Source organism: Cryptomeria japonica, chromosome 10 (genome assembly GCF_030272615.1).
Source record: "Cryptomeria japonica chromosome 10, Sugi_1.0, whole genome shotgun sequence".
Lineage (NCBI taxonomy): Eukaryota > Viridiplantae > Streptophyta > Pinopsida > Cupressales > Cupressaceae > Cryptomeria > Cryptomeria japonica.
The window spans coordinates 786,120,656-786,264,834 of NC_081414.1; the positions used below are offsets into that span (position 1 = coordinate 786,120,656).

Consider the following 144,179-nt stretch of genomic DNA (forward strand, 5'->3'; position numbering starts at 1 on the left):
AATTTAAATAATTTTTGGCATCAAGCCATATTGGAAATTCATTTTGAGATGATACTCTTTTACTAATTATTCTTTTATAATGTAATAAATTGATAAAAATGGGCCTCATTCAATTAATAAAGGTGCCCCCTATTTTTAGATAGTTAATTGATATTTCTTTTAGTTTCAAATGTTATGCATAATGTGTGTAAACTCATGTAGGTTTTTGTTGCCTAAAACTTCAATTTAGTTAATCTTAAGATTATTTTATAGTTTAGGATAGATTCATTAACTCTTTAAAAGTGTTATTTTAGACTAACTACATGTGGAAAACTTTTTCTTTTCTCTATAACTTTCCACTATCAAATGTTGAACTTGTTCATTTTTGTCGACTTCATCAGAACTCTAGAATACAATTCCTACATCTATTTCCTACACATAAAAAGAGAGGGAAATATGTTGGGGATAGTGGTTTTCCTTAGGTCAAACCCCATTTTAGGAATTAACCTTGTAATTGAAATAATTTTTTTTACAAAAAGCTTTCCTTTTGAGGGAAAGGCTAGATCTGAAGTAAAAATGTTGATAATTAAAATATACCTTGATGAAGTTGTGTTTGATCCTCATGCAAGGGTTTTAGGGTTCCATGTAGAATGTCTTCAAAGAAGGTTGATCATGGATACCATCTTAAATGCATAAACTTGACTTAACTTCTACTTTAGCACTTGATGAATGACTAATTTCTTGCTCACTTGAATTGAATTAGGATCATAATTTTGCCTCTTCAAAAAGTTAGATTTCAAATGAGAGGGGTAGACCTCCTTTTATACTTGACCATCTGAAAATAAATTGAATTTTTGAAGTAGGTCAACACAGGATCCAATTTCTCACTCATTTGAGATGACCATTGTGGGGACCCAAAATAGGTCCTAATTGGGAGGACCAGGGCGCCCAACACCCTACTCCAATGAATTAGGAGTCCAATATGAGGGTGAGATAGTGAAGATTATGAAAATATGAGATTGATAGGTGGTGTGAATAGAATTGAGACATACATTAGGCATTGGAAGATGAAGTGCCTATGTGAGGTCAAGGTGAGGATGAAATTGTATGAAAGTATAGTTTATGATGCTACATTTAGCCCCCACTTTAGTGTGAGTATGAGACTAAGAATACTCACAGTAAAGTACAAAGTCGCATTGCAAAAATTTCACCAAGATATCAAAGAAACAAGATGCACTAAACCCCTAGGGACTTTAAGATCTTACTACTCTAAAGATAAAAGGAACAATAAATTAAAAGGGAAAAGAGAGAGCATGATAGTACTTGGCCTAGTATGATTTTCTTACCATAAGTCATGAAAAATAAAAATACCAAATTACAAAGCAGAAGGCTTAGTTTTCAAAGTAACTTGAGTATCGAAAACATGTTATGGTGTGTGCATAATGTGTAACAATGAGCAGAGTGTATGCCCCCACATTAAAGAAATTGCATATGCCTTATCAAAAGAAATTTATTTAAGGTGTCATACATGCAAAATACAAGAATGTTACCACAATGAGATTCCCCCAATAAAGGAAAAATCAAAGTATAATGGTCGCAAACCATAAAGGAAAAAGAATATAAGCGATCCACAAACTCTAGGGTCAGTATGCTCTTATGATAAATAATGTTTATAAAGAAAAAAATTTACGAACACAATGGAAGAAGAGAACAAGTGTCTTTTTAAGTCAACACATGGAAGAGACCAAGAAAAGATCTTAACACTTTGCCTCATCCTCAAGTAGACAACACAAAGCACAACATATAGAAGAATTGAGATACAAATAGAAGAATGTCACAACAAATTTGACCTTTTTATTACCTTGTACCAATGGAGTAACAAGGGTCATCCAGATAAAACCTAACCTAACATAAAAACATATAATAAGGGAAGCACATTACAAACAAGAAAAAACACAGAGAATCCAAGACACAAATGAAGCTAGTCAAGCAAATCATCTTCCTTCCAATCTTGTTGAAAATCATTTATGGATGGTGGACAAGATGCAAGAGGAGACACTTCAATCACAATAGATGGAGCTACTACAAGTTCCAAACAAGGACCATGCTCTAATGATGGATCACTTTGTTTGTCACTAGGATCTAGCATTAATTATTTTAGAAAATGTGAAGATAACTCATGATTAATCTCAATAAGTTCATACATATCATCAAAATCATTAGAATCAACATTTTTAGCATGAATAACCATATCATCATCTAGACTAAAAAAAGATAGGATCTCTAACATGAAAAGAAGTTGAACCATAATTTTTCTTAAGCATTTTTACTTTAGGTGATTTGATGTGAATTTCCTCCCTAGGGTTATCCAAAGGCTGGAAAAATGGGACCAAGTCAATATTTGGTGTCTTAGAGGAGGAAATGGTTTGCAAAGAAAGCTCATGAACCTTAGCATGATGCCTTTTTTAATTTTATCTCGCACAATGATTTCTTTTAGTTTTAGCTAAAGCTTGAAATTTTTTAGGATCAATGGACATGGGCTTCTTTTCTTCCCTTATAGGAGGAGGAATGGAAGAAACCCCAATAGGTTGAGGGAGACTATATGCCAAGCACTTTGCTTTATAAAAAGGAGGAGGCAAAATTGAGGCATATATAGGAGGAATAGAAGGTGTAGGAATAATACTATGTCCATTATGAGGAGGAGGGATATCCATGGGTGTAGGGTCTCTATGATCATCTCATTTTTTCACTTTTGATAAGATAGGAAAGAGATTTCATTCTGAGACTTAAGAGGTTTAGGTTGTTTTAGGCCAAAAGTAAACAAGAGTGAAATTGTCATGCTTCATCGTGGATCGATAGAGGCTATGATTAATTGTTATGATAGTGCCATTGTGAGATAATTTTAAACATATATGGATTCTATAAGGGAATAATTTCATGGATGGGAGACAAGGATGTCCCAACGTCACATGAAATTGATCCTATGTAGGAATAATAGAAAAGTTGACATCTAAGCACTTAGTACCAACCTCAACGAGAAGAGTAATAGAACCAATAGTAGGTCAAGAGAACCCATCATACACCATAACCATAACATCATATTTATAATATAGTACTTAGTTTATTTCAAAAATAGAAAGATACTCTTCAATGATCCCAGTCATCATACACACTAGAACAATGAGCACATCTTGTGAGAGTTTATCTTTGATCTTCATAGTGGTATATAATGGGTCATCAGGTGCAACAATAGTTGAATTACTAGGATCAAAAGTAGTGTACAAATATTTTGGAGGTGTAGGTTTTTCAATAAGGTTCACAAATTATTAGACTCTAGACCCAAGTCATTAGGAGAAAAATCAAGAGATTCACACTCAACAACATTGGTAGGATGAGAGGGTAATGGATTGTCAAATGTTTGGAGGTTTTTATTGGGAGGAGCTATGGATTTAATCCATTTTTCATTGACACCACCTATGGATTTAGTATTGCTATCAATGAATTCTTGGATCTTATTTCTCAACTTGTAATAATTCTTATTATCATGACTAGGTTGATGGTGATATTGGCAAAAAACTTTGGGATCATGGTAAGATGGAAATGGCTTGGAAGTGTCAAATGGATTGATGGGAGGAAGATGCAACACATTAGCCCTTGGAAAGTCTTCAAAAGAGGAACAAACTTTATTTGATATTATGGATGACTGGCTACGCAGAGACCGTTTTGTTTTGATGAAACCTTTGTTGGATTTGAACTTCACAAACAATTGTTGAGCACTCCGATTCTTATGAAAAGGATCCATTGAAGAGGATGATATTAAGTGACTCACTTGAAACTAATAATTATGAAGTATTGCACACAAATGTGTAAAGGAAGTAAACTCATAAAATAAAACCTTATCTCTTAGCAATAAAACTTGTTTGAACTTCATCATCAGGCACTTGATGAGTAATTTGAGAATGCAAATGTTTGTATCTACCAATAATATCAGTCACTTTTTATTTAACTCCTTGCTTACAATGAATCAAATTAGTCAAAGTAATCTTAGGACCAATGCTATTTTAAATTTTTTGAATGAAATAATTAGCCAATTTTTGAAAATAAGTAATTTAGATTAAGGAGACAAAGAACAATACCATTGCAAAGCTTTATCCCTAAAGGTTTTAGTAAACAATTTAATAAGTCTTTGATCATGAGAAAAATCACTACACAAAGTTTGATTTCTATTCACATGAGTCAGAGTGTCACCTTTTCCAATGTACAACTCCAATTGAGGGACTTTCATATGCTTAGGAGGAACCACACAGACAATAGCATCAGATAGTGGGCTCACTATATCATATGTGGTAATATTGAACTTAGATTGAGTAATGGAAGCCAATTGATGTTGTAGGGATGTAACAACTTGGGATAGGTTATTGAAGGTTTCTCTGATGGATGGATTGAAATTGGACATATTGGATCGTGATTGAGGAGTAACATTGTTGTATGTAGTTGGAGGTTGAGAATATGGAGGCGCAACATTATGGTATGTTGGTATGAGAGATAGTTATGAAACAAATGGAAGACTCATGGAAGGAGGAATGTAACAATATCAGTTGATAGGATTTTCCCCATGACTAACATGTGTAGGATTAAAATTTTGTGTGGAAGTAGTCTTGATAGAAGATGTAAAGGTAGGCACACTAGGCAAGGATGTAGGAATAGAAATGGAATGGTTAACTTGGCTAGTGGGTTGAGAATAACCAAGGAGTTTGGCACAACTTTTGATTGGCATGATATTAGTGTCAACAATATGAGGAAGGCCATGAAACAAATGCACACTTACTTTATCACTTTTCACCATTCCTTTTAATCCTTCAATCAAGGAGATTGCCTCACTTTTTGGGTATTATTTTTTATTAAGATTGTATATGATGAAAATGGATAACAATAATAATGATATTGAAAGGCTAAATGAATTCAACCACAAAACCCTAGCCTAACAACAACAAAGATCCACCATAACATATGAAGATTACCTAAGACAATGCAAATCAAATGAAATCACAAAGATTATACCATCACATTTCCAATAGGGTTTGGATCTCCATTCTTCCTATCTCCATTGATCTTGTTTGATGTGTTTGCTCTCAGATTTTATGTGCACAAGAGCTCAACAAAGAACGAAATGTGGTTGCAAGTAGGATTGCATATGCCAAGTAGTCAATTGATCAAGTAGTTAGGGTTTGATAATGAAGGAAGCATCTCCTTATATAGAAGACACTATATGAAATGGAGGGATAAGATTGAGAGGTGTAAAAGGAGGTCAGCTATGATTAGAGGGTAGGTAAAAGAAATAATAAAATAATGAAAGGGGTAGGTAGTGTATGAATTAAGAGATGAATGACATGTGTCATGGGTAGAAAAGGCTAATGAATTAATTAAATAAATAAAGATTTATTTAATTAATAGAAGGAGTGAGATCAATTAAATAAATAAGATATTTATTTAATTTAGGAAAAGGATAATTTAAATAAATAAAGATTTATTTAATTAATAGAAGAATTAAGCTTAGATAATTAAATAAATAAAATATTTACTTAATTAGACTGGACAATTTTGGGTGTCTACATTTTGCCCCTCTTTGAGACAATGCGGCTTGTCGCATTGTTTCAAAGAAGATAATATGAACTGATACAGAGTTGCCCCAAGATGGGAATGATATGTCCCCTCGAGAGATTGGATGAAAACGTCTGAAAAGATAGTAGACAATCTCTCGATAAGAAAGAAAGGCTAAAAAGGACTGATCGGATAGGATAGAGTGACAGAGTCACGGGATAAAGAAGACTGACTTGGGCTAGGGCTAGGGTTAGGGCTAGGGCTAGGGTAGTCTATAAGATAGACCATGAGGGGAATACATCCTCATTGTCATCTACACCTCCAAGAGATCAGAGTGCAAAGAGAGAATAGAGTAGTAGTAGTTAGTAGCGATGGCATTGGTGCATAGATTCGATCACGTTCGCCAATTTTAGAGGCTAGTAGATGCAGGAGAGCCGATAAGTACCACAAAACCTCCTTGTAATTTGATGCATTTATTGTTGTCATTAATGCATGCTAGTTAGAGTAATAAATGCGCATTTATGTCAGGAAAGCACGTTTGTGTCTTCTAGGCCAAATCAGCAGTTCTGTGATGAACATACACTGTCGATTGGATAAGCTGCTGAGAGGATACACTCAAGCAAGTCCTCTAGGTAAGACTAGGATAACAAATAGGGCTAGGATTGACAATTCTGTGATAGAACATACGTTGCCAATTAGGAAACTACTCAAGAGGATTCACTCAAGCATAGGCCCTAGGATAAGTGTAAAGCAGAAAATCGCGATCGAACCCTAGTTGCTCTCCCCTCTTCCAACTCCAAGGAGAGAGAAGGGAGATTCACTAGGGTTGATGGTTTTCACTTAGGGGAGAGAATTTACATTCAAAAGAGGGGTTGAAACCCACAAGATCCAATCCCACACAATGCAAGATTGGATGCTAAATGTGTTTCAAGGGTTAAGAAAGCAAGGCTACCCTCTTTTGTAAAGAATGTGCATAGAAGAATTAAGCTAGGAATGCATAGAAAGTGAGAAAGATTCGCTTATAAACTGAGATAGGAATACAGTATGAAGCTGAAGACCTGGAATTAGCAGTAAAATGTCGATACGGCGCTATCCTGCAAATTTGAGTGAAAGTTGTTGGGACGATGGCGCCCGAGCGCCACGGTCCTCCGAAAAATCTGCAAAACGAAGGGGGATCTGTTCGTCTCTGCACAAGGATTCCAGATCTTCAATTTCAGCAGTGTACCTGCAACCTACACACAGAAAAGCGAAGACAATTGGGGGGTTAGGGATTAGGGGTTTGCCTTTAGGTCAAACCCCGGTTTTGGAATTAACCAAGAAATGAGCAAGTGCTGTAAATGTAAATGACTGTAAAACAAGTACTAATACCTTGTTCTAAGGATGTTTGTATCCTTATGTGCGAAGGTATAGATGTTGTATGTTGTTGTAGTATGTTGTATGTGATCTCCTCTTCAATGGTTGAATCCTTGTCTTGAATGCAACACTTAGCCTTGAATGGAGACTTGAAATGATCAATTGCTTGAAGGAATGCTTGAATGCTTGAATGCTTGAGTATAGTTTCCACGCTTTTGCACCTATCCTCCTCATACCTAAATGGGAGAGGAAAATGCAGTTTATATACTTGCCAATTAGGGTTAAAAGACTGATTTCTCCGACCTTAGGCCGACCAGGAAATATAATTTTCCAATTTGCAAACATAAAGACCCGAAGTCCAAAAGAGACCGGGCCCAAAATAGGACCCAGGGACCAGGGCACTGGGCGCCATGGTCCTGGGGGACCAAGGCGCTGGGTGCCCTGGTCCTGAAGGACCAGGGCGCTGGGCGCTCTGGTCCCACCTCCCGGGATAGCAGAGTGCAAAGGAGGTTCAGGCCAGGGTGCAAGAAAATGCAGTTTTCAGTGTCATAATCAGGTTTCGGGGTCTCCATTCAGGTTGCATGTTGCGTCGCCATCGTGAAGACCGAAATGCAATCGAAATTGCAAGTGTCACAATTTTAGGATGCTACAATAAGATAGATCAAGGCACTTTGTGATAAACAGTGAGTACCAAGATATAGTACTTTGTGATGAACAGGGAGTACTAAAATATGAGCAGTACTTTGTGATGAACAGTGAGTGCAAATGTGAGCAACACTTTGTGATGAACAGGGAGTGCCAAACACGTAGTACTTTGTGATGAACAGGGAGTACCACTAGGATAGAAGCAACACTTTGTGATGAACAGTGAGTGTCACTAGGACTGAGATGATTGATTTGCTTGACTGCAGGAGTACCTACCTATGTTGGAGGTTATGACCAGAGCTGACAGTCGAGGAGAGAGCAGCGGTTCAGGCTATGGGCCTATGACAAATTCTGTATGTGCCTGAGTTTTGAGTGAACATGGGATTGCTGACTGCACTGGCGGAGAGGTGGCACTCTGAGACTTGCACTTTTCATTTGTTGATGGGGGAGATGACAGTCACCCTGGAGGATGTATATAGGATTATGCGGATACCGATTGATGGGGAGCTGATTCCGTACGATCGAGATGGAGATAGGGATGCCCTTAGACAAGTGTTCTAGGATCCGGGACTGGAGATGAGGGTGGGACACGTGGCATGGGATACCATGACATGGACAGGATTAGCACTACCAATAGTGTTGGCAGGAGTTATCAGTGGGTTCCTCTATTCAGATAGGGTGACACGAGGGGTGGCTACAAAGGACATAGGGGCCAGGAGAGATGATCTTGGGGCAGGTCCTTCTAGGGCTCAGACTCTGTCGAGGCCAGCCGGCTCTGAGGGAGGGAGTTCATCATAGCCGTAGAGGGCTCCCTATGTATCAGTATTGTACCATTTTTGTATGATGATGTAGACACCTGCGGGTGATTGTAGCCATATGATTTTGACATCATTGTATCATGACACTTTATATATATATATGAGATGATTCATCTTTGCGGCAGCTATATGCATGTGTACCTATGTGATGTATGTTCTTATGTGATCCTTATGATATGGATGCAAATATGTATATGATGCAATGCAATATATATATTTTTGTTCTTTTATGTTTTATATGTGTATGCATGATGCAAATGTGAATGTATGTAATGCAGATGAATATGATAATGCAAATGTAAATTGTGCTAATAGGTGTTGTGTGTAGGATGTGATGCAGTTGTGATATCTATATGTATGTATGAAATGCTTATATGTGGTAATGCAGGTGCAACTACATGAAATGCAAATGTTTTTGGTGTGTCATTATACTCAGTCATGTGATAGCAAGCTACGCGGACTCGAGAAGGACGATGGAAGTCAATCAAGAAAGGGGGATGGAAGACATAAGATATGAAAGTGTAAGAGATTCTTGTGCATTATCATCATTGAGCTTTATTATGGCAAGTAGGTTATGACAATCGAGGCATATGTTCGACCCAGAAAGTCATTGTACCTGTTTGCATGGAGATAAGACAGTCACAAACAAGGAATGCCCCAGTTCACACTAGACTCACAGTGTCCTCATATCCTTGGACAAGTCATAGAATTACTAAGAGACAATCCACAAACAACAAATACAAATAGGTGATGATACTCCATCCTCGCCTTTCTAGTCAAAGACATCCTGGAGATAGAATCTCTAGTCAAAGACATCCTGGAAAAGCTAAAAGACATGTCACCAAAAGATAAAATCAATAAAGAAAACCAAGACTCGACACCAACATCCACTGTAGTCCTCAAATTTAGTGTCTCTTGTCACTTGTATAAGTCTTATTTGATTGTGGTCACAATGTTTACTTTCACAAAAAGGATAGATAGCACAGAACCATATGTTGTCTGAGTCTGTTGAAAGATTTGATTTTGTTGAAGCCCATTGTTGCTGCTGTCTCATTTGAAACTGATTGAATCCATGAAACTGATACTTTATTGCAAAGAAGATGGAACTTTATTGCGGATTGGCGATGCAGATGTTGCTTTATTGCGGATTGTGCGTGGATAGACTGAAGGAAGCTGGAAGAAACTGTACTCCTCGAAACATGTAATGTTCTTAGTTCCACACCCATCACTAGATGTAGGATTTGCCTTAGCCATAGATAGGATCTGATTTATTATGGATGGAAAGGAGTGAAAAGGGAGGTTTATTATGAATGGCGAACCAATCTTGGGTAGATCAATAACAAGTCATGATGGGAATGTGTAAGTTTATTATGGATGAATAGGTTGTGAGTGTGTGCAAAGTGAAAGGATGAAAGTGAATCCTGAAGGAGGGAGGAGCAATGTCTCTATGCATAGCGCTGGTGACCCAGTTTTCACCATGGTTCTTGCCTAGGGCACCACCGAAGTGGTTTTTACCATTGGACGAAATGTTTTCTCTTTACTTATTTTGATTTTTCAATGTTTTTTGTGTCACAAGGCACCTGTTTGCTAGGTTTTCACCAAGTAACAATTTTTATGTTTTATAATTTTTTTTGTATTTTTGAATTTTTTGATTTTTTTGTATTTTTTGAATTAAGATATTCTGAAGAGCTATGTGTAAAACCTGCGAAGGTGCATGCTGTTGATAGGATCCTCCAAAGGTTCACCTTCTGTAGTTGAGAGCTGATATGCCCCAGATCCATATGCTGCTGTAATGATGTAAGGACCAAGCCAATTTGGTTCGAACTTGCCCTTCTTCTCTCTGTCTTGCTAATTTTTGGGGTTTTATCTGAGAACCAAATCACCTACCTCAAATGTGTGAGGCTTGACCTTGTGATTGTAGTTGCGACTCATTCGTTGTTGGTAAGCCTTGAGATGATTAAAAGCAGTTTGTCTTCGTTCATCTAGTAGTTCAAGTTCTTGTAAGCGAGAGACCCTATAGTCTTCATCACTGATAATGTTTTGCAAAGAGACTCGTAAAGAGGGTAGCTCGACCTCAATAGGCAAGATGGCTTCAGCGCCGTAGACAAGTGAATAGGGTGTAGCGCCTATGGGTGTGCGAACACTTGTGCGGTATGCCCAAAGTGCAGGATTAAGTTGGATATACCAATTACGGCCAGCGTCGTCGACTATCTTTTTGAGGATTTTAAGGATTATCTTATTAGACGCCTCAGCTTGACCATTACCTTGGGGGTAATATGGTGTGGAGAAAGGATGGAAAATATGGAAGCGGTCACAGAGTTCACGAACATCCTGATTTTTGAAGGGACGCCCGTTATTAGTGATAATGGAAATAGGAATACCGTATCGGCAAATGATATAGTTGAGGATGAATGTAGCAAACTATTTTCTAGTGACTTGTGTGAGAGGTACAACTTCAATCCATTTTGTGAAATATTCTATGGCAGTGAAAATGAATTTATGACCATTGGAAGAAGGAGGGTGAATCTTGCCTATGAGATTGAGTCCCCACTGACAAAAGGGCCAAGGAGATGCAATTGGTTGAAGTTCTTGCACTGGTGCATGTATGGGGTCTCCATGAATTTGACATTGCTTACATTTCTTGACAAACTGATATGAGTCCTTTTACATATTGGGCTAGTAATATCCAGTCCTGATGAGTTTCTTGGCTAAGGTAGGACCACTAGCATGTGGACCACATATCCCTTCATGTACTTCACGCAATGCAATCTGAGCTTCGTCGCTTTCTAAACATCTAAGAAGAGTTCCATCTAGACCTCACTGGTATAGGATATCAGCTAAAATGACATATTGAGAGGATTGGCGAATGAAAGTGCGATGTTGGTTATTTGATAGATCAGGAGGTAGGGTATTGTCACAAAGGTATGTAAAAACGGAACCATATAACTGGGATTCAGGACCGACAAAACATATCATCTTAGTAGGAATGATTTCATATGAAGGAGCCAAAAGGTTATCCACCAAGAACTCATAGCGGGTCTCATTTGGAGGTAGATCGATCAGTGAAGCAATTGTAGCCATGGCATTTGCGACTCGATTCTGCTCTCTTGGTATCTGCTCAAAATCTATCTTTGTGAAGTGTTGTTTCAGGTCATCCACCATTTGTTTGTAAGGCATTAATTTTTCATCTTTTGTTTGGTAATCATCAGTTGCTTGACGGATTACAAGTTGAGAGTCCCCAAAAACACGAAGTTCCTGGATCTTCCACTGAACTGCAATCCGTAATCCAGTTGTTAATGCCTCATATTCCGCTATATTGTTAGTGCAAGGAAATGATAAGCGGTATGAGTTTGGTATAGAATCCCCTTGAGGAGTTATAAAGAGGATGCCAACTCCTGCCCCATGCTGTGTGTATGAGCCGTCAAAGTACAGTTGCCAGGGCTTTGCATGTGATATTGTTAAAATGGATTCATCTGGAAATTCTGAACTTAGAGGAACATCATCTATCATGGGAGCATCTGCTAATTGATCTGCGATGGCTTGTCCTTTTATTGCTTTTCTGTCCACATACTCGATGTCAAATTCACTCAGGATCATTACCCATTTGGCTAGTCACCTAGTAAGTGTTGCTTTATTGAGAAGGTATTTCATTGGATCGATTCTTGCAACCAACTTTGTCTTATGAGTGAGCATGTAATGTCGTAATTTTTGTGAAGCAAAGACCACGGCGAGACATGCACGCTCAATTGGTGTGTAGTTTAGCTCATATCCCACCAATGTGCGACTGATATAGTATACTGCTTTTTCCTTGCCCTCAGCAATTTGTTGTGCTAAGAGTGCCCCCAGTGCTGTTGGAGTAGCTGATATGTATAGTAATAGAGGCTGATTTGGAACTGGTGGCATCAAAATTGGTGGATTCAAAAGATAATCTTTGAGTGTCTGGAAATCTTGTTGACAGTTATCATCCCATTTGAATTTGATGTTTTTATGTAGCAAGTGCTGAAAAGGATTACACTTATCTGCAAGTTGCGCTATGAATCTTCGTATGGACTGAAGTCTGCCTTGTAAAAACCAAAGTTGACTGATATTTCTTGGTGGTTACATCTCCAAGATGGCCTTGACTTTTGCTGGATCAGCTTCGATTCCTCTTTTGGATACAATGAATCCTAGGAGCTTCCCGAAGGTTACTCCAAAAACACATTTCTTGGGGTTTAATCTTACTTTGTATTTTTCCAATCGATTAAAGATGACTGAAAGTATGTCCAAATGTGTATTTTTGTCTATTGATTTGCCCAAGAGGTCATCGACATAATCTTCCATAGTTACATGCATGAGATCATGAAAGATAGTAGTCATGGCTCTTTGATATGTAGCACCTGCATTTTTTAGCCCGAAGGGCATGACATTCTAGCAAAAAGTTCCCCAAGGACAAGTGAATGATGTTTTGTGTTGATCCTCGGGCGCAATCTTTATTTGATTATAACTAGAGAATCCATCCATCAATGATAACATTTCATGACCTGCTGTGAGATCGACAATCAAGTCAATATTTGGTAATGGGAAGTCATCCTTTGGACAAGCTTTGTTGATGTCTCTGAAATCTGTACATATTCTGATGCTATGATCTGGTTTACTGATAGGCACTAAGTTGGAGATCCATTCAAGTTAATCAATTGGGCATATGAATTCGACGTCCAATAATTTCTTAAGCTCTGCTTTGACCAATAATGTGACTTGTGGATGCATCTTTCTTAATTTTTGTTTCACTGGTTTTGCCCCCGGTTTAACTGTCAAATGATGCATTACCAAATCCGGATCTAATCCAGGCATATTAGCGTATGACTAGGCAAAGTTGATTTGTCGTTCTTTGAAGAAACTTATGAATTTTGACCTTTCTAACTCCATCAACGATTGAGCCAGGAATATGTTGTGTGGAACCTCTTCTGTACCAATGTTTGTTTTGATAGTCTCCTCTACCAACATGGATGACTTTTCCTCATATGATGCTGGGAGAATGTCGAGCCTTCCATCTTTGGGTGCCTCAGAGAGGTTTTCACCCTCAGATACGTCCTTTATTTTTACTTTTTTGGGATCAGACAGTGCCACAGTGTGGTTTTCACCATAAGACCCTTGGTTTGTTCTTATTTTCACATTTTTGCGACTGGAAGGTCCGACACCCTCACCAAAATATGCCATGCTATTGAGTTCTATAGTGTATCCCGCTTTATGGTCCCCAGGGGGAAGATCATCTCGTATGCCAAGATAGTCAATAAAAGCTTCATCATCTTGGAATGTGTCAAACTTGCAGGTCCTTCATGATCCCAATCAATGAGTTGGTGGTGAACAAGGGGAAGGCCTGTAATGTCTTCAAAGTTAGCAGGGCTAAGAGTGAAGATGCAGTTATATTCAGGTATGTTAAGGTAATTATCGAGGTCATCGATGGCACTCTCCTCATCAGTCTTGATCGCGAACGAATTCAAATTATCATCACTAGTAGCACATTTTGGGACAGGTGTTCTCATCCTATGTGATTTCAACCTAGAACCTTGAGACAAGGGCTGTGTGGAATCCTCATGGGTTGTTTCTTGACCAACTTTGAATCTTTTATAAAATTCCTCCTCTTTTGTGGGTTCATCTAGCTCTCTGAATGTCTCGGTGAGCTTGTAGTCACTGGAAGATTTATCTGAACCCCATTCCCATTCGTTGGAGTCTGTGGAATAGCGACCCTCTTGTTGAATTTTGGCAGCTTTGATTTGTAAGGCTTCTTCTATCCTTTGAGTGTGGACCTTGGAAGTCAAGAAACCAAGTCCTTTCGAGCATTCCTTTTTGAAAGTCAATTCAGGTTGTAAAGGTTCAATGATGCCTTCCTTTCGTAACCCAAGAGGGCTTTTTCCATCATACCCAAATTTTTGTAGGATCTTGAAACCTTTGCCATATTTCTCACATGGTAGATTGATGTGATCTTGTGTATCATCTTCAATGTCTTTGTAAAGCATTTTGTATAAGTCTTCCTCTTCCAGTTCACCCCATCTTTGAAAGGTAGTAGGGTCCCATTTGAGTATAATGATGGATACTTGCTTGTTAGGATGTGGTCTTCCATATTCTTTTGGTGAACTCATGACTTGTTGTAAGTACATGGTCTGATTTAAAGTGTATTCCCCCATGCCCTTGTCCTGAAATTTGCCTTTAAGCTCACCTTGTTTTGATGTCGAAGGTTTCAATGACTCAGGATCAATGTATGTCGAAGAAGGAACAACTTCGCGATTACTAGGAATGATGGTCTCAGTTTTTGATATCAGGTTATTGCAGTATATGAATGGATTAGGATCACCATTAACTGTTACCTCCACTCCATTGTGAGGAAACTTAATGCATTGGTGATATGTAGATGGGACTTCCATCATTTCATGAATCCAAGGACGTCCTAGCAATATGTTATAAGTGAGATCTAGATCTAGGACTTGACAAACCACATCCTTCGTAACTGGCCCAACTCTGAGAGGTAAGGTGACTGTGCCCTTGGATGAATGCTCTTCACCATCATATGCCTTGATGGTGATTTTGTTTGTAGAATTCACAGCTTTATCAGAATATCCCAATTGTTTAATTGTGCTCAATGTACAAATGTTTAGACCAGCTCCTCCATCTTTCAGGACTCGTTTTATTTGATGTTTGTGTATGAAGGCTTCAATGTGTAGTGGTGCATTATGTGGCTGACTTACGGAAGCGTCGTCGGCTTATGTGAATGTAAGGGAATGTGGAATGGAAAGGTATCCCACCATGGCTTGAAACCGGTCCACGTTCAGATTAGTAGGAACGATAGTGTCTCTCAAGATTTTGTCAAGAATGGCCTTATGTGCGGGGGATATGCGTAGGAGTTCAAGAATGGAGATGAGTGCGGGTGTTTTTCCTAATTGTTCTACAAGGTCATACTTGATTGATGAAGATGGGGTGTTTTTGGCTGGAGCACCTTGCAAAGTGAATTTACCTTGATGGGTTGTAACATGACATTCAGAGGTAGGTTCAGAAGAAGATCCAACACCTTTTAGGACAATCTTGGGTCTCCAGGTAGAATTCTCAGGGTTTTTGTCCTTGATGATAATGGTAGAGATGTAATTGTCCATCAAAATGTGATTGATAGTTGAATCATAGTTATAGATTGCTTTGGTATAGTTGGTTTGGTCATCTGTGGCTTTAGCTTTTCCCTTGTCATGTTTTGGGAATGGTTCCTTAAACATCTCATGTTCTTGATTGGATGAGTGTCCCTCAATCTCAATGTCACCTCTATCAATGAGATCTTGTATGATGTTCTTCAGTCGATGACAATTTCCTATCTTATGACCCTTGCTCTTATGAAATTCACAATACTCATCATCATTCCACCAATTTGGTTTAACCTTTGGTTCATATGGAGGAAAATCTGGAACTGTGATTACCTTGTTTGCCACTAGCTTCTTGAAAACTAACTCAAGTGGTTCTCCCAATGGAGGGTACTTCCTTCATGATCTAGAAGTTTTTTGAGTATTCACTTGATTGTTTGTAGAGCTTGATCTGGAAAAAATGAATTTGGGTCGCACTGTGTTGGCGTCAACAACACCATCATTGACTGTGTTCTTGTTTCTATTCCAAAATCTCGGCTTGTCTTTTCCTTTAAAGTCATCTTTGTTTTCCTTGAATATCTTGATAACTCCTTGTTCAATTAGGACCTTCTCTGTTGCTAATCCTTTTTCAATGACGTCCTTGAAGGTAGACAAACAAGATTTTCTTAGATCATAGCCAATGTCTTTGTTAGCGTTTTGTGTGAACATCTCTACCATTTATTTTTGTGGAATTTCACAAGAGCATCTGCTAGCTAGATTTCTCCATCTTTGTAAAAATGATGCAAAAGACTCTCCCTCTTTTTGCTTGGTGTTGCACAAAGTAGTGACTGATATGTCTATCTCTATGTTGTAGGAGAAATGTTGGATAAATGCCTCTGCTAGGTCACCCCATGACTTAATGCCAGGTGGAAGTTGGGAGAACCATTCCATAGCTTGATCACCTAAGCTTTGTGGGAATAATCTCATCAAATATGTCTCTTCTGCTGCTACCTCAATGCAAGCTATGAAAAAATATCTTATGTGTGCCTTAGGATCCCCTTTTCCTCTATACTTATCAAACTTAGGCGTCACAAAGTGTGTAGGAAATGGAGGAATTGGAATGCTTTTGTCAAATGGATAGGGACATATGTCTCTCATTGTGTATGTTGGCTTTGGTGTATTTATGTCCTCCATTTTCTTTTGTAAGTCCTTGATTTGTTGCTCCAAATTGCTCTTAGGTGGAGATCAGCTTCTTGGACCATACCCCATGCTTGAGGCACCAATTGGAGGAGGAGCATGTTGCATATATGGATGATATTGATCATACACATGTTCATATGGAGGAGGTCTATAATGATGCTGCGTATATGGACCACTTGGTATAGATTCATGTTGAGGAACGCCATATCTATTTTGTGCATGTATACCACACTCTACAGGTATGTCATGTTCTAATGTGTTACCCCCAAATTTGACATGGGGTTTCCTTGTGTCCAAATTTTGAGCATGCATTTGAATATCCAATTGCTTTGGTGGTTGATCCTTAGCATTGGTATGTGATTGAGCATATCTTTCTGCATAAGACTTCCATAATGGTCTGCGAAGGTGAGTATCATATGCTTGACCATGTGTATGTGGGACCTCTGGTTTTTGAAACAAAGATGATGGTGATTCAGGCACCATATGTGGTCCTCTATTGCCTCCACTATTAGGCCTCCTTTGATCCATGTTGGAGTGAGTTTGTTGCAAAGGTCGATTTTCCATTATTTGAGACATGTCAAATCATGAGGTATCTTGGCTCCACTTTGTGCCATCATTTGTAAGAAGTATTGTCTATCTCTCCTCATTATTTCCTCAATCAGTCGATTGAAGCAGGGGTCCATAATGGATTCTTCCACATCTACTGAATGTACAAAAAAGTTGTCCATATTGTCATTGTGTGTATCATTGTTGTTTGTAGTGTCCATGTTCTCAACATTTGGAATGTTTCTATAGGCATCCATGTCAGGTAATGTGTTATGATCAGTATTGAAAAAGACATCATTGTCATACTCATAGACACTCATGTTTGCAGACTCTTCAGCCTCTTTAGTTTCTCTCCTAGATTTTTGAAGACGGGTTTCAACCATGAACTAGGTATTGACCGAGATGTGTGAGACTAGATGAAAAATGGAAAAAGTATGTAAGACCAAGAGTTGGATGGAATGTAAATGAATCTGAGGTGTACTTGCAATGTCCAAAGTGTAAGACCAAGTATGTATGTAGTAGAGTAGGTGTGACTTCCAAAGAGAGGATAGTTTCTCTTGATGAGGTAAGTTGACCTTGACTCTAAGTAAGACCAAATGAGACCCGAAGGTGATAGACCTTGATGAGGGACCACTTAGCAAAGTGTTGTTGTATGTAGTGTGTTGACAAAGTATGATGAGGACAAGCAAGTGACCTTTTGACTCAAGTTTAGACAAATGTGAATGTAATGTGAGGTGTAAAGCAATGATGGACTTTGTGAGACCCAAAGACAGGTTAAATGCTAAATGAACCCTAGAGAAATGACCTAGGAAGCTCAAGAATTCTGAAACTGACTGTGCTTGTTTGTTGGACTGTAACAATTTTTTTTTTCAATTCTGATCACAGACGTGCCTGTATACTTCACAGACGCGGTTATACAACACAGACATGGTTCTGTTTAACACATACATGTTTCTGAGATTTTTGTAAAGTGCACTGTTGATTCTGGAGACACAGACGCATTTCTGCCCTTCACAGATGCGGTTATACAACACAGACGCTATTATATCAAACACAGACGCGTTTATGCAAAATTTGTGCAATTTTTTTCCAATCTGTGAAGTCATTTTTGTTGTGACCAAATCTGACTGTTTGACTATTTTTCATGACAAGAGGACACGGTGTTGATGAAGACCCAATGTTTGCAAGTGTTTAGACTGACAATGACTCCAAGAAAAGTGTGTTGTTTGATGTAAAGATGTTTTTCATACCCTTGAAGACACAAAAGACACAATGTTTTGCTGTTTGGTCTTGAATGTTTGATTTGTTCAAAATAAGTCGAGCACAATTCTTATGGTTGGCCAAGACAATAGTTGTTGATCCCACATGGGGTTTCACCCCCGAGGCTACGCTATTCAGAGTGGATACTTAAATGCTTGACCTCACTGGCTCCACCCTCGACACTCACTTCTCGGGTCATCCAAGCATCAATCCCCATGAAAACTCCCCGTGGTGAACTTTGTATCTTTACTAAGAACTGTATGTGTGTGGGCCGCTACCAGAGGTCCGACCTCCTGCCCCAACAACTAGAAGGATTTGGGCTTCTGAAAAAAAAAGGTGCTAGTAAGGGCATCCGCTCGTGTGGCCATACATGCGACACTTTCAGCTCTGTAAATACAGAAGGCTCCCAGCCGGTAGGAGTTACGCCCTACAATTGATCAAATAAATTTGATCAAACAGGTTTATGGGGAGACATAGTGTCGGTATGAACTAATCAGCACACATTATTCATAGTTTTCACCATGAATACAGTTATTTATAGTGGTTTGGAAGAGGTGGTTTTTCCTCGCTACCACTTGGGTCATTCTCTTCTCACTAGTAGTCCTAATGACCACACGGGAAGACAGGCCCTCTAAAGATTAAACAAAAAGAGCCTATTACTCAAGACACAAAAGACAATGATTCAATTTTAGTGCACCAATTGAAGTGTTTGCTAATCTATTGAAAACAAGGCACACAATAAAAAAATAAAATAAAAAAATAAAAAAAAAACCTTGCCAAGGTCCTGCAACAAAGGTTTGTTAGTAGTTTGGATTGTTTGAAATAATCACCCCTTCCTGCAAGCACACAAGTTAGGTAAATTTTAAACCCAAAAGACTTTGTGAAAATAGGGGCCTTCAACAAAACGATTTTGCTTTCAAGACAAGCTGCAACAATTTCGTTAGTTAGATCTGAAAATGTTAGCTCAAAATAAACCGGATTTGAAACCTTAAATACAAGACCCAAAACTAAATCAATAAACCCCCAAAAAAATTGAAACCGATGCACACAGATGCGGTTACCTTCGACATAGACGTGACTTCCTGATGCAGACGCAGTTCTGTGAGACACAGACGCGGCTCCAGAACCCAGACGCGACTTCTGGACACAGACACGTCTAAAAACACCTCAGACGCGACTGAGGAACACAAACACGGTTTCCAAAATCTGCAAAATAAAATACTGTCGATAACATAGACGTGATTCTAGATGTCGCAGATGTGCCAAAAAATCAAAAACGCGATCCGAAAGTACGCAGACGCGAAAATATCAAAATGTTGTCGAAAATGTCAGATCTGCAACTTCAAAAACACAAAATCTGCAACAAGGATGTTAAATGCAAAAAGGGACAAGAGTCCCACTAGGCGTGCCAAAATGTATATGGTGAAAATGGATAACAATAATAATGATATTGAAAGGCTAAATGAATTCAACCACAAAACCCTAGCCTAACAACAACAAAGATCCACCATAACATATGAAGATTACCTAAGATAATGCAAATCAAATGAAATCACAAAGATTATACCATCACATGTCCAATAGGGTTTGGATCTCCATTCTTCCTATCTCCATTGATCTTGTTTGATGTGTTTGCTCTCAGATTTTATGTGCACAAGAGCTCAACAAAGAACGAAATGTGGTTGCAAGTAGGATTGCATATGCCAAGTAGTCAATTGATCAAGTAGTTAGGGTTTGATAATGAAGGAAGCATCTCCTTATATAGAAGACACTATATGAAATGGAGGGATAAGATTGAGAGGTGTAAAAGGAGGTCGGCTATGATTAGAGGGTAGGTAAAAGAAATAATAAAATAATGAAAGGGGTAGGTAGTGTATGAATTAAGAGGTGAATGACATGTGTCATGGGTAGAAAAGGCTAATGAATTAATTAAATAAATAAAGATTTATTTAATTAATAGAAGGAGTGAGATCAATTAAATAAATAAGATATTTATTTAATTTAGGAAAAGGATAATTTAAATAAATAAATGTATCTATTTAAATGAGAAATAAGGCTAGAAGAGGATAAATGAATTAATTAAATAAATAAAGATTTATTTAATTAATAGAAGAATTAAGCTTAGATAATTAAATAAATAAAAATATTAGACTGGACAATTTTGGGTGTCTACAAAGATAAAACAAGTTTTATAGGGAAACGAAAGCCAAATCCAAAAAATAATAGAGAAACAATGAGACAGTCCAGAATCAACAACTAAACAACAACAAAACAAGGGCACAACCCCACAAAGCCGTGCAACATAACTACACTAAAGCACCAAGCCATCTAGAAAAAACTTAAACAAAAGCTCCTAAAAGCTCCTGATTTTTCTCCACAAATTTTTTTTAATATCTTCCAATTCCTCCATGATGCTCCTTGTGGTGCTCTTCTCTTGGACCCTGCTCTTGGTTCTTGTATATGGACTTGTAGAAGCCTATACCTTCGGAATACTGCTAATTGGCTAAGCATTATGGATTTTCATTTTCTCATTCAGATTTTTTATGCCTTTTGCACTGTTATTCATATCTTTTTTGCTGATCTCAACCAGATTTCTGAGACTTCCTTTAATTCTTCCAAATCTTTCTCCAAGCTGGCAATTCTAGATTCATGCTTTGTTTTAATGACCTTAACATCTTCAGTTAGTTTTTGGGTCATTTTAAGGAGCTTATCTATTTTATTAGGCATTAGAATCTCAGTGAAAGTGTTGATAATTTCATAAATTTCTTGTTTGATGATGTTGATTTCATTGATCACCCACCCAAAGTACTTTTCCTGACTGGAAGTGGAATTGTCTAGTAGCATGTCAATATCCAGTTGGAAATCATGTTGAGGCAGTCTTAGATTAGGTGCTTGATTGTCTAGTTGGGCTTCATATGATTAAGAAGGAAATTAATAATATTTAGGAAATTACTTTCAAGCCATACCTTTTTATGTCCTCCTCGGAAAGTAATTTGAAGCCCAAGGTAAGCTATGTTTGACCTTTTGGGTATTGTTGACTCATCCATTATTGAATATTTTTAAATTCATTGTCAATATTCTCCAATTGGTCAATAGTAACCGTAGTTAGTGATTCATCCACATCATGATAAGTATGAGGAGAATGGGGATAAAGGATACCATTTATTGGATTAGAGGAAACACTAGCATTCTCATGGAACAATCTATGCAACCGAGGCTTCATATTCTTCTAGGGTTTAAACCTTGGGAAGCCTTAAGTTTACAACTTCTTCTCACTAGAATATTTTATGTAGGACTAATGGTAACAAAAATCATGCACAAAGGAGGGAAGTTTGAATGCAAAAACTATGATCAAGCAACACATTTTTTGTAAAAATGATCGATTAACCAATTAATTAAGAAATTTGAATTGTGATATCGAGTATTAAATGCATGTAAATACAAACATGGCATGTCTTAAAAATAATATCTAAAAACACAACCTAGAAGTCAATTTTAGAATAACAAATTATGGTTTTTATGAAATTAACCACTAGAGTTATGTAATTCAATTGTAAATAAGATCTATGAGTGCAACATTAAAATTAAAGTGCATAAAAATATGACTCAAGATAATAAATTAGAAATAAACATGTAAGGAGTTAGGTTCACCAAAATGTAATGGGGTAGAAATGAGGGTTTCACCAATTAAGATAATAAAACCACTAAATTAACCAAATTATTCCAATACATTGAAAGAGGCATGAACCTAATAGATCTAGATACAAATTAAATAAGGAAAGGGCTAAAATTATAATTAGATTCATTGGTTATTAATGGTTATCCTCTTTCTTAGTTGAATTTGAAATGTAATTGTAAAATTAGGGTAAAACAATGATTAAATGAAGTCAATGTTGGCATTGCATGAAGATTGCATTGATGAAGTATAGCACGCCGTCATTGATGTCAATTGTAACTGGAATTGAAGCTATATTGCAAACCGGTAGTGATGTTGTTAAGAAACCGGTATTGGTAAAGTAGTGAAGGAAACAGGTATCGTTATTGAAGCAGAGATTGACCGGTAACCCTAACGAGTTGATAAGAAGAACTCTAGCCGATGAAGCATGGTGAATTGGTTATGTTGATCTATGATCAAATGGTGATCGGAGATGGAGATTCCATATAAGCATGGTGCACGTGATGAGTTTCAAAGTGATTTTATGTAGTGAAGATAACCATTTATCTTGGGAATGAGCAGATGCATAGCATGAAGTGAAGAACGCGTGATGAGCTACAGGATCCAATATGTGGTGATCTAGGAGCGGTCAAAGTTGTCTAGAAAAATGTGTAGTTGATTTTTATGTAATCCAATGGTCATGGTTGAACCGATATGTTTGTAATCTCTATGAGATTTTTAGGTTTTGTGATGTGTTACCGACCTATTATATTTGTATTTAAGGTCGATGAGTTGTTTGTAATTGTGTTGGAAAATTTGGTAAAGTGTGGTAGTGTGATTGTTGCCAAACCAGAAGGAGTGTCTGTAGAATGCTGTAAAGGCAGATAGGAGCAAAAAAGGATTTGACTAAGAAAGATAGTGCTATTTCCAGATCAGCAAAGAACCTATTTTTCTCTAATCATTACAATAGTTAAATCCCTTAACTGGGTAAGCGTTAACATGATTCTTGTTTAAATCCTCTAACTAGGTGATCCATTAGCTTGGATTTGAAATCCTCCACTGAGGTTACTCTTAACAAGGTATTTCCTTTAACAGGGTATTGTAGTCAATCCCTTAACCAGGTGGTCCCTAACCAGATCTATTCTTAATAGGACATTATTGTATAAGCTTCTAACAAGGCTTGGCTCCTAACAGAGTGAACTTCATGAGTTCAAAATACTTGTGGGTATTCATCCCCACCGTGGTTTTTCCCATTTGGGTTTCCACGTGAAAAATCATTGTGTCAAGTGGTGAATGATTTGGTGGATGTTTTTTTGATATGGTTGGTATGTTAACTGGTAAATCCACCTAGATATGTTTAGATGATCGGAAGAGATCTGAAATGAGCTATTACTGATTTTAGTGAAGTGGTTTAATGTTTTGGTTAAATGGTATTTGAGATTCGGATTTGTTACACTGTATTATTGATGTTTTAAACTGGTAAATTTTGACAGTGCAGTTGCAGTTTTTGTTACACTGTCTAAACCAATTAGTTTAGCAAGTTGTTTCTAAGTTGGGATTACGTTAGGTGAAAGTTTAGTTTGTTTTATATTTACTGATTCACCCCCCCTCTCAGTAGTTGATTAGATCCTTATTGTTTCATCAAATTATCAATCCATTGTTGAAAATAGACTGCTATAGATATCCCACAGAGCCACAAACTGAGATATGGGAAAACGAAGATGTTTAAAACTCGTTCCTAGAAGTTAGACCTGACTTTTGGAGACTGGGTAGTAGAAATTTGCCCTGGTCCTTTGAATTTCTCTTTCATCGATAGTTGAATCTATTCGTTGTCATTGACTCTACTGAAATGATCGAGTATAGCTCCTACACCTATTTTCGGCATATAGAAGAGAGGGAAATATGTTGGGGATAGGGGTTTGCCTTAGTTCAAACTCTAGTTTAGGAATTAACCTTGAAATTGAAATATAGGAATTAAAATGGTTCTACAAAATGCTTTCCTTTTGAGGGAAAGGCTAGATTTGAAGTAAAAATGTTTATAATTGAAATATACCTTGATGAATTTTTGTTTGAACCTCATGGAAGGGTCTTAAGGTTTCATTTAGAATGTCATCAAAGAAGGTTGATAATGGATGCCATCTTGAATGCATAAAATTGACTTCACTTTTGCTCCAATGCTTGATGAATGATTGATTGGTTGCTCACTTGAATTAAAATAGGATCTTAATTTTGCCTCTTGAAAAAGTTAGGTTTCAAATGAGAGTGGTTGGACGCCTTTTATACTTGACCATTTAAAAGAAAGTTGAATTTTTAGAGTAGGCTAACATGGGATCCAATTTTTGATTCATTTGATATGACAATTGTGGAGACCCAAAAGGGGTCCTGATTAGGAGGACTAAGGTGCTAGGCACCCTGGTCTTGAGCTAGGACTAGGGTGCTCAACACCTTAGTCTTGAAAAATTAGGTCTCTAACATGAGGAGGAGACAATGAAGATGATGAAAATGTGATATTGATAGGTGGTGTTTGCAAAATCAGGTAAGACATCGAACATTAGAAGTCAAAGCCCCAAGGTGAGGTCTAGGTGAGGATGAAATTGTATGCGAGTACAATTTACGATGTTATAAATGCAATGTTTGGAAACCATGACTCTAAACTAAAAAAAGTTGAAAATGAAAGAAAGAGCTAAAAAATAAGGAATAAAATATTAGAAGGATGAATAGATATACATATATGGAATATAATAGTTATGAGTGTAAAGATAATGCAAGAGCATCCATGGTTCTTGGCAATTTTGCATCAACCAAAAATATTTTCCTTTCAGTTTGTTTCTTGTTTTGTAGTTTCAGTATTTCTTTCAACATTTCTTTCTGTTTGCTCATTGGATGTTGCAGAGCTGGATTTGGTTCATGGACATGTTCATCAATCTTATCCTTGGTGTGTGGGACATTTGGATTTTTTCTGGCAAGTTATCATTTCCGAAATATGGGACAGTTCTCTTTCGTGTGTATCGGACCCGCTTGGACCTATTTTCTATTGTCGATGCTTGTAGATATTTTCCATTCTTTGTGAAACCTAATTTTGTTGTTTACAATGTTCCTTGGGATGTGTCCAACCTTCCCTTAGGTCCGCACTTCATCCTTTTAATTTTATAGAGCGATCTCTTTGGCAGAGGTTGACCTTGTTTTTTTACACATTTCATCTTGTTCATCGGTATTTGTTTCATCTTGGGCCGATGCAGATCATCCTTGATCATATAAATCAATGTAATTAAGCATTTAGAGATCAATTTTAGAAGATAGAAGAAAGATCTAAGGATTAGGAGTTTCAGAGTTGGCTTGTATTCTCACTTGAGCCAATTGTCGTGATCCTTCATGTTGTTGTCATTTTGTAACAAATTTCTATAATATAATAAAATTGATTCTGCTTTTCCTCCATCACATTGTGTTGATTGTGTTGTGTTAAATTGTTGCACGATCTAAATTGTTCTCCTTGAGGATCCTCCTAACTGTGATTGTACCAAGTGGTATCAGAGTGAGATTTCATTCTAGAGATTGTGGAGTTCTATAAAATTTTGTTGTGGGGTGGTGGAATTGAGGATCCAAACCATAGCTATAGAGGACTTGTACATGAAGATGGAACGAAGAAATTCTAGAGGTGGTGGAGCAGAAATGCAGACCGTTGTGTGATGGAAATGTTGAGAGGAATTGCATCCCGATTAGAAGTTGATGCAATGGCCCAGAGATGAGGTCAACATATTGAATATGTGAGCAATGATGAAGGAGAAGTTGAGGCAGGAGAAGAAGTAGCAAATCAACTAGTGATCAATCCGAAAGAAGAGAGGTTCTTGAGGGTTTTGAGCAGAGTGAATACCAAACCATATTTTACCCCACTAGATTATGATGGCAAGTTGCATTCAGATGAATTAATGGATTGGATCTCGGAGATGGAAAATTATTTTGATTTTGAGAACACCGCGGAAGAACGGATGGTGAAATATTTTTGTACTAGGTTGAAAGGTCATGTGTCTCTTTGTTTAGTAAGTTGAAATTGAAGTTCTTGTCTAACGACTATCAAGTGAATTTCTTCTCAAAGTTGTAGAACTTGAATCAAAAGGAAACTAGTGTGAAGAAGTATATCGAAGCATTCTACAAACTGATTATTAAATCTGGACACGTCGATGATGAGGTTAAACAAGTTGCCTAATATTTGAATGGATTGAGGATGTCGATACAAGATGACCTCAGTTTGATCAAGTTGCAAAGTGTTGAAGCTTATCAATATGCCTTGAAGGGGGAAGAGAAGTTGAATAAAAGACATGAGTAGAAGTAGCGAGGTTGAGGAGGAAGATTTCAGGGAGGAAGATCCTATACCATAGGTCAAGGAACCTGCGCAGATTATAATAAAGACAAGGAAGTTAGCCAAGATGGTAGTTTGTACCAAGGAGATGACAACAAATATTACCGGAAGAAAGAAAATGAAGGTTACCAGAGTGAGGGTTATGGAAAGGAAGATAAAAGACAACAAAAGAGAGTGTTTAAAGGAACTTTCTTTAAATGCGGAGGATAAGGACATTTTGCCTTTGAATGCACGAAGACAGAGAACTGTGGAAGAGAATCCTTGGCAGAAGAAGAACCTACCGAATCAGGTAACAGACTGAAGGATGGAGAGTTGTGATGATGAGGAGGGAATTGTATCAAACCAGAGGAGAGCAAGAGCCCTTGCAGAGGAAGAATTTGTTCAACACAAGATGAAAGGTAGTTGGTAAGTGTTGTAAAGTTATAATTGACAGTGGTAGTACTGATAACCTTGTTTCGAAAGAAATGGTGACTAAGTTGAATTTAGAGAGATTGAAACACCCTAAGCCCTATAAAATAGCATGGATTCAAGATGAGCATAAGGTATTAGTAAGTGAACAATGTTTGGTAAAATTTAAGATTAGAGCTTATCATGATGAAATTTTGCGTGATATTATGCCTATGGATGTATGCCATATCTTGTTGGGTAGACCTTGGAAGTATGATAGAAAAGAGATGCATGATGGAAGAATGAATATATATACTATTATAGCTAATGGGGAGAAACATATCTTATTGCCTTTGGAAGAACTCGTGAAGGGTGAAGTTTGTACTAATGCTAGAATATGTCTAGTTAATGGAAGAAAGTTCCTAGATGGGATGAGACATGAGAATATGTTCTTTTCCTTAATTCCTAAGAAGACTGAAGTCTGGAGCCTGAAGAAGAACCACCAGAGGAGATACAAGAGTTGATGATAGAGTATGGAGACATCATTTCAGATAATGTACTTGACAGATTGCCCCCGTGAGAAGTATCAATCATTGCATGGACCTGATTCCTAGAGCTAGTTTGCCTAATAAAGCAACACACCAAATGACATTGACAAAGAATGAGGAGTTAAACAAACAAGTGTAGGAGTTTTTGAGGAAAGGTCTAGTCTAAGAGAGTTTGAGTCCTTGTGCAGTTCCAATAGTGTTAGTACCTAAGAAGAATGGAGAATGGAGGATGTGTACTAATTCTAGAGAAATAAATAAGATCACAGTAAAGTACCAATTCCTTTGCCTAGGATGGATGGCATAATGGATTGTTTTAGTGGAGCCATGTATTATACAAAGATAGAATTGAAGAGTTGATACCATCAAATCTGAATCAGAGGAGATGAGTGAAAGCCAACATTCAAGACAAACAAAGGATTGTATGAATGGTTGGTAATGTCTTTTGGACTAACTAATGCACCGAGCACTTTCATGAGATTGATGAATGAGGTATTGAAGAAATTTTTAGGTAAGTTTGTTATTGTGTACTTGGATGACATTCTGATTTTCAATAAGACAAAGGAGGAACATATGTTGCATGTAAGACAAGTTCTGCAAAGGTTGAGAGAAGAGAATTTGTTGATAAACATTAAGAAGTGCAGTTTCATGAAGGAAGAGTTAGTTTACTTGGGATTTGTGATATCTACAAATGGATTGAAGATGGATCCTGAGAAAGTAAGAGCAATTATTGATTAGCCTACACTAGAGAGCATTGGAGAGGTAAGATTGTTTCATGGATTAGCTAGTTTCTACTGGAAGTTCATCAAAAAATTTAGTTCGATTTGCAGCCCTATGATAGAAACAATGAGAGGAGATAGAAAGGATTTCAAGTGGACAACTGGAGAAAATAGGAACTTTGAGTTGTTGAAGCAAAAGGTGATAGAGCAGATTGTGATGCAAGTGGGAATGCAATTGAAGCAGTGTTGAGTCAAGAGGGAAGACCGATAGCTTATTTCAATGAGAAATTGAAGGATGGAAGGAGAAGGTATTCAATGTATGCTCATTCATTCTATGCCATAATTCAAGCATTGAAGAAACAAAGACATTATTTGTTGACTAGGGTGTTTGTGTTGTATACTGATCATCAAGCTTTGCAATATTTGAAGAGTCAATGTAAGTTGAATCAAAGACACATGAGATGGGTAGAGTATTTGCAGAGTTATACTTTTTTTTTTAAGCATAGAAGTGGGAAGTCAAATAAAGTTGTTGATGCCTTGAGAAGGAGGAATTTGTTGATAGAGATGAGAAAAAAGTATTAGTGATAGGAAGGTAGTGCAAGGTGGTTGCCAAGTGGCTAGAATGTTTACTAAATGAAAGGTTCCTGCTATTTCAAGGTGTATTCACAAAAATCAGAGTGCAAAAAGCTCAAAGGCAATCTAGAAACTCTCCTTGTTCCACCTCCCTAAGTCAAACTCTCCTTGGTTACTTAAGGGCTTCAACTCCATAGTTGTTGTCATCCTTTCAAGTGCTACAAAACTGACTTATGAAGTCAAACTCACCAAATATGTTGGATTCATGTTAGGTTAACCTATTTCAACTTGATTTGTTGGGTTTCATACTTTGCAACCTTCTTTGGCATACTCGATTTGACAAAAACCTAGTTTTGGGCCTAAAACGAGCTACTAGGAATTAGCCCTCCTTTTGGGGTTTTGTGCACACCCTACTCAAGCGATGGACTTCTAGACAAAAAGAAGTTGATATTCAGACACCCTTTTGGGAGTTCTTGAATATTTTCTAAGTCTCAGGGTCTCTTAGGCCTTCTCCATGACTATCCCCAAAATGGGTGCAAAAGGAGGGTTTGCAAGGGTTTTAATGGCAAATAATGACTAACAGGTTGGAGACCTTCAATATGGACCATACAAACTTGGTTCTACCATGTTACATGTTAGTTAAGCCACAAAAAGACAACTTTGTACCTTTCCAAGGTTAGAGAACAAGATTTCCAAAAAATTGCTCATGAGAGGTATGCAACAATGACAACTTCTCCATTCTTGTTGTCTACAAACACATCTTAGGTATGAAAACCAATTACATTTCAAAACAAGAGAACATGTCTATCATGAAAGACACACAAATATCACATTAGCCCTACACAAAAGCCATTAGGCAATTACAAACAAAGATTTGTTCACAATCAAGTCTTTTATGACTATACTTTTCTCCTTTCATTGTTTTTCCACTTTGACCTCCACTTTACCACTATCAAAAACACCTTTGAAAAGGTTTGATTGGTGCCTTTCTATCACTGCTATGTCCTTGGTTGTTTCTATTCCTTCATACCTGCTATTTGGAAGAGGAAGAATGCAATAACAACTTCATTTAAAATGCTAAAATCAGTCATAAATGACTGTGATAGCCTGCTGGGCGTTTCAACTTTGCCTCAAGGATCATTAATTGATCTTGGAAACTTACTAACCCATGGAAAATACCAAAAATAACTCCTTTTTCTTGTTTGCAATCAATTAGAAGGAGGTACAATGCCTTACAAGCTCCAATGCATGGTGGAGAGTAAGCAAGTGGAAGGAAATTAACTCTAAAATAGTGACTCACTGTCTTTTACAATATTTTCACAAAATAAACATGAAATAATCCTCCTTATGGCTTAGAAAGCCTCTTTGCCTTTACATTCAAACTTAACATCAAAACAGGTCTGATAATCTGATGATTGCATTTTCTATGGAAGAGCAAAGCATCAAACTTCTTCAAGACCCTAGCCAAATGGCACACTTGCCTAAGGCTCCATGGCCACAAAACTCCTTGCACTTGCATTCTTGAAAAAAAAACATGTATTTACATAATTTAAAAGTTGACCAACTGGTTCTTGGGAAGCCATGAACATTTCAGGACTTTAAGAAGCCAAGTTGGTCAAGCATCCTTGCCAATTTCCTAGACAAGGCAGTGAAACTGTCAAAACAAACTAATTTTACTAAAAACTCAAAACTTGATGAAATTAGATGCCACCAAAGGGAAAAGATTAAGAAAAAATAATAGAATCTTAAAATGCAAGAATAGTATGACCAAGTACAGCAGGTGTACGGGCTGCTGTTCACATGGAGTTAAAAACTAGGGAAAAACCAAGTAAAACTAGTGCAAACTTGTAAAATGCTCCATAAATCCAGAAAATCAACCATTAAAATGGTTCAAGTAGGAGAATAAATACCTCCAAAAATCATTTATCCTCCTGTACGGATAAGTACATGTCCAAGAGCACACAAATTTGACATTTTCATGTCTAAAATGACAACTTTTAATGCCTAGATGATGCAAGGTTGACCTCCAAGACTAACAATCACCTAAAAATACTTCTCACACCTAAAAACCAAGCATAAAACATGTCTAAAACCTTTTCATAACAAAAACACATCAAAAACTCACTTTTTACAACATTTTGCCAGGCAACTCCAAAACTGGCAATTTTGAGCAAAAAGAGGAAAACGGGAAACATGACCACACAATGAGTTCAAAACTCATCCAAACAACTTAGAACAACTCAAAATAAACTTAGACAAACTTTCCAACTCAAAAATAAGAAAAATTGAAAATGAAGCTAAAAATGAAGCTATGTGCTCCTGCCATACTCCCCCGGTGACAAAGAAGTCATGTGACTCCTTTGGGCAGAAAAGAAAGAGGAATACCAGCCATGTGGAAGTCACTCTTAGGTATCCAAGTGGCTTCAGAAGCTGGTTGATCTTTCCACTTGATCAAATGTTCAAGGTAGTCATGCTTTCTAGTCTTCTTGATGATTCTGGAATCAAGTACTTGTTCAGGAATGGGAGAAGAAGAAGAGGGGATAGATAGATCAGAAAGGGAATGTGAAATGTCTGAAGCTCTCTGAGTCTCTTTTGGAGGATGTCCCTTGAAAGGTACCAAATCTGCAACATTAAAGATAGGAGACAAGGAAACATCAATAGGTAAATCAATCTTATAAGCATTTGGACCATACTTAGCCAAAATCCTGCAAGGCCCTATTCTTCTCATATGTAGTTTGGTAGGAACTCCCCTTTTCTATCTGGACTTATTGAGATGCACCATCACAAAGTATCCAACTGAGAATTGGACATCCCTCTTGGAAGCATCCACCCTTGCCTTGACTCTTGCTGTGGTGTCTTGCAAAGACTACTTAACTTGTTCATGGATCTCTTTTAGAGATTGTGCCATATCCTCTGTTGTCCCACTAACATGTTGCAAGTTAGTGACATCATGTAACTCAAAAACACCTCTTGGATGCATACCATAAACAATATGAAATGGACTCTTACTAGTGGATCTATTTACACTGTCATTATGGGCAAACTCTGCTTGTGGGATGAGCTGATCCCAGCTTTGTCCATACTCCTTGGTGAGACATCTGAGTAGATTACCCAATGTTCTATTCACCACTTTTGTTTGGCCATCTGTCTGTGGATGGTAAGCTGAGACAAAAGACAAGTTAGTACCCAATTTCTTCCACAAAGTCTTCCAAAAATGACCCAAAAACTTAACATCTTTATTTGATACAATGCTAGATGGCAAACCATGTATTCTAACAACTTCTTTAAAGAAAAGGAAAGCAATATGACTAGCATCATTAGTAGTTTTGCAAGGTATAAAGTGAGCCATTTTGCTAAATTTGTCAACAACCACAAAAATAATGTCATACGCTGCTTTTGTCTTTGGTAAACCTACAACAAAATCCATACTGATGCACTCCCATGGCCTAGAAGGAATGGGAAGTGGCTGATATAAACCAGCATTAGTGCTATTACCTTTGGCCTTCTGACATAGCATGCACTGTTCAACATACCTTCTGATATCTCTCTACATCTTAGGCCAATAATAGAAGCGTTGAACCAACTCTAAGGTCTTATTGAGACCAAAATGACCACTCAGACACCCATTGTGTTTCTCTTGGATGGGATTTTCTCTCATGGAACCTTTAGGAACACATAGCTGTCATCCCCTGAATAACAAACCATTCTGCAATGTATAGTCAGCATACTCACTATGGAAATGATTCTCAAAAGCAAGACAAACTTTATAAGCAGCAGCAAAATCATCATCATCAGGATACAAATCTTGAAAGCAATCAATACCAATACTCTTAACTTGGATCTCTTGAATAGTCGGCAATCTCCTACTTAAAGCATCAACTACTTTGTTACATTGGCCTTTCTTGTGCTTAAGAGTAAAGGTATATGCTTGTAGGTACTCTACCCATTTCACATGCCTATGGTTGAGTTTATCCTGAGAATTCAAGAAACTGACTTCTTGGTTGTCTGTATACACAACAAATTCTTTAGGAAGCAAGTAATGCCTCCACTTCCTGAGTGCCTGCACCAATGCATATAACTCTAAATCATAAGATGAATAATTTTTCTTTGCATCATTCAATTTTTCACGAAAGAAATTAACTGGTCTATTATCTTGACTCAAGACTGCACCTACTGCAAGATGACTGGCATCACATTCTATAGTAAAGAGCTTATCAAAGCTAGGAAGGATTAACACTGGCTGTGTAGCAACTTTAGTTTTGAGTAACTCAAACCCCTTATTGACTGCTTCTGTCCATTGAAAATTGACCTTATAACCACCCTTTATTGTATCTAACATGGGTGCACAAATCTCACTGAAACCTCGGATAAACTTTCTGTAAAACTGGGCTAGACCATGAAAACTCCTAACTTCACTGGCTGATTGTGGGGTTGGCCAACTTGTTATGGCTGAAACTTTAGATTGATCCATCTTAAGATCTCCACGGGACACAACAAAACCAAGATAGACTAGCTCTTGCTACATAAAATCACATTTCTCAAGATTTATGGTTAACTACTCATCAAATAATCTTTACAAAACAATGGCTAAGTGTTTCAAATGCTCCTCTTTAGTCTTACTAAGAATGAGAATATCATCTAAGTAGACTACCACAAACTTACTAAGAAATTCCTGCAATACTTCATTCATTAACCTAATAAAGGTACTGGGAGCATTAGAGAGTCCAAAAGACATAACCAACCATTCATAAAGACCTTCATTTGTTTTGAAAGTAGTTTTCCACTCATCACCCTCTTTTATTCTTATCTGATGGTAACCACTCTTTAAGTCTATTTTTGTGAAATACCTTGCACCCCGTAAACAATCCATCAAATCTTCTATCCTGGGAATAGGGAACCTGTACCTTATGGTGATTTTGTTGATAGCTCTGAAGTCTGTGCATAGTCTCCATGTGCCCCCTTTCTTAGGTGCTAACACAATGGGTACGACACAAGGACTTATACTCTTTCTTATTAATCCTTGATCCAATAACTCTTGAATCTATCTAGCTACCTCTTTGTTCTATTCAGGAGTCATCTTATATGCTACTTTGTTTGGCAAAGAAGCTCCTGGTATAAAGTGAATTTGATGACTAATGACTCTAGGAGGGGGTAATGTTGCTAGTTGTCCATCACTGATGATGCCCTTAAAGTTATCAAGAATTTGCTGCACTTCTTGTGGGATCTCAACTTGTTTTTCTTTCTTCTCCTCCTTAGGTTTCACTACAAGTGCATAACCAATCCCATCTCCCTCTTTCATGGTTTGGATGAACTCTTTTTCATTGAATAATAACACTTTAGGTGCCTATGGTTTTCTATTCTCTGTCTCTTCACTAAGGGACTGGATTTTGTAGACAATACCATTCTTTTGAAAGGAATGTGTGTGTTTTTCACCATCATGGTGTGCCCTTCTGTCAAATTGCCAAGGTCTACCTAATAGTAGATGGCAAGCATCCATAGGAAGGATGTCACATAGTATCCTATCCTTGTATTCACCTATGTTGAAGTCTACCCATGCTTGTTCATTAACTAGGACATGTTGCCCCTTGTTCAACCAGGTTACCTTGTAGGGTTCACTGTGCCTCATTCTAGGTAGGTTCAATTTGCTAACTGCCTCCTCTAAGATAACGTTATCTATGGTACCTGAATCTATAACCACCTTACATACCTTGCCCAAGATTTTTCACTTTATCCTGAACAATGCTCTTCTCTAAGACACTTCACTCTTGTTAGGTTCTTGCATCAATACTCTCCTCATCATTAGACTCTCACCATCTTCGGGTGCTAGGTGCATTTCTAGAGTTCTTGTACTACTTCCTTCCTCCTGAACATAGTTCACTCTCTTTTCACCTCCATGGGAAGAAATAGGCTTTTCTGGACACCTATAAGCAGGATGACCCAATTTCTGATAGTTATAGCATTTCATTGTGGAGAAGTAAGATGCTCTACTTGGTCCACTAGATCTACCCCTTCCTGGGTTGCTTGATCCCCTACCCCTATAGTTGGGCTTGCTCTGAGAATCCCCGCTTTGCTCTATAAGCTTAAATTCCCCCTGGGACCTTTGATCTATGTGTCTTCCCCCAAAACTGCCTCGATGGCCTCGACCATCTCTGCCTCTTCCTCTACCTCTGTCATGTTGTTCTTGCTTCTTCCTACTCCTTTCCTCTACCTTGAGTGCAAGTTGATAACACTTCTGGACTATTGTAGGGCACAACAAACTCAACTTTTCCTGTATGTTCCATCTCAAGCCATTGAGATACCTAGTAACCTTGACATTTTCATCCTCTTGGATCTTTGACCTAAGGCATAGCTTCTGAAACTCATCGGTGTAGGTACTGACATCTAACTCTCTTTGCCTAAGGTTTTGCCTTTTCCTATGAAGCTATATTTCATAGTCCTCTAGAATGTAAGTCTCTCTGATTTTGGACAACATTCCCTTCCAAGTTGCTATGGGCTTTTTGCCCTCTTTCTCATGTTCATCCTGGATGAACTTCCACCATGTTAAGGCAGCTCCTCTCAACCTGGATTTAGCCACCTTCACTTTTTGGGCCTCTGTCACACCATCACATTCAAAATGGTTCTCATGCCCCTCAATCCACTCCATGACCACTTCTGGGTCCATTTTACCACTGAATAGTGGGACTCCTTCTAGTGTTCTCCCACTCATAGCCTTCAAGGCTTTCAAAAAGGGTTCATTCTCTATCACAGGGTTTGGTATAGGGGTTTCATCCTCTATAGCTAAGAGCTTACCCCTGCCTTCTGTACCCTCTATCTTATTGTTGGCTTCATCTGCCTTCACTTCTACTTCACCCAACTTCTGCTCTAGGAGGTCTAGCTTCAATTTGAGTAACCTATTTTCTTCTTCCTGGTCTTCCACTTTCTTTGCTAATTTTGCATTTGTCACCATGGTTGCCAAACTGCTACTTCTTCCCAAGTGTAACTGGGCTCTGATACCACTATGATAGCAAGGTAGTGCAAGGTGGTTGCCAAGTGGCTAGAATGTTTACTAAATGAAAGGTTCCTACTGTTTCAAGGTATATTCACCAAAATCAGAGTGCAAAAAGCTCAAAGGCAATCTAGCAACTCTCCTTGTTCCACCTCCCTAAGTCAAACTCTCCTTGGTTACTCAAGGGCTTCGACTCCATAGTTGTTGTCATCCTTTCAAGTGCTACAAAACTGACTTATGAAGTAAAACTCACCAAATATGTTGGATTCATGTTAGGTTAACCTATTTCAACTTGATTTGTTGGGTTTCATGCTTTGCAACCTTCTTTGGCATACTTGATTTGACAAAAACCCAATTTTAGGCCTAAAACGGGCTACTAGGAATTAGCCCTCCTTTTGGGGTTTTCTGCTCACCCTGCTCAAGCGATGGACTTCCAGAAAAAAATAAGTTGATATTCAGACACCCTTTTGGGAGTTCTTGAAGATTTTCTAAGTCTCAGGGTCTCTTAGGCCTTCTCCGTGACTGTCCCAAAAATGGGTGCAAAAGGAGGGTTTGCAAGGGTTTTAATGGCAAATAATGACTAACAAGTTGGAGACCTTCAATATGGACCATACAAACTTGGTTCTACCATGTTACATGTTAGTTAAGCCACAAAAAGACAACTTTGTACCTTTCCAAGGTTAGAGAACAAGATTTCCAAAAAAATGCTCATGAGAGGTATGCAAAAATGACAACTTTTCCGTTCTTGTTGTCTACAAACACATCTTAGGTATGAAAACCAATTACATTTCAAAACAAGAGAACATGTCTATCATGAAAGACACACAAATATCACATTAGCCCTGCACAAAAGCCATTAGGAAATTACAAACAAATATTTGTTCACAATCAAGTCTTTTATGACCGCACTTTTCTCCTTTCATTGTTTTTCCACTTTGACCTGCACTTTACCACTGTCAAAAACACCTTTGCAAAGGTCTGATTGGTGCCTTTCTATCACTGCTCTATCCTTGGTTGTTTCTAGTCCTTCATACCTGCTATTTGGAAGAGGAAGAATGCAATAACAACTTCATTTAAAATGCTAAAATCAGTCATAAATGATTGTGACAGCCTACTGGGCGTTTCAACTTTGCCTCAAGGATCATTAATTGATTTTGGCAACTTACTAACCCATGGACAATACCAAAAATCACTCCTTGTTCTTGTTTTCAAGCAATTAGAAGGAGGTACAATGCCTTACAAGCTCCAATGCATGGTGGAGAGTAAGCAAGTGAAAGGAAATTAACTCTAAAACAGTGACTCACTGTCTTTTACAATATTTTCACAAACTAAACATGAAATCATCTTCCTTATGGCTTAGAAAGTCTTTTTGCCTTTACATTCAAACTTAACATCAAAATAGGTCTGATAATCTGATGAGTGCATTTTCTATGGAAGAGCAAAGCATCAAACTTCTTCAAGACCCTAGCCAAATGGCACACTTGCCTAGGGCTCCATGGCCACAAAACTCCTTGCACCTGCATTCTTGAAAACAAAACATGTATTTACATAATTTAAAAGTTGACCAACTGGTTCTTGGGAAGCCATGAACATTTTAGGACTTTAAGAAGCCAAGTTGGTCAAGCATCCTTGCCAATTTCCTAGACAAGGCAGTGAAACTGTCAAAACAAACTAATTTTACTAAAAACTCAAAACTTGATGAAATTAGATGCCACCAAAGGGAAAAGCTTAAGAAAACATAATAGAATCTTAAAATGCAAGAACAGTATGGCCAAGTACAGCAGGTGTACGGACTGCTGTTCACATGGAGTTAAAAACTAGGGAAAAACCAAGTAAAACTAGTGCAAACTTGTAAAATGCTTCATAAATCCATGAAATCAACCCTTACAATGGTTCAAGCAGGAGAATAAATACCTCCACAAATTAATTATCCTTCTGTACAGACAGGTACATGTCCAAGAGCACACAAATTTGACATTTTCATGTCTAAAATGACAACTTTTAATGCCTAGATGATTTAAGGTTGACCTCCAAGACTAACAATCACCTAAAAACACTTCTCCCACCTAAAACCCAAGCATAAAACATGTCTAAAACCTTTTCAAAACAAAAACACATAAAAAACTCGCTTTTTACAACATTTTGCCAGGCAACTCCAAAACTGGCAATTTTGAGCAAAAAGAGGAAAACAGGAAACATGACCACACAATGAGTTCAAAACTCATCCAGACAACTTAGAACAACTCAAAATCAAATTAGACAAACTTTCCAATTCAAAACTAAGAAAAATCAAACCTGTGATGAAAATGAAGCTGAAAATGAAGCTAGGTGCTCCTGCACCAATTAGGTTTTAAAGAATTGAAGAACTTGTATAAGGATGACCCAATTTTGCAGAACCTTGGAGAGCTTGCATAGAACCTGTTGCGGTGGATAGGAGTAAGTGGCTAGATTATTTCCTTCAAGATGAGATGTTGTTTAGAAGAAATCAGTTGTGTATACACCAGAGCTCTATGAGAGACAATCTGATAAAGGAGAAGCATAGTGGACAAGACAACAACCTTGGTAAGTGAGAATTACTTTTGGCCTCAGATTCAGAAGGATGTTAGGAAATTTGTTCAAAGTTGTAGGCTTCGCCAACCACCAAAAGGAGGTAATTAGAATGTTGGACTATATAAGCCTTTGATAGTTCTGGAGAGACCTTGGGAGGACATAAGCATGAATTTCATACTTGGCTTACCTAAAACACAAAGAGGAAATGATTCTATATTTGTGTGGTGGATAGATTCTCAAAGATGACATATTTCATACCTTGTAGGAAGACAACAAATGTTGTGCATGTTGTTGACCTATTTTTCAAAGAAGTGGTAAGATTGCACGGATTACCTAAAAGCATAATTTCTGACAGAGATACTAATTTTGTTGGATTATTTTTGAGAATACCTTGGAAGAAGTTGAAGACAAATTTTAAGTTCAGTTCTACTTTTCACCCACAGACTAATGGACTGACAAAGGTAGTAAATAGGAGCTTGGGAAACTTGTTAAGATCCTTAGTTGCAGAGAAAACTGAAAGTTGGGACTTGATTCTTGCACATGCAAAATTTTCCTACAATAATTTAGTGAACATGAGTACCAAAAGAACACCTTTTGAGATTGTTACTGGAGTACACACTAGAGGCATATCAGAACTAAGATACATCAGTAATGAGGATAAGCAAAGTACAGAAGCATAAGAGTTCGCAGGGCATATGAATACAATGCATAATCAAGTTAAACAGCATTTGGAAGACATGAACAACGAGTATAAGGAGAAGGCAGATGAGAAGAGGAGACATAAGGAATTTGAAGTTGGAGATGAAGTGATGGTGTATCTAAGAAAAGAAAGATTCCCAGTTGGTGCCTATAATAAGTTTAAGATGAGGAAGTTTGGACCTTGTAAGATCTTGAAAAAATTCAATTCCAAAAATGCATATGAAGTGGAGTTACCAGATAGTTTGAGTATTTCGCCTATATTCAACATTGTAGACTTGTATTAGTATCATGAGGCTGAATTCAATGCAAACAATGCAACAGAATTGGAGAAGAAAATGCCCCAGAAGGTACTAGACCAGATTGAAGAGATTTTGGATAGCATAATTAGGTGTAGCACTCACAACAAGCAGTATAGAGAGTATCTTGTGAAGTGGTAAGGAAGACCAGTTGAAGATTCATCATGGATTTCTCAGGTTGATGTGGATCGTCTTGGTTTTCCTTTAGCCCCAACAAAGTGAGAGGCTCACTTTTCAATCAACCCCGGATGTCTGATGCAGGAGCATCCCTAGTTCTTGGCAATCTTGCATCAACCAAAAACCTTTTCCTTTCAGTTTGTTTCTTGTTTTGCAGTTTTAATATTTATTTTTGTTTTCTCATCGGATGTTGCGGAGTTGTATTTGGTTTGAGGACTTGTTCATCAATCTTATCCTTGGTTTGCGGGACCTTTGGATCTTTTTCCAGCAAGTTATCATTTCCGGGATACGGGGCAGTTCTCTTTCATGTGTACTAGAAATGCCTAGACCTATTTGCTATTGTCGATGCTTGCGGATCTTTTTCGTTGCTTGCGGAACTTGATTTTGTTATTTCCAACATTACTTGGCATGTGGTTGACCTTCCCTTAAGTCCACACTTCATCCTTTGGATTTTCTAGAGGGATCTCTTTGGCAAAGGCCGACCTTGTTGTTTTACACATTTCATCTTGTTCATTGGCATTTATTTCATCTTGGGTTGTTGTGGATCATCCTTGATCATATAAATCAATGTAATTAAGCATTTAGAGATCAGTTTTAGAAGATAGAAGAAAGATCTAAGGATTAGGAGTTCTGGAGTTGGCTCACATTCTTGCTTTCAAGTCGAATGTTGTATAACACACATGTTTTCTACTCAGGTCTGTGAGCCGAATTTTGTGAGCCCGCATGTTGCCGACAGTTTGTAACCAATTTCTATGATATAATAAAACTGATTCTTCTTTGTCTCCATCACATTGTGTTGATTGTGTTGTGTTAAATTGCTACACGGTCCAAATTGTTCTCCTTGAAGACCCTCCTAACCGTGACTGCACCAAAAGATTTCCTCGCCTTACTACGAAATTAGCAATTACATTTGAGTTTTTAAACAGATTGTCTAGAACAACTATGAGAACTTTCTCAAAATCCTTCAAATATGCTGACTGCCACATTTAAACCAAATTGGTCACCTAAGATTATTTGAAGAAATGTAAAACGTTTGCACTATTTCAAACCTGGATAATGTTCTTGTCAAGATTATTGATGATGCTAAATAAAAATAGTAATAATTATCAACAAAGAAAAATGGAGGAGTATAGAGGACGGGGGGAGTATAGAACAGCAAGCGAGTCACCCAATAGAAGAAGCGTCTCCCCACCATCTAGTTATTCAGTGCAATAATCATAGTAATTGCTAGGACCAAACAAATAGATACATTGCCATTTTGACAATCATAACATTTATTCAAAGAGCAGGCTTTTCTTATATCAAATTGGGATTAAGATTATTACCAATCTCGTTAAGATGGTTGACTTTCTCTCCTATTACGGAGTTCATATTATTCTATGCAGAGTTGAGGTCAGGAAGTAGCGTTATTGAAAACAAGATAAGATTCCATAGCGTGCAGACCCCAATCCATCAAAACAAAATAAGACGAAATACTTCGTTGACATTTCGATAACAATGGGATATCTAAACCCATTATAATTCTTCCAAATATTCTATGCTGGAAGACACCTAAACAGTTAAGCAGTGAAAAAATGATTTGACAGCACTCACAATTTGACTCAGACTTGCACAATTTTGTTTTCAAAACAGAAATCCACGTTTTCTCTACGCTTGAAGATCGAATGAAAGTCCAGAGAGACCGACACTTTACTAGTAATTAGCGTCAAGGCAATCTCTTTTGAATGAATCAATGTTAATGAAATTTTATTAGTAATCTTGGTGTGGATTAGGTATATATAGAGAGAGAGGGGTTGAAGAGTTATTGAAACTTATTTGTTATTTTTTTAATATAATATGAGTTGGCAGGTAGTTAATTAAAAAAAAAGTATATGGTGAAGTTCTTAATAGACAAGTCGAAGCTTTGGATTAACTATTTATTAACTTACATTAATTTTATCTATGTTTTAATGTTCAAAATTTAATATTCTAAGTCGCAACATCTTTGAAATGTACAAAACTAAAATAAAAAATTATATGAAAGTAATATCTCAGTATCTTAGCCTCATTCTCTTTATCTCTCTTGCGCTTTCTATCTCCCTCTTTCTCTTTTTGTCTATCTACTTCTCAATATCCCTCTCTCTTTAATAAAGCTTTTAAAGTAATTTGATGTAGGTGAAAGAGCATAAGTTACTCACAGGTGAAATTACTAATAACTAGGGAATCACACCTTTGTGTGCAATGGGTATATTGACAACCATTTTTATTTTTTCAAAATTATATGGCAAAGTATAGTATTTTGAGTAAAGAGTAGTGGAATGTGAATTGGAGTTTGCTTGGAATTTCCAAGAAAACAATTAGAAATAATTCCTCAAAGAGATGTTATCACATGATATGTGAAGATTGTATAGGATATGCATTCTCTTTGGCATGATAGGAAAAAAATCGAAATCTATAATCTAAAAAGTTAAAATGTATAATATACTATATTGTAAATGCATATAGTGGAAGTGGATCGATTTGTTTACATTGTAAAGAGTTGAAGAATTTGAGGTTTTTTAGAGAAATTAAAATATTGTTGTCTTGTGGAAATCAAGATGGAATTTTCTTGATGCCTTGTGCTCCTTGAATGGGATTACCTCCACCTCTTTCTTCTCTGCCCTCTTTTTTTTTTCCATAAATGTAGTTTCTAAAGAGCATCTTCTTCTTTTATTCAACAAGGATATTCATATAAGTTGACACCTACGATGGTGATACTTTTGATAAATCTTAGATTAATGATAATTATGTTTTTCTATGGTGAAAGAGAGGTGGATAACTCTATCTAGTATTTTAACTAGAACCAAACCCTTTTTCATAGAATGTTGGAATATGAAATACAAGGGTGTTATACTTGACTAAATCTTAGTCAAATATTGTCAAACAAGCTAGCTTAAAACAATGATCAATAATCACATAAACTAATAAAATATACTAATAAATAAATAGAAACTACAAGCAAGTACAAAAATGAAACTAAGACATAGAGGTGCACATGTGACAAAAAATTGGCCTAAAATAGTTGGACCAATGTGCTAGGTGCCTTGGTCTAGATATGTGTCTCAATGCAAAGTGTCAAGAATGTCCAAACTACAAGCTTTCTAAAATATAGGTCAAGATGACTAGCATATTTCAATCTTTTTCTTTCTTCTTTTTCTCTTGTAATCTCTATCTTAGTCTCTTCAATGCTTCTATACCTTCAATTTTGAATTCGAACCTATATCACAAACTACAAATGCACAAAAGAGGAGAAAAATGGTGTTGAGGCTATGCAAGTTCTTTCCCTAGTCATGCCCCCATTTTGGTGATTTGTGTGCCTCTATGGATAGTGAAGTTGGATATGAAATAAAAGTGTGTTCTCTAAATCTTTAGTGTGTTTAAGATCATGGTAACTAAATAAGTCAATAAACATATTTACAAGAGTCATACTCAAGTATCTTTAGAGTGAACCCTAGATAAGATAATAAAAGGTGATGCAAATATCCACTCAAAAATATATGAATAAATGATTGAACTTAAATAAAGGATAAAAATATATTTGAAGATACAACTCAAAAATGTAGGAATAACATGAAATCATAAGAAACCCTTAGGGAGAGGCATAAGGAAATCAACAGTTGGTCATTCCCTCTCATCTTTCAATGTTCCTTGAAGCTTACATCATGATCAATGCTAAAGCATGAACAGTTGCATAAATAATTGATGTTTCTAATTATTTCTTATATTTGTAGACCTGTGGACTCAAATTTGGTAGAGCTCTCTTATTATAAAGATTGTGTTTCCAAATTAGAAAATCTACATGCTTATATATGAGTTACAAGCTTAATGTTGATAAAAAAAAACTGACATAAAAAGTCCATATTCAAATATCAAGACCAAAATTTGAAATTTCATGACCAACACTAAAAATCTCCAAAAATTCAAGAATTTTTGTTAGGACTAGTAAGAAAATTGACAATTTTCCACCAAAATAGGCCTTGAAAAAGTGAGATGCAAGATATATTAAAGAACTAATAATGGATCTACTCCTAATATTTGAATTGATAATCATTAAATATGAAATAATGTGTCTTAAAATTTAAATTATGATAAAACCCATCTTCTTGATTTGGGGGTCAAATTCAAGGCTAGAAATGGTCCTAAAAATGCTTAAATAGGAGTGGAAACTAAAGTAAGTGCTAAGGAGAGTGTGAAATTGGGCTCGCAATCAAAGATTACAATTTATGACACTAGATTTATCCCCCACTTTAATGATCATCTGACACTACATGAATATACATGATAACGTACATGAAAGTAAGTATTAATGTAAACATGACATTCTCAAGGGTGTCAAACGAAGCCCCCAATGTAGCAATGCCTCCAATATAATATTAGGAACCATATTCTACAAAACCATTTTGTTAGTGAAATCAAAATCACTTATAATCCTTACTAAGAGTGATGAAATTCAAGGGAATATATATACCCCCTTTTACTACTTGCTTTCATGTATGTAATAATAGGGTACCATGTATACCACATTGAATTGTGAAAAGAATTGGTGACAAATACTTCCAATAGGGTCATTAGTGAAAAACTACCATATCAAAAAAAAATTAGTAAAAAAAGAGTTTAATCATGATTCCAATACAACAAACAAAATACCTATTGGAGCTCTTTAGCTCAAGTTATGGTAAGATGATTGAACTATGCTAGATTAGGGTTTAGAGAGAATTTTCCTTAAATAGTGAAAATTTTCAATTGTTAAACTATTCATCTATCGTATTCAATTTTATCTTTATTGTAGAGGGGTCCAAATTAATTATAAAGCCAAGATACTACATTAGCAAGATTATTAGCCACACTAGATAGATGTACTAAAGGAATGCATCATGAATGGCACACAGGCACATGAGGTAGGCCATAATAACTTTGCTATGTTGTTTATATTGTGATTTTTTTTATTAGGCACATGCAAATTGACCTATCTTTAACTTTGTGACTTCTCTTTTGGGTGCCTTGGTCTAGATTGGGTATCATGGTGCAATATAGGTGCCATCATCTAGATTGAAGACATGGTCTAGACTAGGTACAATGGTCTAATATAGAAACCATAGTCCTAATTGGGTGCCATGGTCCAATCAGGCTTCTAGAGGATTTTGCATGAAACTTGTTGAGAAAGCTAAGATGTTGATGATGAGATAAGAAGTACTCGGGAAATGTGCTTGCAAGCCCTTTGGGGATGCAAGAACATGCAAGTGGACACATATAGTGTACACTACATGATTATGAAAGATATATACCACTTGGTGTAGATTCGCATTTACGAGATGTAGTGCTATGGTGAGTCTACATAATGCCTACTATGAGATATACTAATGTGACACTCATGGCATTGATGGAGAGGTGCATTGTTAGGTTGTTGAGGAGATGTATTATATTTCCTAGTAAATGTAATGTGATGAGGTGAAGATAAGTGCCCCACAATGGCTTGAAATTGATCCATATGTAGGTTAGTGGGTACAAAAATTTCTTATAATGTTTTGACTAGAGTAGACTTATGCAAAGGAGATATGTGTAATATCTCAATAATGTTCATATATAGGCTTGCATTTATCCAAGCTGATCCACAAGGTCATATTGGTTCAATGAGGAAGTAGGTTTGGGCATGGTACTTGCAAGGTCACTTAACCGCGATGGGTTATTACATTGCATTAAGGGGATTTATATTTGACAACTATGATAGAGACATGATGGTCCATCTCAGTAAAATGGTTGATTGTATACTCATAGAAGATATTGGCATAATTGGAATTGGCATCAAAACAATTCTTGGGATATTTCCCTTTATTATATTTAGGTAAAGGATCCTTGAATACCACATGTTCTTCATTGGATGCACAACCTTCAAGTTCAATTGCCCATCTCAATGAGGTCCTCAAGAAGATTTTTAAGCTTATGACAATTGCTAGTCTTGTGCTCTTTGTTAACATGATATTGGATTGATACTCATCAACATTCCACCATGAAGGCTTGATTCTAGGTTCAAATGGTTTAGCTTCTAGCAAGGTAATGATCTTATTAGATATAAGATTTTATAATGTTGAATCAATAGGTTTACCCAAAGGTGTGAACTTTCTTCACAACAAGGGATTTGTTGTCCTCTAGGTATTAACTTGAATGTTCCACATACTATCTCCTAGGAATATCTTAACCATATTTGTATCTACAACCCCATCATTAACAATGTTCTTGCTCTTATTCGAAAAGTGGGGTTTTTCATTATTACTTGAATTAGGGTCATCCTTCTTATCTTTGTAGATCTTGATGGTACCTTACTCAAGGAGGATATTTTAAACAAATACACCCTTTTCAATGAATTCCTAAATATGGTCAAATATAATTTATGAAGATCAAATCCAATCGCACAGTTCAAGTTCTGAGCGAACATCTCAACCGTTTATTTTTGTGGAACATGACAAGGGAAATGACTAGCCAAACTTCTCCATATTTGTAAGAAGGATTGAAAAGGATTATTCATTACATTTCTTAGTATTACATGAAGTTGTCATGGAGACCTCATAGTCAATGTTATAGGAGAAGAATGTAATGAATTTCTTAGCCAATTCACCTCAAAACTTAATCCTAGGAAGAAATCATGAAAACCATTCTATTGTTAGATAGTTCAAATAACCAAAAGACAACTAAGAGGGGGGGGTGATTCAGTTGTCACCAGATTACCAACATTGTTACCGAAACACATAAGATCAATACCAGAATACATAAACCAATTACCAAAATAGCAGATATATCAATTTAGAACAACCAACAATTAGAGAATAAATACCATCCACATGACACCAAGATTTGTACGTGGAAAACCTGGTAAAAGGAAAAACCATGGTGGGAAGCCTAACCACAATCATATAATACATCTGCACTAAGTATATGATTACAAATTGAGGGGCCTGCACTTGTAGGAAGGCCAACAGCCTAGAGCACACTGCTCATTACAAAAGGAGTCTCACTGACTACATAAAAATCCAGACTACAACCCAGAAGGAAGAATGAACTACAAAAATAACATCTGCAATAAGTATATGATTACAAATTGAGGGGCCTGCACTTGTAGGAAGGCCAACAGGCTAGAGCACACTGCTCATTACAAAAGGAGTCTCACTAACTACATAAAAATCCAGACTACAACTCGGAAGGAAGAATGAACTACAAAAATAACATCTCCTATGCCTGAGTATAGTTCCGATTAAGCTAAATACCAGAGGACTTAATCCCCTTGCATAAACCCAAATCAATCAGTAATTATTGATCAAATCCTCTGCATAAATGATTATTACATTATTTGGTTGCATACCATATCCATTCCATTACCATATCTTGATCTACAATGAGATCTTACATATATATACAAACCCTTAACCTTAAACAATTAGGGCAGCCACTAGACACTAAACCATATTACATAATTATAAAACATGTCGACCTAAGATCAAATAAATAATATCAAACCCATAATCCATCCCGGAAACACATCGAGAAGACCAATCAACACGTTACATTAAGCTGGTCCAAAGCCTAGATAGAACAGAATAGGTCTGGTTCTAAATGCAACACCACCAATCAACCGGAACATGAACATGATAACCATCAACATCCTGAAACTCTACTATAAGTTGCACCAACGCCACTTATTCATAACATCAAAATATCTTCAATCAAGATCTGTCAGTGAAACCCTCACCGGATCAACAAATTGGGCTTACCATCATATAAGAAAGCATCTGATCACCAAATCAAAACCAATTGACTGAACATGTATTTGAGTAGCATGAGTAAAAGATCTAAGACAATCCCATAAGCTAAAGCATACCGAAGTATATCAGATCATCATGATCTTACCAACCAAAAATGAAACATCCTACTGGGATGAAAAGGATATTGATAAACAACCAAAACAACTAGTGTTGACATCAATGCAACACAAAATTAATTCCTCCAAATGTCCAATAATCTCCCCCTTTGGCATTGATGGCAACACTAGATGTGAAAAACATCCAAGTGCCAAGGAATGTCAAACAAATCTCCCACACAAGAATATAGCAATGAAGTTTTGATCCACACTCTCCCTATAGATGATATCACAGTTAAGTTTTGAAAATTTATCCCCCTAATGTATATAACCCTTAAGTTTTTCACTTGAATATCTCTCCCCCTTTGACATCAATGCCAGAGATTTGACATAAATATCAAAGAAAAATCATAAACCACTGAATCACAAGACTAACTACTCCCCCTCACTAGTAGCATCACCATATCAATATGGAATGAATAATATCTCTGATAATGCATATCGGACTGATGCCAAATAGCATCAATCATTTTTCTGTCGAAGGGGCAGAAACCCCTAATTTATCTCTGATGTACTCAAATGATTCTTTAGGCAAACGTTTAGTGAAGATATCTGCAATCTGCTCTTTAGTGTTCACATAAACCAATCTAACTTCATTTTCTTTCACCTTCTCCTTCAAAAAGTTATACTTGATAGATATGTGCTTTGTCTTAGAGTGGAATACCAGATTCTTTGATATGTCTATAGCAGCAGAGTTATCATAGTGAATAACTACCGATCCATTGCAATGCAATTTTATGTCTTTTAACATTTGCTTCATCCATAGAACTTGTGTACGGTTAGTAGCAGCATCAACACACTCATCTTCAATAGCAGATAAAGAAGTACATGACTATTTCTTGCTGATCCATGAAACAAGTTTCTTTCCAAGAAAGAAAGCTCCACCGGAAGTACTCTTTTGGTCATCAACATCACCTACCCAATCTGCATCTGTACATGCACATAAAGTAAAGTCATCATCTTTAGGGTACCATGAACCATATTCAAATGTACCTTGTAAGTATCTAAAAATCCTTTCATCGCACTCTCATGATTTTCTCTAGGATCACTTTGATATCTTGATGCAATGCAAACCACATTCATTATTGTTGGTATTATAGATGAATTGATTATGTGTTGCATTGATGTTTGTCATTGATGTCAACACTAGCTGATATGATTGGTTACCGGCATCAACAGACAAGTTTTGGTTACTGGTAGAAGATCTAGTGTTACAAGTAGATGAGACTATCTATTGGATACTTCCAACATGTTTGGATCTTTGAAATATGTTTGGTTACATATGGTACGTTCTTCTGGAGCATGTCTTGGTCAGTTGGTATGGACTTGGTAATTGGATGCTATCATACACTCTGGTAAACCCTTACCAACATTGGTTCAAGGCTTTACCGATAGAGCTTTCATTGAGGAATCTTGACAATATGCATAAGTGGTGTTGGTGCGGCTTTTAGATGGATTTTAGGATGCTGAAAAATGTTCTTTGATCATGTTTCAACTGCTTGAAGACATTTCTTTGGCATGGTGGACTCAGAATATGTCCAACACTTATCTAGGTTATGGACCGGTATCATGCTAATGTGTACTCTACACGTTACCGGGATGTTTGGGATGTTCTTTAAATTGGTTTTTATTGTTTTGTTCTTAAGTCGACATGGAAAATCATTGTAATATGGATTTATGTAATGATCTTATTATAATATCTTTTAGGTGGCCGACCTAATTGGTTTTGGCCTTAGGGTTTGTATAAATAAAAGGTAGAAACTCTTTGTAGAGTATCATGGTTGTGGAAAAGGTCATGGTCAAGGATTGTGATGTGTGAATATTGTAATATCATTTAGGAAAAGGAGTTGGTCGATCATTGGTGATCGAATTGTATTTAGAAGAGGATTTAGTCCTCCATAATTGAGCTTAATTGGGACTGTAATCAGGCATGATAGATGCTATCTCTGGCAGTTCATTTTATTGGATTGTTGTCCTTTTATCTTGAGGTGGTTTTAACCTCTATAGTCAGTGAGACTCTTTTGTAATGAGCAGTACGCTTTAGGCAGTGTGCCTTCCTGCATGTGCAGGCCCCTCATTGTAACACATACTTTCTGCAAAAGTATCATTTGACTGTGGGTAGGCTTCCCACTGTGGTTTTTCCCTTTTTGGGTTTTCCACGTACAAATCATGGTGTCATGTGATATGGTTATTTTGCATTGATTATCTATTTATTTGTTAAGTTGCATTGTTTATCGGTATTTGTTTCTACTCTACCGGTACTTAATTCGGTTAAAGGTTATTCTGTGGATTAAATGTTATAATTTATTAACAAATGATTCACCGCCCCCCTCTCAGTTGTTCACCGGTTATCCTAACAATTGGTATCAAAGATTTGGTCCTCTTTTGCAGAAGCTTAATCGCTTGAGGTAGATCCTATGGCAGCTAACGCTTCTAATCCACCGACAACTATTTTCAGAAGAGAAATTCCTAATATTGATGGAACAAACTATGGAATATGGAAGATCGGGATGGAGACTCATCTTAGATGTCTTGGCAAGGATATTTGGGAGATCACTGAGAAAGGATACAACTTATGATTCGACAGCTGGCAATCCTGCTTCTGTAGATTTGGATAATAATATTGACAATGATTGCAGAGCTAGAGAAGCCCTCTTGTGTGCACTTATTGATCAACAAATTATGGGATTGACTGGAAAATCATCAGCAAAGGTTATGTGGTATAAATTACAAACTCTAAATGAAGGTGACCCTACTGTGAAAATTGCTAAACTTGATGGTTACTGGGTAAGATAATGAAAGAATTGTTGTGTTTATGGAAAGAGTAAATGAGATTGTTATGGTAATGCAATGTTGTGGAGGATATTTGAGTGAAGATGAAATAGTTTCCAAAGTCTTGAGAGCCCTTCCATTAGCTTACAAGATGAAGGCAACTACAATTAATGAGTTGAGAACAATGGCAAACTCTTTAGTTAACAGAGACATTATGATTGGGAAATTATCTGCTTTTAAACTTGATGAATTTCGGATCTTCTGGAGTTGTAAAGTCTGAACCTAATGTTAATGCATCATCATCATCATCATCATCATCATCATCTACTGGAAAAAGTGATTGGAAAGTCCTATATGAAAAATAACTGAAAGAAATGAGGAAAGAAGATGAAGAATTTGAGAAACTTGAAGCCTTATTTGCTAGAAGAGTACCTAAAGGTCCGACATGAAGTAAGTATGAAGGAAAGCACCTTTTAAATTTTTTTCATGTAATAAGATTGGTCATTTTGCTTCTAGATGTCCTAAAAGGAATGCAAGATTTGAGGAAAGAGTTAAGAAATCATTTAAGCCTAACTAGAACAGATATCGATTCAAGAAATATAAATAATACTACATAGCGGATGAGGAAGGAGTAAGTGATGACTCTAGAGATGAACCGATAGAAGACTCTACTAGTGCATTCAGAAATGAAAAGGAATGGGTGTTCTATGCTTTAAAGGAAGATGAACAGTACTGGCTATCAAAAATGAAGAAAAAACCCTGGCAGCAAAAGTTGAAGATAAGGATGAATGGGTAATTGACAGTGGATGCTCACACCATATGAATGGAGATAAAAGAAATTGCTTTTCACTACAGGAATAAAATGGAGGTCAAGTTAGATTTGGAGATGACAAAGCATGTATGATCAGAGGTAGAGGTATTATTTCTTTGGATGGAAAGAATAACATTGATAATGTCTATTATGTAGAAGGTTTAAAGCATAATTTTTTGAGTGTTGGTCAATTGGTTGACAAGGGTTTCCAACTTCAATTTAAAGATAGAAAATACAAAATCATTAACAAAATTGGTTTGGAGATTGCAACTATTATTCAGACTGGAGGTAATATCTTTCACTTGAACACTGGTAATAAGACATGTTTGATTGCTCATATTGATGAGATTTGGTTATGGTATAAGAGGTTGTGTCATGTTAATTTTGATTGTATTGTTAAGATCAGTTCAACTAAGGTAGTTAGAGATATACCTAGGATTGTGAACCCTCCTAATTTGGCATGTAAGGAATGTCAATTAGGAAAGCAAATTAGAAGTTCTTTTAAGAGCATACATGATAAATATAATGATGTACTTGATTTGATTCACACAGACTTATGTGGTCTAGCAAGGACTGGTAGTTTTCAAGGTGATAGGTATTTCATGTTGATTTTTGATGACTATTCTAGAATGATGTGGGTGGCTTTTCATAGGGAGGTCTGAAGCCTTTGAGAAATTCAAGATCTTTAAGTTGAAGGTTGAAACAAAAGCTGAATTGAAAATCAAATGTTTCAGATCATATCATGGTGGTGAATTCACTTCTCATGAATTTAACAGTTACTGTGAGATAAATGGCATAAGGAGATAGTTATTTGCACCCCAAACTCCTCGGTAGAATGGAGTAGTGGAAAGAAAGAACAAAACTATTTTGGATGCAACAAGATCTATGATGATAACTATTTTGGATGCAGCAAGATCTATGATGATGGAAGCCAAATTGCCTCATATCTACTGGAGAGAAGTAGTGAGTACAACAGTCTACACATTCAACAGAGTTCACATCAAAGGTGAAACCGACAAGACCCCTTATGAATTATGGTTTGGAGATACACCTACTATTAAATATTTTAGAATTTTTGGAAGTAAATTCTATATCAAAAGAGATGATTCTATTGGAAAGTTTGATCCTAGATGTGATGAAGGGATATTTCTTGGTTATTCAGTTAAAAAAAAAACATATAGATGTTATAACAAAAGATTGCAGAAAATTGTGGAGAGTGTTAATGTGAAAGTGGATGAGTAGTACAGAAATTGATCAATATCAAATGACAGGGAACTGGCAGTGGAGATGATCATAACAGAACCGACAATGCTTTAATCGGTATAGGAATGTGAGACAGTTACACTGGCACAATCAGAAAATTTAACTGTGACTGCTGATCAGAGCAGTGAACCTGAAATTCAAAAGACACCAAGGTATGTAAGATTAAATCATTCCGAAGATCAAATTATTGGAGATAGGAACAAAGGAGTTATGACAAGAAGAAGACTGGCAAATGAAGAGGTATGTCTTATTTCTCAAGTTGAACCGGCAATTGTTATTGAATCTTGTAAGGATAAGCATTGGTTAAAGGCCATGGAAGATGAATTAGATCAGATTGAGAAGAATAAAACTTGGACTTTAGTTCCCCAGCCTAAAAATAATAATGTTATTGGAACTAAATGGGTTTTTAGGAATAAAATGAATGAGGATAGTCAAGTTGTAAGAAACAAGGCTAGATTGGTTTGTAAAGGATATTCTCAAATGGAAGGAATTGATTATGGTGAAAATTTTGCACTTGTAGCTAGAATTGAAGTTGTTAGACTATTTCTTGCCTATGGAGCTTATAAGAACTACAAGGTTTATCAAATGGATATCAAATGTGCATTTTTGAATGGTGAACTTGAGGAAGAAGTATACATTGAGCAATCTAATGGATTTTCACTGACAAATGATAAAGATATGGTTTGTAGATTGAAGAGAGATTTATATGGATTGAAACAGGCTCCTAGAGCATGGTATGGAAGGTTGGATAAATATCTTTTGAAGCTTGGTTTTACTAAAGGCAGTGTTGATAGTAATTTATATTATAAGATCACTGATGATGATATTCTGATTATTGGAGTATTTTTTGATGATACCATTTTTGGAGGAGAAGATAAATTGTGCATGGAATTTTTTAACAATATGAAGAATGAATTTGAAATGTCCATGATTGGTGAGATGAGATTTTTATTAGGTTTGCAGATTACTCAAATTGATAAAGGCATTTTTATCTGTCAAACTAAGGGAATTGTTGAACAAGTTTGGTATGGATAATTCAAAACCGGTAAGTACTCCTATGGTGACAAGTGAGGAATTATCTATCAAGGATACTTCTACACTAGTAAATCCGACAAGGTATAAGTCTATGATTGGTGGTCTGTTATGTTTGACTCAGACTAGACCAAATATTATGAATACAGTAAGTATTGTTTCAAGATATCAAAGCAATCCTAAAAAAAAATCATGAATGTGCAGTAAAGAGGATATTTCAGTATTTGCAAGGAACAATAGAATATGCCTTATGGTATTCTAGGAATGATGACTTTACTTTATGTGCATATACTGACTCTCATTGGGCAAGAGATACTGATGACAAGAAGAGCACTTATGGTGGAACTTTCTTTCTTGGAAATAAATTGGTTTCATGGATCAACAAAAAATAGTAATGCATTTCTTTATCTACTATTGAAGCTGAGTATGTTGCAGCAGCAACTAATTGCACTCAAGGCTTGTGGATGAAGCAAATGTTGAAGGATATCAGGGTAAATTGTAGTGAACCGGTAGTTATCTATTGTGATAACTCTGCAGCTATTGATATGTCTAAGAATCTGGTATTTCACTCTAAGACTAAGCATATATTAGTAAAGTATAACTTTTTGAAGGACAAGGTAGAAGGAAAAGACGTCAAATTGGTTTATGTGAACACTAAAGAACAGATTGTAGATATATTCACTAAACCACTATCTAAGGAATCATTTGAATACTTGAGAGATAGGTTAGGGGTTTCTGCCCCTCCGACATAAACTTGATTGATGCAGTTTGTCATTAGTACGCCATGCATTATCAAAGATGTTATTCATTTTGGTACTGATGAGTGGTGCTACTACTCAGGGGGAGTAGTTAGCTTTGAGATTCAAAGGTTTTCATTATTGCTTTGATATTTTTGTCAGATTTCTAGCATTGATGTGAAAAATAATTGGGAGAAAGATATTCATAATCCTTACAGATATCATTCACTAGGGGAGAGTTATTCAAGATATTGTTGGTTGTCTTCCACAGGGGGAGACTTGTTTGCAATGTCTTGGTACTTAGATGTTTTTTTTTTCACATCTAGTGTTGCCATCAATGCCAAAGGTGGAGATTGTTGGCATTATGGATGAATTGATTATGTGTTGCATTGATGTTTGTTATTGATGTCAACACTAGCTGATATGGTTGGTTACCAGCACCAGTAGACAGGTTTTGGTTATCGATAGAAGATCTAGTGTTACCGACAGATGAGTATCTATTGGATACTTTTGGCATGTTTGGATCTCTAGAATATGTTTGGTTACGCGTGGTACATGTTTTTGGAGCACATCTTGGTCAGTTGGTATGGACTTGGTAATCGGATACTATCATACACTCTGGTAAACCCTTAACGGCATTGGTTCAAGGCTTTACCGACAGAGCTTCCACTAAGGAATCTTGACAGTATGCATAAGTAGTGTTGGTGTGGCTTCTAGATGGATTTCAGGATGCCAAAGATGTTCTTTGATCATGCTTCGACTGCTTGAAGACAATGCTTTGGCATGGTGGACTCAGAATAGGTCTAGTACCTATCTAGGTTATGGACCGATATCATGCTAAGGTGTACTCTACACATTACCGGGATGTTTTGGGATGTTCAATGAATTGGTTATTATTGTTTTGGTCTTAAGAAGACATGGGATATCATTATAATATAGATTTATGTAATGATCTTATTGTAATATATTTTAGGTGGCCGACCTAATTAGTTTTGGCCTTAGAGTTTGTATAAATAAAAGGTAGAAACTCTTTGTAGAGTATCATGGTTGTGGAAAAGGTCATGGTCAAAGATTGTAATGTGCGAATATTGTAATATCATTCAGGAAAAGGAGTTGGTCGATCATTGGTGATCGAATTGGATTCAGAAGAAGATTTAGTCTGGCATTGAGCTTAGTCGAGACTATAATCAGGCATGATAGATGCTATCTCTGGTAGTTCACTTTATTGGATTGTTGTCCATTTATCTTGAGGTGGTTTTAACCTCTATAGTCAGTGAGTCTTTTGTAATGAGAAGTACACTCTAGGTAGTGTGCCTTCGTGCATGTGTAGGCCCCTCATTGTAACACATACTTTCTGCAGAAGTATCATCTGACTGTGGGTAGGCTTCCCACCGTTTTCCCCTTTCCAGGTTTTCCATGTACAAATCATGGTGTTATGTGGTATGGTTTTTTTGCATTGATTATCTTTTTATTTGTTAAGTTACATTGTTTACCGATATTTGTTTCTTCTTTACCAATACTTAATCTGGTTAAAGGTTATTCAGTGCATTAAATGTTATAATTTGTTAACAACTGATTCACCCCCCCTCCCTCTCAGTTGTTCACCAGTTATCCTAATAATTATGTTCGGTCTAGTCTAAGTCAAATATAGCAGACCTCCAATCATAGACTTGTATCTTGTAGGATTTACCAGAACTAATTCATCTTTCTTTGTCAATTTCTCACTTGTAACCATAGGAGTACTAACCGGTTTAGAATTATCCATACCAAATTTCTTCAACATCTCCCTAGCATACTTAGTTTGACAGATGAAAACACCTTTATCAATCTGAGTGATCTGTAAACCTAAGAAAAATTTCATTTCCCCAATCATAGACATTTTAAATTCATTCTCCATATTTTTTCAAAATTCCATGCACAACTTATATTCACCTCCAAAAATGATATCATCAACAAAGACCTCAATAATCAGGTAATCACCATCAGTGACTTTATAATATAGATTACTGCCAACATTACCTTTAGTGAAACCAACATATTCATCCAACCTTGCATACCAAGCTCTAGGTGCCTGTTTCAATCCATATAAAGCTTTCTTTAACCTGCAAACCATGTTTTTATCATTTGAAAGTGACAAGCCATTAGGTTCCTCAATATAAACTTCCTCATCAAGATCCGCAATCAAAAAAGCACACTTGACATCCATCTGATAAACCTTGTAGTTTTTATGTGTAGCATAGGCAAGAAATAATCTTACAGCTTCAATCCTAGCTACAGGTGCAAAATTTTCACCATAATCAATTCCTTCCTTCTGATAATATCTTTTACAAACCAATCTAGCTTTATTCCTCACAACTTGTCCATCTTCATTTAGTTTATTCCTAAAAATCCATTTAGTTCGAATAACATTCTTATTTTTAGGTCGGGGAACTAAAATCCATGTGTTATTCTTTTCTATCTGATCTAATTCTTCTTCCATAGCTTTCATCCAACATTCACCTTTACAAGCTTTAGTTACTGATACCCATTCAACTTGAGAAATTAAACATACCTCATTAGTTTCCAACCTTCTTATTTTCATCACTCCATTGTTCTTAACCCCAATGATTTGATCTTCTGAATGATTCAACCTTACATACCTAGGAGTCTTTTGATTCTTTGTTCCTCTTTATTGATCTTTAGTTACTGTTGAATTTTTTGATACTGACAGAGTAACTGATTCAGCATTATGTTCTAGTAAAGGTGTTACCGGTTCGGTTATCATCATTTCCACTGCCAATTCTTTCTCATAAATTCTAATTTGACTTCTATTTTTCTCATCCACCTTGACATTAGCGCTTTTCATAATTCTTTGCAATCTCTTGTTAACACATTTATATGCTTTTCTTTCATTATAATAACCAAGAAATATTCCTTCATCGCATCTAGGATCAAATTTTCCAATGAAATCGTCTCTCCTAATATAACATTTACTACCAAAGATTCTGAAGTACTTAATTGTAGGTGTATTGCCAGACCATAATTCATAAGGTGTCTTACCAATTTCTCCTTTGATATGAACTCTGTTGAATGTATAAATTATTATGCTCGTTGCTTCTCTCCAGTAGATATGAGGTATATTAGCTTACATCATCATGGTTCTAGCAGCATCCAAGATAGTTATGTTCTTTCTTTCCACAACTCCATTCTGCTGAGGTGTCCAGGGATAAGAAAATTGTCTCCTAATGCCATGCTTCTCAAAAATGTTATTAAACTCGTTAGATGTGAATTCTCCACCATGATTTGACCTTAAGCACTTAATCTTCAATCTTGTCTTAGTTTCAACTTTAGCTTTAAATATTTTAAACTTTTCAAAAGCCTCAGATTTCTCCCTTAGAAAAGTAACCCACATCATTCTAGAATAATCATCAATGATTAGCTTAAAATATCTATCACCTTGAAAAAATTTGATCCTAGCAGGACCACACAAATCAGTATGAATAAGATCAAGAACATCATTAGATTTTTCTTCTATACTCTTAAAAGAGGTTCTAGCATGTTTTCCCATTTGACAAAATTTACATACCGGATTATAGGGCTTCACAATCTTAGGTATATCTCTAACTGCCTTAGTTTAACTAATCTTTACCATGCAATCAAAATTCACATGACATAGCCTTTTATGCCAAAGCCAACTCTCATCAATTTCTGCAATCAAACATGTCTTTTCATCAGAATGTAAATAAAATATATTACTTTTTGTTTGAGTACCGGTTGCAATCTCCAATCCAGATCTATTAATGATCTTGCATTTTACATCCTTGAATTGTAATTGAAATCCCTTATCCACCAACTGTCCTACACTCAAAATATTATGCCTTAAACCTTCAACATAATAAACATTATTAGTATTGTGCTTACCGTCTAATGATATAGTTCCTTTTCCTTTGATCATGCATGCTTTGTCATCTCTCAATCTAACCAGACCGCCATCAAATTCTTGTAAAGATAGAAACTTCCTTTTATCTCCAGTCATATAATGTGAACATCCACGGTCAATTACACATTCATCCTTATCTTTAATTTTAGCAGCTAGGGCCTTTTCTTCAGGTACATTCTCTTCTAGTTCTAGATCATCTTCCTTGATGGTCAGGAACACCCATTCCTTTCCATTATCAGAACCACTAGCAGAGTCTTGTGTTGGTTCATCATAAGAATCAGTCACACCTTCCTCATCTGCAAAGTAATATGATTTATCTCCATTTTTCTTGTACTTATGCTTGTTATGATATCTAGGGTTAGGCTTAAAAGATCTTCTAGCTCTTTCTTCAAATCTTAAATTCCTTTCAGGACATCTAGATACAAAATGACCTATCTTATTACATGCAAAACATTTAAAAGGTGATTTTCCTTCATACTTACTTCCTACCGATCCTTTAGGTACTCTTCTAGCAAATAGGTCCTTAAATTTGTCATCTTCACTCTTCATATCATCCAATTCCTTTGCATACAAAGCTTTCCAAACTTGCTTGTTGGTTGATGATGTAAATGCATGAAAAGAAGGTTCAGACTTCATAGCTTCAGAAGGTCCAAATTATTCAAGCTCAAAAGAAGATAATTTCCCAACCAAGGTATCCCTATTGACAGAAGTATTTTGCATTGTTCTCAATTCATTAATTGCAGTAGCCTTCATCTTATAAGCTAGTGGTAAAGCTCTCACCTGGTAACCATCAAGTTTAGCAATCTTAATAGTAGGGTCACCTTCATTAAGAGTCTCCAACTTGTCCCATATAGCCTTTGCTGATGATTTGTTAGTAAATCCCATTATTTGTTAATCATAAAGTGCACACAAGAGGGCTTCTCTAGCTCTACAATCATTCTCAAGCTCTTTGTCCAAGTTTGCTAGAGGAGGATTGCCAGATGCCAGAAAAAAAAGGAGTAACTCCATTCTCTATGATTTCCCAAATTTCCTTACCAAGACATCTCAGATGAGTCTCCATCTGAATCTTCAATACTATGTAATTTGTTCCATCAAGCCTAGGAATTTCTCTCTGAAAGATGGTTGTAGATGAACTATATGAACTTGAATTGTTAGATGCCATAGGATCTTCCTCAAGCAGTTAAGCTTCTGTAGAGAGAACAAGAGCTCTAATACCAATTGTTAGATAGTTCAAATAACTGGAAGACAACTAAGAGGGCAGGGTGAATCAGTTGTCACTAGATTACCGGAACCTTAAGCAATTAAAACATTGTTATTGGAACACATAAGATCAATACCAGAATACATAAACTAATTACTAAAATTGTAGATATATCAATTAAGAACAACCAACAATTAGAGAATAAATACCATCCACATGACACCAATATTTGTATGTGGAAAACCCGATAAAGGGAAAAACCATGGTGGGAAGCCTACCTGTAGTCAAATAATACTTCTGCAGTAAGTGTGATTAAAACTTGAGGGGCCTACAATTGCAGGAAGGCCAACAGCCTAGAGCACACTGCTCATTACAAAAGGAGTCTCACTCACTACATAAAAATCCAGACTACAATCTGAAAGGAAGAATGAACTGCAAAAATAGCATCTCCTATGCCTGAGTATAATTTTGGTTAAGCTCAATACTAGAGGACTTAATCCTCTTGCATAAACCCAACTCAATCACCAATAATTGACCAAATCCTCTGCATGAATGATTATTACATTATTTGCTTGCATACCATATCCATTCTGTTACCATATCCTGATCTACAATGAGATCTTACATATATATACAAACCCTCAACCTTAAACAATTAGGCCGGCCACTAGAAAATAAAACATATTACATAATTATAAAACATGTCGGCCTAAGACCAAACAAGTAATATCCAACCCATAAGCCATCCCGAAAACACATCGAGAAGACCAATCAACACGTTACATTAAGTCGGTCCAAAACCTAGATAGAACATAATAGGTCTGGTTCTAAATGCAACACCACCAATCAACTGGAACACGAACATGATAAACATCAACATCTTGAAACTCTACTATAAGTTGCACCAACATTACTTATGCATAACATCAAAAGATCTTCAATTAAGCTCTATCGATGAAATCCTCACCGGATCAACAAACTAGGCTTACCAGCTTATAAGAAAGCATATGATCGCCAAATCAAAACAAGCTAACTAAACATGTATCTAAGTAGCATGAGTAGCATATCTAAGCCAATCCATGAAGCCAAAGCATAGTGGAGTATATTGGATCATCATGATCTTACCAACCAGAAACCAAACATCCTACTTGGATCAAAAGGATACCAGTAAATAGCCAAAACAGTTGTGTTGACATCAATGTAACACATAATCAATTCCTTGAAATGGCCAACATCTATAGCTTGTCCACTTAGACTATTTCCAAAGAGGTGCATTAGATAGGAATCATTGTTAGCCACCTCTATACAAGTAGTTAAGAAATTTATAATATGTTCCTTAGGATCACCTTTTCCCTTATACTTGTCAAAGTTAGGCACATCAAAATTAAGGGGAAAAGGTGGCATAGGTATAGAACTATCAAAAGAATAAGGAAAAATATTGTAAAGTGTGTAATTATTGATAGGGGTCCATATTCACATGCTAACCATTTTTTGTTGTAATTATCACAGTTGTTTTTGTAAATCCCCATTAATTTGTTCCATATATACTTAAGCCATCCCTATGCCTAAGACATTGGATGGAGGAGAAGGAATCTAACAATTGTAATGACCACTAGGATGAGGTGGAGGAACATAGTTATTATATTTATCCATAACTAGAGGTGGAGGAGGAATGTAAATATATGTAGTGACCACGAGGAGTAACATAAGTATGATATTGTTGGTACTTCTAGTAGTGTTGATTGGTATTTTGATTATTAGTGTGACTAGTATTGGAAGCATGATTTTAGTTCTAATTATTAGAAGAACCATGTTGTTGATTGGTATAGGAATGATTATGAGTTCAAGGACAATGAGGTTGACTATTGGCATGTAAATGGTTGTTCCTTCAACCACGTATGCAAAGAGTATTAACATGGGGTCTACTTTGGTCTTGTTGGGTATGTAATTGGTCATCTTGAAGGAAAATAATTAGATTTTGCAAAAGGGTTGATGATGATTCAAGCATGAGTAAATCTCCAAATTCATGTACATTAGTAACAACATCATTTTGGTTGACCTCCTTATGTTTAGACACATCAAAATCAAGAGGCAATTTGACACCACTTTGAGAAAGAACATGAAACTAACATTGCAGGTTTTGACGTAACACAACATCAAGCGTCTTATTGCACCTAGAGTCAGCCATGAAGTCTTGAATCTATCTTGGGGTTGAAGAATCACCCTTTGAACTACTGTTATAACCTTTATTTCTAAAGGACCTAGTATTATAAAACTCATCCTTGTCATAATAATAAGTATCCATGTTTTGAGATTGTTGAGCTTTTTGGGCTTCCCTTCTAAGTTTTTAGGCTTTATTTTCAACCATACAAAGGAAAGGTTTGACATAAGGGTTGAAATGGAAAGATAAAAAGAAAGATGATAGAGACTAGGTTGTGGCAAATCACTCGAATGAAGAAAGATCAAAAAATTTCTTGCAAAACCCTAGATTGAGATTCTTATAATGACAAGATTAGGACTAAGATATATAGCTACAAATAGATAGCTCAAGAAAGATATGAATTCCTAGGAGATGATAAATTCCAAGGTAACTTGACTTAACTCAAGAAAATAAGGTTGTATCCTACCATGAAAGATGATAGATCTAAGAAGAAAACCACCTAGTGATGTTGAGGTTGATGCAAGATAATGAGGACAAAAGACAACTTTTTGAACTTTGACAAGATTGGGTGCATGACGCTATGAAAGGGGAATGGCTGAAATTGGCAAAAAAGATATGGTGAAATTGATGGCTATTAAACCAAGAATCATATAGAATCAACTTGGAAACTATTAAATCTCTTTAATTATATATGTAAGATCAAATGATAGATATGTGGTTATAGAGGCTAGACATATGACAAGGTTGCTTAGATACACAATAGGATAAACCAAAGACACTATAGAATAAACCACACTTATAGTAAGTCTACTCAAAAAAATGACAGGATAAGCTAGACATGAATCAAGATAAGTCAAACACGCATCTAAATATATCAAACATGTGACACGATCTACCACAAATGCATTTCTGGTGAAAGATCTTCCTAAGTTTATTTTGAATGTTGAAATAGTAATTTCAAATCTAAATGTCTGATAATTAATTAGGCAAGAAAATACTACAAACAAGAAGATACAATGGCTTTTGATGTGCTAAATAACAATAAGGACCATATGACCTAGGCTCCTCAAAGCCCAAATTTCCATTGGAATAATTTCCTACACTAAACTTGAGAGGAGGTTAGTGCAAAACCTTTTATAGATTCTTATAACAATTGCAAAAACTTAATAGAAAAACATAAATAGCATGCATACCACAATACAATAATTTTTGTGGGGAAAACCCCACACACCAAAAGCTACCCAATATATTATTAATAAATCAATAATAGATTACAATTTAACTGCAGAGAAAGATTCTTATAGGAGTATCGGCAACCAAAGATTAAGAGGTAGCTCAATAGCTATAAGACTCTTACACACAACCTTGATCTCACGCACCTCATATATAAGAGATAGAATATATGAAACCATCAGACAATATTACAAAAACATGGGCTAAAAGTACCCAATAAAGTGGCACCCATCTTATCCCCAATACTAGATTACCTATGATATGTCAAAACACACATCAACATGTGTACTCATTTATGCGTCCAAAGTGTTTTTGTATTTCCTATTTCAAGAGACCCAAATTTCAGAGGCCATAACTTTTGAACCAAGTTTCCAATTGACAAATGATTTGTAGCACTAGAAAGCTTGCGACCTCCTCTATCAAGCTATAACTATATATGGCAATTATTGACACTTTCAGGCTACTTTGGAGCCTCTAAATCTCACAAAATTGATTTAAAAATTTTCATTTACAACTTGCAAAAACAAAAACTTCAATATCTTCAAATCTAGAAATGGTCTCATGACAAAAATTTACTAGTCTGCTTATCTAGCTAATTCAAAGCATGGGGGAAAATTTTAAACCAATTTGTGCTCAAATGAAAACTTACTAAAAATAGTAACCTTTTGTATATGCAAGGTTGAGACACCTTTTTTCTAGCACTTATCACAAAAGAAGACACACCAAACATTCTTTACACCTAAAGTCAAGGATGATTGTAGCCAACTCATGACCATACTTCTAATCTTTGTTGACTCAAATATGAAAATACCTAAAGGAGTGTTGACATTCCTGTCTTTATAAGAGAGGATGGGTAGGGGGCTCTAGGATTAAAAGCATGAGCCAATCACCCTCTTTCTAGAAGCTAATTATAAATCATATATATATATATATATATATATATATATATATATATATATATATATATATTCACTACTATATTTGGCACCAATTTTTCTGACACATGTTTGTTGAAATTTTGATGAACTATCGTCAGATTACTGACGAAATACCCAGCAAAATTTTGTCGCTTGCTTGACGTTCCTATTTTTGTTGAACTCTGGACCAAGTGTCGTTGAACAATGTTGCGAAAAAATGCGAGAGATTTTTGTCAGAATATCAGCAAAAATTTCTTTAGTCTTGTGATGAACAATTAGCACAAAACATTCGTAATTACGATGAAAAAATCATTGCACATATAGAAACTTCATCGGATATTTAAGTGGTTCTTCACAATTGCGACAATGTGGAGCGTGTCAGTTCGACGAAAATATCGTTGCACATATAGCAACATCGTCAGATGTCGATTTCGCAAGAGTCAAAAAATAAAGGATGTGAAATGGTGAATCTTTTGTTGTTTTGCATAGTCTAAATATGAAGGATGCGAAATAGCAAACCTGTCACTGTTTCACTAAGCTAAAATAACGATTTGTGAAATGATAAATACATCGCCATTTTGCAAAAGAAAAAAGTGAGGATTGTGAAATAGCGAAAAGGTTTCCATTTAAAAAGGAGGAATAAAGTGGGTTTGTGAAATGGCATCAGAACCTTTAATGGGATAGTGCACACATGTGGATCGATCCAAAAAGAATTAAATGTTGTGAATTGTTTTGAATACATTTGAATGAATTGTCTTGCGTTATTGCCTTATGGTGATCGAGAATGCTGATAAGTAGAGATATTACCTTATCATATGTACTAAAAGGCTCATATTTATATGGCTTTAATGTCGACTTGTGCAGACGAATTATCCAAATGAACTAGAACATTCAGAGGAATGATGGTAGAGATTGTGATAAATGTCAACAGTAGATGGCTGTCATAATTGTGTGTGAGGTGTTTAAATCGTGTGTGGACTTGGTGAAGTGTTGTTGGAGTGCCATTTTATCAATATCATACTGTATGCAAAGTTTTCTTGGGTGCCTTACGCATCATGGAAGCCAATTTCTCCTTCCATAGTGATAATAAATTAGTCCCATTTCTTGGACGATTCACAGACAGGAGGTTGAAAGGTTTTTTTTGTTTAAGGATGAGCACCTGTATGAGGTTGTGAAGATGTTGTTGGGAGAGTAAATTGTCCATGTAAGTCATCACTACAGAATGCACATGGAGGTATATTCATTTATTGTAGCCTAGGGTTTCTAGTTTGAGGCTGAGGTGGACAAGGTGAAAAATTCCTTGAGAGTTGTAATTGACTCAAGATATTTGTTAAACCTGGATAGAGTGTGTACTTGTGTGGTGGGAACTGTTCCTGAGGTAGGGGTGGCACCGCTACCACTCATTCGATGGGCTGATGATGATTTGAAGGCAACATGCAAAGCTCCTACTTTTCGCAGGTGGTAGGCATTCAAAACTTTCAAAAGGTTGAAGCAATGTGATGAGATTTTAGGGGTTCTTCATGAAGTGGCATGAGCAGAGGTGGGTTGAGAGTTGCAGCTGAGATCCCAGACCTCCCAAGAAATGAAGCGGCTCTCAGAATTCTATGAGGACCTGGAGTATAGGCCGCTTCTCAGTTAATCCTCCCATGGCCAGTGGAGTTTGTGTTGTTTGTTTGTATATTTTTGTTCTATGTATATTTTCTCCCCAATTCTTTATGTACATGGGGATTTCTTCTAGTAGTTTTGGTAGGTCGATTCTTCATGTAGTAGGATTCAGTTTTTGATGGGATGGTGGTTTTGAGGGTGGTTTTGGGGGTTTTTTTGGGGTGGAAGAACTCTGGTGGTTTTTCAATACCACCTATACTTACATATTTGTAATATTTTATTTCCAAGCAATACAATACATAAATTATCAATCAATATTTTTATTCCAAGCAATACAATACATAAATTATCAATTAATTATGGATCAATATTTTATTTCCAATCAATACAATAATGAATGTATTCTAACGAATAAGAAGGGTCTAACACTATGTATATTCATGTGTATACTCTATGTATTCTCTGTGTCTTCATATATACATGTGTATGCTTTGTATTTTCAAGTGTTTGCTCTATGTTTGGCTCTATATTTTTAATTAATCTAAAATATGAGAATAACAAGAGTGAACCAAAGAGGATATGAAGGTCATAGATGTTTCACGCTTCTCACCTTTGTTTGAGAAAATTAAAATCAACATTGCTTGAGGACAAGAAAATTTGGGAAGGGAAGACTATAATGTCCTTATTTTGAAATATAATTTAATAATAAATAATAATAATAAAATTAAGGATTAGAAACTGTAAACTTATTGCTTGGATTAGAAGAATAAGGCATTTACTTTATATAAATTTACATGATTTGGCATGCAGCTTATTGTACGTGTGCTAAACCAATTTTGTACCTAGAGCTAAATTTATCACTGAGATGTTGTGAATACCCAATCCACCTTTAGACTTATCTAAACTCAAGTTTGCTAATGAGATTAGACGGATTTTTATTTTTGATCTAGATTTACTTTCCAAATGAAATTAATGATAACTCTCTAATTTTGAGACCACTGATTTAAAAGCTTTCAAAACAACCATGTAACAATTGGGAATGGTGTCAAGAGTTGATTATATCATTTATATTCTATATGCCATTGATAACCATTTGCCTTTCCAATTAGAGATCCTACATTGTAAGCTTTGAATGACTTTTTGATAGTCTGAAGGTTTATTTTGAACCATGAAGAAAGGAATGCCAAAGTGATTTCAAGGTAATTATATCATTGGAAGCATAGGACCCTAGTAATATTAGCTTTTATAAGACAATTAGAGTTAAGGATGTATACCTTGGATCTAGATGAATTTATCTTTTGACCAAAATCTAATGAGTATCTTTCCAGCAATGACTTAAGAGTTGAATAGGGAGAATTGTTATACGGTACCCTAAAAGATAGTGTTGAATAGGGAGAATTGCTATAAGGCACCCTACATAAATATATTTTCACCACTATCTCATTGTATGAATCTTTCTTTAATAACTAATTTGACTATACTTGTTTATATGAGCAACCCTTAATATAATTATTAATATCTTTTAATTTTATTTTGCAGTTTTAGATCAATAAAAGTTAAAGGCCTTTGCTTCCAAAATCCGATCAACGTCTAAAATCAAAACCTTATTTAGTCATTTACCCTAGGGGACATTACAAATTTGTAAAATTAGAACCTTATTTAGTCAGAACCTTAAGGCAACCTACAAGATAGCGTTGAATACGGAGAACTACTATAAGTCACCCTACATAAATACATTTTCAACACTATCTCATTGTATGAATTTTTCTTTAATAACTAATTAGACTATACTTGTTTATGCTCTATAGCACATCATTGGGTATTTTATCTTGTAACAAAATGTTGAATTTGGAAGGAATGCAAAGTGTGGTTGTACAATCTAATGAGAAAAATTGACATAAAAAAAAATGTAAGAACCATTAAAATTTTGGGCAAACTTTGTGAAAGAGAGAGTTGTATGCCCAAGCCCATACAAGTTAGGGAATCTCATGAAGGAGATGTATGCTTGTCGACCTCATGAGAGCTAATACAAATTTTTTGCCCTAAAAATCCTTACCCACTCAATGTAAAAAAACATAGTACTTCAGTATGTGCATAAGTTGGCTCCTTGAGGCATTTATACAAGTGGTCGTGGAATTTCTGTAGTTGATTTGAGTGCTTATGCATCAAAGGACCCTGAAACTGGTGAAACAGTTCTAGAAAGTGGAGCACTAGTATTGAGTGATAGGGGTATTTATTGCATAGAAAAGTTTGACAAGATGTCAAATAATGCTCGTAGCATGTTACATAAGGTTATGAAACAACAAGAAGTGCCAATTGCAAAGGTCAGGATCATAGCGTCTCTAAATGCAAGGACACCTATTTTAGCTTGTGCCAATCCTAGCAGTTTATGCTACAGCTCGACTTTCAGTTATTGATAATATCCAACTTCCTCCAACATTTATTTCTAGGTTTGATCTGATCTACCTAGTGCTTGATAAAGTTGATGAACAAACAGATCGGTGTCTTGCAAGGCATCTTGTTGCATTGCATTATGATGAGCCTAAGGACCAAACATTGGATGCATTGGACCTCCCAACCCTCACTTCATTTATCACTTATGCAAGACAACATATACATCCTAAAATATCTGATGAGGCTATAGAGGATCTGATCTGTGGTTATGTTGAAATGCGTAGGAAGGGCAACTTCCCTTGCAGTAGCAAAAATGATATCACAACAACACCTCGTCAAATTGAAAGGTTGATAAGAATTAGTGAAGCACTAGCCCACAGTCGATTCTCTAAGTGGGTCGAAAGGTGTGATGTGGCATAATAATTCCACCTACTTGAAGTTGCACTTCAACAATTTGCCACTGATCATTCAATTGGGACCGTTGACATGGATCTTATCACTACGGGAGTTTCAGCCAGTGAAAGAATAAGACAAGCCAATCTTGTTTCATCAGTTAGGATTATTATCATGGAAAAGATGCAGGTAGGGGGATCATCAACATGTAGAACAGAGTTACTGGAGGAAATGCACAAACAGGGATCCAAGGAAGTCAACCTCAATGATATTCATAATGTAATTAAAAACCTTGTGAGCGAGGGGTTTGTTACAATCCACGAATATAATATTAAGAGAACCTAAAGGAATTTTAAGGATTGTGTACAGAACCCATACGATAATTAGTAATGGTGTATTTCATAAGATTGATATCTTAGTGCTATGAAAAACTAATTTAATATGCTCTAAGCATTATGCTATGTAGTACATCGATGGGTACTTTCTCTTGTAACAAAATGTTGAAGTTGGAAGGAATGCAAAGCGTGGTTGTACAATCTAATGACAAGAATTGACATAAAAAATAATGTAAGAACCATAAATTTTTTGGGAAAACTCTGTGAAAGAGAGAGTTGTATGCCCGATCCCATACAATTTAGGCAATATCGTGAAGGACATGTATGCCTGTGGACTCCGTGAGAGTTGATACAATTTTTCTGCCCCAAAAAGCCTTACCCACTCAATGTAAAAAAACACAGTACTTCAGTATGTGCATAAATTGGCTCCTCGAGGCATTTATACAAGTGGTCGTGGAAGTTCTACAGTTGGTTGACTGCTTATGTATCAAAGGACCCTAAAAATAGTGAAACGGTTCTTGAAAGTGGAGCACTGGCATTGAGTGATAGGGGTATTTGTTGCATAGATGAGTTTGACAAGATGTTAGATAATACTCATAGCATATTACATGAGGTTATGGAACAACAAACAATGTCAATTGCAAAGGTTGGGATCATAGCATCTCTTAATGTAAGGACATCGATTTTAGCTTGTGCCAATCCTAGTGGTTCACGCTACAACCCTAGACTTTCAATAATTGATAATATACAACTTCCTCCAACATTTATTTCTAGTCCTCCAACACTTATTTCTAGGTTTGATCTGATCTACCTAGTGCTTGATAAAGTTGATGAACAAACAGATTGAAGCCTTGCAAGGCATCTTGTTGCATTGCATTATGATGAACCTAAGGACCAAACACTAGATGCATTGGACCTCCCAACCCTCACTTTATATATCACTTATGCAAGATAACATATACATCCTCAAATATCTGATGAGGCTGCAGAGGAATTTTAAGGATGGTACAACACCCATATGATAATTAGTAACGGTGTATTTCATAAGACTGATGTCTTAGTTTTGTGACAAACTATTTTAATATTTTCTAAGCTTTATGCTCTATAGTACATCGTAGGGTACTTGCTCTTGTAACAAAATGTTGAAGTTGGAAGGAATGCAAAGCGTGGTTGTACAATCTGATGACAAAAATTGACATAAAAAAAAATGTAAGAACCATAAATTTTTTGGGCAAACTATGTGAAAGAGAGAGTTGTATGCCCAAGCTCATACAAGTTAGGCAATCTCATGAAGGAGATGTATGCCTGTTGACTCCATGAGAGCTGATACAAATTTTCTACCCCAAAAAGCCTTACCCACTCAATGTAAAAAAAATAGTACTTCAGTATGTGCATACGTTGGCTCCTCGAGGCATTTATACAAGTGATCATGGAAATTTTGCAATTGGTTTGACTGCTTATGTATCAAAGGACCCTGAAACTAGTGAAATAGTTCTATAAAGTGGAGCACTAGTACTGAGTGATAGGGATATTTGCTGCATAGAAGAGTTTAAAAAGATGTTAGATAATGCTCGTAGCATGTTACATGATGTTATGGAACAACAAACAGTGTCAATTGCAAAGGTTGAGATCATAGCATCTCTTAATGCAAGAACATTGTTTTAAGCTTGTGCCAATCCTAGAAATTCACGCTACAACCCTACACTTTCAATTATTGATAATATCCAACTTCCTCCAACATTGCTTTCCAGGTTTGATCTGATCCCCCTAGTGCTTGATAAAGTTGATGAACAAACAGATCGGTGCCTTGTAACGGATCTTGTTGCATTGCATTATGATGAGCCTAAGGACCAAACACTAGATGCATTGGACCTCCCAACCCTCACTTCATATATCACTTATGCAAGACAACATTTACATCCTAAAATAACTAATGAGGCTGCAGAGGAATTTTAAGGATGGTAGATCACCCATATGATAATTAGTAATAGTGTATTTCATAACATTGATGTCTTAGTATTATTATAAACTATTTTAATGTTCTCTGAGCATTATGCTTTGTAGTAAATTGCTGGGTACTTTCTCTTCTAACAAAATGTTGAAGTTGGAAGGAATGCAAAGCGTGGTTGTACAATCTAATGACAAAAATTGACATAAAAAAAATGTAAGAACCATAAAAATTTTGGGCAAACCTTGTGAAAGAGAGAGTGATGGTGTAATTTATTATTCATGTTGGATATTATTACACCTTACTTAAGTTTACTTAGGATAATGCATTTCATATTAGTTTGGGTATGAGACACTTGGGTGTTTGTGCCACATAGGGATAGTGTGTGTAAGACAATTTCCACCTTTTGTGGTCTTATCTTGATGTTACATTCCACATTCGGTGGGTGATCCATCTCATGTGAAATATTATATTGTTTCTCCTACCTACCACAAATATTTCCTACCTACCCTTGTTTCTTATTGAGCCACATGTCATTTTTGTGTGCTAACATATCCATATAGCCTTGCCTATATAAGCAGGCTCATATTCTTTGTATGTAACAACTATTGAACGTTTTGATCATTCATCTATTGATGAGAATACAGTTTATTCTTGTCCTATATTTTGTGTCTCTATTCTATACTTTTCATTGGGCTCTTGATATTGGCAAAATCTCACAGAGAGTTGTATGCCCGAGCCTATACAAGTTAGACAATCTCGTGAAGATGTATGCCTGTGAACTCCACGAGAGCCGATACAAATTTTCTACCTCAAAAATCCTTACCCACTCAATGTCAAAAACACAGTACCATTTCAACCATATTTAGTAAATTGGAAGGATTTTATAGTAGATTTGGCAATCAATGGGAGTTGACCAATATATAGAATGCAACACTTACAGTGGATTTGCTGGCACTTGCAAGTTTGTTCGTCCACTTTCTCCCTCCATTTTTCAATTTCCGGCTAGCTGGATGCTTTATGGGCAGCTTGGTATTTCAATTGATCCTTGCAGTAATTATGCCAATAGGGGTTTTGTTGGGATTGCCTTCTATATCGTATCCCCAATTCTTCGCTCCAGCGTGCACAAGATTCAAATAAAAATGAGCCAAATAGACCAAAAGTTCATTTTTATACTTTCAAAATAAAATTTATTATATTTCAAATTTAAAATACAATTTGGAACTAGTTATTTTCCTTCGTTTTAATTATTATGTAAACTCGAAGCACTTGAAATGTCTACAAAACACTTTATTTGAACACCTCCTAGAAGATATGAAGGCCTACAAATAATAATCTAATAATAATGCAAGTTTGGGTGCATTGTCATTGAAAACTATGGTACATGTGACAATTTAATAAGGTTATCTTCAACTTATTTTTGAAATTCTACTTTGATAAGCTCCCCCAAGGAAGTGTACATATGTTTTCGATGATTTTGGATTATTGAATATCCTTGTGGTATAACAACATGTGCTAGTTTTTTGACATTTGGAAACATTAGGATATTTTAATTTAGGTACATGTTCGGGCTCTAAATGAATATGGAGTTAGTTACCCCATCATTTTATAACATTTTATTTTAGCCCAAGTGTGTTTTTTCATTGGTTTAGTTATTATGTAATCTTTGTCTTTATTATAGTTCTCACCCAAAATGTTGGCAACAAGGGATTTCTAGATGGTGACCCCCTTATCTATAATATCATCAAAAGTGGGAACAAAATGGAATTGTAGATGAAAAGCCATTCTAGAATTAATATTTATGGTGAAAATATAGAGAATTTGTTTTTTGGTTAGGCCAAGGAAACTACCTAGAAAGGCAACTCCATAGTTTAAGGAAGAAATAAAAAATCCCCATTTTGTTGTTTTGCATTTGTATGCCCTTCCCATTTGTGGCTTGGAGATGTGTTGATCTCATTAACACATTATTCTAAGGTACTAAATATATCATTGATATTCTTCGTCATCCAGCTCATTGTTGATATCATCCGACCCAGATTCGACATTATAAGCATTGGTCATATCATCATAATAGTCATTGATATTAGTCGGAATATCGTCTAAATAGCAATGATAATTATTGTTTGTCAAAATTTTGACGAACATTGGGGACCAGTTAAAAAAAAGTGAAAATATCACATTAAATTGAAAGGTACCCGATGAAACAATAAGTTAATTCACTTTCATTGGAAAATTTCATCGGATTTTGACCTCAAATGAGTTTGTGTGTGTATGTATACACACACACACATACACACATACATACACACACACACACACACTTCCTTGCTATACTAGACCGTACACACACACGCACGATTCCTTACTATAATAGACCTTGTATGTTATGTATTCACAATGAATTCATAAATTTTTGTCATATGTCATATCACTAAACATGGAAGATCAAAATAAGATAACTTTATAATTGACAACGTAGAAAACAAGAACCACAAACATCTAAAAATTGTTAACAATGTAGTAATGAACAGTATATCAATTTAGCTTATCTCCTTTGGTGAATGAGTTCAAAACATCATTATATGCTTCTTGGTGGAGTGATTTCACTAGAAGCTATATATTTTATTCTTCAATCATTTTTATTTTTTTAACAAAACAATCAATCTCTAGATAAATGACATAAGGTTCCTCTATTTAATTTTTTTTTTGTTAATATGATTTTGTAGAAATGTTTATAACCCAAGTTGATTCTAGTTACATCTTCACCTTTATATATTAAATAAATATTCAAAAGCATGAAATTAGTTCATTCATAATTATTTAGTAATTTCGCAAAAAGTGTGTATATAAGTATCATAATATCTACTAGTCCAACTTTGACCTAATGTACAAGTTTCTAGAAAGGTAAGATATCCATTTTCATTTAAAATATTATTGTTTATTTTGAGGATTTTGATATATATTATTGTTTATGACTTAAGTATCATACAGTACCAAATTAAATATAGAGAAAAACACAATAAATTTTCAGCCTTATAACGAAGAGCTCAGGATTCCAAATGAGGCATTAGACTTTCAGCCCTCTACAATGACTTCAAACCAAAAAAAATGAAATAGGGACAATTACATTACAAAATATTTGTTTCAAATGTGAAGCATGTCTAAGCCTTGTGACGGCTATAGAATTAAGATTTGTTTACTATCCTTTAAGGAAGACTCCACTTATTTGTGTATGGACTGTTATTTAAAAGTGCAAAGCACAAGAGGGTTTCAATGTGCAAGGTATCTAAGCAAATCCCCAAGGAAGTTTCTTTCAAGGCCAAAACCATCATCTTATTCCTCGCCTACAAGAACAACATACATTATGCAAACACTCTCCATTAATAATGAGATTCCCATGGAAATGCCTCTTCCAACCTAGAGTTGTCGGGGTACGCATGTAACGATGCTAACCACAAAAGCACAAACCCTATCCAATTACACAAGTGTTTGATACCCAAATCTGATTCCAAAATGAATCATCCACATGTATACATGGTTTCCTGTCTTTGATATGCCAACTCAAAGAATTAAAAAATTTAAATAGTAATTGTGTTTTGGTTGATTGAAAATTGGATCTTCATATTTGAAGATTAAAAATTTTTCTTCAAATTGTGCTATGTAATTGTGTGTGGGAAGAGTGAAAAATTATAATTATATTTTTAGACCAAGATTTTTATTTTTGGTTGTCATTTGGAAGTTTTCTATCTGAAATTCATCACTAAAATTTAGACATGAGTAGTAAAAAATTGAGATTCATATTGCTAAATCAAGATTATACTCATAGATATTAAATTTCCATAGTTCACATGTGATGAATATTATGCTAAGAATATAACTATAAATTTTCTTTTGAAGGGTGAATAGCTCATACTTATATTTTTAACTGTAACTATGCTTTGGAAGCTGAAAATAATATTTTCATGTTCTCAAAATACATAGAAGAATCGTGCATAATCTTTTATGTCATCCTAAGTATTTGTCTAGAATTACCTTTATATTCAGTTATTGAAGACTACAATAATGATATTGATATTTAATATGTTTTTTATTAATAAATATTATTAGTTTTAATTGTAAGATTATGTTTATAATATTTGAAATCAAAATATATATAAATTAATATGTATAATGATTAAAAATAAAGTATATATAGATTATATATTTATTAATTAGAAAATTATAAATTTATATTCTTAATATTAAAAAATATTAATATAATATATATTTTAATATATTCTATTATAAATATTGGTAGAAGAATACCATCTTTTATGGATTGAATTACAATCTTCAATTTAATATAAATATTAAATAATATGTACCATCTTTAAATTGTAGTTAAGATTAGGGTTAAGGTTAGCTTAAAGATAAGGTTAAATAATACATAGCCAATTTAAAAAATGTGTACCATCTTTAAATTGTAGTTAAAATTGGGATTAAGTTTAGCTTAAAGATAAGGTTAAGGGTTGGTTAAAGTTAAGGCTTCCATTCTAAAACATAGATTAAGGGGTAGGGTTAGTACTTTAGTTCAATTAGGGTTAGAGTTACTGTTAGGATTCAAGTATAAGATTACCATGGTTCAGGGTTACAATTGAATCAAATAGAGATAGCATTAGGGTTTAATTAGGATTGGAGTTGGTGTCCCTAAGATATAAATTAGGGTTAGACGTAGTGTTAGTGTTAGGGTTCAATTAGTGTTAGAGTTAGGATTAGCATTATGATTAGACAATTATAAGGAAGAAAGAAAAAGTCTCATTACAACAATTGTCTTTGTATGTAAAAAAGATAGGTAATTGTAAATCGAATCTCTTTCGTACAATAATATCTTAATTAGAGCGGTTCATGTATAAGTGGAGATATCATGTAACGATATCTTCAAAGAAATGAGGTGGAGACAAAAAAAAGACATTTCAGCCTCTAGATAAATTGTGATTTATGTCTTACATTGTATAAATATCATATATTATATGTATAACTCCAAAACTTGTAGTATATATCACTATCTACTTTACCATTACACCTCCATTTACCATTACACCTCCATTTGATGCAAGTGCTAGTTTAATACAATAGAAAATAAAACAAATGCTTTAAATTATACAATAGTTAATGATTTAAGAGAGACTACTAGAGCTATCGCCATTGCTGTTGTCTACCTGATCTAACAGCACCTGTAGAGGCATTGGAATTTGTGGCGACGGAGCCTCCATCTTCCCTTCCAATATTTTGACAACTTCACCCATGCTTGGCCTCAGATTCTCATCGTCTTGGATGCACAGTCCCCCAACCACAGCGGCTCTTCTCACCTCTTCGATATTTGCCTCACTTGCTATCCTTGCATCCACTATGTCTCTTATGTTTCCCCTCTGAATTTGAGATGAAGCCCAGGTAGGAAAGTACAACCTGCTCTCTTCCACCCTTAAATCCAGATTTCTACGACCCGATATAATCTCCAATAACGTCATGCCAAAACTGTATACGTCCACCTTGGGAGTGATAGGAAGGCCGGAGATCCACTCAGGAGCCAAGTATCCTCGAGTTCCTCTTGTGGTTGTCAATACACGGCTGAAATCTCTGCCTACCAGCTTTGCCAACCCAAAATCAGCTAACCTGGGGTTGAAGTCGCCGTCCAGAAGAATGTTTTCAGGCTTAATATCGCAGTGAATGATCTGATCCCTGCATTCCTCATGGAGATAAACTAATCCTCGTGCAATGCCTAGTGCGATCTGAAACCGGGTCTTCCAATCCAAGACCTTCTCTGCGTCTTCCTCTTCATAGAAAAGGGAGGAATTCAGAGAGCCGTTGGGCATGTAGGCATACACCAGTAGCCTTCGAGAGCCTTCTACGCAGAATCCACAGAGCTTTACCAAATTTACATGCTGTATGCTCCCGATCGTGCTTATTTCTGCACGGAATTGCTTTTCTTGTCTTCCCGAACCCTCTAATCTTTTAACCGCCACAAGCGTGCTGTCTGGCAGTGTTCCTTTAAATACCGAACCGAATGCTCCGCTTCCTAATTTATGCCTGAAATTCCCAGTTGCAACTCGCAGCTCTTTGTAAGAGAACGTTTTGAGCATGATCGGCACGTCCTCTTCTACGCTTTCTGTCCGTACTCTTTGACGTCTCGACAGAATAAATGCGACCAAAGGGAGAGCAAAAACAACAAAGAAAGCCGCGAGTGAAGGAACTAAAATAAGGAGTACAGGGGCTTTGCTGCTTCTCTCTGATGTCGAGCGCAGCAATTCAGAAGATGCCAGCCTGACGAAGATGGATTGGTTGTCAGGTGAAACGCGCATTTTGAATAAATCCCCTAACCAGAGTCTACAGATTGGTAGGTCAGAAATAACAAAAGAAAAGGCTGTACAGGAGCAATTGTTGAGACAAGCAGTCCTGCAGTCTTCCATTGTTGATTCGTTGTTGTATGAGACAGCTTCTTCTTCAGGCAAGTATCGGTTCTTGGTTTCCAAGAAACCGTCGGTGGTGCCCGTTGTGACAGAGCATTGCAGGGATCTTCGCCGAGCAGACCCACTTGACCACCAGCCTTGAGAGTCATTCTTGGGAGAGAAACCCTCAACACAACTGCACACAGCATTGGCATTACAGAGTCCATATGCCCCGCAGATTTCATAGTCACCACATTGATCTCGGTATACCGACCACCGCAGACTCCATATACCATCATCCATCAAATAAAAAAGCTCGAATATGCCGCTCTCAGATAAAGTTAGCCGCCCAGTGAGGGTATGGTCTACCGGGTTTATGCTAAAATGGAAGTATATGCTTTCAGGAGAAATCCTCTCACAAAACATTCGGAATCTCTTCTGACCTTTCACCTGGGGAATCTTGGTAAAATATTTACCAGTCCACTCTCCACTTGAGGCATATGGAACACTGTTGTTATAGACCGATACCATCTGCGTCTTCCCTGGAGACATGTCCATTCCGTAAGAGAAAATCCCACTTGCAGGATCCACAGAACTCTTCCAGGAAGTTAGCTTCATGCCTTTCCACATCTTCATGCCAGGCAACCATGTATCTGTCGGGTGTGTGAAACTCTCCCAAACAATCTCACAATTGTTTTGGCCGTCACCAAGCATGATGAAATTACCAGGTTCGGTTATTATTGCCCGCGATCCTTTCAGGCCGATATCAGGCGACCACACTGACCGACCATTTATATCAAACAATCTGAGATGACCGTTGCTCGAAAATTTCAGAACGCCGGGCATGCCTTTGACGGGATTATCTCTGTTAGCCACCCAAACTACGACCTCTGGAGACATTGTGTACCAGATGCCGACATACCAATTATTCGTTCCTCTGGGACTGAAAAATCCCAATTCAAACGTGCCATTCTCTGATATTATGATCTGATTTCCAGCGAGCGAATCACCCAGTAGAAGCGTATCCCCACTATCTAGTGCAAATGAAGTGCAATTTTTCAGTGCAATGATTATAGTAATTGCTAGGACCAAATACTTCATGGCCATTTCGATAACCATAGCAGTTAGTCAAAGAACAAGCTTTTCTTATATCAAATTGGGATGAAGCCAATTACATGGTTGACTTTCTCTCCTATTATGAGTTCTTGGAGTCATTCAAAGCAAAGAAGAGAAGATTCCATAGCGTGCAGACACCAATCCATCAAATCAAAATAAGATCATTTCGATGACCAGATCAGCTATATTTTTATTGAACATTTTCTTATAGTTTAGTTTTTAAAAGGGTTTATTCCAGCCTATTGATATGGTTAATAAATCATCCTATTTAAAATAGAAAACAAACGGGCCAAAGTAGAGCTGTCGATCCCGTGGAAATTAGTTCAGAAATTCTTTGAGAATTTTCTGACAGCGCACAATTCATACTCGCAATTTGACTCTGACAAACGTGCAATTTGGTCTTCTGAAAGGAAATCCACGTTTTATCGACGCTTGAATATCGAATGAAAGTCAAGACAGACGGACATATTACTAGTAATTAACATTAAGGCAATCTCTTTTGAATAATTCCATGAAAATAAATTTAAGTAATTAATGTCATCCATATAATCAAACTACATAGGTTCATCTATGATTATGCATAACATCAGCCTCTAACTTGTGAAATTCTAAGTTGTGACTCTTGGCTTTTCATTGGTTGTATTTGTCAAATTGTTTAAAAGTGGATTTCTAAGTTGTGACCTTTTGTCTTCCAATTGTTGTTTCTATTTTAGTGCTTGAAAGGAGCTTGTATTTGTGCTCAAAAGGAGCTAGTATTTGAAATAAGTTTGCTCGAAAGACGCTGGTATTTGTAATAAATTTGTAATGTGGATGCTCAAATGAGAAAAAATGATTCTATGATTCTTAATACAACTAGCTTACATATATTTGATTTTAATCAAATATATATATATATATATATAATACGCCGGGAGATATCCCTATCGAGGCACCTATTAGAGTTCAGGTACATGATAAAAATAGGTGCCTCGATAAGGATATCTCTCGGCGTATTATATATATATTTGATTAAAATCAAATATATGTAAGCTAGTAGCAGTCGCGGCAACATGAGAAACAATAAAAAAAATTCAAAATAGAACTATATAATATTATATTATTAATGTGTAATATTCTTATTGCAATTATTATTATTATTTTCTATTTGTTTGTACTAAAATAAATTATATTATAATATTATTATATTATTATGTAGAGATATATGAAATTTTAAATATCTATTTAGACTATTTTATATAATATATTTGTGTTGCAATATCAAAGCAAATACTAAAATTTAAGATAATATAAAACTTTATTTAATCGCGAGTATTATGATTATGGTTAGCATTAGGGTTAAGGTTGGTGTTATGGTTAGGGTTAAGGTTTATATCATGGTTTAGGTTAGATTTATGATTAGGGTTAGGGTTATGATAATGATTAGGGTTAGCATCAACGTTAGGGTTTGGTTTTGGTTTAGGATTATGGTTAGCTTTAAGGTTTAGGATTATGATTAGCTTTAAGGTTTAGGATTACAATTAGGATTATGGTTATAGTTTAATATTAGGGTTAAATTTATGGTTAAGGTTACGGTTTAGTGTCAGGCTTACAATTATAACTAGGAGTATGGTTAGGATTACGATTTGGTTTATGGTTATGTTTTGGATTAGGGTTAAGGTTTGTATTATGGTCAGGGTTAAGGTTTATATTATGGTTAGGGTTATGATTAGGTTAGGGATTAGGGTTAGGAATATGATAATAGTTAGGGTGTATATCATGGTTAGGGTTAGCATCAAGTTCTGGTTTTGGTATAGGATCATGGTTAGGGTTAAGGTTAGGATTAGGGTTAGAATTATAATGAGGATTAGGGTTAGAATTATAATTAGGATAGTATGTGATGATAGCTATAAGAGTTAGGGTTTGGGTCACGATTAGGGTTGTTAGGGTTAGGATCTAGATTAGAGGGAGTTATAGTATTATCAATAAAATAATAGTTACAATTGGTTTTAGTTAACGATTAGAGTTATTATTGTAGGACAATGCAAAAAAACTACATAGGTTCATCCATGATTATGCATAACCTCAGCCTCTAACTAGATATCAAATTAGAGTTCAATCACACAAAATAGTAACATCGTAAATGAAAAGGTTCTAATGTCATCAAGACATCGATAGGAGTAGTCTCCATCTTGCAGTGGGCATCACAAGTTTTACGGATGAAACAAATTTTAAAAGATATTAAGGTTAAGTATGAGCATCCTATCTCCATAATATTTGATAATACAAGTTCCATCAACATATTTAAAACCCATTTATGCACTCCTAGACTTGAAGTATATTTTGATTAAGTATCATATCTTGAGGGAGCAAGTATTTGAGTAGTAAGTAAAGCTGAATTATATTGCCACAAAAGACTAGATTGTGAATATTAGCATAAAGCCTCTTTCAAAGGAGACTTTTGATTATGTGAATAAGGTGTGACTAATAAGGATGTTAGGGATATGAATCCTCAAGATTTATAAGTCACCCAAATTAATTTAGGAAAACACATAAGGGAGGAGGAAGTGGTTTGTTAGGACACTATTATAGAAAACATATATTTGTGAATGGTAAAAACAAAGCCGCTAAGAAATATTTCAAAGAGAAACAACAATAGTTTGAATATTTTGCAAAAGGTTAGATAACTCTCATTTTCTTAGTTCCAATTAGTTCTTCAAATGTATCAATTTTGATGAGAAAGAGTAAAGTAGACAATTTGTAAGAAATGAAGAGAAAGGTACAAGATCTAGATAGCTGGATTGATACATTAATACAGAAGGCCAACAAGTAGTTAGAATATGGGTATAAATATCACGAGAAAGCTTCTCTTTTAATTTAGATTATGGTGAAATTCATAGTTGATGAAAATAGAAGATGATATGTATGAGAAATGTTTGTTGTTGCTTAAGAAAATGGACAAGTTGCCATTTAAAGTTTTTGGTAGATAATAATATTTATAGCAGAGACAATAATTTTTTTATTAAAGTTATGATCAATGCCATATCCTTCAAGAGACACCTGCTAGTATGGTTTTTAGAATTTTTTTTAATATTGATGTCAAAGGGCCAATTAGCGGCCATTCTAAATGAAAAATGAAGGGTTCAATGTGTACTTAGGCATGACCCATGTCTGAGAACCAATGAGGAAGGATAAAATAATGTGAAATAAATTTAAAAATATGGAAACAATATTTTGGATGATCCCCTTGGAGCTGCCCACATTTAAGGCCATTTAAATTATTTTTATTAATTTATTGGTGCCCCTTCCAAAAGGGGCAACCTCTTAGAGAGAAACATCCATCCTTGGGCAAGGAAGTTTTAAATCTCCCAAATAAATAATATCTTGTTGTTGGTCAACCTCTTTGGAAAGACATGACCATTGGATGAAAAGGCATAATATGGGGTATAAATAGAATTCCTTTGGTGGACAAAAGGTAACATTATTCAAACATACTTTTCGATGTATGAAGGGCGGAGATAAGAGAATACTACAACAAATCTATATTATTTATATGAGTAAATTTATGAAATTAAATTTCACTCATGTTTGTGAAGATTCTATGGTGAAATTATATAATGTGTCAGTGTATGTTGTGAATATTTGGAGCAAATATAGTGCAGATTTGTATGAAGATATATTTTAGATTTGAGAGTAGTCATTGAATATTATATTGCAAATATGAGTGGAGATCTGTTGTAGATTTTATAGAAAGGTTTAAGGAAGAGTTTTTTGAATTTGTGGGTAGTTATTGAAGGTTTTCTATAGAAGATCCAAAAAAAATATTATTATTATTATATTATATTTTGAAGGTTGGTGCCTTCTATTTTGCGATATCGAGAGGTTGTTACCTCCCATTCAAAGAGATATGTGTCTCTTTCTAAGTTGGTACTCAATGGAGGGGATTGGTGTCTCTTATGGGTTGGTGCCTAGGATTTCATAGGAAGATTTGAATATAAAAAATATTTTATTGTGATTTTCTCCCACAAGGGTTTCCATGTAAATCATTTGCATCTTGTATTCTCTATTTTTAGATCTTACGAAATTTATTATTGCTTTGTGATTACTAACATTTTAATAAGTGAAAATTTGTATTATACTAATTCACCCCCACCTACTTGCTTCTCGCCTGCCCCACCACCCCCCTCGATATAAGTGTGTGTCTTTCTTCAATGGTATATGCAAAAGATATGAAAAGAGAAGGATTAAATTCATAGAATACAAAATAATATTGAATCTTTATATTTAAAATAATTAGCCATGATTTGGTAAATATGAATAAACATACTATAACATCAATTTAGGTAATTCATTAAATAATAAAGAATAATTTTTAAGAGCTCAAAAAAAATATGGATGAAAACATAACTTGAATCAACTGATGCGATTGAGATTAGAATTCAAGACTTGAACAATAGGTTGATGATATGAATAATCAATTGAAATTTTATGGTAAAATGTGTGAAGATTAAAAATCTAGATCTGATTTTATAAAGGGTCTGGATAATGAGGAGCTACCTAATTTTCTCAATAACTATTCTAAATATTAGAAGACCTAATAACTTAATTATTTCTTTCAAAAATTTAAAATTCGATGTAGAAAATATTGCTTGAGTTAATAAATATTTGGCTTCATTAATTAGTTATTGTCTTTTGAATGGGAGAGTTCTTTATTCTTCTACATAACTTGAAATCTATAGGCAAATTGCAGGACATATATGATAAAAATCTATTGTCTTTTGATGAATTGTTATAATAATTATTATATTTGCATGTGAAATATAGTGATTTAATGGTGTTTTTTTAATTATTCAAAAATTCCATAGAAGATTTTATTCACTTTTCTTGAGATTGAACATTCAATAATTTTGGTGTAGTGGTTTTAAAAATAATGCTCCCAAATTTTATGATATAAATGAATTATTAAGACAAAATAATTCATTTGCTCACTTTACTTCTCGTAATTCTATATCCTTTTTCTAATTTATTTGAAAATTAGTAGAATATATTAGTTTTTAAAAATCTAAAAACAAACAAAAATGCCTAAATTGTAAAAAAAAATTAATATATAAAATTAATCATTCAAGTAAAAAATTTAGTTTTATACATTTAAAAAAAATACAATCTCTATCCACATTTGTACACTCAGTTAACCTTGATGCCACTATGGCCTAACTATAGAGACCTTGGATACTACACATATCAAATTTGTTGTCTTTTCAAGAGAGCAGAGATAGAATATCTAACCAATGTTGCATCATGTCATTTGTACCATCAAAAAAATTTACAATAAAAGGATGGACACTAGAAAAAAGTAGAACAAAAGTTTATTTTTCCTCTAAGAGACAAAATAATTCTCAAATCTACTCCTAATACAAGGGACCTTACAAAACTCTCTCAACATAGAAAACAATATAGTTATAACCTCACGACCTCCCCACAAAATACACAAATCATAACCAATTCTAGCCAAATAGTGTAAACATAATTGATCTAAATCTCAAGAGCAATTGGTGAAGACTACAAGATACTTCTATACATTCATAAATTAATTGTCCTTAGATGGAGAAGAAACTTGCCCAATTTGAATCACAATATACTAGTTGTTCACAAACTAATGATAGTTTTTTATTAGGTAAAAAGCAGGTTTTATAGAGACTCGAAACCACAAAGTTATAATCTAAAATAAAATAAATAGTCAAAGCTCACCATAAAAGAAAAGTAGTCAAACAGACAAAAGGACAACATACCAAACAAAAAGATAGTAGAAACTAAAACTAGATAAATATTAACCTAATGACTTTAAAGTCTCAGCTATCTTAGTTTCATCTCTTGGGCCACCTTTTTTAGGTCCTGGAGCTCCTAGTTGGAGGACTTCGCCTTTCTCTTCAGGTTGGCTCTGGTTATCTTGGAGAGACAAACTCCTCCTTCTGGCCTTTTTCTCTATCACCATCAAGGTCCATGATTAGGGAACCTTGTTGGGACTTATCCAACTTATCCACCAGTGTATTCATAGTGGCCGCAAAGTTCTTGACAATTCTATGACTTTGTTTCATAATAGCATTCATAGTTTCCCTGATTTTACCAACTTCCCCTTCAAGATGCATGGTTTTTTTCTCATTTTATTTTTTCATCTTTTCCATAGTTCTTCCTAGAAACTCGGCCATGGACAGCTTCTCCTCTTCGGTCCAAACTGCCCCTTCAACCTTCCGAGGCTGCCCTTTTTGAATCAGCTCATCCAATTTGCTATCAATCACCTTGTTCTTTAGGTTAATGTCTTTAATTTCATGAAAGACCCATTTAAAAACCCTAAAGAGGTCCACTATGCTATTTCTCATGATTACCAAGACATCATCTGGAAATTCCCTATCTGGTTAAAAGTAATGGTCTTCCGTTTTGAGGTCTTTAGGAAATCTAAGCTTATTATCTCTGTAAGTGGTAGGGTGAGAAGATTGGGATCCTTCAGAGGGATTAGAGGTATCAAAGGAGTATTATGGCAATTCCTCTAAGTAAGAAACCATCTTATTCTTAGGAAGGGCCTTAACTTTCTTATTAGCTTTGGATTTGGTTTTCATAGAGAGATCTTGTTTACCCGAAGGCCTTCTCAAGGGGGGTTTTTTAGGTGTCATTTTAGAGAGGGGGTAATTTTCTCTTCCCAATCAGAATTACCCTTAGACACACTAGTTTCAATATCATACCCTTCCGATTCCGAGGTCAAAATGGGATTAGACAAGGCAGGCATATTAGCAAAGTGCTCATGAATGAGCTAAATGAGACCAACATGCAAAACAGGGAAATTCCTAGGACTTTTAAGGTGTTTTAGGATACAATGTTTAAGAGAACACAACAAATAGTAGGGGAAAGAAGCCCTGACCTTGTACTAGAAGTGGTTGAGGAGAATGAAATGGTAGTTGTAGACTCTAGTGAATCTTCCATCCACATTAATGTATTCCATTACCACCCTTAGTACCTCCCTCCAGAGCTTCTTAATGGTACTGGCATCAAAATAGATGTTTGAAACCTTGACCAATGCTTCCCTTTCCTCATTAGTTTTTGGAAATTTAACAATCACTTCATTAGAGATATTTCTATCATGAAATAACTTCATCCCCTCTATGGAAAGGCCACTAACTTCGTCGATATGACCCTCATTGATTGTCACTTTTCTTCCAGAGAGAATGAAACCTTCCACCTTCAAATTTTTGACAAAATACTTCACAATGTCAGGGTTAGTGCCATGAAGTTTATTGAGGAAAGGTTTCATCTCACTTTTATCAATTTGTTTTCACACCTTCTGGTTATTCTAGTGCTTTTCACAGCTTTTAGGCTCCACCCTCTTCCTGTGACCCCCCATTTTTCACAGACTTCTTTGTTCGTAATAACAGAGAAGATAAACTTGGCAGAAATCCTACAGTAGTACCAAGGCACCCAAAAAATGTGTCACTCCTCATGACTTGCAGAATTAATTATGGCACTATCATTGTAGTGAATGAAACAGTACCCTTCTCTGATTCACTTAATCATTTTTTGAAATGGTAATTTTTCCATGCATGACATCATATCCAAGTAAAGCTTTAACACCCACTTCTAAATCATTATAGGAGTGCCATGTCTATCGACCAGTGAGATTGACTCCTTCGTTGGCAAAATAATCAGCCACTGCATTTACTTCCCTAAATGCAAGTGAGATTTTAACATTTTGAAAGTTGGAAAGAATGGATTTGGCTTCGTCAATCCAACTTTTGATGGTCCATGAGGAGGGGGAATTACCTAGAAGGCATTAGATTATTGTTTAGAGTCTCCATCTATCCATATACTTTTGATGTTAAATTTACTAGCAAGATCAATGACTTGGAATGCTCCTATGGCTTCAGATATGTGATTGGATTGAGAGCCCAAGGGGAGTGCCACCACTAAAACAAGACAAACTAATGATAGTTATGATATGGGGACTATAATGGTTTTTGACACATTTATATTTCCCTTTGAATGAGATAATGAGCCAATTTAAGTAACAATAGGTCAAGAGCAACTATTTCCTCAATAATAAAAATTGGACCCCTCTGACTACCTTAATTCTTCCTAGTCATTCCCCACTTACAATTTTTAAATGGACAAGTGGAAATTTTAGATTGGTTGTTCTTCATCCACTTACATTGACTTAATATATTATTTTATGTTTAAAATTTATCATCCTTAGTATAACATCCTTGGAATACACTGTGTGGAGAGAGAGAGAGAGAGAGAGAGAGAGAGAGAGAGAGAGAGAGAGAGAGAGAGAGAGAGAGAGAGAGAGAGAGAGAGAGAGAGAGAGAGAGAGAGAGAGAGAGAGAGAGAGAGAGAGAGAGAGAGAGAGAAATCTCTTCAATTTATTTCATGTAGGTCAAAGATCATGGAATACTGATAGGTTCACTCTGAGATTGTCTCTTTGTCTTCCCAATTCATAAATTTAAGGAAAAAGTGAAAAATATGCTTATAGTTTACACTTATATATATTTCCTTTGTTACACTATGCCTTATATGTAATTTGCCAACAATGGATTCACAAATTTTAATCATAAATTATATCACTAATCATGGAAGACCAAAATACCTAACCCTACAATTGACTAAGTAACAAAAAAGAACCTCAAACATCTCAAAAATTAAAGAAGACTATATCAATTTACCTTGTCTACTCCAATTTGATAGAAGTAAAAAACATCAATATATGATTATTGGTGGAGTGATTCCTCTAGAAGCTACATAGTCTATTCTTCAATCTTACAAATAGTTTTTACAAAACAACATAATGTCTAGATTATTGACATAATGTTTCTCTATTTATTATTTTTTATTAAAATGTGATTTAGTAGAAATGTATATAATCTAAATTGGTTCCAATTATATTTTTGTCTTTATATATTAAATCCATATTCAAAAGTTTACAATTAGTTCATTCATAATTAGTTTTTAAGTTTTTTGATAAGTTCAAGAAAAGTGTACATATAAGTGTCTTAATATGTATTAGTTCAACTTTTACCCAACATACAAGATTCTCAAATGGTACGATGTCCATTTTGGTTTTAAAGATTATGAACTAATACCAATAATGAAATAATTTAATCTCATGTTATAGATATGATTTGTTGATACATCAGTTCAATCAATTTTTTAGAATTTTTTAAAAAGATTTAAGGCACTATTTTCTGTCTAATGGTCTTTTAAGATGGAGCATGTAATTAATTCAATCTTGTATTTATTATAGTGACAACAATGTCCATTAGTGGTTGATTAATGTGTATTATATTTAAATAACACTATACATAAGTTCACTTCAAAGTTGAAAGAAGATAATTATCTCTTGAAATAAGTTGAAAATGACATCGTACTATTATAGCATAATTTTCTTTCCAAATAATTTTGAAATGTCAAGATATTGTGGTAGTCTATTAACCATGATTATTCTTGAGACAATGTAGCACTTAATTATTAATACATGTTTATAATTATTTAAAATAAAGATTATATTGTATTAAAAAATCATATAAAATTATTTTTACATCATTATATCTAGTAAAAGTAGAAATAATGATGAAAATGATCATTAAATTAATTTAAAATGAATAATTAAAGAGAATATATGAAAAATTGCTAGAAGGTATAAAGTTTTTTTGGGATCATTACTTTAAAATAGTTTTTCACCAAACTTTTGTTGCTATTAATGTCTAAGAGTGGGAAAAGAAAGAAAATTTTCAAAACAAATAATAATTATATATTTAATTGAAGGATAGATTGTAAATTACAATAGAATCATTATTTAATAATATTTTTAATTTCTTTGTGTTTTCATACATTTATCATATTTGAAGAGAAAAAAAAAAGTATACATCCAATGATTATAAATTTAAGTGAAAGGAGGATTAAAAGTTACTCTAGATAATTAATTATTAGTTTCTACCAAGGAAGGATACTATTACATCCATTCAATTTGATGTTTCAATTAGTTTAACCAATCAAAACATAGAATTAATTTTTTTTAACTACAATTCTATAGTTTGTAATTAAATTTCTTATTTAATATTTTTAAAAAAATATTAATATTTTTTTCTATAGATTTGTGTAATACAAAAATTAAATTAACATAATAAAATAAATACTAAGAAAATCAAATAAATTAAAACATGAAAAGACACTTCAACAAATTTCACTTCACCATACTACTCGCATGAATAAAAGACTAGTTGAATCTCCATATGTACCATTATTACCCACACTATTTATTATTAATATGAGTGACAGAGAAAACTTTTGAAATAAAAAAAGATAAAAATTAATGTGCATAGTCCATCAGATCCCTGACGACCTTGAACCTCATGCATATATAGTTAAAAAAATTCCAACACATAAAAGAGAATAAAAAATTAACTTGCTGCCTATAAACTTGCTTCCAATCCACATCACTTAAAAATATGTCCTAAATATAGGTACATACTTCAATGGTGAGAACGAAAAAAAATTATTTTAAGTAAACAAAGTTGTGACAGTCTGGTTTTGAAAGAAGAGACATTTCCATGCTTAATTAGTGTAATTGTCTTTTGCAGCTTCCGTCTCCCTTACTTTTGGGGCATATTATTATTTTTAAATATAAGAATGGGCTAGTTCATTTAAAATTTAATAGATATTTAATAAAATAAATAAATATCAATTATATATATTATATATTAAATATTTATTAATTAATATTATATTAAATCTATTTATTTTTAAAAATTAATAGATATATTTTAAAATTGTACATCAGTTTTTTTTAATTTTGATTTAAATTTATACCATCATATTATAGACTCCCTGTTTTAGGTATTTAATTTTGATTAAAAAATGAAATTTTTTTATTAAATAAATCATGTGATGATATATTAATTTATTTTAAATATTTAAGTTGAAGATCAACATTTTTACTTATTTAGATTTTTTATGTTTAATATTTTTCAAAGTATGTTCTATATAAATCAAAGGTTGAAATGAAAACTCTAACTTTGATATATCATATTAATCATGTAATAAAAAAATATTTTGTATTTTTCACAATTCAAAATTTCAAATGAAAACTATAACTTTGGCGCATCATATTAATCATCCAATAAGATAAATCTTCTATATAATTGAAAGTCTGAAATGAAAACTTTGATTTTGATGCATTGTATTAATCACGCAATAATAAAAAATTGTTTCATATTTTATACAATTCAAAGTTTGAATGAAACTTGTAACTTTGTTAATATGCTTAGTCATGACAAGCAATCATTCATCTCTACCTCTACCTTCCTCTTTCACCCTCTCTCCCTCTCCCCCTCTTCTTTTTCGTATACCTTTACATCTATATCTCTTTTCCTCTCCATATCTCTTCTTCCATCTATCACTTTATATCTATCTTATTATTACTCCACCTCCTTCTATCACTATATCTCTACCTCTCTTTTTGTCTCTCCCTTTATATTTATTTATCTCTAGCATCTCTTCCTATCCCTTTCTACTCTTTACTTCTCTCTTTATCTACTTTCCTTTCTAACTATTGACAGAAACTTGACACATTGGATCTCTTATTTTAAAATACTTTCACATCTTTTTATTGTTATATTTCATCACAATAGAAATAAAAGAAATGCTTTTAAATTATACAATAGTTAATGATTTGAGAGAGACTGCTAGAGCTATCGCTATTGCTGTTGTCTACCTGAAGTAACAGCACCTGTGGAGACATTCGAATTTGTGGCGATGGAGCCTCCATCTTCCCTTCCAATATTTTCACTACTTCACTCATGCTTGGCCTCAGATTCTCTTCGTCTTGAATGCACAGTCCCCCAACCACAGCGGCTCTTCTCACCTCTTCGATATTTGCCTCACTTGCTATCCTTGCATCCACAATGTCTCTTATGTTTCCCATCTCAATTTGAGATGAAGCCCAGGTAGGAAAGTACCACCTGCTCTCTTTTACCCTTAAATCCAGATTTCTACGACCCGATATAATCTCCAACAGCGTCATGCCAAAACTGTATACGTCCACCTTGGGAGTTACAGGAAGGCCGGAGATCCACTCAGGAGCCAAGTATCCTCGAGTTCCTCTTGTGGTCGTCAATACACGGCTGAAATCTCTGCCCACCATCTTTGACAACCCAAAATCAGCTATCCTGGGGTTGAAGTCACCATCTAGAAGAATATTTTCAGGCTTAATATCGCAGTGAATGATCTGATCCCTGCATTCCTCATGGAGATAAACCAATCCTCGTGCAGTGCCCAGTGCGATCTGAAACCGGGTCTTCCAATCCAACATCCTCTCTGCTCCTTCCTCTTCATAGAAAAGGGAGGAATTTAGAGAGCCATTAGGCATGTAGGCATACACCAGTAGCCTTCGAGAGCCTTCCACGCAGAATCCACAGAGCTTTACCAAATTCACATGCTGTATTTCACCGATGGTACTTATTTCTGCACGGAATTGCTTTTCTATTCTTCCTGAACCCTCTAATCTCTTAACAGCCACAAGCGTGCTGTCTGGAAGAGTTCCTTTGAACACAGACCCGAATGCTCCACTTCCCAGCTTATGCTTGAAATTCCTAGTTGCGATTCGCAGCTCTTTGTAAGTGAACATTTTGAGCATGATTGGCACATCCTCGTCCTCTTCTACGCTTTTGTTCTGCAATCTTCGACGTTTCCACAGAATAAATGCGGCCAAGAGGACAGCTAAAACAACAAAGAAAGCCGCGACTGAAGGAAGTAAAATAAGAAGTAGAGGTGCTTTGCTGCTTCTCTCTGATGTCGAGCGCGGCAATTCAGAAGATGCTAGCCTAACGAAGATGGATCGGTTGTCAGATGAAACGCACATTTTGAATAAATCCCCGAACCAGAGTCTACAGATTGGTAGGTCAGAAATAACAAAAGCAAAGGCTGTACACGAGCAATTGTTGAGACAAGCAGTCCTGCAGTCTTCCATTGTTGGCTCGTTATTGTATGAGAGAGCTTCTTCTTCAGGCAAGTATCGGTTCTTGGTTTCCAAGAAGCCATCGGTGGTGCCCGTTGTGACAGAGCATTGCAGGGGTCTTCGCCGAGCACACCCACTTGACCGCCAACCGTGAGAGTCATTCTTGGGAGAGAAACCCTCAACACAACTGCACACATCATTCGCATTGCAGAGTCCATAAGCCCCGCAGATTTCATAATCACTGCATTGACCTCGGTGTGTCGACCACCACAGATTCCAAGTACCATCATCCATCAAGAGGTAAACTTTTATTTTGCCGTTCTCGTCTACCAGCTCCCGCGCTCTCAAGACATGTCCTGACGGGTTTACTGTATGTTGATAGTAAAATCTTGAAGGAGAAACCCTCACGAAGGAAAGTTCGTATATGTTAGGAAAATGATTGGTCTCGGGAACTTTGGTAAAATAACTCCCTGTCCACTCTCCAGTGGACCAATATGGAACACTCTTGTTATAGATCAACACCGTCTGTGTCTTTCCTGGAGACATGTCCGGTCCATAAGAGAAGAGCCCAGTTGCAGGATCCACAGAACTCTTCCAGGAAGTTATCTTCATGCCTCTCCACAGCTTCATGCCAGGCAACCATGTATCTGTCGGGTGTGTGAAACTCTCCCAAACAATCTCAGAATTGTTTTGGCCGTCACCCAGCATGATGAAATTACCAGCTTCAGTTATCATTGCCCGAGATCCTTTCAGGCCAATATCAGGCGACCACACTGAACGGCCATTTATATCAAACAATCTGAGATATCCATCGCTCGAAAAGCTCAGAACGGCGGGCATGCCTTTGACAGGATTATCTCTGTTAGCCACCCAAACTACGACCTCCGGGGACATTGTGTACCAGATGCCAACATACCAATTATTTGTTCCTCTGGGACTGAAAAATCCCAATTCAAACGTGCCGTTCTTTGATATTATGGTCTGATTTCCAGCGAGCGAATCGCCCAATAGAAGCGGATCCCCACCATCTAGTGCCAATGAAATGCAATTATTCAGTGCAATAATTATAATAATTGCTAGGATCAAATACTTCATCGCCATTTCGATAACCATAGCAATTATTGAAAGAGCAAGCTTTTCTTATATCGAAGTGAGATTAAGCCATCTGGTTAAGATGGTTGACTTTCTCTCCTATTATGGAGTTCACATTATTCTACGCGGAGTTGATGTCAGGAAGTAGCGTCTTTCAAAATAAAATAAGATTCCATGGCGTGCAGAGCAAGTATTTTACGCTGGAAGCCACAGACGCCACTCCCTCATACTCGCAATTTGACTTTGACACGCACAATTTGGTCTTGTAAACGAAAATCCACGTTTTCTCTATGCTTGAAGATCGACTTTGTCAAGACAGACGGACATATTACTAGTAATTACCGTTAAGGCAATCTCTTTTGAATGGTTCCTTGACAATGAAATTCTAAATAGCCGATAGGCTATATATGTGGGCAAAGCCCACCGGAATTCAATTCCTCACGCCGGTATTTTTTTCCGAATATTTTGCCGTTTCTTTGTTACTCGATCAATTTTTATTGGTTCACAACAAAACTGAATTACGGTGGATTACGGTGAATTATTTCGTGTGACTTTCGAAATGTTACGGTGGATTACGAATACACCATTAAAGAATACTGACATTGGCAGATGATCCCGTCGTACAATTTTTAAGTTCTCACGCCGGTAAAAACGTACCGAAAAAGACTCCTCCGTTGGTTTTGTTTTTCCTGTTCAGTTTCCTCGGTCCTTTTTATTTGTATTAGGCCTGCCTACTACACTCCTAAAGCTAAACCAGTACCGAGGGCAAAACTTACATGACACAAAAAAATTCTCGGGACTTGTACCTTTGCCGCTTAAACCTTCAAACTAGGGGAGAGAACCCAGAACGTGCCCACCCTAATTTCGCGTGCCCACGCCATGTTGACCTGGAGACCAACTTTGACCACTTGTTATGTCGATCGCTGACTTGACTTTTTTCAAAACGTTATCTTGAGTGCTGACTCGGCATAATGCCACGTGTACTATACCCATTTGTGGGAGTGGTCGAAATTATGCCACTTCGGTGTGTCGACCAGAACGTGGCTGGGCCCACCCCGTTAACCATTTAAAATATCCGTCAGTTTAGAATGGGGTTGCCACATGGCATTCTTCTACATAGCCACCCAATCCACCAACCTCTCCGTCCAAAGTTCTCGCAAGCCACTTTCAAAGTTTCTTCAAAGAGCAAGCTTTTCTTATATCAAAGTGAGATTAAGCCATCTGGTTAAGATGGTTGACTTTCTCTCCTATTATGGAGTTCACATTATTCTATGCGGAGTTGATGTCAGGAAGTAGCGTCTTTCAAAATAAAATAAGATTCCATGGCGTGCAGACCAAGTATTTTACGCTGGAAGCCACAGACGCCACTCCCTCATACTCGCAATTTGACTTTGACACGCACAATTTGGTCTTGTAAACGAAAATCCACGTTTTCTCTATGCTTGAAGATTGACTTTGTCAAGACAGACGGACATATTACTAGTAATTACTGTTAAGGCAATCTCTTTTGAATGGTTCCTTGACAATGAAATTCTAAATAGCCGATAGGCTATATATGTGGGCAAAGCCCACCGGAATTCAATTCCTCACGCCAGTATTTTTTTCCGATTATTTTGCCGTTTATTTGTTACTCGATCAATTTTTATTGGTTCACAACAAAACTGAATTACAGTGGATTACGGTGAATTATTTCGTGTGACTTTCGAAATGTTACAGTGGATTACGAATACACCATTAAAGAATACTGACATTGGCAGATGAACCCGTCGTACAATTTTTAAGTTCTCACGCCGGTAAAAATGTACCGAAAAAGACTCCTCCGTTGGTTTTGTTTTCCCTGTTCAGTTTCCTCGGTCCTTTTTATTTGTATTAGGCCTGCCTACTACACTCCTAAAGCTAAACCAGTACCGAGGGCAAAACTTACATGACACAAAAAAATTCTCGAGACTTGTACCTTTGCCGCTTAAACCTTCCAACTAGGGGAGAGAACCCAGAACGTGCCCACCCTAATTTCGCGTGCCCACGCCACGTTGACCTGGAGACCAACTTTGACCACTTGTTATGTCGATCGCTGACTTGACTTTTTTCAAAACGTTATCTTGAGTGTTGACTCGGCATAATGCCACGTGTACTATACCCATTTATGGGAGTGGTCGAAATTATGCCACTTCGGTGTGTCGACAAGAACGTGGCTGGGCCCACCTCGTTAACCATTTAAAATATCCGTCAGTTTAGAATGGGGTTGCCACATGGCATTCTTCTACATAGCCACCCAATCCACCAACCTCTCCGTACAAAGTTCTCACAAGCCACTTTCAAAGTTTCTTCAAAGAGCAAGCTTTTCTTATATCAAAGTGAGATTAAGCCATCTGGTTAAGATGGTTGACTTTCTCTCCTATTATGGAGTTCACATTATTCTATGCGGAGTTGATGTCAGGAAGTAGCGTCTTTCAAAATAAAATAAGATTCCATGGCGTGCAGACCAAGTATTTTACGCTGGAAGCCACAGACGCCACTCCCTCATACTCGCAATTTGATTTTGACACGCACAATTTGGTCTTGTCAACGAAAATCCACGTTTTCTCTATGCTTGAAGATTGACTTTGTCAAGACAGACGGACATATTACTAGTAATTACCATTAAGGCAATCTCTTTTGAATGGTTCCTTGACAATGAAATTCTAAATAGCCGATAGGCTATATATGTGGGCAAAGCACACCGGAATTCAATTCCTCACGCCAGTATTTTTTTCCGATTATTTTGCCGTTTCTTTGTTACTCGATCAATTTTTATTGGTTCACAATAAAACTGAATTACGGTGGATTACGGTGAATTATTTCGTGTGACTTTCGAAATGTTACGGTGGATTACGAATACACCATTAAAGAATACTGACATTGGCAGATGAACCCGTCGTACAATTTTTAAGTTCTCACGCCGGTAAAAGCGTACCGAAAAAGACTCCTCCGTTGGTTTTGTTTTTCCTGTTCAGTTTCCTCGGTCCTTTTTATTTGTATTAGGCCTGCCTACTACACTCCTAAAGCTAAACCAGTACCGAGGGCAAAACTTACATGACACAAAAAAATTCTCGGGACTTGTACCTTTGCCGCTTAAACCTTCCAACTAGGGGAGAGAACCCAGAACGTGCCCACCCTAATTTCGCGTGCCCACGCCACGTTGACCTGGAGACCAACTTTGACCACTTGTTATGTCGATCGCTGACTTGACTTTTTTCAAAACGTTATCTTGAGTGCTGACTCGGCATAATGCCACGTGTACTATACCCATTTGTGAGAGTGGTTGAAATTATGCCACTTCGGTGTGTCGACCAGAACGTGGCTGGGCCCACCCCATTAACCATTTAAAATATCCGTCAGTTTAGAATGGGGTTGCCACATGGCATTCTTCTACATAGCCACCCAATCCACCAACCTCTCCGTCCAAAGTTCTCGCAAGCCACTTTCAAAGTTTCTTCAAAGAGCAAGCTTTTCTTATATCAAAGTGAGATTAAGCCATCTGGTTAAGATGGTTGACTTTCTCTCCTATTATGGAGTTCACATTATTCTATGCGAAGTTGATGTCAGGAAGTAGCGTCTTTCAAAATAAAATAAGATTCCATGGCGTGCAGACCAAGTATTTTACGCTGGAAGCCACAGACGCCACTCCCTCATACTCGCAATTTGACTTTGACACGCACAATTTGGTCTTGTAAACGAAAATCCACGTTTTCTCTATGCTTGAAGATCGACTTTGTCAAGACAGACGGACATATTACTAGTAATTACCGTTAAGGCAATCTCTTTTGAATGGTTCCCTTACAATGAAATTCTAAATAGCCGATAGGCTATATATGTGGGCAAAGCCCACCGGAATTCAATTCCTCACGCCAGTATTTTTTTCCGATTATTTTGCCGTTTCTTTGTTACTCGATCAATTTTTATTGGTTCATAACAAAACTGAATTGCGGTGGATTACGGTGAATTATTTCGTGTGACTTTCGAAATGTTACGGTGGATTACGAATACACCATTAAAGAATACTGACATTGGCAGATGAACCCGTCGTACAATTTTTAAGTTCTCACGCCGGTAAAAGCGTACCGAAAAAGACTCCTCCGTTGGTTTTGTTTTTCCTGTTCAGTTTCCTCGGTCCTTTTTATTTGTATTAGGCCTGCCTACTACACTCCTAAAGCTAAACCAGTACCGAGGGCAAAACCTACATGACACAAAAAAATTCTCGGGACTTGTACCTTTGCCGCTTAAACCTTCCAACTAGGGGAGAGAACCCAGAACGTGCCCACCCTAATTTCGCGTGCCCACGCCATGTTGACCTGGAGACCAACTTTGACCACTTGTTATGTCGATCGCTGACTTGACTTTTTTCAAAACGTTATCTTGAGTGCTGACTCGGCATAATGCCACGTGTACTATACCCATTTGTGGGAGTGGTCGAAATTATGCCACTTCGGTGTGTCGACCAGAACGTGGCTGGGCCCACCCCATTAACCATTTAAAATATCCGTCAGTTTAGAATGGGGTTGCCACATGGCATTCTTCTACATAGCCACCCAATCCACCAACCTCTCCGTCCAAAGTTCTCGCAAGCCACTTTCAAAGTTTCTTCAAAGAGCAAGCTTTTCTTATATCAAAGTGAGATTAAGCCATCTGGTTAAGATGGTTGACTTTCTCTCCTATTATGGAGTTCACATTATTCTATGCGGAGTTGATGTCAGGGAGTAGCGTCTTTCAAAATAAAATAAGATTCCATGGCGTGCAGACCAAGTATTTTACGCTGGAAGCCACAAACGCCACTCCATCATACTCGCAATTTGACTTTGACACGCACAATTTGGTCTTGTAAACGAAAATCCACATTTTCTCTATGCTTGAAGATTGACTTTGTCAAGACAGACGGACATATTACTAGTAATTACCGTTAAGGCAATCTCTTTTGAATGGTTCCCTTACAATGAAATTCTAAATAGCCGATAGGCTATATATGTGGGCAAAGCCCACTGGAATTCAATTTCTCACGCCAGTATTTTTTTCCGATTATTTTGCCGTTTCTTTGTTACTCGATCAATTTTTATTGGTTCACAACAAAACTGAATTGCGGTGGATTACGGTGAATTATTTCGTGTGACTTTCGAAATGTTACAGTGGATTACGAATACACCATTAAAGAATACTGACATTGGCAGATGAACCCGTCGTACAATTTTTAAGTTCTCACGCCGGTAAAAGCGTACCGAAAAAGACTCCTCCGTTGGTTTTGTTTTTCCTGTTCAGTTTCCTCGGTCCTTTTTATTTGTATTAGGCCTGCCTACTACACTCCTAAAGCTAAACCAGTACCGAGGGAAAAACTTACATGACACAAAAAAATTCTCGGGACTTGTACCTTTGCCGCTTAAACCTTCAAACTATGGGAGAGAACCCAGAACGTGCCCACCCTAATTTCGCGTGCCCACGCCAAGTTGACCTAGAGACCAACTTTGACCACTTGTTATGTCGATCGCTGACTTGACTTTTTTCAAAACGTTATCTTGAGTGCTGACTCGGCATAATGCCACGTGTACTATACCCATTCGTGGGAGTGGTCGATATTATGCCACTTCGGTGTGTCGACCAGAATCTGGCTGGGCCCACCCCGTTAACCATTTAAAATATCCATTAGTTTAGAATGGGGTTGCCACATGGCATTCTTCTACATAGCCACCCAATCCACCAACCTCTGCGTCCAAAGTTCTCGCAAGCCACTTTCAAAGTTTCCTTGCAATGGCATTAACTATGCACCACCTCACCCTTCGTGCACCTAGCTCTTCGCGCTTTTCAACCACAGCACCATTCAATGCACCTGCCTCTTCGCATTTTAGTGCTTGTCGAAGTTTATGTTTTTTTTTCGCACTCTCTCTAGTCCTGGCTTTCAATCGTACCAAATCTTGTTCGCAATGGCACTGAAGGAATTCGAGATGGAGCTAGAACATGCACACCCTTTGCCAAGTACAAGGACTGGTTTCTTCCTTCTTTACCTGGTTTCTCGTTTTTGTTGGGGTTTCATTTTTCTAATTGTTTCCTCTGTACTTTTGTTTTATGTGGTTTTTGTAGGTTTCGATGGCGACGAGGACACGATGCCATCGATATGGGACTCAAAGTCGTCGTCCCCCTTCGATCCAGGTTAGGTTTTCTCCTCACTAAGGCCTACCGATTCCATTCACTTTGTTTTTGGCATTTTCCTTTCCTCTTTTAGGATTTTGACACTATTTTTATGTCGTCCATTATTTTGTTTTTGTGTCCAACTACGTTTGGGCAAGTCTTTGTGTTTCTGAACACTGAATAATGTGTTCATGAACACAAATACATGCAAAAAGGGAATCATAATCCTCTGTTCAAGCTCTACTGTCTTTTTAATGCTGACTTTTCAAAAAAATTGGTTTTCATTTCATGCATCACTATTAAAATTGGTGGCCTGTATTCGATTTTGACCAGCACATTGCTAAAAAAGTGGTTATAAATTTGGATTTCAAGCATCATTGTTAATGGGTTTTAAATTTTACTATTCATGTTTGAGGGTTTCAATGGTTTCGATGTTTTAATGGTTTCAATGCTTTCAGTGTTTGAATGGTTTCAAACCCTTTGAATCGTTTGCAGAGTTCAATGGTCTTTGGTTTCATATTCACTCTGCGTATGTTTTTATTTTACTGTTTTTTACATATGGGTTTCATATTTTGTTTTATTGGTTACCATCGCGAGCATCACATTGCTTTAGTGGTTTCAGGGTATTCAATTTCACTTCCATTGTTTGAGGGTTTAAAGGATTTCGGTTTCAAGCATCACTATTAATGGGTTTCAAATTTCACAGTTAATGTTTCAGGGTTTCAATGTTTTCAACGCTTGAATGGTTTCCAGAGTTGAATGGTCGAGGGTTCCAGATTAACTCTACGTATGGTTTTGTTTTAAACTATTTATGTGTATGGGTTTCATATTTTGGTTTATTGGTTACCATCTCGACCATCACATTGCTTTAATAGTTTCAGGGTATTCAATTTCACTTCCATTGTTTGAGGGTTTAAAGGATTTCGGTTTCGAGCATCACTGTTAATGGGTTTTAAATTTCACAGTTAATGTTTCAGGGTTTCAATGGTTTCAATTCTTTAATGGTTTAAATGCTTTCAATGCTTGAATGGTTTCAAACCCTTACAACACTCTTATGTAATGCTTGAATGGTTTGAGGGTTTATAGGATTCACTCTGACTGTGCACTATTTGAGGGTTTAAAGGATTCAATTGTTTCAAACCCTAACAATATAACTGGTTGAGGGTTTCTTTTTCACTATGCCTATAGTTATTTTCACTATTGATCTTAAATGGTTTCCACATAAACCCCACCTTGTAGAAGGCTTTTGGGGTTCAAATGCGAAATCTTTTGTAAATGTACAATGGCTCAAAATTTCACCGTCATATTCATACATTCTTCAGTTCCATTTCGAGAATCACATTTCCTTTCTGGTTTAAGGGTTTTCTATTTCTCCGGCATTGTTTGAGGGTTCAAAGGGCTCAATGGTTTCAAACCCTTTCCATGTTACTTGTTTAGATTCATTGAATGTACTTATTTGTTTCTTTGCTAAATAGTTGTCATGTTACTTTATGTATTGTTAACTCAATGAACGCCTAATTTCCTTTAGTGTTTTCAAAAATTGAATAACTAATACTTGCTTTCATTGGTGAGCATGTTCCTTTCTTAGTTTTATATATACTTGTCATGTTTCTTTTTTACTTGTGTACTTCCATAGTTGCCTTGTTTATTTATAAATAGTTGCCATGTTCCTTTATAAATAGTTTCCATGTTTCTCAGTGCTTGTGAACTTCCATACTTAAATACTTGCCATGTTTCTTTGTAAATAGTTGCCATGTTTCTTTTATAAACAGTAAATTGTTAAATTGAATGCATTAACTGTGAAATACAAACCCTTAAACCCTTAAACATTAACAGTGGCATTGAAACCCTTCAACCCAAGTTTGACATATCATGCATTTATGTATGCACATATATATGCATATATGTATGGACTTGTTTATGCATATATGTATGGATATTTATATTCATATATGTATGTACATGTATATGCAGATATGTATGCACATGTCTGTATTTACATGTATGTTTCTACATGACTTACAACTGAAAATGAATCCCTTCAACCCAAGTTTGACATATCATGCATTTATGTATAGACATGTATATGCATATATGTATGGACATGTATATGCATGTATATACAAATATGTGTGTACATGTATGTTTCTACATGACTTATAACTGAAAATGAAGCCCTTCAACCCAAGTTTGACATATCATGCATTTATGTATGGACATGTATATGCATATATGTATGGACTTGTTTAAGCATATATGTATAGACATGTATATGCATATATGTATGTACAAATGAAAACCTTCAATATATGGACATGTATATATATGTATGTATCTACATGTATATACATATATGTATGTGCATGTATACACATCTATGTGTACATGTGTATACATATATGTATGTAAATGTATATCCATATATGTATGTACATGTATTTCACTATATGTATGTATATTTAGAGATGTACATGCTTGTATCTACATGTATGTATTTACATCTCTGCATGTACATATTTGTATGTGCATAGGGGGACAAACCAAAACCTGGGCACCCTAACTTTGGGGGAACATGTGGCAGGCCATGTGGACCCACTCACCAACTTTTACCATTGGCCAACTAGTCTGCTGAGTTGGCCACACCAAATCAAAAAAATTGTATGTGTACATATATCAGGGGAGCAGAACTTGTAGAAATCAAAACACATTTAGAGGCGAGGGCCAGAACTTGAAAGGTCCACAAACTAATCTCTTACAAATTCCTTTTGTGCTATCCAATCCATTCACATGTAATGTGATGATTGGGAAAAGTTGTCAATAATTGGAACAAGAACCCACAGAGCTTGCACCAATTGAACAAGTACCCTGGCAGATTAAACAATAAAGTACAATCTGCACAATCAACCGTGTCTTGTCATCGCAATTTTCATAGTCCTAAACAATGAGGACATGTCGTCGTTTGAAACCTTTGTAGTCCTGAATTATGTTGCACCGAAACATTCAAATTGAATGGTCTATCCTTGTCAACCTCCATAGCCTTAAGCAAATATTAATTTCAAATAATTTTATTGTACACTTAAAAATTAAAATTTATGTTCATGTATATAAAAAATATTAATGAATAATTATTTTATTTTATTTTATTTGTATTGTTTACTTTATTTTCATTTGAACAATTATGTTACATTTGGATATATTTTTTAAGTTTACTTTTGATAAAATAACCATTCCTTATTTAATTTTTTTTTTTTAATTTTAATTTAGAAATATAATAAATATGATATACTTATATGTTATTTTGTAGTTTTTTGAGACATCAATATATTTAAAATTCGATGCCTTTATATTTAAGAAATAAAAATTGTTATATTATTATTAAATTTAGTAAAAACTTTTATAGTTGTGTAATATTTATAAAATATAGACTAATCTAATATCTAAGTTAAAGAAGGGTACAAATCAATATAAATATTTAGTTATATTACAAATAAATATCTAATTATGTAGGAAATATAACATATCATAATTTAATAACTTCCCTATAAAATAGAATAATGTTTTTGATGAAAAAATTCATAAGAAATTTAAATGTTTAAAAGATTTCATTCTCTCTCTAAATCCTAACAAAAATCAATGATAGTACAAAATGTAATGTAATGAATTAATATGAAAAAAGAAACAACATATTTGTCAAAAACCTTGAAATAAGTATATATATCACCCTTATGATCAAATCTACTCTCATAACCTCTATTATAGTTACCAACAAAGTAGTAGAATTTTGCTTGTTAAGAAAAGCAAATAAAGCCTACACAAAAAATATTGCATAAGGTTGATTAAGCCTTCGGGAAGGCAAGAAAGGTTGAGAAGGCAATAGATGTTCGGATGATGGTTGGTTTTGGGTTAGAACATTTATAACAATCTCATCCAACCCAACCAAAATTGGTTATCTATGCTCAGTCTTTATATAGAAATCATCTTGGAAGAGCTAAATTGACTTCTTCACCATCTTCATAAAGGATGCCTTAACCTCCTCCCACAGGATCCCCATCTAAGATCCCTACTTCTATAGTTACAAATACTTTAGAGGTTCAAAAGGATGACATAGATCGTGATGAAACTACAAAAATTCTATGAAAATCAAAGAACATCTTAAAAATAGGTGAAATGTTTATAAAAGCACAAAATAATTATATGTTTAATTGAAAGATAGATTATATATTATTGTGAGACCATTATTTTGTAATATGTTATCCTCCTTTTATTTCTATGGATATATCATGGAAAAAATATATTTTAAAACATGCAATGGAAGGATTGTAATTGCTGTAGACAAATATTTAATAACATTTTCACCTCTTTTTGTTGCTATAATGTATAGCAACAAAAAGACAAAAGAGATGCTTTAAATTATACAATAGTTGTTGATTTAAGAGAAGAAAGACTGCTAGAGGTATTGCTATCGTCGTTGTCTACCTGATCTAACAGCACCTCTCAAGACCTCGAAATTTGTGGTGATGGAGCCTTCATAGTCCCTTAAAATATCTTCACCACTTCACTCATGCTTGGCCTCATATTCTCATCATCTTGAATGCATAGTCCTCCAACCAAAGCGACTCTTCTCACCTCTTCGATATGTGTTTCACTTGCTATCCTTGCATCCACAATGTCTATTATGTTTCCCTTCTGAATTTGAGATGAAGCCCAATGTCTATTATGTTTCCCTTCTGAATTTGAGATGAAGCCCAGGTGGGAAAGTACCACCTCCTCTCCTCCACCCTTAAATCCAGATTTCTACGACCCGAGATAATTTCCAACAACGTCATGCCAAAACTGTATATGTCCACCTTGGGAGTGATAGGAAGGCCGAAGATCCACTCGGGAGCCAAGTATCCTGGAGTTCCTCTTGTGGTCGTCAATAAATGGCTGAAATCTCTGCCCACCATCTTTGCCAACCCAAAATCAGCTATCCTGGGGTTGAAGTCACCATCTAGAAGAATATTTCGAGGCTTAATATCGTAGTGAATGATCTGATCCCTGCATTCCTCATGGAGATAAACTAGTCCTCGTGCAGTGCCCAGTGCGATCTGAAACAGGGTCTTCCAATCCAACACCCTCTCTACACCTTCCTCTTCATAGAAAAGGCAGGAATTTAGAGAGCCATTAGGCATGTAGGCATACACCAGTAGCCTTCAAGAGCCTTCCACACAGAATCCATAGAGCTTTACCAAATTCACACGTTGTATTTAACCGATGGTACTTATTTCTGCACAGAATTGCTTTTCTATTCTTCATGAACCCTCTAATTGTTAAATTTTCTGCAAAGCAAAAATACAGATCTAGCTAGGAAAGAGAAAATTAAACTTGCAGGAGAAATCAAAATAAAGAACAAACAAAAAGAAACTCTATTAATTCATTGTGTCTTTACATTATGTGGAATGCATGGTTTATACAAAGTTAACCACCACTTTCAAGGAAGAAATTATGGAGGAAACGAAGACAGATTTGCCGTATTGAATTAACTATCGCTAGCCATTGCATGATTTACACCAGTAACACCCCCCCTTAAGGCTAACTAAGGAGAGATATGGGTCCTGGCAATAAAGCCTGATTAGGAACCCAATTACAAAGAAGAAAGAGGAAAGAGGGAAAACCTAGTGGGAACAAACCCCCCCCCCCTCCAAATTACAACTATATGAAGTGCAGAATAATATCCTTTGAGATACAAGATAAGTGTGGAAAATTGTCGAATGGTAACTGCTGCCATAGTGCTAAATGAAGAACCTCCTCAAAAGCCAAGATGATGATCAAGATCAAGAATCTGCATGAGTGCCCTCAATGACACTACTCGAACAATGATCAGATGGAAAAGAAGGCAAAACATCTAAGATTCGAAGATGTAGGTAGCACATGAATCTATACAAGTGACCCCAACGACACTACTCAACTATGCAAGAAGAAGTTGCTAGTCAAAAATACAAGTGCCAATAGTGAATTGATCAAACTTGAAACAAAATCAAGAAGCATTAGCACTAACAGTATAAAATCTCCCTCATAATATGACAAAGGAGAAACAAGACAGGTCCACTGAAATGATGTGTCACAAAGGAGAAGATGAAGGCAAGGCCCGTGAACTGAGGTTTACATTAGCTTCTATTCTTCAAAAATCTGCCTACAAATAATTTGTCCTTCCTCCTAGCTCTCAGGCTCTGATACCATGTAGAATTTTGCAACTGTACAGGGATAGATCTAGCTAAAAAATAGAAACAAAACTTGTAGACTGAAAATAGAGCAAAAACAGAGAACAAACACAGATCTGCATATAAATGAAATTCTTATCTTAAAATTACAATACAATGCTTGCATTAAATATAATTCATAACCACAGAAATGGCAGTGAAGATTTTGGAGATCATGAAGACTAACTTGATGTTCGCATTAGTTATCTTATTGCAAATAGCGCATAGAGCATGCAAATTTCATGCAATCAGAAGTTTTCCATAAGTCACAGGCTTAATGTAAGGAGGAGCATGCATCGGAAGTTATCCATAAATCATGGAGAAAAGAACTGGAGATAAGGTTGCACTAACACCCCCCCTTAAGTCTAACTAAGGAGACAAGCCTAGTGAAAAGGAAATAAAAGAGGAAAGAGGGAAAACCCAGTGGGAAGAAACCCCCCCCTCAAAATAAACACTAACTCTGCATGACACTTAATATGCTACAATGTCTTGCAACCAAAGAAGGTCTTGCAAAAAGTGGCTATTTGTGCCTTCACAAAGAAGAGAAAGAATGTCAATACAGAATGTAGCAAAATGAATGTTGTAGTAGGTTCCCTTGCAACAAATGATGCCTCTTCCTTTTGGAAGATAGAAACCTCAAGCTATTAAACTGCTAAATTCCCACTCAAGTGAAATGTATGAAGGAATCAAGATGAATGGTTCTGAAAAATACTCATGTTTCTCTAATCTGATGTCGAACTACAACTCTGTCATACAAGATTCCATAACAGTGACCATTTAAGTGTGAGATTTGTTTGGATATGAATCAAGATGTGTCAAGATAGTAGCATGGAGTGGCTAAGAGAGAACAAGAGAATCCAAACCAAAAGAAGATGCAACTTGATGTGAGATGGCATCAGAAAGAAGACATGTGTCCTCAATAATATCATCATGATCAAAGATAAATGTGTGAGAGGATGATATCTCGCTCATCAAGAGGACAAGAATGACCCTACTGAAGAGAATCCGAAGTAGCATTCGAAGAAGCCAAGATCTCTATCAAATATGTAGTTGGAGGTGATTTAACAACAATCAATATTGGAGGTGTGGAAAGAGGAGAAGCGGGAGGAGATGTCTCTATATGTAATCAAGACAATCAAGTCTCTTCCAATAAGCAATTTCCTCTTCAGTGCCATCATCATACATAGGATCATCATTATTATCAAGGGAGAGAAGCATGTCTTCATCTAGAAATGGAGGTTCATTGGGATCTCCATACATTTCCCATATAGTGGCCCAAAGAGTGCGAGGGCACTCAATGTGTGATAGAGCCCATGATGTATGCTTCCCAATAGTTAAACCAATTAGTCCTAAGACATGATCATTTCTACTTTCCCATGCAGATTTGTGCCAACAAGTACTTGGTTTGGGAATAAGTCCATATAAATGAGGCAAAAGATGAATCCAACGACAATGCTTTAGGATTCCATTATGCCGAGACTTGTAATCTCCTTCTTCCAAAAAGATGACAGATGGATGATATCTAATTCCCATTTTAGACTAGACTACCCCCTTTTAGAACTTTATTTCAGTTCATTTTTAATACAAAAACACTAACAGATACCCCAAAGCAATGAGAATTCCATTCTAAAAGAGCTCAGATCTTCAATACGTGCAAAAAAAAAAAATGTTCTAGCTCTGATATAATGTTAAATTTTCTGCAAAGCAAAAATACAGATCTAGCTAAGAAAGAGAAAACAAAAATTGCAGAAGAAATCAGAATAAAGAACAAAGGAAAATAAACTCTATTAATTCATTGTGTCTTTACATTATGTAGAATGCATGATTTATACAAATTTAACCACCGCTTTCAAGGAAGAAATTACAGAAGATGATAATGAAAGAGGTGAAGCATGAAAAATAACTAGTATTGTTCCCTTTGTTAGCCTTAGGCTAACATCATGCAATCATTAGTGATGCCCATGAATCACAGAGAAGATTGCAAGAAACTTGAATTAACTATCGCTAACCATTGCATGATTTACACCGCTAACACTAATCTCTTAACCGCCGCAAGCGTGCTGTCTGGAAGAGTTCCTTTGAACACAGACCCGAATGCTCCACTTCCCAGCTTATGCTTGAAATTCCTAGTTGCGATTCACAGCTCTTTGTAAGTGAACATTTTGAGCATGATTGGCACATCCTCGTCCTCTTCTACGCTTTTTTTCTGCAATCTTCGACGTTTCCACAGAATAAATGCGGCCAAGAGGGCAGCTAAAACAACAAAGAAAGCCGTGACTGAAGGAAGTAAAATAAGAAGTAGAGGGGCTTTGCTGCTTCTCTCTAATGTCGAGTGCGGCAACTCAGAAGCTGCCAGCCTGATGAAGATGGATTGGTTGTCAGATGAAACGCGCATTTTGAATAAGTCCCCGAACCAGAGTCTACAGGTTGGTGGGTCATAAAAAACGAAAGCAAATGCTGTACAGGAGCAATTGTTGAGACAGTCAGTCCTGCAGCCTTCCATTGTTGGCTCGTTGTTGTATGAGACAGCTTCTTCTTCAGGCAAGTATCGGTTCTTCGTTTCCAAGAAGCCGTCGGTGGTGCCCGTTGTGACAGAGCATTGCAGGGATCTTCGCCGAGCACACCCACTTGACCACCAACCTTGAGAGTCATTTTTGGGAGAGAAACCCTCGATACAACTGCACACATCACTCGCATTACAGGGTCCATATGCCCCGCAGATTTCATAGTCACTGCATTGACCTCGATATGTCGACCATACCTCAGTCCAAGTACCATCATCCATCCAGAGGTAAACTTTTAATTCGCCATTCTCATTTAACAGGGTCCGTCCTGTCAGGATATGTCCTGTCGGGATATATCCTGTCGGGATTACTCTAAATTGACAGTATAATCTTGAAGGAGAAACGCTCACACAAGACGTTTCCAATATCTTAGTAGCATTTTTCCCCTCCGGAATGTTGGTAAAATAACTCCCAGTCCACTCTCCACTGGACCAATATGGAACACTGTTGTTATAGGTCATCACCAACTGCGTCTTTCTTGAAGAGATGTCCATTCCATAAGAGAAGAGCCCACTTCCAGGATCCACAGAGCTCTTCCACGAAGTTAGCTTCATGCCATTCCACATATTCATGCCTGGCAACCATGTATCTCCCGGATGAGCATAATGAAATTTCCAGATTCGGTTATAATTGCCCGCGATCCTGTCAGACCAATATCAGGTGACCACACTGACCGGCCCTGCCTATCAAACAGTCTGAGATGACTGTCACTCGAAAAGTTCAGGACGCAGGGCATGCCTTTGACAGGGTTATCTCTGTTAGCCACCCAAACTACGACCTTCTGTAAGATTGGCGCGTTCCAGATGCCAACATACCAGTTATTCGTTCTTCTTGGACTGAAAAATCCCAATTCAAACGAGCCATTGTTTGATATTATGGTCTGATTTGCAGCGAGCGAATCCCCCAGTAGAAGGGTATCCCCGTCATCTAGTGCAAATGAAGTGCAATTATTCAGTGCAATAATCATAGTAATTGCTAGGACCATATACTCCATCGCCATTTCGATAACCATAGCAATTATTCAAAGAGCAGGCTTTTCTTATATAAAATTGGGATTCAGATAATTACCCATCTCGTTAAGATGATTGACTTTCTCTGCTATTATTATATGTGGAATTGACGTCAGTAAGTAGCGTCATTCAAAACAAAATAAGATTCCATAGCGTGCAGACACGAAACCATCAAAACAAAATAAGACTATTTCGATAACCATAGCAGCTGTATTTTTCGAATATAAATAGGAAACGGGATGAATTTAATAGAACATTTGATTATAGTTTAGTTTTAAAAAGGGTTTACTCCAGCCTTTTATTATGGTTTATAAATCTTTCGAATTAAAATAGAAAACAATCACATTACGAAATGAACGAACACGGCCAAAGCAGTTCCCTGGATCCCGCGGAAAAATTCCATCATTCTCGCAATTTGATTCTGACGCGCAATTTGGTCTTCTAAAAGACAATGCACGTTTTCTCTCGCTTGAAGATCGAATGAAAGTAAAGACAGACGGACATATTACTAGAAATTTCACTAACGTGAAAGCGATCTTTTTTGAAGGGTTCCATGAAAATTGTACAATTTAAGTTGGTCTAGTGGTGAATGTGTTCTTGAAAAAGAGATCACAAGTTTAAATTTGACAGGAGTAAGGTGTGTATGTCTCATTTGTAGTGCAGTTAGGTACCTTCCGTAAGGAGTACGAGGTAGTCCTACATTGCTCAAAACTCATCTATAGACCCATATACAGATTGCTGACATCGTGGACTATAAAAGCTTCTTTCCTTTCCTTTCCTTTCTGAAATAGATGATTTGTTTCTTTAAAATTAATAATTGAATTCATAAGAATCAATGCAAGACAATTGAAATGCTTCATATTTTTATCTTTTTTCCTTCTTGCTAATTGTATGTGCAAAGTGTGAAGAACTTAGAGAGGAATGGATATATAATGTTATCAACTCTTTTCCCATACAACCATACACAAATACCCCAACTATTTGCTAAGGGCAAATTTGTTTGCTCTGACACCTTTGTAGAGGACACACATCTCTACTCCCACTTATTGTTACCGTTCGTAAAGAAAAAATTGCAGCTGAAAGGCAAGCATCTCCATCCTATTTACCAACTAGTCATATCCTACCATAAGTTCTCATTTATTATTTCCATCTATTGAAATGATGTAAGTGGGGTAGGTTGTCTAATGTCGTAAATTCTCGAGAGATATATAGAACTTGGCATGACCTTTTGCATCCAATATAGATAAATACTATTCCCACCTATATACAAACAAGTGTTATGTATGCCACCATCGAATGGATATTTCATGCATAGATGTCTTATACTTCAACTCTCACTTACCTAGCAGTCTTATAAATATGTTGTTTTTCACTTGTTACTCCTCTACATATTGTTTGTAGCTTTACATTTTCGAATAGTATGTTCTAGAATAGTTAGACTATACATACTTCATCTACCGTTTGAAGTACTTTTGAGCATTTTATTTTATATTTCCTTTCACAATAATGTGTAGTCTTTTGAAGATGAAATATTTTGAACTTTTTTAATTTACTATCAATATGTCACCTTTGAAATACTTCATAATCTTTTTGCTACAAAATGGTTTACACAAATCGTATCTTTGACAGTGATTGAATCAATTTTGCTTTAATGTCGCTATGTTTTATTAAGATAAGTGTGTTTTTGACATGGCCTAAATTCTCTTAAAAAAAAAAAATAGTTACCCAAACGGTAACAAAATTTAGGACTAGATAACGTTTGAAACAAACTTAGGCACCTTCACAACTTTCTTCCTTCTTTGAACTACTATCCAACCAAAGTTGTCTTCTAAGCTTGAAGACTCAAGTAAAGGGTAAGAGAAAAACCCTTTAGAAGACCCAACTAGGGGTACTACACTAAGAGAAGAAGGGAGGACAGAAAAAAAATTGTGAGGTAGAAGAATAACTTGAGAAACAACAATTTTATCAATAGTAATAAACTTAGTCCAACAATTAGCTATATGAGAAACAAAAAAATCTTTAAAACCAACATTTATCGAAGCAATAAAGAGATAATCATAGCGAACTGAAGCATGATAAGATGGTCTAGAAGCCTCTCAATCACTTGATTCATTTTGGAATACCATAATATTTTGGTGAAGAGAATCAATCCACCAAGAAGAAGACTTGTGAGATCCATGGGAACAACTAGAGGCTAGATGTCCCATAGAAAAGAAGTGTCTACACTGAAAATGAATGCCCTAATAATCAACTAATTATGTCCAAGAATGATCATGCACTTATAATACAACCTCACCAGGAAGAGATTTTGACAAATCAACATCAACCAATATTCAAGAAAAGGAAGTATGATAGAAGCTGGAGGTAATGGGATCCACCATTATAAATCTACCCAAATCATTCCCTCAAAAATTTGAGGATGAAAACATACATTAAGCTCAATTTATGCAATTGAGATTGGAATTCAAGACCTTGGACAAAAGAGTAAATGATATGAATAATCAATTGGACTTTTCTAATAAAATTTGTATTTATCAATTGGACTTTTCTAGTAAAATATGTGAAGATTCAAAATCTAGAGCTGATTTCCTAAAGGGTCCAGATAATTAGAAGCAATCCAATTGTCTTGTTGACTACTTGGAATATGAGAAGAAGACCCAATAGTATTGATTTCAATCAAAATTTTAAAATTTAAATAATTTTTGACATCAAGCCATATTGGCAATTCATTTTGATAAAATACTCTCTCACTAATTATTCTTTTGTAATGTAATAAATTGATAAAAGTGGGCCTCACTCAATGAATAAAGATGCCCCCTATTTCTAGACAGTTAATTGGTATTTCTTTTAGTTTCAAATGTCATGCATAATGTGTGTAAACTCATGCATGTGTTTGTTGCCTAAAACTTTAGTTTAGTTATTTTTACGATTATTTTATAGTTTAGGATAAATTCATGAGCTCTTTACAAGTGTTATTTTAGACTAACTACATCTTTTCTTTTCTCTATAATATAGAAGATCGAATATTGTAAAAGTGGTTGTCACTTTTGATACTGAAATCATTGTTAGACAATGTTTTAATTTGATTTGCAATGCTTGGAGAAAAAGATTGGAGGAAGTGATTGAAACTTTGATGTAGAAAATATTGTTAGAGTTAATAAATATTTCGCTTCATTCATCAGTTTATTGTCTTTGAAACAATAGAGTGATTTATTATTCTATATTTTGAAATCTATGGGAAACTTGAGAACATATATGTTGAAGATCTATTATTTCTCGATGAATTGTTATTACAATCATTATGTTTGCATGTGAAATATAATGAATTAATAGTGCTTTGTTTTAATTATTGATAAAATTCTTTTGGAGATTTCATTCACTTTTTTTTAGACTGGACATTCATTAATTTTGGTATAGTGGGTTTAAAATTAATGCTCACAAATTTTATGATATAAAGATTGAAATCATTGAGATTAAATAATTCACTTGTTCACTTTACTCCTCATAATTCTATCTCCTTTTTGTTATTTATTTGAAAATTAGTAGGATATATTAGAATGTAAAAATCTAGAAAACAAACAAAAAAATGTCTAAATTGTAAAACAAAAAAACATATAAAAAAAAAATCATTCAAGGAATTAGTTTTCCATTTAAAAAAAAAATACAAAATCCCTTGAGAAAACAATCCACATTAGTACACTAAGTTATCCTTAACACTATTGTGACCCAACTAGAGAAACCTTGGAGACTACACATCTCAAATCTATTATCTTTTCAAGAAAGGTGAAATAGAATATCTCACTTGTGTTGTATCATGCCATTTGGACCACCAACAATATTGACACTAAAGGAGGGACACTATACAAAACTAGAAAAAAAAAATCTTTTTTCTCTAAAAGAAAAATAATAATTCTCAAATCTACTCCTGATAACAAGGACATTGTAGAACTCTCTCAATATATACAATAATATAGCGATTAAGGGAAGAGTAGGGGAGAATCATCAAATCTTGTGGCCTCCCCACACAATACTCAAATCATAACAAACTCCATGGCAAAATAGTGTAAACATAGTTTATCTAAATCTTAAGAGAAATTGGTGAAAATTGCATGCGATACTTCCATACATTCATAATTTGATTGTCCATAGATGGAGAAGATGGCCAATCTTGCCCAAGATAAATCACAATAAGATAGTTCTTCACAAACTAATGATATTTATTATATGGTGACTATACTAGTTATAGACACATTCATATTTCCCTTTGAAAAAGATAATGAACCAATTTAAGCAATGATAGGTTAAGAGAAACTATTTCCTCAAGAATAAAAATTAGACCACTTTGACTACCTCAATTCCTCTAGTAATTCTCCGCTTAAAAGTTTTAAATGGACAAGTGGTAGTTTTAGATTGATCATTCTTCATCCACTTACATTAACTTATATATTATCAAATGTTTTAAAATTATTATCGTAAGTTTTGATTAGATAAGCACAGAAAGGTGCCTAGACTCATTACAAATCCATCATTAAGAGAAATGGATCAAATCCTCACCAAAAGTGAGATTAGTCAAGAAACAAAATCAAAGTGTAAAAATCACAACAAAATAAACAAAATACGTAAGAACCTAGAACAAGTGACTATTCTACTGATTCCTATTACTAAATAAATTTACGTCTTTCACCACTCGTAATTCCTCCTACACCAAGTTCATATGCTCCTCAAAATAGATATACTTGGGTCCCAAATCCTCAATTGTTGCATTGATCTAGACTGGGAGTTAGGTAAATCCATCAAATCTATTTTTTTACCTATCTTGAAGTAGGAGGCTACTATGAGTCACAAGCACTACTTCCTCCCTCCTTTTCTTCTCCTTCATCTTTCATCATCTGAACTCCTATTGCAAAAATTTATATAGTTAAGGTTGTGATCTTCATTGAATCCTTGTATTAATCAACCATCTCTTTGATGTTGCTCATGAGGACCTCTTGGTTTTGTTTCAGCTTAGCCCCTTCAACTTCAAGCTGGGGGTTTTTATCCTCTTTATTGAGATTTTTTATTTCCTTTGCAATAGCATGCCATTTCTCAAAGTTTTTATGCATTTATTTGGTTTTCTCCAAGGCCTTTCTATCAATTTCTTCATTTGGTCATTCTTGAGCTTTCTCAAACATCTCTTTTTCTAAAATCTATATTTTGTGTTTATCTTGGTGGATTTGTGCCAATTTTCCATTTAGAAAGCTTCATATAAGTGTTAAAGGCATGGTAGATTTGTTTAGTTTTCTGTTTGAGCTTAATGAAAAGGATGCATTATGTTTGGGTTGGTTTAAAAATTTATTATCCTAAGTTATATGTGTGTGTGTGTGTGTGTGTGTGTGTGTGTGTGTGTGTGTGTGTGTGTGTGTGTGTGTGTGTGTGTGTGTGCATATATATATATGTAGCATCCTAAAATTGCGACACTTGCAATTTCGACTGCATTTCGGTCTTCACGATGGCGACGCAACACGCAACCTGAATGGAGACCCTGAAACTTGCTCACGACACTGAAAACTGCATTTTTCAAGCACCCTGGCCTGAACCTCCTTGCACCCTGCTGTCCCGGGAGGTGGGACCAGAGCGCCCAGCGCCCTGGTCCCCAGGACCATGGCGCCCAGCGCCCTGGTCCCTGGGTCCTATTTTGGGCCCGGTCTCCTAAGGGGTCTCGGGTCTTTTTGTTTGCAAATTGGAAATTAACTTTCCTGGTCGGCCTAAGGTCGGGAAAATCAGTCTATCAGCCCTAAATGACAAGTATATAAACTACATTTTTCTCTCTCATTTGGCATGAAGAGGATATGTGTACAAAGTGTGGAAATTATACTCAAGCATTCAAGCATTCAAGCATTCCTTCTAAGTCTCCATTCAAGGCTAAGTGTTGCATTCAAGACAAGGATTCAACCATTGAAGAGGAGATCACATACTACATGCTACATACAACATATTACTACAACATACAACATACAACATCTAAATCTTCGCACATAAGGATACAAACATCCTTAGAACAAGGTATTAGTACTTGTTTTACATACATTTACATTTACAGCACTTGCTCATTTCTTGGTTAATTCCAAAACCGGGGTTTGACCTAAAGGCAAACCCCTAATCCCTAACCCCCCAATCGTCTTCGCTTTTCTGTGTGTAGGTTGCAGGTATGCGGCTGAAATTGAAGATCTGGAATCCTTGTGCAGAGACGAACAGATCCCCCTTCGTTTTGCGGATTTTTCGGAGGACCGTGGCGCCGGGCGCCATCGTCCTGACAACTTTTGCTCAAATTTGCAAGACAACGCCGTATCGACATTTTACTGCTAATTCCAGGTCCGCAGCTTCATCCTATAACCCGAACTCAGTTTATAAGCGAATCTTTATCACTTTTTATGCATGCTTAGCTTAATTCTCCTATCAACATTCTTTACGAAAGAGGGTAGCCTTGCTTTCCTAACCCTTGAAATTCATTTAGCATCCAATCTTACATTGTGTGGGATTGGATCTTATGAGTTTCAACCCCTCTTTTGAATGTAAAGTCTCTCCCCTAAGTGAAAAACCATCAAATCCTAGCGAACCTCCCTTCTCTCTCCTCGGAGTCGGAAGAGGGGAGAACAACTAGGGTTCGATCGCGATTTTTCCGCTTTACATTTTGGTGAACCCGACGTGAACATCCTTTCTGATTTTTCATGCTTAGATCTGAAAAAAAAAATTTGATTACATTTCCATGTTTGATCTTTTGCAAAATTTTAGAGGTGATTGCATAAAAACCCTAAATTTTCTTTTTTGTAATTGAACCTGCGAAATGTCTAAATGTTAATGCCTGTTTCAGATCTGTCCTTCTATTACAAATATATCTCCAAATCAGTTGTAACTTTGGATTCCGCAATAAAATCACAATATCTTTCATCCCTGAAAATTTGGAAAAAAGTTGCGAGGACCGTGGCGCCGAGTGCCATCGTCCTCGACATTTTTTCCGAAATTTTGAGAGCGAGATCTTACTGTATTTTCCTGCTAAAATCCAGAATTTTGGCTGATTTTATCAATTTTAACACCTTCAAAATAACAGTCAAAGTTGGTCTTGTGATTGCTTGGATTAAGGCTTCTAAACATTTAAAAATCATTGAAATTGAAATTTTGTGTCAAAATTGTGTTCTTACTGTCCTAAATCTGAAAAGTGTGTTATTATTCATTAAAAATTTCAGTGCTTTATTCAAATTCTTGCATTTTGTGACTTTTGAAATTAAGTGCTTAATTACAACAACTTTAATTTCCACTTTCAAAATTGAATTTTGCGTGAAATTGAGTCAATTTTTGAATTTCAAAATTTGCATTGCTCTTGACATTCCCTCTAAAATCATAAAATTCAAAATTTCAGTTTCCCTCTCTTTTTCAAAATTCAAATTTTGCATTTTTCGACAATCTTGGTAGGGTTCAATTTTGAGATTACAACTTTAATTTGGCCTATCTACGGATCGTAAAATCACTCAATTTTTTCAGATTGGCTTTAAAATCATCATACCTTTCATCCCTGCAAATTTCGAAAAAAGTTGCAAGGACCGTGTTGCACTCCGAGCGCCACGGTCCTGGACATTTTTTCCGAAATTTCGGGAGACTGTTGTGATTGCATTTAACAGCTTAAATCTAGAAGATTGGCTGATTTTACTGAAAATTGCTACCTCTAAAATCAAAATTTTCTCTCCTTCTCTAGTGCATGAGTTTTACAACAATAAGCCCTACTTACACTATTCCCGTTAGACGAAGCCGTAGAATTAAGTCTTTCCAAGGTTTAACTACTGAGGAGATGGAACCTAATTTGAATAGCCTTTTTAACGAGGACATGGGTAATTCCTCTAATCCTCCTAATGATGAAGAAGCTCTCCATGAGGTTTCTGAAGAACAACTTTCGAAATTGGATAACCAATTTGACTATTTTCGACAATGGATGTCTCGAGAATACCCTGATAGTCAAGCTCTTCCTTTAATTGAGGGTCTAAAACGTATGCTTCAAAGAGATAAGAATGGAATTGATATTTTGCGTGGTATTGCACACATCGTGGATTCGAATGTGATGCCTATGAAGAGTTGTGCTGAAAATTTGGGTTATACACAACCTCCTACTCAAGTCAATCATTCTATTCCTTTGACAACTCCTATTGCTAGTATACCTACCTTTACATCAAACATCATGGCTACCTCTATACAAGACATTCCTCCCATGATTACTAGTCATGGGGGCAACCCTTCTTCTTCAATTAACCCTATTCCTTCATTCAATCCGATTTCTTCATTCGTCCCTTCAATGAGTGTTCCTATTACATCTCCACAAATGAACATGACGCAAGGGGGCAATTCATTTAATCATTCCATTCCTCCTTGTAGTGTTCCTCCTGTCCAATCATCTCCTATGACTAATTATCATAGGGTCCCACCACCTTACTCTCTACCTTCTTTCAATAACATAACACCTCCATCTCAATCTAACACATCCAATATGAACTCTTCGACCGAAGCGACCATTAACAATCTTGCACAAACTGTCTCTTCTTTACAGCAACAAATTGCCTCTATGAATCAATCTAAGTTTAGTGTGCCCACATTTGATGTTGCGAGCCCACTTTCTCTTGACATTGTTCGAGCTATCCCTCCTAAACATGTTGAAATCCCGCATTTGGAACTTTATAATGGTAAAGGAGATCCTCTAACACATGTTAAGACTTTTCAAACAATATGTACCGATTTTGCTTATGACCAAAGGTTGCTTGCAAAACTATTCACGAGAACATTAAGAGACAAAGCCCTACAATGGTATTGCTCGTTGCCTTCTTATTCTATTACTTCTTTCGAACAACTTGCAAATGCTTTCATTCAACAATTTCAAAACAATATAAGTCCTAAAGTTACTTTGATTGATTTAATGCATTGTAAACAAGGTGTTAAAGAAAAAGTGACTGATTTCATTGGTAGATATAAGCATTTGTATGCTCAAATTTCTTTTCCAGTGCCTGACAATGATATTCAAAGAATCTTTATTTCTAATTTACAAAAAGATATTCGAGACAAACTTCTGTTTTCTGAGTTTACTTCTTTCCAACAGTTGTGCGCCACTCTTCACAATTATCAACTGACTGTGAGTCAAATGGAACAATCACATCCTATGGCTCCGAGTGATAAGGGTGATAGCAGTCAACAACCATTTGGAAAGTTTAAACCGAACAGAGATTCCATCAAATTCAATGAAAACATCATCAACAACAATGTGAATGCAGCATCAGGTGTGCCTCCTATTTCTAAATTTTTCAAGAAAGAAAGAAAGTATACTCCTTTGAATGAATCATTGCATAGTATTATGAATAAGTTATTGGAACAAAATGTGCTTACTCTTCCTCCTATAAGACAAATTGATCCTGCAAAGATTACTTCACCTTATTTTGATAACAAAGCTTTTTGTCAATTTCATCGTCAGCCTGGGCATGATACTGAAAAATGTTTTTCTTTAAAGGGTAAAATTCAAGATTTGATTGATAACAATACTATCTCTGTTTCTGGAGTGAATGATAAAGGCAACACCTCTGTAGCTCCTCCTAACCAAAATCTTCAGATTTTCACTGATCCATTGCCTTCTCATACCTCTAATGCAATTGAGGCTAATGATTCCTCTCTCTCATCTGATGGTCTTGTGTCTATGACTCCGAATGTGATTAACTTTGTAGAGCAGCAAGAAATCCCTAAAGAACCTTCCATCACATTTGATTCCAGTGAAACCATTAGGGCACCTGATGGTCCTTTATACATAGTTGCAAAAGTTAAGAATACACCTTGCCGTGGAGTGCTTATTGACCCTTCGTGCATGGTTAATGTTATTACTCAAGAATTTCTTTTTACTTTGCAATTGAATCAAGTGATATATGACAAAACAGATGTGATTGTGAAATTATTTGATGCATTTTCTTCTCCTGCAATTGGTTCTATTACATTGCCTATTGAGGTCCATAACAAATCTCTTGATGTGAACTTTGCTATTATTCCATCTTCCGAACAATTTCGTGTGAAGCTTGGCTATCCTTGGCTATCTTCCATGAAAGCTATTGCTTCTCCTATTCATAAGTGTTTGAAATTTCCCCATAATGGTGAAGTTGTTACTGTCAATCATAGTCTCTTTAAACCAGCTGAAAGAACCTCTAGTGTTCCTATTGATTACTTTTGGCCTAAACAATTCCAATCTCTTTCTCCGTGAAGTGATCATCTTTTCAAATCTTATCAAAAGTGGAAAACAGATATGATCCTATCTCTAAGTGAACCTAGAGCACCTAAACTTGATATTCCTATCATTCTTGAGAAGGAAGTTCTTCCTTTGATAGATAAAACTAATGTCTTTCCTCAAGAAGATTCTCAACCCATCCCTATGGATGTGACTATGTCTATACCTAATTTAAACTTCCTAAGAGTAGACCTATACCTCCTCGTCATGATGGACTTGGTCTTCTCCCTAAACCAAAAATTCCTCCTTTGTATGGAGCAGTTCCTCCTCCTTCTTTTTATAGAGAGAAGAGACCTTCTTCTTCTCCTATTATTCAGCCTAAGAGACCACAACCTAAACACCCAAGTGCTAAGGATGAGAACATTCCTCCTCCTCAGTCTTCTCCACTTCCTACTAAGACTAGACGAAATCGTTCTGCACGTGAACGCCGACGAAAGCGTCATCTTAGAGCTCAAACAGCTGCTTCTCAAACTTTACAATCTCCAAAAACACCTTCAACAAGCATTATTCCATTTTCTCCTCAACCGGACATTGAGCCTAAATCTCCTAAACATAAGATGCATGATGGTCTTGATCCGGTGCGAGTTAAAGATCCTATTTTTATAAATCTTGATGATGATATAGATGAAAATGTTATTCATGATGAAAATGTTACTCCTCTTGCTTCTGATAGTGAATATGAACTTGTTGATGTTGATAACCATTTATCTAATGAATTTTCTAAAGCACTTATCCTAGCTCCTAGACAAGAACAACGTGGCTCGGAACATGAACATAGCCCTTGTTTGGATCTTGTGATAGCTCCATCTGCTGTGTTGGATGTTCCTCCTCTAGCGTGTTCCCTGCCTTCCCGAAACATTGATCAGCAAGATCGGGGGGTAGATGACATGCTAGAATAGTTACATTAGCATAGCAGATTCTCTCCTCCTCTCTTGTGTTACTTCTTCTATATGTTATTCTCATTCTTCTATTTGTTGTCCTTAGTGTTGTCTACTTGAGGACGATGCAAAGCATTGAGATCTCTCGATCTCTCTCATGTTGACTCAAAAGACACATGTGTTCCCTTCTTCTAGGTGACCTTCCTTGATTGGGGAATGAATAACAATTATGCATACATACATATGATAGATATACATGAATTATCATACAGCATACTGACCCCGAGGAAAGCAAAGTCACCTTGTGCTTTGTGTTTTGTGTCTATTATCCTTGGGTTTATCTCACACTTGGGGGCTAAATCCTTGCGATAACGTGCTCCTTTCCTTTCTCATTCTTATATGTATCACTACCTTAAAGCAATCACCCCCGGTGAGGCGTGTGCGATCGCTTTAACGTAGGGGGGCATACATCCCGTTCATATCTTTTCAAGATACTTGAAAATTACTTGGCAAATTTAGCCTTGCCTTGAAAATTTTTGATATCTTTTTTGCATGACTCATAGTGAGGGAGCCTTACTACTGACAGTCATGGTTCTTCCTCGCTATCTTCCCTTTTACTTTATCAATCGAATTCGTAAGATCCTTAGTCCACTGGGGGCTTGGTGTATCTTGCCTCCTTGACGTGGTGAAAGTCTTTCAATGTTGTTTCCTTGTACTTTACTGGAAGTATGAGCATACATACTCCCGCTAAAGTGGGGGCTAAATGTAGCATCCTAAAATTGCGACACTTGCAATTTCGACTGCATTTCGGTCTTCACGATGGCGACGCAACACGCAACCTGAATGGAGACCCTGAAACTTGCTCACGACACTGAAAACTGCATTTTTCAAGCACCCTGGCCTGAACCTCCTTGCACCCTGCTGTCCCGGGAGGTGGGACCAGAGCGCCCAGCGCCCTGGTCCCTGGGTCCTATTTTGGGCCCGGTCTCCTAAGGGGTCTCGGGTCTTTTTGTTTGCAAATTGGAAATTAACTTTCCTGGTTGGCCTAAGGTCGGGAAAATCAGTCTATCAGCCCTAAATGACAAGTATATAAACTACATTTTTCTCTCTCATTTGGCATGAAGAAGATATGTGTACAAAGCGTGGAAATTATACTCAAGTATTCAAGCATTCAAGCATTCCTTCTAAGTCTCCATTCAAGGCTAAGTGTTGCATTCAAGACAAGGATTCAACCATTGAAGAGGAGATCACATACTACATGCTACATACAACATATTACTACAACATACAACATACAACATCTAAATCTTCGCACATAAGGATACAAACATCCTTAGAACAAGGTATTAGTACTTGTTTTACATACATTTACATTTACAGCACTTGCTCATTTCTTGGTTAATTCCAAAACCGGGGTTTGACCTAAAGGCAAACCCCTAATCCCTAACCCCCCAATCGTCTTCACTTTTCTGTGTGTAGGTTGCAGGTACGCGGCTGAAATTGAAGATCTGGAATCCTTGTGTAGAGAAGAATAGATCCCCCTTCGTTTCGCGGATTTTTCGGAGGACCGTGGCGTCGGGCGCCATCGTCCTGACAACTTTTGCTCAAATTTGCAGGACAGCGCCGTATCGACATTTTACTGCTAATTCCAGGTCCGCAGCTTCATCCTATAACCCGAACTCAGTTTATAAGCGAATCTTTATCACTTTTTATGCATGCTTAGCTTAATTCTCCTATCAACATTCTTTACGAAAGAGGGTAGCCTTGCTTTCCTAACCCTTGAAATTCATTTAGCATCCAATCTTACATTGTGTGGGATTGGATCTTATGAGTTTCAACCCCTCTTTTGAATGTAAAGTCTCTCCCCTAAGTGAAAAACCATCGAATCCTAGCGAACCTCCCTTCTCTCTCCTCGGAGTCGGAAGAGGGGAGAACAACTAGGGTTCGATCGCGATTTTTCCGCTTTACAATATATATATATATATATCTGTGTGTGTGTGTGTATACATATACAAATACACATACACATATACATATACAGATACATATATATACATATACATTTACACACACACACACACACACACACACACACACACATAATCTCTTAAAGATATTTAATGTAGGTCAATTATCATGAACTACTCATAGAGGTTCACCTTGATATTGTCTCTTTGTCTTCCCAATTCATAAAATTTAGAAATAAGAGGAAAACTATGTTTATAATTTTCATCATAAGTGATATCACTAATTATGAAAGACCAAAAATACCTGACCCTATAATTGAAAAAGTAACAAAGAAGAACCTCAAACATCCCCCCTCAGCATCTGGAAGTGTTCAAGAGCCTATCTACAGTAATAGCATCCACCATCTAACAAAACCCTCTATAATAGAGGTGTGAACAAGGGAGCACCCATGAAGGCAAAAGGAAGAAACCATACCAAATCTAGCTTGCCAAAAAGAGGAAAACCCACCTAGCCTTTATAAGGGAAGCCCCCTTTAAATAAAAAGAGTAGACTACATCCAGCCCTAAAATAGCAGCCACTAAATAAAAGGAGAGCAAAGGAATGACCTTCCCCAACACAAAATCATCCAATCCCAACATCAAAACGATAGAAAAAAGGCCGAAAATGCCCACAACTTCTCTGGTTGCAACAAACTTGATTGCAAAATCCTCCCCTCCATCCTCCACCAAACCAACACCTAAGGCAAGCAACCCAAATTGCAACCTAGGTTGGAGAACAAATGGAGAAGATGTAGGGAAAGAAGCATCTTACCTAAGGATAGAAAGGAACCCTACCAAAGCCCCCGCATGGACCAGGAGACACACACAAAAAAGGGTAGCAACCCTAACACCCAACAAAGTTGAAGCCAAGCAAACAATCCCAATAGGGCCTCTAGCGGGGCAGGCCCTACAAGAACCCAATGCCAATCTTCAACAGCCACCAATAACCAAAACCCATAAATGGTTTGTCCCCCAACGTAGCCAAGAGAAATCCAAAGCCCACACAACATCCACTGAGGGTACTTGAAACACCCAAAAATCCCACCACACCAAATACAAGAACAACCAAGCAGTACCCCCACCATCTCCCTCTGAGTTTCCCCTTGCAACACCACCAAAAACATTAGGTATTCCACTCCCACCTCCTCTCATTTTGATATTATTTGTGGATACATCAATTCATTCAATTTTTTAAAAAAATTAAGATTTAAGGCACCATTTTTTGTCTAGTCATTTTTTAGATGGAACATGTGATTAAGCCAGTCTTGTCTTTATTATATTGACAATAATGTCTATTAGTTTTTTATTAAGGAGTATTATATTTAGGTAACACTATACATAAACACTTCAAAGTTGTAAAAAGATAATTATCTCTTGAAATAAGTTGAAAATGGCATGGTAATATAGAATCATAATTAGCTTTCCAAATAAGTTTGAAATGTCAAGGTATTGTGGTAGTCTATTAGCCATGATGTTTTTCAAGACAATGTAACACTTAAGGCTTAATACATGCCTACAATTACTCAAAACAAAGATTATATTATATCAAAAAATCATATAAATTTATTTTTACCCCATTACATCGAGTGAAAGTAAAAATAATGATAAAATCAATCACTAAATTAAATTATAGTGAACAATAAAGGATAATATATATAAATTTTCTAGAAGGTTCAAAAGTTTTTTTGGGATCATTATTTAAAATAGGTTCACCATCCTTTTGTTTCTGTTGGTGTAAATAATTATTCATCTTGGATATTATTACACTTACTTAAGTTTACTTAGGAAATGCATTTCATAGTAGTTTGGGTATGAGACACTTGGGTGTTTGTGCCACATTGGGATAGTGTGTGTAGGAGAAATTCCACCTTTTATGGTGTTGATCTTGTTGTTACACTCCACATTCAGTGGGTGATCCACCTCATGTGGACTATTATATTATTTCTCCTACCTACCCACACCTATTTCCTACCTACCCTTGTTTCTTATTGAGCCACATGTCATGTTTGTGTGCTCACATATCCCTAGCCTTGCCTATATAAGCAAGCTCATCTACATTGTATGTAATTTTGATATTATTGATCATTTTCTATTGATGAGAATACAGTTTATTCTTGTCCTATATTGTGTCTCTATTTTGTACATTTCATTGAGCTCTTGATCTTGGCAAAATCTCACATGGTATCAGAGCCATTGGGGCTTCATTGATTCATCTTGAAGAGGCATTATTGCGACATCAAGAGGCAGATCTGAGGAGCAGCATCTTTTGGAGGCATCCTAGACCAGATCTGACCTCGTCATTGCATTCAAGTGGCCGTTTCCATGAATTTTGGTTATAAAGTCGGCCTATTTTGGTGAGAAAATTTTTTTCGCCAATTTTGCAATTATTGTATGAATTTCGAAAAAAAATTTATATTTTTCGAAAAATTAAAAAAAAAAATTTCGTCAAAATTTTTCGAAAAAAAATTAAATTTGAAAAAATTTCAAAAAAAAAAAAAATTCAAAAAAAAAAATTTCAAAAAAAAAATATTATTTTGGGGGTCCGCAGACCCCCCCGTACTCGCAACACGTAGGCGTACCTGCTGTCGAAGCATACCTGTCCACGCTGCCGCGCCATGTACCCGCAGATCGCCACACCCCGCCTGCTGCTAAGACCTGCCGCCACTACCCGCAGGTCCCCGCCGATCTCCGCCTTCCGTAGGCCGCCACCGGCCCCCTCAGCCACTCTCACCGGCTGCCTCGGCTCCCGACCATCGCCGGCCCCCTCGGCACCAGGCCTGCCGGTCTCTCCCGTCTCCGACAGCGCTTCCTTCTGCCGACAATTTTAAACTGGCGACCCGCATCTGCCACGTGGCAGGCGGCCACTGGCCCGCGGACAAACCTGTACGCACAGTCATCCGCCACGTCAACTGCCACACAGAGCTGACGCAGACCACCCAGTCAGCCATCTGTACGGTACAGCAGCTTAGTCACCTGCCCAGTCAGCATTCCGTACAGTACGGACGCCCAGTCAGCAGGGAGGCGAAGTTTTTGAGACGGCTAGACAGGCATCAAATTTAACCCCGCAGTTTGCTGACGTCATCATTTTTCAAAATTTTTGTAGGCCCCTCTCATTGAGCTTTTTGATTTTGCAGTTCAACTTCAAATGGCCATAACTTGCTCATTTTTGCTCCTTTTTGGGTGCAATTTTGTCCAATCCCCTTTTTGCAACTTTCAGGTCTCCGTTCAGGCTCATACGAACTCCTTTTCAGGTGCCATTTTTTTTGAAAGTGCGTTATTTTTTGTCTACTCTCAGAATATGCTATCAGTTTGCAGAAATTGTGGGTAGAAATTGTACTTTCATCATATGGTCTTATTTGGCCAATTTGGCAATTGTATTGCATAGATCTATCTTCTGATCTTTTGCTTCGTAGTTCTTAGCCTATTGGGGTAGTTGTAAAACAAAATCAGAAGTCCACCTTGCCACTATTTGCAAGTGGCCTATTGTACACGCACTACATATAAAGTGCCAAAATCATCATTTTGGGGGGGGTACTTTGATTGAGTGAATTTGGGGGGGTGTCTCTTGTGCTTTTGTGCTCTTGTGTTCCTTCCTTTTTGCTGCTATGGGTTCTTCTAAGTTTCCTCTCTTAACTCCTCATAATTATGCTACTTGGAAAATTGATGCATGGAGTAAAGTTATGGAAAAAGGACTCACTCATTACATTGATGGAACTATTGTTGCTCCCGTTGATCCTAAGGTTGATCTAGTTGGTCACTTGGATTGGCTCACTAAAAATATCATGGCAATTGGTACCTTAAGAAAGTATGTATCAAAGAATCTCATTTTTCATATTGAGAAGTGTACTCTAATCAAGGATGCTTGGCAAAAGTTTCAAGACTTGTATGGTCAAGTTGATGAGATTAGGGGATATCAAATTGATAGTGATCTCACCATGTTAGATCCCAAGAACTTTGATACTATACAAGATTATGTCACTAAGGCAAATGAGTTGAGGGCACAACTCAAAGATTGTGGCATTGATAAAAAGGATACTCAATTGATATTCAACTTGACAGGCAAGCTTCCACAAGAATATGCAGCATTTGTTTCTAGTTTCCAAACCCATAGGATGACAATGGGTTCAAGCTACACAATGCCTACATTTGATGCTTTCAATGAAATGTTGATGATGGAAAAAACTAAGTTGATAAGCATGGGCATTCTTAAGGCTTCTAAGTCTCAAGCATTAGTGGCAAATCAAGGGAACAAAGGAAATCAAGGAAAGGACAACTCAAACAAGAAGAAATGGCAATCAAAGCCTAAAGAAAAAGCACCATCTTCTCCACAACAAGGGGATTCATCCTCTTCCAAGAGACATAATTCACCAAAGAGGGAGAGACCTACTTGTGCTTATTGTAAAAAGATTGGTCATGAGGAGCATCGTTGCCATTCTAAGAAGATTGATGAGCTTACACATATCATCAAAAAGCATAACATTGATTTGCCTAAAGTCTACAAGAAGGATGATTCATCAACTTCCACTTCCTCACATTCAAAAGGAAAAGGGCAAGCATTCATGGCTTCTACAAGTGGGAAGACTCACTCTTTTGGAACAAGAAAAGGAAAAGCTCTATGTGCTACTATCAGTCATGATTCAGAGAGATGGCTTCTAGATTCAGGGGCTTCTCATCATATGGCATCTTCGCAGTCTATGTTCTCTACATTTGAGCATTGCACCATGCCACAGATTTTGATGGGCAATCATACATACATGGATGTGATTGGGAAAGGATCTATTGACATTGGGGATAACTCCTTCAATGATGTGTTGTGTGTACCTCACTTGACAAACAATCTCCTTTCTATCTATCAAATCACACATGGCGCAACTAAGAGAGTTGTGGAGTTCACACCTGACTTAGTTTTCATTAGAGACTTGGAGACTAGAGCTATCATTGCGACTGGGGTGGTTGATCATGCATCTCGGTTATACTCCTTTTCAGATTTTGTTGATGATGATGATTTCACATTTGATGATTCTACACATGATGATCACACTTCTTGTGATGGTTCAGATTTTGAGGAGAACTTTGGGCACTTGAACATGGGGATTCTCACATGTGACCCCATTCTTGAGCCTTGTATTTCATCTCCTCATATTGATATCACATCACCTATTGCACCTGATGATGCAGATAGTGCGACAGTTTTGCCTTCATGTGATTCAGTGCAGTAGGATATTCATTGTCTTCCAGCTTCAGATTCATGGGATGATTACTTGACAGACATTGCAGGTTTATTTGTGGAATCCTACATTACAGATTTGGGAGACATCATTGATGACATTCTTCTTCTCTTTGATGAAGGTGATCCTTCTTCGATTGTTGCGAGGGAACACTCTGACCCTCTTGTTCATTCTCTACATGATCATTCTTTCGAGGTTGACATGATTGTGGATACTTATGTACAGCAGTTGGGGGAGGTCTCTTTATGTTTTGAGGAGACATGTGAGTCTTTGGGACATGTTCTACATCCATCTCCACTAGATCTTGGAGTGCCTTTTTCAGCCGTGTGGCATAGTTTACCACCTTTGGAGGGGGTATCTTTCAGCATCGACATGGGGACACTTGAACAGTTTTCAGAGATTCCTTTCATCATGAGTTTTCTTCATACATCTTCCCTTCATGATTGGGGAGACTTCATGGATACACCTTTGGTTTTGTTTCTCCTAAGGGGAGGAATGTTGTTCGACATTCGTGGAGCAATTTCTTCATACATCGAGCTTCTATCATTGGTGCAGATTCCACATTGAGGGGGGGCTTTCTAGCTTCTCTTCTTCTCTCATATGGGGGGGACTTTTTCCTCACATGGGGTTTTGTCCTTCACATACTTCTATGAGAGTTCTCTTGTATGTTTCATCTCTCTTTTGGGGGAGGGTTTTTTCCCATTGGGTTTTTCTCTCTTTCCCCACTTTGTGAGAGTTTTCATTGCATTGGTTTTCAGGCATTTGCATTTGTACATGGGTTCCTAACATGGCCTAGTAGCCGGGACCCATCTTGCATTCCTTAGTTGCATTGTAGACTTAAGTGCATTCCCCTAAGTTGCACTTAAAAAGGGGTGTTGGTGTAAATAATTATTCATCTTGGATATTATTACACTTACTTAAGTTTACTTAGGAAATGTATTTCATAGTAGTTTGGGTATGAGACACTTGGGTGTTTGTGCCACATTGGGATAGTGTTTGTAGGAGAAATTCCACCTTTTATGGTGTTGATCTTGTTGTTACACTCCACATTCAGTGGGTGATCCACCTCATGTGGACTATTATATTATTTCTCCTACCTACCCACATCTATTTCCTACCTACCCTTGTTTCTTATTGAGCCATGTGTCATGTTTGTGTGCTCACATATCCCTAGCCTTGCCTATATAAGCAAGCTCATCTACATTGTATGTAATTTTGATATTATTGATCATTTTCTATTGATGAGAATACAGTTTATTCTTGTCCTATATTGTGTCTCTATTTTGTACATTTCATTGAGCTCTTGATCTTGGCAAATCTCACAGTTTCTATTAATGCCTAAGGGTGGCAGGAGAAACAAAAGTTAAAGAACACACAATAAATATTTATTTAATTGAAAGATATATTGTGAGTTATTGTAGGACAATTATTGAATAATATCTTCATCCTTTTTTATTGCTATTGATATATCATAATATAATATAAAAGAAGTATGTTAAAACATCCAATGATTATAAATTTTAATGGAAGGAAAAGAATTATTTATATAGAGATCATCTTGGATAACATTGATCAAGATGAAACAAATTAAATTCTATGAAAATTAGAAGAGCATCTTAAAAAATGGTGACATATTTAAAAGAGCACAATGGTTATATATTTAATTGAAGGATGAGTTGTAAGTCAATGTAGGACCATTATTTTATAATAGTTTCACCCTCTTTTTATTTTTATCAATATATCATAATAAAAAACAAGTATGTGTATATATATTAAAACACGCAAGGATTATAGATTCAAGTGAAAGAAGGATTGTAAATTGCCCTCAAACAATTAATTAAGAAAAAAAAAGAGAATCTTTTATAATGATATCTAAAATCATTTTCATCCTTTCAAAAAGTTCCAAATTTTATACGTTGGGAGATACTTGAATCATAATTTCAAACGTCACTTCATCATAGTCACAGTTTGACTTTGACACACGAACAATTTGGTCTTCCAAATGAAAATCCATGTTTTCTCTATGCTTGAAGATTGAATTAAGTCAAGACAAACAAAGATATTACTAGTAATTAACATGACAACAATCTCTTCTAAATGGTTGCATTAAATAAAAATTGTATTAACAATTAGTATTTGTATCTATAGGAGATCCAAGGATACATCAATAGGAAATAAAAGGTAAAATTTAACTGAAGATCAACTACAAAGGATAGGATCCATTGTGGAAATGAAATTAAAGGAAACAAACAAAATATTACCTAATAAAAGAAGGTAGTAATGATCTTTTATTGTGATATAAATGTCCTAATTTCACATTTATTCTACCTTGAAGTTCATTAATATATTAATCGATACACATTAGAAGCCAATGTATTTGTTTGCACTCTAGGTGGTGATTAAGGACAATATTAGAGAAATCATGGCATGTAAATTTGGATGGTGATTAATACCATAATTTCCTCTATATCAACTCTAATACAAATGGATACAAAAGAGGATGTTGTAGCACATTTATAATAAATATCACTTGAATGATGAATCAATCTACCAAGTCTTTTCTTGAAGCATATTCATTCTAAAAATTGGAGCCATATATAAACCCCTGACCTGCTACAAATTTAAAAATTGAAGCTAGGTATAGATGTGGACAAAATTATAATACCACCAAATGACGCTCTTACATGGGATTTTTGCATTGCATGCCAAGCATACTTCATGGCTAAGCAACAAAATTGGTACAATTGTCCTAGATGAATGTCACTTTATCACCACATCAAATGTCAGGGTTAAGAATTTCATAACCATAGGCTTTTCCATTTCTATATAATAGGAAAATTTAAAGAATGAATTTTTTCTTAATCCCTAAGGGTTGTAAATTATCAATGAACAATGAAAAAATTATTGAAATGCGTATTTCAATATATTGTGTGAGTCTAACCATACACTTATGTTAGGGTTTCAAGCAGATCCGTAGCAAATATGAACTAACAATTATATGCAGATTTAAATACAAAAGATAAAGAAATAAAATAGGACACAGATAACATGGAGATTTAACATGGTTCACCCAGAATGGGTTATGTCCACCATACACAGCCATCCAATCTTTTTATTATCTAGAAAAAATAGTACATAAACCTCTCAATGCCTTAAGCATCCCAGCCGCTTATAACATGCGTTTTTAGGGCAACAAACAAATTCAGCCTTTTTAGGGTTTTATTACAATGTCAATTTTCATCAACAAAAAATGTGTTGAGTGTACAGTACTTTGCTGATCAGTCACCACATATCAACAATCTCCCACTTGGAGACTGATACTAGATGAAACCACTGTACTTGCAGCATCCGTTGGATAAAACACTTGGACTTGACTGGTATAAATTCCACAATTATCAGTCAAGAAGACCAATAGGAACTGATGAAGAAATCAACTCCTCCTGTGGAACTGTCTTCGTAAACATATCGACAGGATTCTCACTTGTGTGAATCTTTGCAAGCCGTAACTGACCCTCCTCCAAAACAGTTTGGATGAAGTGGTACCTGAGCTGAATGTACTTTGTCCTTGAATGAAAAGAAGAGTTCTTCGCAAGATGAATGGCACTTTGGCTATCAGTATACAATGGGTGATCCTGTATTTGACCCAATTCCTCCTTAAAACATTGTAACCAAATCATCTCCTTGTTGGCTTCTGTAGCAGCAAAATACTCAGCTTCTGTGGTTGAAAGTGCAACAACCTTTTGCAGCCTAGAAATCCAACTGACTATTGTTCCCCCTATAGTAAAAACATACCCTGTAGTACTCCTTCGTGAATCAATATCACCTGCCAGATCAAAGTCAACAAATCCACTCAGAGCAGCATTAGATCCTTTGAAACATAATGCCTTCATAGTGGCTCCTTTCAAATATTGAAGAATCCATTTCATAGCATTACAATGTTCCATACCCAGATTACTCATAAACCTGCTCACAACTCCCACTACATGTGCAATATCTGGCCTTGTGCAAACCATTGCATACATCAGACTGCCAACAGCTGATGAATACGGGATGTTATAAATTTTATTTACTTCTTCCTATGCCTTTGGGCACATCTCCTTAGTCAATTTGAAATGACTAGCCAAAGGTGTATTGACTGCTTTTGCATCCTACATGTTAAATCTTTTCAAAACCTTCTTTATATACTCACTTTGGGATAAATTCAAGGTTCTATTTTTCCTATCCTGTGTAATCCTCATACCGAGAATTTGCTTAGCTGCACCCAAATCCTTCATAGCAAATGACCTGGCTAATTTTTGTTTAAGATCATTAATATGTTGCATGTTAGACCCAACAACAAGCATGACACCAACATAAAGCAATAGGATAATATAACTGCCATTATCCAATCTCTTAAAATATACACAATGATCAAAATGACATCTATTATAACTATGTTCAGCCATGAAACTATCAAATTTTAAATACCATTGTCGAGGTGCTTTCTTTAGGCCATACAAACTTTTCTTCAACCTACACACCAAGTTCTCCTTACCTTTGACCTCATATCCCTATGGTTACAACATGTAAATTGCCTCCTCCAAACATCCATGGAGAAAAGTTGTTTTGACATCTAATTGTTCAAGATGTAAATCATCTGCAGCCACAAGACTAAGTACAGTTCTAATTGAAGTCATTTTTATAACTGGAGAAAATATTTCATCATAATCTATACCCTTTTTTTATGCAAAACCTTTTACCACAAGTCTGACCTTATATCTTTTTTGACCTCCTTCCTCCTCCTTCAGCCGATAAACCCATTTGTTAGGCAAGGCTCTCTTTTTTGCAAGTAAAGGGACTAAGTCCCAAGTCTTATTTTTCATCAAGGAATCCATCTCCTCTTTCATCCTAGCTCCCATTGTTGTTTGGCATCCACCTACATTGCTTCTTCATATTCTTCTGGTCCACCAGAATCAATTAATAAATAGAATACAAAGAAGGAGAAAATCTTTCAGGGGGTCTACTTGACCTCGTAGAACATCTAACACTTGTAGGAGTTTGTGGGACAATCTGTAGTTGCTAAGCATTAGGTACTTGTGCCATTTCATTTTCAGGAATCTCATCCAACACCACATATTCTTGTTTGTCTTGTTCATGCTTCTTTTCCTGTATTTGTTCTTTATACATAACCTTCTCATTGAATATAATATCTCTACTTCTAATTATTTTCTTATTTTCAAAATCCCATAACCAATAGCCTTATTCATCTATCCCATATCCAATGAAGGTACATTTCTGAGATTTAGCATCAAGCTTGGTTCTGTTTTCTTTATCAACATGGACAAAAGCTTCACAACCAAAGGTTTTCAGAAAAGAATAATTTACCTTTTTACCAGTCCATGCCTCCTCTGGAATACCACCATCTAAAGGGGTTGAAGGTCCTCTATTTATAAAATAGATAGTAGTATGTACAACATCTACCCAAAAATGTAAGGGCAATCCAGCATGCAATCTCATGTTCCTCGCGTGTTCCATGATATTCCTATTCATTCTCTTTGACACACCATTTTCTCGTGGAGTTCCTGGAACTGTCTTCTGCTTTTGAATCCCATTTAAGGAGCAATAATCTTCAAATGCTTTGCTGCAATACTCACCTCCATTATCCAATCTGAGACACTTCAACCTTTTTCCTATCTCATTCTCAACCAAAGCTTTCCATTTCTTAAAAGTTTCAAAAACATCTGATTTTTGTTTTAGGAAATATACCCATGTTTTTCTGGTTGATTCATCAATAAAAATAACATAATAACAAGAGCCACCAAGAGATGATACATGAGCCGGTCCCCATACATCTAAATGCACAAGCTCTAACTTCTCACTCTTCTTCTCTTTCCCAACCTTGAGAAATCTGACCCCGGCAAGAATACGTGCTAAGTGTACAGTACTTTGCTGATCAGTCACCACATATCAACAACTTATCTTGTAACAAAACTAGGAAATACATTTAATTCATGCACAAGTCCTTAAAAACCTATTCAATTATTAATGCAATATATAAAATATTAAGAAATATATTTATTAACAAATTAAAAATATTAATCATAAGCATTTAACAAATTAATGATGTAAGAAAATTTAACAGCCAATTGAGGGAAGAAGAAGTTCAACATTATGATTTATATTCATTTGATTCCATCCAAAGAAATAAAGCTAATCTCAAAATAGTGTGCCAAAGCATAAGTGTTTTCTCTCCATTACAAATTGTAAAACTCTAAATCAAAAAGAGGGAAAATGTTTGCAAACAAAAAAGGTCTTGCATTCTTAGTGATACATTTTCATGATTGAATTAAAATGAGGAGAATGAGAAAAGAATATGTGATGGAAAAAGATGGAAGAAACTATCTTTTATTTTTGCAAGTAGAGAATTCCATTTAGAGGTAAATTTGATAGTCACATTTTACTTTTGAAATTCATGTTACATTTTATTTCCGAATTTGGTTATTTAACACCAAATGACACTTGATATCTCAACAGAAAAAATTTAGGTCTATGGTCTCAACTCCCTATTAAACACACTCCAAGATAGAGAGGGGAGGTGAATTAGTCTTGAGAAACTCTCAACTTTTATACCACAGATCAAATATCAAATTATCCTTAATCTTAATAGCAACAATAAAAGATATAACAATTGTGATGCTAAAAATGTTGTAAATAGAGAGGCATACACATATAATGAGATAATAAAACATAATGGAAAGATTAATTGAAAACTAAATTAAAGATGCAAACCATAAGCCTTCCTTGAAATTTCCCTTTTTCTTCTATTCTTGAGGACCTTGAAGGAGTTGGATTGATTGGCTCTCAGTGAAGCAATGACCTCCAAAGTGGCAATCAAGAGTTGAGTAGTACTTGATCATGATTGATTATGCAAATGATATGAAATGCATGATCTAACAAACTAGATTAACATCCTATGATTAATCCAAAAGTCTAATTACTAGATAATTGAGATGCAAAATTTCCTGTAGTAATGATGCTAAAAATATGAATGCAATGGATCCTTATTGCTCCAAAATGGGGGATATTTATAGGATTTCCAAGGCCAAAGCTAAGGTGGTAGGAATCAACGGTCCAAATCTAATCTAAAGATATCAAGGGCCAATATTGAGGAAGTTGGAGAAGAGGTTGGAGGAAGGGACACTTGTCATCTCTGTGGTGACAAGTGTCAAGGAGCCTTGCTCATGAGAGGGCAAGTGTCCAAGGGAGGAGACATGTGGAAAAAGTGCCATGTGTCTCAAGGGGAGAATATCCACACCATAGGAGATTAGGATAAGGAGGTTAGAATGTGCAAGATAGGATAGGGTTAGGTGGAATGGGTTAGGTTAGGGGATGGTTAGGTTAGGTGGTTAAAAGTTAGGAGGCATGTGGGGAATTTGAATTTAAAAATTCAAATAATAGGAAAAGGCTAATTAACTTTCAACAAACCATAAATTGATTTGTTTTAATTAATTAGGGGATTAGAAGAAATGAATTTAATGGGGGCATTAATCAATTTGGATTAATTAATCAAAAGGAACTATTAAGATGAACCTATTAAATAAATCCTTAGATTTATTAATAAGTAGATGAAAGGGATTTAATCAAATTGTTAATGAATTCAATTAAATTGGGAAGGGGGGGTAATTAAATAATTTTTTATTTAATTAATTATCTTTAGACCATTTTTAGGTGAATACATTTTGCCCCTCTTTGAAGCGAGGTGTGATGACGCATTGATTCAAAGAATAATCTCAATGTGATGATGTTGATGTGATATTGGTTTGATAGGATGCCCCAACCATTGATTGTTAAATTGTGGTACAATGATGCCCCCTCGGGAGATCAATTGAGATAATTGAGCTTTGAAGTGTGTGATTTTTGTGAAATTGATATCTCGATTAGAAATGATTTGATTTTTGCAACTGTGGTTGATGAAAGTGCGAGTTCTACAATCACAACGATGCGGTTCTTGATGATTGATATAGCTTGATTGATTAGATTGATAAGATCAAGATTTAGTCTGGTTTCAGGAATGATACCTCCTGTATAAGACAAAGATGACCAAAGCATCTAGATTTAGGAACAATATATCATGTATAAGACTTGATCAGAATGTCTGGTTCTAGGAAAGATACATCTTGTGTAAGACATGAAAGAATAGATTTAGATGCGATCGATTAATAGAATTGATAATATTGATTGGATAAATAACTGACTGTTTGTTGATATCATGTTGCAGGAAGATTCATATATGCTGATGTAGGTTCCTATTTGAGGGGGTAGCATAAGATTTGCATCAGGTCGACAATATTTGGAGAGATGAGTCATCGTTCTGATTGTGTATGCACCTATGATGATACATTGATGATTCCTGCAATAGATTTGGCCTTGGATAAGATGAGCTTTTGTGATCCCATGCAAAATGAAATGCAAATCTGCTTTAAAAATGCAAATGCAAAATGAAATGCAATGCAGCGATCAAACCGGTCATGTGGTCATTGCCTTGTTTCATCATGGAGACTTAAAATTGTGGGAAGTGAGTTCAAACATCAATGGTATAATTGAGCCATGATGACCCGAGCACTACTTTCCTGGATTTTGATATGGCAAGTTAGCACAAGCATCAAGGTATAATTAAACCAAGATGACCTGAGTGTTGCTTGCGTAAAACAGACAGTATTAATCATTTCTATATGCAAGTCCGAAATGTCTTCTATGATACTTTGATGATCATGTCCCAAGACAACTTTGCACATATTAACGATTAATTTATAGATAGTAGACAAGAAAAATATCATGTTCCTTCCTTGTTCCTCTAGTCAAAGACATCCTGGAGTCACTCAGAAATCATGATAGTGAAAAATCAAGATAAAATAGTTGAACCATTATTGTCAAAGTGTTAAAATAATGAGTCAAGATATATCATCCATTGATATGTGTTTGTCATGTTTAGACTGATATGTGATAGTTGATGGTTGACAATGTGATCTTATGTTCAATGTTGGATGTGTCTCAGTTTTTCGCTTGACAAGTGTTTTCTAGTTGTTGTTCTACTTGTTTGATTAAGCTTAAAACGATGAAAAGTTTTTTCCCCCGGCTAGGTTTAGGATTTTGCCCCCAGCCTAGAAACAAATTCATTATGATATACCCAATGATCTAAACCATGACAAGAAATCACCTGCAATTTTTGCATATGTACAAAGGCTTTATGATGGATATGAACAGCATTGACAGAAAATGAATGCAAGCGAAAGGATGCATGAACCAATAGATGGAAGAGCTAGCTGATAGATAGCACCTATTCGCCAGGTTTTCACCATCTGTTTTTATTGCACTTTTTCTCATATTTGATTTTTTTGTATTTTTTTTTAATTTTTCACTGTTTTTGTATTTTTTGCTTTTTCACTATTTTTTGGATTTTTCTACTTTTTCATTGTTTTTGGATTTTTCTGCTTTTTCACTGTTTTTGGATTTTTCTTCTTTTTCACTATTTTTTTATTTTTATGCTTTTTCAGACATAAAACTTCTTCAAATGCATGTTATTGATGGGTTACTCAAGCTGATCCTCATCCTATATTGATAGCTGATATTCTCCTAACCCAAATACTGTTGTGACCACAAACGGACCTAACCAGTTTGGTTCAAACTTTCCTTTCTTTTCTGGATTTGAATGGTTTCATGGATTTTCCTTTAGTACTGGTTCCCCAATTTGAAAGACTCATGGTTTGACCTTGTGATTATAACTTCAAAACATTCTTTGTTGATATACCTTTAAATGATCAAAGGCATTTTGTATTCGTTCATTGATGGGGTGGGGCCTGGGATAGACTAGCCTAGTCTATGCTCTTGGATCCTTCCCTTGGATCACCTAGTGTTCTCTTCACACCCTAGGGTCTCTAGGACTTCCCTTTCTTGAGGAATCCCCTGACCTTTCCCAATCCACCCACCAATGAGTTGCAATGTTGCTCCTAAGGTGTCACTTACTCATAAGACTCAAAACCCCTTACTATGGCTAATAAGGGCTTGGCTTGTCCTACTGCTTCCTAGGTCCTAGCAAGGTTAGGACAGGTCTTAAACCATGTTTAACATCCATCCATGTGCCCCCAAGAAGTTGCAACCTTCATCCCTCCTACCGATTCCACCATTTTGCTCATTTCCTACAAAATAGGGCTACAAGGAAGAGCCCCTATTAGGTCTCCAATCCGGACTTTTAGGGCTCTCTCTTGCAAATGATGCACAAACTACCCAAACTCCCAAAATGGACTACCATTCATTTGGAAAGGGCTCAAGTATTTCTCTGGTTTTGGTCCTCCAAGTGGTCATACAGGTCCTTGGACGAATTTTGGGGTTTTTAAGGGTTTTGTGAGGGTTTTTATGGTCTGCCTGGGTCACAGTGTATGTTTTGTGTTTTAGCCACCTTGTCTAGATTTTTGGAGGCTCCTCCTTCACACCAATAGTTATTCACACACTCCTCTACACCTCCTCCAAAGGGTGCACTCTCCTCTGACCAGCCTTGCTCTCTCGGACCTCTGCACCAACAACCATTCCTAACCGGGCACTGTCCAGTCTCACCTAGGAGTGACTAAATGGTTGGTTTCCCTGCATCTTCAAAGGCCCTACTTGCATTGAATTATATTACAAGGTCTTCACTTCCATTCCCCATGGTTTCATGGTGGCTCCACGGTGGAGAATGGAATGCTAACCCATTAGTACAAAACTGTCCCAAAACTGGGCAGTGACAGTGTATTTTACAAACTATTTACAAAAGGACTTAAACTTGCACCACACACACTATCTAATTGCCCAAAAATTAAATATCAAACACTACACAAAGCTTTCCACATAGTTTAGTCTTCAGATCAAACCATTAACATGCTCGGTTGCTTCATTCAAACTGACTGATAACCAACAAGATAGTCACAGTCAAGCTTTCCTTACTTGGGTCGTAGAACAATGATTAACCCCCCATATTTTAGGGTTTGAAACATCTTATACTACCTAGACCTCAGTCGGTGTGCCAAAATTAGGGCTCTCCATGCTCAATAAGGGTCTTTGACCTTTTGGGTGGAAAAGTTGCTTGACAACTTTTAAAAGTTGTCATGCAACTTTTGCATCTTTTGAGCAACTTTGTCATTGTTGCTTTTCATGACTCCTAGGCCTATTTTGGGCTATCCTAAAGATAGAAACATGCCAATAAGGCCTAACACACATCCAAGGCACACTCAACCTCTCCTGCACAAGAAATCACAACAAAAACACTAAGGACCTAAAACTAGGACCTAGTCAAGAACAAATAAGCTCATGGCTCTTATTACATATACAATGGCTTCAAAAGAAGCATAACACCAACAACAAAAAAGGAGGAAGAGCTGGGAAGGGTTCTCCTACACCATACTCCCCCTCTGCACACAACTAAGAAATAGAAGAAGAGATGAGAGTTGGGTCTATGCCAAGTGTCTTGAACCTGCTCTCTTCAACCCAGGTAGCTTCACACTCAGGCTGACCTGCCCACTTCACCAAGTGTTCCATGTAGACTTGGTTTCTGGTGGACTTCTTTACTCTAGATTCCAAGATCTCCTCTGCTATAGGCTTCTTCACCTGTGGTAAGACATTAACATCTAGGTCCTACAACACCTTGGCTTGGTTCTCCTTTTGTCCTACTATTTCACCCTTGTACATGATCAGGTCAGCTACATTAAAGACCGGTGAAATGGCTAAGTCTAAAGGAAGTTCAACCTTATAGGCATTCTCACCATATTTTGCCAGAATTCTACAAGGTCCTACCCTCTTCATTTGCAGTTTGGTAGGCTTACCACTTTGCATCCTAGCTTTTCTCAAATGGACCATCACATAGTAACCCACCTTGAACTAAACCTCTCTCCTTTTCTCATCCATTTTGGCCTTTAGTTTTTGAGTGGATTCAAGGATGGCTTTCTTGACTTGCTCTTGAACTTCCTTGATGGTTTGAGTGAAGTCCTCCGCTTGCCCACTCTTCATCTCCATGGAACTAAGTTCCCTGAGTTCACACACTCCTCTTGGATGTCTACCATAGACAACCTCAAAAGGACTTCTTCTAGTGGTCCTATTTACATTGTCATTATATGCATACTTTGCTTGAGGAATGACTAGGTCCCATGTCTGCCCATATTCCTTAGTCAAACACCTCAACAAGTTGCCTAACACCCTATTGGTGACTTCAGTTTGACCATCAGTTTGTGGATGGTAAGCTGAGCTAAATGAGAGGTTAGTTCCAAGTCTCCTCCATAATGTTTGCCAAAAATGGCCCATGAACTTGTTGTCCCTATCTGAAACAATGCTTAAAGGGAGTCCATGAATCCTAACAATCTCCTTAAAGAAGAGATGTGCAACATAGCTAGCATCATGTGTAGTCTTACATGGAATGAAATGGCTCATCTTGGAAAATCTATCTACTACCACATAGATAGTGTCCATACCTGTCTTTGTCTTGGGAAGTCCTACTACAAAGTCCATGCTTATGCATTCTCAAGGCCTATTAGGGACCGGCAATGGTTGATAGAGACCAGCATTTCTTGATCCTCCTTTTGCTCTTTGACACACACCACATTGCTCCACATACCTCTTCACATCTCTTGGCAACTTAGGCCAATGGTAGTACCTTTGTACTAAGTCCAAGGTTTTGTTGACTCTGAAGTGTCCACTTAAACTACCATTGTATTTCTCTTGGATGAGGTTCTCCCTCATGGATCCTCTTGGTACACACAACTGATTACCTTTGAACAAGAGACCATTTTGGAGAGTGTAATCTGCATACTCACCATGGAAATGGTTCTCAAACTCTTTGAAAACCTTGTAAGTTGATGAGAAGTCTTCATCTCCTTCATATAGGTCCTTGAAACCTTCTATTCCCATGCTCTGCAACTGTAGTTCTTGAACTGTCAACAACTTCCTGCTTAATGCATCTGCCACCTTATTGAGTTGCCCCTTCTTATGCTTGATGGTGAAGGTGAAGGATTGGAGGTATTCCATACATTTCAAATGCCTATTGCTAAGCTTCTCTTGAGTGTTAATGTAACTCAATGCCTGGTTGTCTGTGAGCACCACAAATTCCTTTGGAAGTAGGTAATGCCTCCATTTCTTTAGAGACTGCACTAATGCATACAACTCTAGGTCATAGGCTGAGTACTTCTTCTTTGCTTCATTAAGCTTCTCACTGAAAAATTCCACAGGTCTTCCCTCTTGACTCAATACACCCCCTACTACAATTCCACTTGCATCACACTCCAATGTGAATAGCTTATCAAAAGTAGGTAAGAGAAGGATAGGTTTTGTGGCTACTTCTTTCTTCAACAATTGAAATGCTTTGTCATCCTACTCAGTCCATTTAAACTTAGTTTTAAGGCCTCCTTTTATGGTGTCAAGGACTGGTGCACATATGCCATTGAAGTTCCTCACAAACTTCCTATAGAATTGGGCTAAACCATGGAAACTCCTAACTTCTGTCCCAATTCTAGGTGCAGGCCAATTCAAGATTGCCTCCACTTTGCTTGGATCCATCTTCAAGGTTCCTTTAGACATCACAAATCCTAAGTAGACCAGCTCTTACTTCAAGAAGTCGCACTTCTCTAGGTTGATGGATAATTTTTCCTCATGCAACCTCTCTAAGACTAACCTCAAATGCTCAAGGTGCTCCTCTTTGGTTCTGCTATAGATGAGAATGTCATCTAGGTACACCACCACAAACCTACCTGTGAAGTCTTTTAACACCTCATTCATCAACCTCATGAAGGTTCTTGGGGCATTGGTGAGTCCAAATGGCATCACAAGCCATTCATACAACCCTTTTGTGGTCTTGAAAGCAGTCTTCCACTCATCTCCCTCCTTGATTCTAATCTAGTGATAACCACTTTTAAGGTCCAACTTGGTAAAATACATAGCACCTCCTAAACAATCCATCAAATCCTCTATTCTAGGAATAGGAAACCTATACCTTATGGTGATCCTATTTATTGCCCTTGAGTCAGTGCAAAGTCTCCACTTGCCTCCCTTCTTTGATGCTAGCACTACTGGGACTGCACATGAGCTGATGCTCTTCTTAATCAGTCCTTGTTCCAATAACTCCTCCACTTGCCTTGCTACCTCCTTTTTTTGATCAGGTGTGAGCTTATATGCAGCTTTGTTAGGTAGGGATGCACCGGGAACAAAGTCTATTTGATGGCTTATAGACCTTCTTGGTGGGAGTGTTGCAGGTGCTCCATCACTCACTATGTCCTGATACTCTTGCAACATTTGCTTCACCTCCTTGGGTACTTCTGCTTGCAATTTGTCTTCTTCCTCCTTTGGTTTCACAAAGATGGCACACTTCACTATCTCCTCCTCATGTAGCAATTTTAAGAACTCATTACCACTAGCCAATAAGACACTAGGTGTTCTTGAAGTTCCCTCTTCATTCTCTGTCAAAGACTAAATCTTGAAGGTCTTGTCATCCTTCTTGAAAGAAATGGAGTTCTCTCCTCCATCATAGATCATCTTTCTATCAAATTACCAGGGTCTTCCTAGCAACAGATGACAAGCATCCATAGGCAACACATCAAAAAGGATCTTATCCTTATATCCTCCAATAGAAAACTCTACCCAAGTCTGTTCATTGACAAGCACACTTTGTCCTTTGTTCAACCAAGTCAACTTGTAAGGGCTAGTGTGGGGTATTCTTGTGAGTTTCAACTTCCTAACTACCTATTTTGATATGATGTTGTCATTTGAGCCTGAATCGACTATCACCTTGCAAACTTTACCAAGAACTTTGCATCTCACCCTAAACAGTGCTCTCCTATGCTTAGGTTCATTCTTGACTAGCTGTCTTATCAAAATCCTATTGAACATCAGATTCTCACCAATTTTTGATTCAATCTGGTCCACATCCATTGTCTTGCTACTTGAAGAGTCTTCATGTGCATAAGCAACCCTCTTTCCACTGTTTGATGTTGTAGGCTTGTCAGGGCATCTATATGTCGGGTGTCCCAATTGTCCACAGTTGTAACACTTCATAGTTGCAAAGTAGGAGTTACCTCTGCCGGTACCTCTACCCCTACTTGGACCACCTTGTGCACCTCTTCCCCTAGAATGGCCCCCTCTGAGATTGGTTTCACTGCCATGTTCAGTCAACTTGGCTTCTCCTTGGTTCCTCTGCTCATTTGCCTTGCTTTGGTAAACACCTTGGTGATTCATTTATTCTCTACCTCTGCCTTTACCCCTATTATTGGAGTCTCCTTTCCTTTTGTTCCTCTCTTCCACCTTGACAACAAGCTGATGACATTTTTGAATAGTAGTAGGAGTCCATAGGCTTATCTCCTCTTGAATGTTCCACTTTAGGCCACTTAGATACCTAGCCACCTTAATAGATTCATCTTCTTGGACTTTGGATCTAAGACAAAGTTTTTGAAATTCTTCGGTGTAGGAGGTCACCTCAAGGTCTTTTTCCTTCAAACCCTATCTCTCCTTATGAAGTTGAACTTCATAATCCTCTGGTAAGTAATTCTCCTTGATCTTACTCACCATGGCCTTCCAATTGGCAATAGGTAGTTTCCCCATGCTAACTCTCTCTTCTTGCAGGTACTTCCACCATGTCAAATTTGCTCCCCTTAATCTTGATTTGGCAACCTTAACCTTTTGAGCCTCTATCACTTCCTCACACTCAAAGTGGTTTTCCATGCCCTCAATCCATTCCATGATAGTGTCAATGTCCATCCTTCCACTGAAATGTGGCAATCCTTCAAAAGCTTTGGTGTTCAAAGCCTTAATAGCCTTCACAAAAGGTTCTTCATTAAACAAGGGATCTGGTTCAAGTATAATGTCATCTATGTCAATGGTTTTCTTGCTTTTATCTTTGGTGTCTTCACCCCAAGGTCCTTGTGTCCTCTGATCCACCACTTCTTTCAGTTTATCCCTTATCTCGCTCATAGCTTCCTCAAGGAGTTTATTCTTCTCCTTCTGCTCTTCTACCTCCCTACACAACTCTGCATTAGTGACCATTGTGCTTTCCCCTATTGATTCAATAGTATATAGAGACATACACAGTGCAACAAATCTTTAACCTGCTCTGATACCAATCTGATGGGATGGGGTCTGGGATAGACTAGCCTAGTCTATGCTCTTGGATCCTTCCCTTGGATCACCTAGTGTTCTCTTCACACCCTAGGGTCTCTAGGACTTCCCTTTCTTGAGGAATCCCCCGACCTTACCCAATCCACCCACCAATGAGTTACAATGCTGCTCCTAAGGTCTCACCTACTCATGAGACTCAAAACCCCTTACTATGGCTAATAAGGGCTTGGCTTGTCCTACTACTTCCTAGGTCCTAGCAAGGTTAAGATAGGTCTTAAACCATGTTTTAAATCCATCCATTTGCCCCAAAGAAGTTGCAACCTTCATCCCTCCTACCGATTCCACCATTTTGCTCATTTCCTACAAGATAGGGCTATAAGGAAGAGCCCCTATTAGGCCTCCAATCCGGACTTTTAGGGTTGTCTCTTGCAAACGATGCACAAACTACCCAAACTCCCAAAATGGACTACCATTCATTTGGCAAGGGCTCAAGGATTTCTCTAGTTTTGGGCCTCCAAGTGGCCGTACAGGGCCTTGGGCAAATTTTGGGGTTTTTAAGGGTTTTGTGAGGGTTTTTTATGGTCTGCCTAGGTCACAGTGTATGTTTTGTGTTTTAGCCACCTTGTCTAGATTGGTGGAGGCTCCTCCTTCACACCAGTGGTGCTTCACACACTCCTCTACACCTCCTCCAAAGGGTGCACTCTCCTCTGACCAACCTTGCTCTCTTGGACCTCTGCACCAACAACCATTCCTAACGGGCACTATCCAGTCTCGCCTAGGAGTTGCTAAATGGTTGGCTTCCTTGCATCTTCAAAGGCCCTACTTGCATTGCATTATATTACAAGGTCTTTACTTCCATTCCCCATGGTTTCATGTTGGCTCCACAATGGAGAATGGAATGCTAACCCATTACTACAAAACTGTCCCAAAACTGGGCACTGACAGTGTATTTTATAAACTATTTACAAAAGGACTTAAACCTGCACCATACACACTATCTAATTGCCCAAAAATTAAAGATCAAACACTACACAAATCTTTCCACATAGTTTAGTCTTTAGATCAAACCATTAACTTGCTCGGTTGCTTTATTCAAACTGACTGGCAACCAACAAGACAGTCACAGTCAAGCTTTCCTTACTTGGGTCGTACAACAATGATTAACCCCCCATATTTTAGGGTTTGAAACATCTTATACTACCCAGACCTCAGTTGGTGTGCCAAAATTAGGGCTCTCCACGCTCAATAAGGGTCTTTGACCTTTTGGGTGGAAAAGTTGCTTGACAACTTTAAAAGTTGTCGTGCAACTTTTGCATCTTTTGAGCAACTTTGCCATTGTTGCTTTTCATGACTCCTAGGCCTATTTTGGGCTATCCTAAGGATAGCAACATGCCAATAAGGCCTAACACACATCCAAGGCACACTCAACCTCTCCTGCACAAGAAATCACAACAAAAACACTAAGGACCTAAAACTAGGACCTAGTCAAGAACAAATGAGCTCATGGCTCTTATTGCATATACAATGGCTTCAAAAGAAGCATAACACCAACAAAACAAAGAAGGAGGAAGAACTTGGAAGGGTTCTCCTGTACCATTCATGGATCAATTCTAACTCTTGCAATCTAGATACTCATTGTTCTTCATCTGGGATAAGACCTTTTAATGATACTCATAGAGAAGGTATCTCTACTTCTATTGGCAGTATTGCTTTTGATCCATAAACAAGAGAGAAAGGTGTGGCACCTATGGGTGTGCAGATACTAGTACGGTAAGCCCATAGAGTAGGATTCAATTGAATATGCCAATCTCTGCCAGCATCATTCACTGTCTTTTTGAGGATTTTCAAAATAGTTTTGTTTGATGCTTCTACTTTCCCATTTCCTTGTGGATAGTAGGGTGTGGAAAATGTGTGTTGGATCTTGAATTTCTCACATAGTTCTTGGACATCCTGATTCTTGAACGGTTGCCCATTATCAGTGATAATGGTCATGGGTATTCCATAGTGACATATGATGTAGTTCAAGATAAATGAAACAATTTG

General features: G+C 36.4%; 4 protein-coding genes and 1 pseudogene across 4 annotated transcripts; 1 reads left to right on the forward strand and 4 right to left on the reverse strand.

Annotated features, from left to right (window-relative positions):
* Window positions 1-26,560: 26,560 nt before the first annotated feature.
* LOC131039264 (DNA replication licensing factor MCM4-like) lies at window positions 26,561-68,134 on the forward strand (annotated as a pseudogene).
* A 7,094-nt stretch (window positions 68,135-75,228) lies between these two features.
* LOC131039263 (G-type lectin S-receptor-like serine/threonine-protein kinase At2g19130) lies at window positions 75,229-77,604 on the reverse strand. The gene has a single exon (XM_057971969.2). It carries the CDS (start codon window positions 77,602-77,604, stop codon window positions 75,229-75,231), a length of 2,376 nt encoding a protein of 791 aa, XP_057827952.2.
* An 11,674-nt stretch (window positions 77,605-89,278) lies between these two features.
* LOC131039261 (G-type lectin S-receptor-like serine/threonine-protein kinase At2g19130) lies at window positions 89,279-91,687 on the reverse strand. Its single transcript, XM_057971967.2, has one exon. It carries the CDS (start codon window positions 91,685-91,687, stop codon window positions 89,279-89,281), a length of 2,409 nt encoding a protein of 802 aa, XP_057827950.2.
* A 10,817-nt stretch (window positions 91,688-102,504) lies between these two features.
* LOC131859250 (G-type lectin S-receptor-like serine/threonine-protein kinase At2g19130) lies at window positions 102,505-103,002 on the reverse strand. The gene has a single exon (XM_059212837.1). It carries the CDS (start codon window positions 103,000-103,002, stop codon window positions 102,505-102,507), a length of 498 nt encoding a protein of 165 aa, XP_059068820.1.
* A 3,205-nt stretch (window positions 103,003-106,207) lies between these two features.
* On the reverse strand, window positions 106,208-107,206 carry LOC131039258 (receptor-like serine/threonine-protein kinase SD1-8). Its single transcript, XM_059212838.1, has one exon. The coding sequence runs from the start codon at window positions 107,204-107,206 to the stop codon at window positions 106,208-106,210; it is 999 nt and encodes a 332-aa protein (XP_059068821.1).
* Between the last annotated feature and the right edge of the window lie 36,973 nt (window positions 107,207-144,179).

Bases quoted from the DNA above. Each gene is read 5' to 3' on its own strand.
- LOC131039258 (XM_059212838.1), bottom strand. From the start codon at position 107,206: ATGAATATGTGGAATGGCATGAAGCTAACTTCGTGGAAGAGCTCTGTG.
- LOC131039263 (XM_057971969.2), bottom strand. From the start codon at position 77,604: ATGGCCATGAAGTATTTGGTCCTAGCAATTACTATAATCATTGCACTG.
- LOC131859250 (XM_059212837.1), bottom strand. From the start codon at position 103,002: ATGCCTAATGGCTCTCTAAATTCCTGCCTTTTCTATGAAGAGGAAGGT.
- LOC131039261 (XM_057971967.2), bottom strand. From the start codon at position 91,687: ATGGCGATGAAGTATTTGATCCTAGCAATTATTATAATTATTGCACTG.